At 45.0% G+C, this 144,179-nt stretch overlaps 3 protein-coding genes and 1 long non-coding RNA gene across 13 annotated transcripts; all 4 read left to right on the plus strand.

Moving 5' to 3' along the window:
• The first annotated feature begins 7,207 nt into the window (after positions 1 to 7,207).
• Positions 7,208 to 63,056, plus strand: LOC139410553 (zinc finger RNA-binding protein-like). 9 transcript variants are annotated; one of them, XM_071155834.1, is made up of 22 exons: positions 7,208 to 7,298; positions 7,531 to 7,612; positions 22,169 to 22,460; positions 23,657 to 23,849; positions 24,336 to 24,671; positions 24,955 to 25,109; positions 26,641 to 26,727; positions 27,028 to 27,231; positions 28,611 to 28,890; positions 32,416 to 32,582; positions 35,303 to 35,422; positions 36,589 to 36,749; positions 44,180 to 44,354; positions 49,942 to 50,162; positions 50,324 to 50,474; positions 50,572 to 50,734; positions 53,888 to 53,979; positions 54,502 to 54,543; positions 54,944 to 55,039; positions 55,799 to 55,910; positions 56,085 to 56,182; positions 60,804 to 63,056. In XM_071155834.1, exons 1-22 carry the CDS (start codon positions 7,262 to 7,264, stop codon positions 60,987 to 60,989), a joined length of 3,450 nt encoding a protein of 1,149 aa, XP_071011935.1. In that variant the 5' UTR covers positions 7,208 to 7,261; the 3' UTR covers positions 60,990 to 63,056. The 9 variants fall into 9 exon arrangements, with proteins under 9 accessions (XP_071011935.1, XP_071011937.1, XP_071011940.1 ...); XM_071155836.1 differs by having other exon boundaries at positions 36,589 to 36,734; XM_071155839.1 differs by having other exon boundaries at positions 24,336 to 24,554.
• A 1,237-nt stretch (positions 63,057 to 64,293) lies between these two features.
• Positions 64,294 to 104,439, plus strand: LOC139410558 (myotubularin related protein 12). The gene is made up of 16 exons (XM_071155848.1): positions 64,294 to 64,471; positions 74,117 to 74,174; positions 74,533 to 74,672; positions 75,469 to 75,541; positions 75,749 to 75,885; positions 75,979 to 76,069; positions 90,198 to 90,321; positions 90,785 to 90,860; positions 91,019 to 91,116; positions 91,323 to 91,526; positions 94,352 to 94,422; positions 95,123 to 95,295; positions 95,576 to 95,752; positions 102,647 to 102,805; positions 103,091 to 103,353; positions 103,639 to 104,439. Exons 1-16 carry the CDS (start codon positions 64,400 to 64,402, stop codon positions 103,991 to 103,993), a joined length of 2,271 nt encoding a protein of 756 aa, XP_071011949.1. The 5' UTR covers positions 64,294 to 64,399; the 3' UTR covers positions 103,994 to 104,439.
• Positions 104,440 to 104,588: 149 nt separating this feature from the next.
• LOC139410559 (uncharacterized) lies at positions 104,589 to 105,131 on the plus strand. 2 transcript variants are annotated; one of them, XR_011634512.1, is made up of 2 exons: positions 104,589 to 104,717; positions 104,767 to 104,798. It is a non-coding gene; the product is annotated as an uncharacterized lncRNA (long non-coding RNA). The 2 variants fall into 2 exon arrangements; XR_011634511.1 differs by lacking the exon at positions 104,767 to 104,798 and adding an exon at positions 104,942 to 105,131 and having other exon boundaries at positions 104,594 to 104,717.
• Positions 105,132 to 121,417: 16,286 nt separating this feature from the next.
• Positions 121,418 to 138,466, plus strand: LOC139410555 (Golgi phosphoprotein 3-like). Its single transcript, XM_071155844.1, has 4 exons — positions 121,418 to 121,843; positions 126,466 to 126,597; positions 129,506 to 129,620; positions 134,637 to 138,466. Exons 1-4 carry the CDS (start codon positions 121,616 to 121,618, stop codon positions 135,059 to 135,061), a joined length of 900 nt encoding a protein of 299 aa, XP_071011945.1. The 5' UTR covers positions 121,418 to 121,615; the 3' UTR covers positions 135,062 to 138,466.
• The last annotated feature ends 5,713 nt before the right edge of the window (positions 138,467 to 144,179 follow it).

A 144,179-nucleotide genomic window follows, 5' to 3' on the forward strand; every position in this document is an offset into this window, starting at 1 on the left:
ATTTGACTCTTGGTAGGTGTAAAACGTTCTCAATATTTGACTCTTTTGGTAGGTGTAAAACGTTCTCAATATTTGACTCTCTTGGTAGGTTTTAAACATTCTCAGTATTTGACTCTCTTGGTAGGTGTAAAACGTTCTCAATATTTGACTCTTGGTAGGTGTAAAACATTCTCAATATTTGACTCTCTTGGTAGGTGTAAACATTCTCAATATTTGACTCTCTTGGTAGGTGTAAAACCTTCTCAATATTTGACTCTCTTGGTAGATGTAAAACGTTCTCAATATTTGACTCTTGGTAGGTGTAAAACGTTCTCAATATTTGACTCTCTTGGTAGGTGTAAAATGTTCTCAAAATTTGACTCTCTTGGTAGGTGTAAAACGTTCTCAATATTTGACTCTCTTGGTAGGTGTAAAACGTTCTCAATATTTGACTCTCTTGGTAGATGTAAAACGTTCTCAATATTTGACTCTTGGTAGGTTTTAAATATTCTCAGTATTTTAATATTTTGGTAGGTGTAAAATGTTCTCAATATTTGACTCTTGGTAGGTTTTAAACATTCTCAGTATTTGAATATTTTGGTAGATGTAAAACGTTCTCAATATTTGACTCTCTTGGTAGGTGTAAAAAGTGTAATAATGTTTACTCCGTCAGCTTTGGGACAAATGGCGGAGGTGTGCGTGAACGCTCAAATGGAGGGCCAAGGGAAAGGGGATGATTTAGGATTCAGTCACACACACAAACAGGTGTCATGAAATGCATGCACCAGGAACAGGGTACACTGACTTATCAGATAAATATCAGCAAGCTAGGCTAGCTACAGTGCCTTGCGAAAGTATTCGGCCCCCTTGAACTTTGCGACCTTTTGCCACATTTCAGGCTTCAAACATAAAGATATAAAACTGTATTTTTTTGTGAAGAATCAACAACAAGTGGGACACAATCATGAAGTGGAACAACATTTATTGGATATTTCAAACTTTTTTAACAAATCAAAAACTGAAAAATTGGGCGTGCAAAATTATTCAGCCCCCTTAAGTTAATACTTTGTAGCGCCACCTTTTGCTGCGATTACAGCTGTAAGTCGCTTGGGGTATGTCTCTATCAGTTTTGCACATCGAGAGACTGACATTTTTTCCCATTCCTCCTTGCAAAACAGCTCGAGCTCAGTGAGGTTGGATGGAGAGCATTTGTGAACAGCAGTTTTCAGTCCTTTCCACAGATTCTCGATTGGATTCAGGTCTGGACTTTGACTTGGCCATTCTAACACCTGGATTTGTTTATTTTTGAACCATTCCATTGTAGATTTTGCTTTATGTTTTGGATCATTGTCTTGTTGGAAGACAAATCTCCGTCCCAGTTTTAGGTCTTTTTTAGGTTTTAGGTCTCTCCATCAGGTTTTCTTCCAGAATGGTTCTGTATTTGGCTCCATCCATCTTCCCATCAATTTTAACCATCTTCCCTGTCCCTGCTGAAGAAAAGCAGGCCCAAACCATGATGCTGCCACCACCATGTTTGACAGTGGGTATGGTGTGTTCAGGGTGATGAGCTGTGTTGCTTTTACGCCAAACATAACGTTTTACATTGTTGCCAAAAAGTTCAATTTTGGTTTCATCTGACCAGAGCACCTTCTTCCACATGTTTGGTGTGTCTCCCAGGTGGCTTGTGGCAAACTTTAAACAACACTTTTTATGGATATCTTTAAGAAATGGCTTTCTTCTTGCCACTCTTCCATAAAGGCCAGATTTGTGCAATATACGACTGATTGTTGTCCTATGGACAGAGTCTCCCACCTCAGCTGTAGATCTCTGCAGTTCATCCAGAGTGATCATGGGCCTCTTGGCTGCATCTCTGATCAGTCTTCTCCTTGTATGAGCTGAAAGTTTAGAGAGACGGCCAGGTCTTGGTAGATTTGCAGTGGTCTGATACTCCTTCCATTTCAAAATTATCGCTTGCATAGTGCTCCTTGGGATGTTTAAAGCTTGGGAAATCTTTTTGTATCCAAATCCGGCTTTAAACTTCTTCACAACAGTATCTCGGACCTGCCTGGTGTGTTCCTTGTTCTTCATGATGCTCTCTGCGCTTTTAACGGACCTCTGAGACTATCACAGTGCAGGTGCATTTATACGGAGACTTGATTACACACAGGTGGATTGTATTTATCATCATTAGTCATTTAGGTCAACATTGGATCATTCAGAGATCCTCACTGAACTTCTGGAGAGAGTTTGCTGCACTGAAAGTAAAGGGGCTGAATAATTTTGCACGCCCAATTTTTCAGTTTTTGATTTGTTAAAAAAGTTTGAAATATCCAATAAATGTCGTTCCACTTCATGATTGTGTCCCACTTGTTGTTGATTCTTCACAAAAAAATACAGTTTTATATCTTTATGTTTGAAGCCTGAAATGTGGCAAAAGGTCGCAAAGTTCAAGGGGGCCGAATACTTTCGCAAGGCACTGTATGTGCAGCAAGCTAGGCTAGCTGTAAGCATCAAGCTAGCCTAGTTATGTGCCGCAAGCTAGGCTAGCTGTGAGCAACAAACTAGCCTAGCTAGGTGCAGCAAGCTAGACTAGCTATGTGCAGCAAGCTAGACTAGCTATGTGCAGCAAGCTAGGCCAGCTATGTGCAGAAAAATGGCTAGCTAGCTGCTTGGCTGAACACAGAAAGTCAGCGCACTGTTCTCTGATTGCAAAAAAAATGGATCTGTCTAGTCACAAGACTTTAGCTAAAGATGTGACATGTTATTTCTTGACAATATGAGAGGTTTTAAAACTAGATCGTTCAGATCAAACAAACTTTTTTTTCTAAAACTCCTGAAGACCGTGGAGTCTCATTTTATGTATTACAGGGATGGGGAGGCCCGGGGCCGCCCGGGGAGGCCCGGGGAGGCCCAGAGACCTCACAATATGATATTATCATGAAACTTAGGTGCCGATACGATACACACTGAGTGTACAAAACATTAGGAACACCTTCCTAATATTGAGTTGCCCCCGCTTTTCCCCTCAGAACAGCCTCAATTCGTCAGGGCATGGACCTCAACAAGGTGTCTAAAGCGTTCCACAGGGATGCTGGCCCCATGTTGACTCTACAAGGTGTCTACAGCGTTCCACAGGGATGCTGGCCCCATGTTGACTCTACAAGGTGTCTAAAGCGTTCCACAGGGATGCTGGCCCACGTTGACTTCAATACTTCCCACAGTTGTGTCAAGTCAGCTGGATGTCCTTTTGTTGGTGGACAATTCTTGATACACACGTGAACGTGAGAAACCAAGCAGCGTTGCAGTTCTTGACACAAATCGGTGCTTCTGGCACCTATTACCGTACTCTATTCAAAGGCACTTAAATACTTTATCTTGCCCGGTTCGAGCCCAGGCTCTGTCGCAGCCGGCTGAAAGCGGCGGCTGCGCAGCGGCGCACAATTGGCCTAGCGTCGTCCGGGTTAGGGAGGGTTTGGCCGGCAGGGATATCCTTGTCTCATCGCGCACTACGCATGGCTCTCGACCTTCGCCTCTCCCGAGTCCGTGTGGGAGCTGTAGAAATGAGACAAGACAGTAACTACCAGCAATTGGATACAACAACAATTTGGTCAGAAGAAAGGGTGTAAAATAAAAATATATATAAAAAAATATTTTGTCTTGCCCATTCACCCTCTGAACGGCACACATACACAATCCATGTCTCAATTGCCTCAAGGCTTAAAAATCCTTCTTCAACCCGTCTCCTCCCCTTCATCTACACTGACTGAAGTGGATTTAACAGGTGACATCAATAAGGGATCATAGCGTTCCCCTGGATTCCCCCAGCCAGTCTACAGTTATGGGAAAAGCAAGTGTTCTTCATGTTTTGTACAGTCAGTGTATATTGTGATTCTTACGATTCCATATTGTATTGCGATTCGATGTTCCAAACATATTGCTCAACATATGGTTCCCACCGTGAAGCATGGAGGAGTAGGTGTGATGGTGTGGGGGTGCTTTGCTGGTGACATGATTTATTTAGAATTCAAGGCACACTTAACCAGCATGGCTACCACAGAGCATATGGGGTGGCAGGTAGCCTAGTGGTTAGGGCGTTGGGCCAATAACCTAAAGGTTGCTAGATTGATTCCCCGAGCTGACAAGGTTCAAATCTGTCGTTCTGCCCCTGAACAAGGCAGTTAACCCACTGTTCCTAGGCTGTCATTGTAAATAAGAATTTGTTCTTTACTGACTTACCTAGTTAGATAAAATAATTCTGAAGTGATACACCATCCCATCTGGTTTGCACTGTGTATGGACCAATAACATCTCATAAATATGTGTATGTGACCAATAACATTTGATTTGATTTGATGTTTTCAACGACAGGAAATGGGAGACTAGTCAGGACCAAGGCAAAGATGAATGGAGCAAAGTACAGAGAGATCTTTGATGAAAACTTGCTTCAGAGCGCTAGGGAACTCAGACTGTGCCAAAAGGTTCACCTTCCTACAGGAGAACAACCCTAAACACACATCCAAGACAACGCAGGAGTTACCTGGGGACAAGTCTGAATGAGAGAGCCCGGCCAGAGCCCGGACTTGAACCCGATCGAACATCGATGGGGTTCAACGGCGGTTGGCATCCAATGTTCATTACGAAAGCTGAAGAACATATGCACATTCAGGTACTTTCCCGCAGGTGTTTAGTTGTAGTTGTAGACAAACTCATAGAAAACAGAAAAGAACACAAACCGGCGCTGACAGAGCTGGCTGCCTCGCGTTCTCATCCACATATTTATTTATTTAACCTTTATTTAACTCGGCAAGTCAGTTAAGAACAAATTCTTATTTTCAATGACGGCCTAGGAACAGTGGGTTAACTGCCTGTTCAGGGGCAGAATGACAGATTTTTACCTTGTCAGCTCGGGGGGTTTGAACTTGCAACCTTCCGGTTACTAGTCCAACTCTCTAACCATGCCGCCCAATGTACATATTCTTATTCACTCCTTTACACTTGTGTGTATAGGGTAGTTGTTGTGAAATTGTTCGATTACTCGTTAGATGTTACTGCACGGTCGGAAGTAGAAGCACAAGCATTTCGCTACACTCGCATTAACATCTGCTAACATCTGCTCACGCTCTTAGATTATATTTATGTAACATTTAGACCCTTAAGTCTTCCTCGGGCATCCATATCCCAGGTGGGGGTGGAAGGTCCTACACATAGGGGCAGTACTCAGTGACATCACTTCCTGAAACACGTAAAAAAAGATTATATATAGCATAGTTTCACAATATTATCATTCAATGTATCAACATATATGATCATACACAGGGAATGTGATCAATTTACAGTTGAAGTCGGAAGTTTACATACACTTAGGTTGGTGTCATTAAAACTCATTTTTCACCCCCTCCACAAATGATGTACACCTTAGCCAATGATGAATCGAGTCATGCTTCTTCAGTAGTGGAATAAAGACAATTAGCACTTGAATGTTGTATATAAATGCTGTGTGCAAATACTGGAGTGATCTATTATTATTATAGAATTGTTCATAGACCAATTTTTGACGCTGCATTCACGTGTAAAGGCTGCAAGTACACCGAAATTAAGTCGAACTGAACGTAGACGGAAGGAAGTCTTTGTATAGTTGTCTTTTCAACTACCTGAAAAATACATATTTTCAACTTTTACTTTCGACCGAAATAACATCGAATAACATTTTGTTAGGTGGGAAAGCATTAGCTTTGGTGAGGGGGAGCTAATGCAAGTCTTTAAAATCTCTGTCATGGTTCCTCACAGAAGTGTAGCTCAGAACTACAGTACTGCTACACTTCACCCCCATTTGACCTCCACCCTGTAGAGACAGATCACAGTCATGTCACCATTGTGACCAACTTGGGCTTCAAAACCTGAGTCTCCTGCTATTCACATGACTGTTGCCCACTGAGCTAAAGACAGTCTTCAGCACTGCAGGCAAGGGATACTCATCATCGTCATCATTCATAGCTCCGAACCACCAGTCATACGAGTGTCTGCTAAATTGAATATTGTAGCGACCTCATTCTGGAATTCTTGGCGTAGCGGTTAATTAAGGTGTTGGCTTGACAGTTGCTGGACCTGGGACGAGTCAGTGGAGGCTATTGAGGGAAGGAGGACGGCTCTTAATAATGTCTGGAACGGAGCTAATAGAATGGCATCAAACACCTGGAAACCAGGGAAACCATGTGTTTGATGTATTTGATAGCGTTCCACTGATTCCACTGGATCCACTCCAGCCATTATCACCAGCCCGTCCTCCACAATTAAGGTGCCTGCCAACCTCCTGTGGTACGAGCCCCAATGGGGCTACCCCCTGAATTTGCTGTAATAGTTTTGTAAGAGAAAAATATAACCAAATGATGTTGTTAATTTCCTTATAATAGTTCAACACAATGCATAGACACATTTCATATAAATAATCTATTTATTTGCAGTGGTGTAAAGTACTTAAGTAAAAATACTTGAAAGAACCACTTAAGGAGTTTACTTTACTATTTATATTTTTTGACAACTTTTACTTCACTACATTCCTAAAGAAAATAAAGTACTTTTTACAACATACATTTCCCTGACACCCAAAAGTACTAGTTACATTTTGAATGCTGAGCAGGACAGGAACATGGTCCAATAAACACACTAATCAAGAGAACATCCCAAAATGCATCTGCCTCTGATCTGGCAGACTAGACTCACTAAACACAAATGCTTCGTTTGTAAATTATGTCTGAGTGTTGGAGTGTGCGTCTGGTTATCCATTCATTAAAAAAATTGGTACCGTCTCGCTTAATATAAGGAATTTGAAATGATTCATGCTTTTACCTTTGATACTTAATATGTTAGAAATTCAATTTACTTTCGATACTGAAAAATCAAATCAAATGTTATTTGTCACATCCACATGTTTCGCAGATGTTATTGCCGGTGTAGCGAAAATATACAGTACGTAATATCAAATACTGTTTTACTTTTACTCAAGTAATATTTTACTGGGTGACTTTCACTTTTACTTGAGTCATTCTCTATTAAAGTATGACAACTGGGTACTTTTTCCACCCCTGATAATTTGATATTATGGTTTGGCCAAGTCCGTCGAAATCGGAAAAAAAATAAAAATAATTAGAGGCCTAATAGAACTACAATTCCCATGTATGTCTACATGCAGTGCGCATGTGCGCCTGGTCCATTTCCTGGTCCGACCTTCTCATATAAATACGCAGGGTTACAAGACAAGAGTTCGTCAGAAAATACGAACCCAATGATTCCTATATGTCCAGTGGTCTCCTTCACCTATGGTGAGTTAACGTTAATAAAAACGATTAAATTAGGTAACAAGACTTAACAATTAATAATTTATAACATTTACGAGGAAAGCTAGGGGTGGGTTTATCGGTGTGTCCTTGAAGTGCTCTTTCTGCCTGTTTTAACGCCTCTGCAGTGTACTGTATGCGGGGGTCTTGCTTCAAACAGTAGCTAGCTACCTAACCCACCGTTCACCCTCGATGTATCTTTGTCCCCTTTCTGCAGTGCCCAGCCGGCTTGGTGAAGATGCCAAAATGGCTACCGGCAACTACTTTGGATTTACCCACGGTGGTGCTGCACAGTACAGGTAGGATATGACTCCTTGGAATTGGAAATATGCGATCCATCACTGCGGGAACCCAATTTTAAAGGACGGTCGGTGCTATCAGGGATCCTAGGGACCTTCACTACCTTTAACCCTAACCTAACCAATAAAAAAATATATACACTTCAATGGGGGGGAGGGCACAAGTCCCAAGGATCCCGGACCTTTAAAGGATTCCCCAGAGGAAGTTGCGGCCTCCACTTTGCCGTAATATCCTGTCCTCGTTGGGAAATGCACGTTTTGGTTCCACCTCCGATTTAATTTGAAGGTTACTTATACATATTCAATAATTGGTTGTGGGAAATTACGCATGGAGTTAATAATCAATCAATCAAATTTTATAAAGCCCTTTTTAAAAATGTTTAAATTTTTTAAAATTATTTATTTATTTATTTATACATCAGCGGATGTCACAGTGCTGTACAGAAACCCAGCCTAAAACCCCAAACAGTAAGCAATGCAGATGTAGAAGCACGGTGGCTAGGAATAAACATCAACAAATGGGGCACTGACAGCTGTCAGTGTAGCTAGCATGGTAACATTAGCAAATTAGCTATCTTATTATATCTAACTTAGCTAACTAGCTAATCAAATGAAAGTTTATTTGTCACGTGCGCCGAACACAACAGGTGTAGTAGACCTTTATAGTGAAATGCTTATTAACCAATAGTGGTTTTTAAGTTTAAAAAAAGTTATTATTAGGTGAACAACATAAGTAAAGAAATAATAAAAAGTGAAAAATAACAGTAGGGAGGCTATAATGTTATCTGTTGCTGTTAAAAAAAAAAATGACTACATGGCATTCACAAGATTAGGTTCTGGAGCTGGATTTGTTAAGTCTCTTTTTGGTAAAACGTCGTCACCGATGGAAACCACTGGCGTATCTTTTGAATTTGCCATCTATATTTATCTCAAGTTTTGTCATCTTCCATAAATTGCCAAATCTGCCAGTTTATGCTTGATCCAAAAAATATGGTCAGGGGCTTCATCTGGAGGGGGTGAGCGGAGCATGCACAGGCCTAATTGATCTCCATACCCCACATTGTGTGACGGTGCAGCTCTGCTCTGTTAGCTCCACATTGACATGATTGGTTGATGGTAGGTGGGGGCGTCAGTTCCAGTATAAACACTCAACAGCTCTGCTCAGTATAAACGACCTGACTTCTGTAGATACAGCAGAGCCTTCAACTTCGCAGCGGTTTCGGATTTAATAAACAATGGCTGGTAGGCGGTAACATTAAAATAAAACCCAGTCCTGAAACTAAATGCAGCTGGAAAAATATTTTTTTAAATTTTATTTAACCTTTATTTAACTAGGCAAGTCGGTTAAGAACAAATTCTTATTTACAATGACGGCCTACCAAAAGACCTCCTGCGGGGAGTACTGGGATAAAAAATGACTATATAAAACACGCATCACGACAAGACAGACAACACTATATAAAAAGAGACCTAAGATGGCAACACAGCATGGTGGCAACACAGCATGGTGGCAACACAGCATGGTGGCAACACAGCATGGTGGCAACATAACATGGTACAGACAACAGCACGAAGGGCAAGAAGGTAGAGACTACAATACGCAAAGCAGCCACAACTGTCAGTGTCCATGATTGAGTCTTTGAATGAAGAGACTGAGATAAAACTGTCCAGTTTGAGTGTTTGTTGCAGCTCGTTCTAGTCGCTAGCTGCGGCGAACTGAAAAGAAGAGTGACCCAGGGATGTGTGCTTTGGGGACCTTTAACAGAATGTGACTGGCAGAACGGGTGTTGTATGTGGAGGATGAGAGCTGCAGTAGGTATCTCAGATGGGGGGAGTGAGGCCTAAGAGGGTTTTATAAATAAGCATCAACCAGTGGGTCTTGCGACGGGTATACAGAGATGACCAGTTTACAGAGGAGTATAGAGTGCAGTGATGTGTCCTATAAGGAGCATTGGTGGCAAATCTGATGGCCGAATAGTGAAGAACATCTAGCCGTTCCAGAGCACCCTTACCTGCCGAGCTATAAATTATGTCATCTAGCATGGGTAGGATGGTCATCTGAATCAGGGTTAGTTTGGCAGCTGGGGTGAAAGAGGAGCGACTACGATAGAGGAAACCAAATCTAGATTTAACTTTAGCCTGCTTCTTTGATAAGTGCTGAGAGAAGGACAGTGTACCGTCTAGCCATACTCCCAAGTACTTGTATGAGGTGACCACCTCAAGCTCTAAACCCTCAGAGGTAGGAATCACACCTGTGGGGAGAGGGGCATTCTTCTTACCAAAGAGAGAGCTTGTTGGACACTAAGAAAGCTTTGTAGAGCATTTAACACAAAATCCGGGGAGGGGCCAGCTGAGTATAAGACTATCTTCTGCATATACAGTTGATGTTGAAAGTTTAAGTGTTATTTGCTAGACTGTAACCTACAATTGAAGTCGGAAGTTTACATACACCTTAGCCAAATACATTTAAACTCTGTTTTTTCACAATTCTTGACATTTAATCCTATAAACCACTTTATTTTAAGAATGTGAAATGTCAGAATAATAGTAGAGTGAATGATTTATATCAGCTTTTTTCTTTCATCACATTCCCAGTGGGTCAGAAGTTTACATACACTCAATTAATGTTTGGTAGCATTGCCTTTAAATTGTTTAACTTGGGTCAAACGTTTCGGGTAGCTTTCCACAAATTTCCCAGAATAAGTTGGGTGAATTTTGGCCCATTCCTCCTGACAGAGCTGGTGTAACCAAGTCAGGTTTGTAGGCCTCCTTGCTCGCACATGCTTTTTCAGTTCTGCCTACAAATGTTCTATAGGTGTGAGGTTATGGCTTTGTGATGGCCACTCCAATACCTTGACTTTGTCCTTAAGCCATTTTGCCACAATTTTGGAAGTATGCTTGGGGTCATTGTCCATTTGGAAGACCCATTTGCGACCAAGCTTTAACTTCCTGACTGATGTCTTGAGATGTTGCTTCAATATATCCACATCATTTTCCATCCTCATGAAGCCATCTATTTTGTGACGTGCACCAGTCCCTCCTGCAGATAAGCACCCCCACCCCCGTGCTTCACGGTTTTGATGGTGTCCTTTGGCTCGCAAGTCTCCCCCTTTTTCCTCCAAACATAACGATGGTCATTATGGCCAAACAGTTATATTTTTGTTTAATCAGACCAGAGGACATTTCTCCAAAAAGTACGATCTTTGTCCCATGTGCAGTTGCAAACCGTAGTCAGGCTTTTTTATGGAGGATTTGGTGCAGTGGCTTCTTCCTTGCTGAGCGGCCTTTCAGGTTAGGTCGATATAGGACTGGTTTTACTGTGGATATAGATACTTTTGTACTTGTTTCCTCCAGCATCTTCACAAGGTCCTTTGCTGTTGTTCTGGGATTGATTTGCACTTTTCGCACCAAAGTACGTTCATCTCTAGGAAACAGAACACATCTCCTTCCTGAGTGGTATGACCGCTGCGTGGTCCCATGGTGTTTATACTTGCGTACTATTGTTTGTACAGATGAACGTGGTACCTTTAGGCGTTTTGGAAATTGCTCCCAAGGATGAATCAGACTTGTGAAGGTCTCCAATTTTGTTTCTGAGGTCTTGGCTGATTTCTTTTGATTTTCCCATGATGTCAAGCAAAGAGGCACTGAGTTTGAAGGTAGGCCTTGAAATACATCCACAGGTACACCTCCAATTGACTCAAATGAAGTCAATTAGCCTATCAGAAGCTTCTAATGACAATCTTCTAGAATTTTCCAAGCTGTTTAAAGGCACAGCCAAGTTAGTGTATGTAAACTTCTGAGCCACAGGAATTATGATACAGTGAGTTATAAGTTAAGTAATCTGTCTTTAAACAATTGTTGGAAAAATGACTTGTCATGCATACAGTAGATGTCCTATCCCGACTTGCCAAAACTATAGTTTGTTAAAAAGACATTTGTGGAGTGTCACATTTGTGTCACATCTGGAGGACACCATCCCTACGGTGAAGCATGGTGGTGGCAGCGTCACATCTGGAGGACACCTGTCACCATCCCTACGGTGAAGCATGGTGGTGGCAGCGTCACATCTGGAGGACACCTGTCACCATCCCTACGGTGAAGCATGGTGGTGGCAGCGTCACATCTGTAGGACACCTGTCACCATCCCTACGGTGAAGCATGGTGGTGCATGCTGTGGGATGTTTTTCAGCGGCAGGAACTGGGATACTAGTCCGGATCGAGGGATAGATGAACGAAGCAAAGTACAGAGAGATCCTTGATGGAATCCTGCCCCAGAGTGCTCAGGACCTCGGTCTGGGCGACAGTTCACCTTCCAAAAGAACAGTGACCCTAAGCACAAAGTCTCTGAATGTTCTTGAGTTGCCCCAGCTAGAGCCCAGACTTGAACCTAATCGAACATCTCCGGAGAGACCTGAAAATAGCTGTGCAGCGACGCTCCCCATCCAACCTGACAGAGCTTGGGAGGATCTGCAGAGAAGAATGGGAGAAACTCCCCAAATACAGCTGTGCCAAGCTTGTAGCGTCGTACCCAAGAAGACTCAGGGCTGTAATCGCTGCCAAAAGTACTGACTAAAGGGTTTGAATATTTCAGTTTTTTTATTTGTAAAAATGTATAAACCTGTTTTTGCTTTTTTCATTGAGGTATTGTGTGTAGGTTGACAAGGGGAGAACTAAATACATTGTAGAATAAGGCTGTAATGTAACAAAATGTGGAAAATGGTCGGAATACTTTCGACTGCACTGTCTTTGTTTTATTTAATTTGTTTTAATCTTTTATTTTTTTTTTTATAGAATTTCTTCCACTTTGACATTTTAGCGTATTTTGTGTAGATTGTTGACACAAAATGAACGTTTTTAAATCTCACTTTTTAACACAATGTCAAATCTAAGGGGTTTGAATACTTTTGCAAGACCCTGTATCTTGCTGTCACCTATCGTACACAAACCTACCAAAAGCACAGCTAATCTAGAGTCCTTTAGAATGATTTGGTTTACTAGAACACAGCTAATCTAGAGTCCTTTAGAATGATTTGGTTTACTAAAACACAGCTAATCTAGAGTCCTTTAGAATGATTTGGTTTACTAAAACACAGCTAATCTAGAGTCCTTTAGAATGATTTGGTTTACTAAAACACAGCTAATCTAGAGTCCTTTAGAATGATTTGGTTTACTAGAACACAGCTAATCTAGAGTCCTTTAGAATGATTTGGTTTACTAGAACACAGCTAATCTAGAGTCCTTTAGAATGATTTGGTTTACTAGAACACAGCTAATCTAGAGTCCTTTAGAATGATTTGGTTTACTAGAACACAGCTAATCTAGAGTCCTTTAGAATGATTTGGTTTACTAGAACACAGCTAATCTAGAGTCCTTTAGAATGATTTGGTTTACTAGAACACAGCTAATCTAGAGTCCTTTAGAATGATTTGGTTTACTAGAACACAGCTAATCTAGAGTCCTTTAGAATGATTTGGTTTACTAGAACACAGCTAATCTAGAGTCCTTTAGAATGATTTGGTTTACTAGAACACAGCTGTAGTAGGCTACCCAATATTTCTATCCAAATCAACTTTAGTCGACAACTTAGATGGCTGTTGTCGTACCAAGAGGATTGTGCCATTTAACCCATAAACACACAACAGTATTTATGAGGAAACAGTTCGGCCTATTAGGTGGTAACGTTTTAATGACCATTTTAGTTGTGGGGTGCTGTTTTAAATGTTTTTCAGAGCCATTTTCCTGCGTCTCTTTTTGAGAGCACGTTTCCTATAGCAGCAGCTTAGAGCTCATTGATGGAAAGCCAAGACTATTCTTCATGGCATTAGCAGGCAGAGCATGGTGGCTCTTTCTGACCTGTCAGCATGCTGACCACTGGACAAAATGGCTCCCCCCCCCCCCCCCCCCCCCTTCCCTCTGTTGTCAGAGACCAATGGTGTGAAATCGTCCATAAGGAAATGAATGAGACAACGGTACACCATATCTTCAGTGATTTTAATTTGTGTAGAAAACTTTATTTTAATAACTTTTCAAATGAGACAAATCACAAATTTTAAGCATTTAATCTATCCATTTTTGCAGATATATTACACCAGAAAAGGACATTTTCTATTTTGTTGTCTTACTGAGTTTGGTTTTAACTACGAGGGAATTGGCACCAAACAACTTTTGACTAATTCTGAGTGCGCATGTTTCTCGACAGAATTCTACTCTACCATTTTGTGGAATGGTCTGTTATGATATCTGGTTCATATATGACCAAAATGCTGCCTGTGACACTCAAAGTTTCTGCTGCTTTGCAGTTGGCTGTTTTGGGTAGAGATCAGGTATAACTGAAATGTCTGCTTTTTATTTATTTATTTTTAAATGCTAAATCTACCTCTAAGTATTATTTGACATGGGATTAGGATCCACATTTAGATGTAGCTAAAGCAGCGGGTGCTCTTCCTGGGGTCCACATTTAGATGTAGCTAAAGCAGCGGGTGCTCTTCCTGGGGTCCACATTTAGATGTAGCTAAAGCAGCGGGTGCTCTTCCTGGGGTCCACATTTAGATGTAGCTAAAGCAGCGGGTGCTCTTCCTGGGGTCCACATTTAGATGTTGCCAAAGCAGCGGGTGCTCTTCCTGGGGTCCACATTTAGATGTAGCTAAAGCAGCGGGTGCTCTTCCTGGGGTCCACATTTAGATGTAGCTAAAGCAGCGGGTGCTCTTCCTGGGGTCCACATTTAGATGTTGCTAAAGCAGCGGGTGCTCTTCCTGGGGTCCACATTTAGATGTTGCTAAAGCAGCAGGTGCTCTTCCTGGGGTCCACATTTAGATGTAGCTAAAGCAGCAGGTGCTCTTCCTGGGGTACACATTTAGATGTTGCTAAAGCAGCGGGTGCTCTTCCTGGGGTCCACATTTAGATGTTGCTAAAGCAGCGGGTGCTCTTCCTGGGGTCCACATTTAGATGTAGCTAAAGCAGCGGGTGCTCTTCCTGGGGATAAAACAGGACATAAAACAGAACATTAATAGACCAGAAAGAACAGAACTCCACAGAACAGAACTCCACAGAACTCCACAGAACAGAACTCCACAGAACAGAACTCCACAGAACTCCACAGAACAGAACTCCACAGAACTCCACAGAACAGAACTCCACAGAACAGAACTCCACAGAGCTCCGACAGGGACATTGACCCACGTTGTTGTTGTGACTCTGTACTGCAGCACTGTAATGATACAATGTGACTGAGGTTTAAGTGCAGATTGTCAGCTTTTTAATTTGAGGGTATTTTCATATCAGGTGAGCTGTTTAGAAAATTACAGCATGTCTCCCTATTTTTTTTTTTTTTAGGTGTAGTAAAAAGTTTAGTATTTTTTCACATTCATACCAATCGATGTCTACGTCAAGCTTGTGAGTACAAATGTTCTGTTTTTGTTTTGGTTATATTTCAGGTAAAAACATTTTGTTGCACCGATAGAAATAAATAGTTGATATTGTGTCGCTTTTTAAAAATTGTAAATAAGAATATAATATATTTCTAAACACTTCATTTAAAGTGGCTGCTACCATGATTTACAGATAATGCTGACTGAATCACGAATACTTGAGTGAGGAAAGTTAAACGCACAAATATCATATGCCAGAGACATGTTACCACCTCACCATTACAGTAACAGGGAATGCAAACCTTCCAATCTCAGAGGGATGTTACCCCCTCATACATTCCCTGTTACTGTAATGGTGAGGGGGTAACATCCCTCTGAGATTGGAAGGTTTGCTCTGAGTTAAGTTTATTTAGGGAGAAAGTTAGAGGCATAAATATCATACAGCCAACAAATATACATTCCCTGTTACTGTAATGGTATTTGTTGGCTGTATGATATTTATGCCTCTAACTTTCTCCCTAAATAAACTTAACTCAGAGCAAACCTTCCAATCTCAGAGGGATGTTGGGGAATTTTATTTTTATTTTTTTATTTTTTTACAGACACTTGACTGCTATTCAACCAGATTTTCCACATGGATCGAACTGTTGCTTCTGGTAAGGGTAACTAGGGTAACTAGCTGCTAACTCTAGCAGGCTTGTAACTGCATGTCACTAGTCGAACACTGAACTTATCACTGCGGGAAAAGCTGAAACATCAATCAATGGTCGAGTCATTTCCACTTTCATTTTTTTTGTTTTTTGCAGCAACATTTTTAAATGGGGGAAAAAAGTTACTGCAAATTCAGCAGGGTAGCCTAGTGGTTAGAGTGGAGGGGCGGCAGGGTAGCCTAGTGGTTAGAGTGGAGGGGCGGCAGGGTAGCCTAGTGGTTAGAGTGTAGGGGCGGCAGGGTAGCCTAGGCGGCAGGGTAGCCTAGTGGTTAGAGTGGAGGGGCGGCAGGGTAGCCTAGTGGTTAGAGTGGAGGGGCGGCAGGGTAGCCTAGTGGTTAGAGTGGAGGGGCGGCAGGGTAGCCTAGTGGTTAGAGTGTTGGACTAGTAACTGGAAGGCTCAGTGCAGTGGGCAGCTGGGAGGAGTTGCTCTTGTTCTCCATGGACTTTACAGTGTCCCAAAACGTTTTGGAGTTAGAGCTACAGGATGTGAATTTCTGCTTGAAAAAGCTAGCCTTTGACTGCGTGTATTGGTTCCTGACTTCCCTGAACAGGTGCATATCGTGGGGACTATTCGATGCTATTGCAGTCCACCAAAGGATGTTTTTGTGCTGGTCGATGGCAGTTAGCACTGGAGTGAACCAAGGGCTATATATGTTCTTGGTTTTGCATTTTTTGAACGGGGCATGCTTATCTAAGATGGTGAGGAAATTACTTTTAAGGAATGACCAGGCATGCTCGACTGATGGGATGAGGTCAGTATCCTTCCAGGATACCCGGGCCAGGTCGACTAGAAAGACCTATTCGCTGAAGTGTTTTATGGAGCGTTTGACATTGATGAGGGGTGGTCGTTTGACCGCGGATACAGGCAATGAGGTAGTGATCGCTGAGATCCTGATTGAAAACAGCGGAGGTGTATTTGGAGGGCAAGTTGGTCAGGATACTGTCTATGTGGGTGCCCATGTTTACGGATTTAGGGTTGTACCTGGTGGGTTCCTTGATGATTTTGTGTGAGATTGAGGGCATCTAGTTTAGATTGTAGGACTGCTGGGGTGTTAAGCATTTCCCAGTTTAGGTCACCGAACAGAACGAACTCTGGATGGCAAATGTTGGCCAATCCAGGTGTGCAAAGCTCTTTTAGATTTACCCAGAAACACTCACAGTTGTAACCGCTGCCAAAGGTGCTTCTACAAAGTATTGACTCAGAGGTATGAATAATTAAGTAAATTCGATTTCTGTATTTAATTTTCTATATATATATATATATATATATATATATATATATATATATATATATATATATATATATATATATATATATATATATATATATATATATATATATATATATATATATATATATATATATATATAAATAGAAAGTTCACTGTCATTATGGTGTATTGTGTGTAAATTGGGTTAGGAATTAATTTAATTCACTTTAAATTCACGCTGTAATACAACATTGTGGGATAAATGTTAATGGGTCTGAATACTTTCTGAAGGCTACAAATGTGTGTAAAAAAAAAAAAAAGCCATCCCCCGTCCCCCACTTTGGCCAATCAGATCACGTCTCTCGGTTCCTACTCCCCGCCTACAAGCAGCAACTTGAGGTAGTCACCAACACACAGAACTGTTAGGCGCTGGACAGAGGAGGCAGACTTAATGCTGCAGGACTGTTTTTGAGAATACTGATTGGAGTAGGTTCAAAGATTCATCCACCCAGGACTCCTGAACATCGTTAGTGACAGGCCTCATTAAGAAATGTGTTTTTATGTACTAGGGCTGATCCTATCCAACGTAAGGCTGGGTGATATATCGATATCATGTTTTGAGGGCGACTATTCCTTTGCTTCTTCTGTGCTGTATGCAATGACTGTTGGCTGTGTGCGCCTTCCCATTTGTTTTATATAACACCAAGCCCCTCCCCTGCCACTCACAACAACAAAGATGAGAGATCACTTCTTCCTCGCTGACAAGCAGTTTCAACTCTCTATTTGAAGTTTGAGTTTTGGCCCAAACATAATGGGTCATATGGACACAAACACATTGAAACATGACTTTACTGTAATACAGAACTTAACTTTTCTAGCGATTTAAAAAAACGATATTATATATTTATTTTATTTTTAATATATATTATTATTTTAAATGTATTCCCCCCCCCCCCCCCCCCCCCCCCTTGTCTCAACTCCTCAAATCGCCAAGCAGACGCTACTAAAACGGGATTAGGAATGAACATTTTTGGTGGTTTCTTGTACCGCTAGCAACATTTCAGCCAAAGGCTGTTATACTAGCTGTCTGTTATACTAGCTGTCTGTTATACTAGCTGTCTGTTATACTAGCTGTCTGTTATACTAGCTGTCTGTTATACTAGCTGTCTGCTATACTAGCTGTCTATGCTATACTAGCTGTCGATGCTATACTAGCTGAACCCTGGTGACCCAGTGACGCGCGACGATTACAAGGCAGGCAGGTACGACCTCCTTCAAAACCATTAGGGGCGCATAAAGACAATAGACTTGAATTGAAGTTCGACAACACACTCTACGCATCTGCAAGGACTACAGACCCTATCACAGACTACAAAGACCAATCCCCACCGACTCCACCCTCCCAGACGAGCTAAACACATTCTATTCCCGCTTCGAGGCAGACGATGCAGAGCCATCCAGGAAGACTCTCCGGACGACCAGGTGCTTCCGCCTTCCAAAATTCTATCTCTCGAGTGAATCACAAAGCCACGGGCCCAGATGGCATCCCTGGCCACGTCCTCCCGAGTAGTCCACCCTTTTGGCGGGCATCTTCTCTGACATATTACAACGGTGTCCCTCTCCCAGGCTGTCGTCCCCACCTGTTTTCCAAGGACATCAGTGTCCAATATGATCAATCAAGGTAACTGTCGCACTCACCTCGGCCATCATGAAGTGCTTTGAGAGGCTGGTCTTTAAGGCCAGCATGTCAGGCCCACTGGACCCATTCCAATCAGCCTCCCGCTCCAGCAGATCCACGGAAGATGCTATTTCCATCACTATTCACACAGCCCTAACACACCTGGACAACAGGAACACGTATATGAGAATGTTGTTCATTGACTACAGTTCAGCATTCAACGCCATTGTTTCCCTCCAAGCTCAGAGCTCTGGACACCACCCTCTGCCACTGGGTCCTGGTCTTCCTGACGGGCAGACCACCGGCCGACGTGAAGATCGGCAAAACCTCCTCCACTCGTAACACAGAGGTGTACTCCTGGTTCACCCACGACTACGAGGTGATGCGTAACAAACTCCGTCAAGTGTGCTGACGACACCACTGTTATAGGCCTGATGATCAATGACGAGTCGGCCTATAGAAAGTAGGGGTCTACTTATCTCCCAGGACAAATTTTAGCTAACTAGCTAGCTAAATTTCCATTTTTATATATATTTTTTGATATATATTGTTTTAGTTATAGTTGGTTCAGAGTGTTTTTTGATATTTCAACCTGCGTGTCCTGACCTCGTCTGGTGTGGATGGACAAAATCAAGATGGCGTACGTGCCCGGTGTAGTTGGCATCGTCAAAGACCCCACACATCCCAGCCACGAGCTGTTCACTCCCTTAGCGCCTGCCCAACGGTATCAGAACATGAAGTCTGATACCATTTAGGCTCTGAGTTTGTCTACAAGCCATCAGACTGCTGAACAGTTAAACTGGACTGACCTGCTCTGATTCCACACACACACACACACACACACACACACACACACACACACACACACACACACACATCACAACTGCTACTACTAACGTTTGGTTCTTCGTCTTCACAATTGTAAAAACTTGCTCCTTTTCCCAAAACGAGTGTAAATATTGGACTATAAATTGTGCCTTCCTGTATTATACTTTATGCTAAAAATATTTGTTCTATTCTACCGAGACATTTGACTTTTATCTTTCATGAATGTATTGTTGCGTTGTCCAGAAGGAAGCGTTTCATTGGCTGGTGTATCCCGTACATACGATTTTAATAAAACATGAAGCGTGACCAGCCATTTTGAATTATTAAAACGGGCTCATTGAGACTGACATCAAGATGGATGCCCTTCTTCTTATAGACCAGACCTCTCTGCACATCTTGGAATTCAGAGGCAAGAGGAATTAGTTGGCATTTAGAAAGGCATTGTTTGTGGGCGCATGGTGACACGACTTACATGTGAACATTGTGTAGTTGATTTTATTCTGTGTTTTGAGGAATGGTCACGCAAGTGCGAGGCTATATGGGTAATAAAACCAAGGCTATATGGGTAATAAATCCATACTGTGATTTAAATTTACTGAGTTTACGCATTAATGAATAAAAACTTGTAGACATCTTCTTTTTTTTTTTTTAACTACTACCATACAAAAATTAACGCAAGAATTTCAATTTATTTTGTAATTTTACCTTTTTTTATTTAGCTAGGCAAGTCTGTTATTAAGAACTAATTCTTATTGACAATGACTGCCTACCCCGGGCCAAACCCGGACGACACTGGGCCAATTGTGTGCCGCCCTATGGACTCCAATCACGGCCAGATGTGATACAGCCTGGATTTGAACCAGGGTCTGTAGTCTCTTGCGCTGAGATGCAGTGTCTTAGATCGCCAATCGGGAGCCCACTAGACGGACCTGGTCAACGGTAGTGCTTAGTCTGTGTGTTGGCAGGAGTAGGCCAGGAGCTACACACTGCACTCTCCTCCACTCAGAGACCTCTTTTGGTCTGCTGCTCATCAGGGAAATAATCAAAGGACTTTCCTGAATACCTCCATTCTCTCGCCTCCGCGCTTAGCCTTGCTCGCTCTGTCGCTCTCTCTGTCGCTCATTCTCTTTCCTGTCTCGTTCTCTTTCCTGTTCTTTCTTTCCTTTCCTATTTCAACACCTGGCTCCCCATTTTTGATGCAGTGATTTCTCTCTTGCTCGCTCAGTGAGTGTTGTCAAATATTCAAGGCATTCCTTAAATCATTCCTTAAATCATTCTCCGTTTTTAAACATGCCGACGGCCTGCCATCTTTCTACAGGGTAATTTTTAGAAACCTAAGGAAGCAAAGAAAGCTGGCTTTCATTTCCTAAATTGATAAAACATTTTTATTAAATTGATGAATGATATAGGTCCTTCAAACTGGATGCCAGTGCATTTGTTTTCATTGTTCCCCTCTAATCAGGGACTCATTTAGACCTCCTGGGACACCAGAGGCGATTGCCCTCTAATTGTAGTTGACACATTGTGGTTTTTGACTCAACCGTCTTGAAGTGGGAGTTGAGCCAATCAGTGGACTTGTGGCGAGGAGAAACAACTATCTCGCTCTCCTCCGGCCCCCGTAGTACTATGACTATCAAAGGTGGTGGATAAGAAGTTTACCATGGGGGGGGTGGTCTGTTCCTGTCTACTTAAGGGGGTGGCTCCCCTATAGGCACCAATGCGATAGCAGCTGGGTCTGGTCGACTTACTAAATGGATTTGAATTTGAGCCAGAAAGATGCAGGGGGAAAAAGCAGTGAGTGGGGTGTCTCGCTTCCTCTTCCGAGCTTGACGGCAGCAGCCCAGATCTCCACTTTGATTCCATCTAATTTAGGGGAGGGGAGGGAAGGATAGAGAAATGGAGAACGAAACTGTTTGCCTAGTGTATATTTGTCAAGAAAATAACCACTATTTTGTAGTTAGCTACAGCGTTGTTTTAGTTAAAGAACACACATGCTTTGATATCATCGGTAAGTAGGCGTGTGAGCGTATTAACGAGCAAGGAAAAGTGCCCGCGCGGCGTTGCGCTAGTTAGGGTGCCCGCCGCGGCAGAGAGCTGTTCTGGCTAATACCTGTCCTTCACAGAAAGTTATGCTGGTCTGGATGTTTTAATCAGTTGTGGATCTTGACCTCTTCGTATAGCTTGGAGGTCAACAAGTAGGCCGCTAGTGATGTCATAATAGTCAAGTCACCGACGACGACAACAAGGCATGTTGATTGGCTGGTAGCCTAGTCGTCAGATCTGATGGATAAGGTCAGGGATGGCGATCTGAAACAAGCTCCATATAGCCCTAGTTGAGTTCGGTTTCCACATTTTCTACAGTAAAATGGACATTGACTCCAGTAATTAAATTATTCAGAACAAAATTTTAAGCAAGTTTACATTTTTCGCTAGATTATCCACATAAAGACACCGACTAATTTAGAATAATCATTAGCCCTAAATTTAACCCCCCAAAAATGTATCTTTGAGACCATCTCAATTTAATTTAGGATTCACCATTGTTTAAGACTCTGTACTCTAGGTTTCAGGAAATGACAATTAAATGTAAAAAAAAAAAAGCTCAATTCCTTAGGGGGAAGTTGACTCACCCGCCGGACCCCCCCTACCCATCCTTAGGCCTACATCAGCACCACCACAATGTCGCCACCGCCTCGGTACTGACTTTCCTTCTCAGCAGAGTCAGACCTGATCCCTCTCCCTCTCTCTCCCTCCCTCTCCAGTCAGCAGCCAGCTGCGGGGGTGGCCTACACCCACCCTACCACCGTGGCCAGCTACACCGTACACCAGGCACCGATGGCGGCCCACTCCGTGGCAGCAGCCTACGCTCCCACCGGCGCCACAGTCGCCGTAGCCAGGCCTGCCCCTGTCGCCGTGGCAGCAGCAGCCACTGCCGCAGCCTACGGAGGGTACCAGGCGGCGCACGCCACCGCTGACTACGGCTACGCACGCCAGCCGGACGTCCCCCCGCCGCCCCCTCCTGTCACGTCCCAGAACTACCAGGTAGGATACCAGGTAACTAACGTCCCACCTCAATGTTATATTCAACATGTTAGTGTTTTGGAGTCCATTTCATCTTTAAAGCTTTCTTAAACCCGGGCTGGGCGGTGTTCTGAGGCAGTTTTAACACTAGCCCAAAAAGGTTTGCAAAACAGCATTGGGGAGAATTTGAAGCTTCAGGATTTGTTTTTGAGAACGTCCCCTCTTTTTTTTTATATATATATTTTTTTTAAATATTTAAAGTCACACAGAAGTTGTTATTCCTCCCCCCCAAGAATCCTCAAGTTGATTGAATCAAGGTGTTGGACCTCACATCTGCTTGTTTGTTATTCTGTGAAAGTCTGCGTCAATCTGGAGCCCAGATGCTGTTGGGCTGAACGATGGAGAGAACTACTTTGGTTTAAACTGCAGCTTGTGATTTTTATTTTTTTAACCCCAGATAGATGACTAGACTAATGATGTATTTAATTAAGCACATTGTCTGTGTCTGCTAGTCTAAAGAAGTCCCCTAATGAACTCGTGACCTCTACCTAAAGGGTCCTTCGTACCTTCTCCTAGTGTGCAGCTGAACATTCCCCAGCATGGATTAAACAAAGTGAAATAATCAGGATGCTGAATGTACTGAAACAGCCCGACATCTCTGTGGTGTTTGTTTCCCCTCCTCCTCCGTGTTTCTTTTCCCTGACTCCACTGTGTCTCTGTTTTACAGGACTCCTCCTCCTCCTCCGTGTTTCTTTTCCCTGACTCCACTGTGTCTCTGTTTTACAGGACTCCTCCTCCTCCTCCGTGTTTCTTTTCCCTGACTCCTGTGTCTCTGTTTTACAGGACTCCTCCTCCTCCTCCGTGTTTCTTTTCCCTGACTCCACTGTGTCTCTGTTTTACAGCACTCCTCCTCCTCCTCCGTGCTTCTTTTCCCTGACTCCACTGTGTCTCTGTTTTACAGCACTCCTCCGTGTTTCTTTTCCCTGACTCCACTGTGTCTCTGTTTTACAGGACTCCTCCTCCGTGTTTCTTTTCCCTGACTCCACTGTGTCTCTGTTTTACAGCACTCCTCCTCCTCCTCCGTGCTTCTTTTCCCTGACTCCACTGTGTCTCTGTTTTACAGCACTCCTCCTCCGTGTTTCTTTTCCCTGACTCCACTGTGTCTCTGTTTTACAGGACTCCTCCTCCGTGTTTCTTTTCCCTGACTCCACTCTGTCTCTGTTTTTCAGGACTCCTACTCCTACGTACGGTCCACGGCCCCAGCGGTAACCTACGACCCCAAGCAGTACTACCAGCAACCCGTAGCCAGCTCTGCAGTAGCTGCTGCGGTAGCCGTACAGCCCCAACCCACCGCTGAGTCCTATTACCAGGCCGCCTCCCTTAACACCTCCTGGGACACCACGTGGAAGAAATCCCTACCAGGTAATGGCGGTCAGATAGTTACTAGATCAATTAAATGTGTTTTTCCAGAAAGCCCCTTTTTTTTTTTCGTCAACAGATGCCACAAAGTGCTTTACGGATACCTTGCCTAAAACCCCAGAGCGAAAGCAATGCACAGCTTCACTCCTTTTCCTTTGTAATTTTTACACATTTCATTGAATAAATGTTGGTTGTACTGGAATGAAAATGATTCATTCCTTTATCCATAGTCACTTGGATGGAGACTATTATTTCAGTAACATTCTACTGTATTGTACCCATGTTTATCCAGTATTCTAATATTGTATCCAGTATTGTAGTACTGTACTTAACAGGTGAACTTTTGACCAACATCAAGCTCTCTCCTCCTGCAGCCCCTAAGACGGGCTACACAGCTTTTGACCAATTTCCTCCCTTCTGTAAGAGAGACGTACATTAAGAATAACCTGATTTTGTTTTTAAATGAATGTCTCTGCTTCTCCCCCTCAGCCCCTAAGACAGGCTACAGCCAGGCCAGTCTGACCCCCTACACCCAGACGCAACAGTCTCGTCAGGTGACGGCCATCAAGCCTGTCACTCCCTCCCCAGCTTCCTCCACATTCTCCATTTACCCCGTGTCCACCGTACAGCCTGTGGCTGCCGTGGCCTCCGTCGTCCCCTCCTACTCTCAGAGCCCCACGTACTCCACCAACGCGGTCACGTACTCTGGTAAGCACGACATGCAAGCCGTAACCAGCATGCACTACCTGCCAACTACCTACTCCACCAACGCAGTCACGTACTCCCAGAGTCCCACGTATAGTACCAACCCCGTCGCCTACTCTGGTAAGCATTCAAATACGAAATAGACTTATAAAATTCTCTTTAACTTTCCCATAGAATTCCCACCCAGGTTTTCCAGATATAGTTTTGGTTTCTGGAGGAATATGCTCCAACAAAGCCTTCTGGGAAACCTAATAGGAATCCTGGGATTGTTACTGGAAATGTGGAATTGCGCCACGCATTGCCTCCCCAACTGTCCGGCTCCTGGCCTGTGCAAAGTGGAAGTTAGATGTGTGGGAATTAACCCCCCCCCCCCCCCCCCCCTCTCTCTTCTCTCCGCCCCAAGGTACGTCGTACTCGGGCTACGAGGCTGCGGTGTACTCTGCTGCCTCTACCTACTACCAGCAACAACAGCAGCAGCAGCAGAAACAGGCTGTGGCGGCTGTCGCAGCTTCAGCAGCCTGGACAGGCAGCTCCTTCACCAAGAAACCTCCCTTCCAGGTCCATATTTCTAACCCAATGTTTTCTGACTGCAGTGAGCTCCAAAAGTATTGGCACAGTGGCAATGTTTTGAATTGAATTGATACTAATGAGGTTCAAAGACTGTCAGCTTTAATCTGAGGGGATTTTCATCCATATCGGGTGAACTGTTGTTTTTGTACATAGTCCTCACTTTTGGTCCCCCTAAAAAGGATCGGACAAATTCCCGTATGTGCGTTTTAAAGGAGTGAAACGTGGGGTATTTGGTCCCATATTCCAGTATTGGGTCCCATATTCCAGTATTGGGTCCCATATTCCTAGCACGCAGTCATTACATCAAACGTGTGATTCTACAGATGTGTTGGATTCATTTGCTGTTGTGTTTCAGATTATTTTGTGCCCAATAGAAATTAATAGTAAATTTAATGTATTTTGTGTCATTTTGGAGTCAATTGTATTGTAAATAAGAATATAATATGTTTCTAAACACCCCTACTTTAATGTGGATGCTACCATATAGATGTTCCATACGCACAAAAAGCTTATTTCTCTCAAATTTTGTGCACAAATTTGTTTACATCCCTGTTAGTGATCATTTCTCATTTGCCAAAATAATCCATCCACCTGACAGGTGCGGCATATCAAGAAGCTGATTAAACAGCTTAAAATCAAAATGGTCCTCATTTGCAACGCTCACGGAGTTCCTAACTGCCTCTGGAAGCAACGTCAATAACTGTTCGTCAAGAGCTTCATGAATCGCTTCACCATCTGGCAGTCCAGATGGACAAATCTGGGTTTGGTTGATGCCAGGAGAACGCTACCTGCCCCAATGCACAGTGCCAACTGTAAAGTTTGGTGGATGAGGAATAATGGTCTGGGGCTGTTTTTCATGGTTCGGGCCCTTAGTTCCAGTGAAGGGAAATCTTAACGCAACAGCATACAATGACATTCTAGATGATTCTGTGCTTCCAACTTTGTGGCAACAGTTTGGAAGGCCCTTTCCTGTTTCAGCATGACAATGCCCCTGTGCACAAAGCGAGGTCCATACAGAAATGGTTTGTTGAGATCGGTGTGGAAGAATTTGACTGGCCTGCACAGAGCCCTGACCTCAACCTCGTCAAACACCTTTGGGGTGAATTGGAACGCCGACTGCGAGCCCAACGTCAGTGCCCGACCTCTTGTGGCCTTTAACCTTTCTTTATTTAACTAGGCAAGTCCATTAAGAACTAATTCTTGTTTACAATGACAGCCTACCCTGGCCAAACCAGACGACCCTGGGCCAATTGTGCGCTGCCCTATGGGACTCCCAATCCATGGCCAGATGTGATACAGCCTGGATTCGATCCGGGGACTGTATTGACGCCTCATACAGTGCCTTGGACTGCTGCGCCACTCAGGGGCCCATTACACTGATTTTGAAGTGGATTTAACAAGTGACGTCAGTAAGGGATCATATCTTTCAACTGGTCAGTCTTTGTCATGGAAAGAGCAGGTGTTCTTTGTTTTGTCCAGTCAGTATTTTATTATATTTTTACCCCCCCCCCCCTTCCAGAGCAAGCAGCTGAAACCCAAGCAGCCCCCCAAACCACCACAGATCCACTACTGTGACGTCTGCAAGATCAGCTGTGCAGGACCCCAGGTGAGTTTAGGGAACACCTCTAGCCAGGACCCCAGGTGAGGTTAGAGAACACCTCTAGCCAGGACCCCAGGTGAGTTTAGAGAACACCTCTAGCCAGGACCCCAGAGACTCATGCTACCTGCCTGTCCTTACCTGTCTTTAGGTTAGCACAGAGACTCATACTACCTGCCTGTCCTTAGGTTAGCACAGAGACTCATGCTACCTGCCTGTCCTTAGGTTTAGCGCAGAGACTCATGCTACCTGCCTGTCCTTAGCTTTAGCTCTATCTAGAGAACTGATTTCTCCCTCTCATCCACCCAGACCTACAAGGAGCACCTGGAGGGCCAGAAGCACAAGAAGAAGGAGGTGGCCCTGAAAGTTTCCCAGAGCAGCAGCAGCAGTAGTAGTGGAGGAGGAGGCTCAGCCCGGGGGACTCAGAACCAGCTCCGCTGTGAGCTCTGTGACGTCTCCTGCACTGGGGCAGATGCATACGCTGCACACATCCGAGGAGCCAAGCACCAGAAGGTAAGCTCCTTGGTCAAATGGATTTTATAAAGCCCCCTTTTCTCTTTTACATCCGTGGTTTAGAGTTACCCGGCCTAGCCCCCGCCCCGAAGAGGTCCAGGAATACTGAGTGTAATGGATATGGTTCTAGGCTTTACTTAGCCTTTTTTGTATTGTTCATGTCCGTTTGCATTAGGACAAACTCTTATCAAATACATCCAGGGCATGTCTCGGGGGGATGGGGTGGGAAAGGGAGGCTGTTTGGTCACTCACTTAGTCTATTATGACATCACTCTGCAGTGCCGTGTTGATTCCATAACATATGCTAATGTTAATGCTCATCAAGTGACATCAACGAGGGATCATAGCTTTCACCTGGTCAGTCAGTGTCATGGAAAGAGCAGGTGTTCCTGATGTTTTGTACACCACTGAGTGAGTGGAGAATTTTTTTTTAAATTTGATGAACTGACTTGTCACGTTGAAAGTCACTGTGCTCTTAAGTACGGGCCATTCTACTGCCAATGTTTGTCTATGGAGATTGCATGGCTGTGTGCTCTTTGTATACACGTCAGCAACGGGTGTGGCTGAAATGGCCGAATCCACTAAGTGTGTGTGTTTGGACACACCTACTCATTCAAGGGTTTTTCTTTATTTTTACTATTTTCTACATTGTAGAATAATACTGAAGACATCAAAACTATGAAATAACACATGAAATCATGTAGTAACCAAAAAAAGTGTTAAACAAATCAAAATATATTTTAGATTCTTCAAAGTAGCCGACCTTTGCCTTGATGACAGCTTTGTAAACTCTTGACTCTCTCAAGCAGCTTCATGAGGAATGCTTTTCCAACAGTCTTGAAGGAGTTCACACATGCTGCGCACTTGTTGGCTGCTTTTCCTTCAATCTGCGATCCAGCTCAACCTAAACGGTCTCAATTGGGTTGAAGTCGGGTAATTGCAGAGGCCAGGTCATCTGATGCAGTACTCCGTCACTCTCCTTCTTAGTCATATAGCCCTTACACAGCCTGGAGGTGTGTTGGGTCATTGTCCTGTTGAAAAACTGGGTGCATTGCATGCTGACACGATCACCAGGTGTATGGTATTTCCTCCGACACATTGGTGCGGCTGGCTTCCGGTTTAAACAAGCAGTGTCAAGAAGCAGTGCGGCTTGGGTCGTCTCGACCTTCGTCTCTCCCGAGTCTGTACGGGAGTTGCAGCGACGGGACAAGACTGTAACCAATTGGGAAGAAAAAAGGGGGAAAAAAGAGTTTGGGAAACCTAGCTGCGTCACTACAGATCCTGGTTCAATCCCAGGCTGTGCTTTACATGTTGCGTTTTATATTTTTGTTCAGTGTGTGTATATAACATTGTATTTTGTCTCTGTTTTGTCCTGTCAGGTGGTGAAGCTCCACACCAAGCTGGGGAAGCCCATCCCTTCCACAGAACCAAGTGTAGTGACCCAAACCTCCACGGCCTCCTCCTCCAAGACTCCTGTCTCCTCCTCTACTACCCCCACAGGCTCCACCTCCAACTCCTCCTACCTGAAGCCGGTTAACATCGTGAGCCAGGGTGGTGCGGGGGCCGGACTGGGGAAGGGTCTAGTGGGGAACAACCTATCAGCAGTCAATGCCACCACAGCTGTCAAGAAGGTCAACACCCCCAAGATCAACTTTGTCGGTAAGGCTGTTCCAGTATATCCCTCCCTAAATAAAGATCCAAACATTCACTGAAACTTGAATTTAGCTTTTTCAATTCGGAGAATGTATTTAAATGGAGTTTGCGTGTGGAACGTGGTCCATGATGAAATTCTAGAGGCCGAGACTGCTCTAGGCTAGTGGTTGAGCTGTGGGTGGTTGAGCTGTGTTGGCAGTACATGCCAATGGGGAGCTGAATCGCTGCCAGTCTCTTGAGATTAAAGTCAGGCTGAGGCCAGCTTTCTCTGCCCATCTAGCTCGCTTAGGGATGTTAACGGTTAACCGTTAATCGGTTAACTGCCGAAAAATTAATTTGATGAATTCGATATCGGTCTATAGGTTAATTTGCATAATTTAGTTGAATTAAATTGTGGCGTGTATTTTCGTTAGTCATCATGCAGAGCCGAGTTAGAGGAGAGCACTCTTCCCATTTTGCCATTCGGCGGCGTGAGCTGCAGGTGGTGTAGCGGGCGGCGTGAGCTGCAGGCGGTGTAGCGGGCGGCGTGAGCTGCGGGCGGTGTAATTTTTTGAAACCTGAAAGTTTTACTTTAAGTAACTTTGCCAAAATCCATCCATAGAAACATGGAGGCAATTATTTTATAGACTTCCTTATGCCGCTAACAAGCATTTCTCTCCTGTTCTATTGGTTTTCATTAGCGGTCAACCAATTATGATTTTTCAATACCGATTATTGTAGGTCCAAAAAAAGTCGATACCATTCGACCGAATTTTGTATTTTTATAAATATTTGTAATAATGACAATACACAATGAGCACTTTTTATTTTAACTTAATACATAAATAAAAATCAATTTAGTCTCAAATAAATAATGAAACCTGTTTTTAAATAATGCAAAAACAGTGTTGGAGAAGAAAGTAAATGTGCAATATGTGCCATGTAAGAAAGCTAACGTTTCAGTTCCTTGCTCAGAACATGAGAACATATGAAAGCTGGTGGTTCGTTTTAACATGAGTCTTCGATATTCCCAGGTAAGAGGTTGTATGTTGTAGTTATTATAGGACTATTTCTCTCTATACCATTTGTATTTCATATACCTTTGACTATTGGATGTTCGTATAGGCACTATAGTATTGCCAGTCTAATCTCAGGAGTTGATAGGCTTGTAGTCATAAACAGCGCTGTGCTTGAAGCATTGCGAAGAGCTGCTGGCAAAACGCAGTAAAGTACTGTTTGAATGAATGCTTACGAGCCTGCTGCTGCCTACCACCGCTCAGTCAGACTGCTCTATCAAATCATAGACTTAATTATAACATAAGAACACACAGAAATACAAGCTTTAGGTCATTAATATGGTCAAACCGGAAACTATAATTTCAAACAAAACGTTTATTATTTCAGTGAAATACGGAGCCGTTCCATATTTTATCTAGCGGGTGGCAACCCTAAGTCTAAATATTCCTGTTACATTGCACAAACTTAAATGTTATGTCATAAATATGTACATTTCTGGCAAATTTAATTACGGTCTTTTAGGAAGAAATGGTCTTCACACAGTTCACAACGAGCCAGGCGGCCCAAACTCGCTAAATATACCCTGACTCTGCTTACACAGAACGCAAGAGAAGTGACAAGTTAATATTAATATTGCCCGCTAACATAAATTTATTTTAACAATATGCAGGTTAAAAAAAGATATACTTGTGTGTTGATTTTTAAGAAAGGCGTTGATGTTCACGGTTAGGTACATTGGTGCAACGACAGGGCTTTTTTCACGAATGCGTTTGTTAAATCATCACCCGTTTGGTGAAGTAGGCTGTGATTGGATGATAAAATTAACAGGCACCGCATTGATTATTTGCAACCCAGGACAAGCTAGTTAAACTAGTAATATCATCAACAATATGTAGTTAACTAGTGATTATGTTAAGATTGATTTTTTTTATTTTTATAAGATAAGTTTAATGCTAGCTAGCAACTTACCTTGGCTCCTTGCTGCACTCGCGTAACAGGTGGTCAGCCCGCCACGCAGTCTCCTCGTGGAGTAACAGGTGGTCAGCCCGCCACGCAGTCTCCTCGTGGAGTAACAGGTGGTCAGCCCGCCACGCAGTCTCCTCGTGGAGTAACAGGTGGTCAGCCCGCCACGCAGTCTCCTCGTGGAGTAACAGGTGGTCAGCCTGCCACGCAGTCTCCTCGTGGAGTAACAGGTGGTCAGCCTGCCACGCAGTCTCCTCGTGGAGTAACAGGTGGTCAGCCTGCCACGCAGTCTCCTCGTGGAGTAACAGGTGGTCAGCCTGCCACGCAGTCTCCTCGTGGAGTAACAGGTGGTCAGCCTGCCACGCAGCCTCCTCGTGGAGTAACGGGTGGTCAGCAGTCTCCTCGTGGAGTAACAGGTGGTCAGCCTGCCACGCAGTCTCCTCGTGGAGTAACAGGTGGTCAGCCTGCCACGCAGTCTCCTCGTGGAGTAACGGGTCGTCAGCCTGCCACGCAGCCTCCTCGTGGAGTAACGGGTGGTCAGCAGTCTCCTCGTGGAGTGTAAATGGCCATAATCTGCGTCCAAAAATGCAGATTACTGATTTGTTGAACTTGAAATCGACCCTGATTAGTCGGACGACCTCTGGTTTTCATATCAACTTTCCTTTGTTGTCCAGAAGCCAAAGGCACAGTCATAAGATCAACCCGTCCTAGTTGCTATTAGATCCTAATTGAGATTTTTTATCTCTGTCATTGTGTTGTGTAACAAAACTACACATTTTAGAGTGGCCGTTTATTGTCCCCAGCACAAGGTGCACCTGTGTAATGATCATGCTGTTTAACCAGCTTCTTGATTATACCACACCTGTCAGGTGGATGGATTATCTTGGCAAAGGAAAAATGCTCACGAACGGGGATGTAAACAAATTTGTGCACAACATTTTAGAGAAAAGCTTTTTGTGTGTGGATCATTTCTGGGATATTTTAGCTCATGAAACACTTCTTACATGTTGCGTTTTTAATATTTTTGTTCAGTGTTGATTCAAATGTGAGTCATTTAGCAGACACTGTTATCCAGAGCGACTTGCAGGAGCAATTAGGGTTTAAGTGCACATTGACAGATTTTATTTTTTTTCCCCAGCTAGTCTGCTCAGGGATCCGAACCAGAGACCCTTTGGTTGCTGGGCCGAACCAGAGACCCTTTGGTTGCTGGGCCGAACCAGAGACCCTTTGGTTGCTGGGCCGAACCAGAGACCCTTTGGTTGCTGGGCCGAACCAGAGACCCTTTGGTTGCTGGGGCCGAACCAGAGACCCTTTGGTTGCTGGGGCCGAACCAGAGACCCTTTGGTTGCTGGGGCCGAACCAGAGACCCTTTGGTTGCTGGCCCAATAATCTTAACCACTATGCTACCTGCCGCCCCTTAGACGTTCGTCTTTGGCTGGCGAAACTCTTTTGACATCTGGTCCCTGTAAAGCTGCACGTCATCAGAACCACTATTATTATTATTATTATTATTATTATTATTATTATTATTATATATTATTAACCAATCCTCATCAATTCTTCTGTCTCCAGGGGGAAACAAGCTCCAGACTACCGGGAAGGTGGAGACATCCAAGCCTCCTCCGCCCTCATTGGTCCCCCAACCTCAGGAGACAAAGAACGAGTCCTCTGATTCGCTGTCTACCCTGGCCGCCTTGCAGAATGAAGTGCAGCCCGTTGGACACGACTATGTGGAAGAGGTCAGATCACACAGAACCAAAAACCTGAATGAATGTCTTGCCACAGGTGTAGTAGAATGTATATGATATATTTATTGTAATTCTGAAGGACTGAGGGGGTAACGAAGACCGATCAGGTCAGCCTCTATTTCACCTTTATTTAACCAGGTGGGCCAGTTGAGAACAAGTTCTCATTTGCAACTGCGACCTGGCCAAGAGAAAGCAAAGCACTGTGACACAGACAACAACACAGAGTTACACGTGGAGTAAACAATAAACAAGCCAATAACACAATAAACAAGTCAATGACACAGTAGACAAAAGAAAGTCTATATACAGTACCCCAAATCTGATTGACCTTTAGCCATGTCTTCAAGCCTTTTGTGAAAGTGTGATAGGTGGTGCAGGTATGTGTGTCTGATGGCAGTGTATTCCAGACATGGGAAGCTCTCACAGAGAAAACGGATTTACTAAAGGTGCTTTTCCTTAAGGGAACTATACAGTCACCTCTCATGGCAGACCTTGTGGATCTGCTGCCATATGTCTGGGTTTTCTGTTTAACAAAAATACTGAGTGTAGGGGGAGCCAGGCCATTAAAGATCTTGAATACAAGACATGCGTCGGTGTATTGCACAAGATTTTCCCAACTCAGGAGCTCATGCTTTCTAAGGATGTGACAATGATGATGGCTATTGGGCTTCCTATCAAGCACTTTGAGAGCCTATTTGTAGACAGACTGAATAGGTCTTAATGTTGTACAGCAAACTTGGGCCCAACTAGTCAAGCAGTATGTTAAGTGGGGGAGTATCATAGATTTGAAGTACAGTTTTGCTACCTCTGTAGTCAAACAATTTCGTGTAAATCGGAAATTGGCTAGGTTGAATTTGGTTATTTGAATTACCTTTTTCACATGCTTTTTAAAAGAGGTTGGAATCAAGTATGATGCCAAGGTACTTAAAATCAGAAACCACCTGGAGCTTCTCCCCTGACACACAGACATCTGGTTCAGTAGCATCTGTTGCCCTCTTTGTGAAGAACATGCAAACAGTTTTTTTCACATTGAGATGCAAACACGAGTCACTGAGCCACTTTGTAACCTGGACCATTACAGTAGTGAGTACTGTGGTGACCGTGTTACCTAGCCTCAGTGCAGTGGGCAGCTGGGAGGAGGTGCTCTTGTTCTCCATGGACTTTAGTGTCCCAAAATGTTTTGGAGTTAGAGCTACAGGATGTGAATTTCTGCTTGAAAAAGCTAGCCTTTGCTTTCCTGACTGACTGCGTGTATTGGTTCCTGACTTCCCTGAACAGTTGCATATTGCGGGGACTATTCGATGCTATTGCAGTCCACCAAAGGATGTTTTTGTGCTGGTCGATGGCAGTTAGCACTGGAGTGAACCAAGGGCTATATCTGTTCTTAGTTCTGCATTTTTTTTGAACGGGGCATGCTTATCTAAGATGGTGAGAAAATTACTTTTAAGGAATGACCAGGCATCCTCGACTGACGGGATGAGGTCAGTATCCTTCCAGGATACCCGAGCCAGGTCGACTAGAAAGACCTATTCGCTGAAGTGTTTTATGGAGCGTTTGACATTGATGAGGGGTGGTCGCTTGACCGCGGATACAGGCAATGAGGTAGTGATCGCTGAGATCCTGATTGAAAACAGCGGAAGTGTATTTGGAGGGCAAGTTGGTCAGGATACTGTCTATGTGAGTGCCCATGTTTACGGATTTAGGGTTGTACCTGGTGGGTTCCTTGATGATTTTGTGTGAGATTGAGGGCATCTAGTTTAGATTGTAGGACTGCTGGGGTGTTAAGCATATCCCAGTTTAGGTCACCGAACAGAACGAACTCTGGATGGGGGGTGATCAATTCACAAATGGTGTCCAGGGCACAGCTGGGAGCTGAGGTCGATAGCAGGCGGCAACACTGAGAGACTTATTTCTGGAGAGTTTAATTTTTAAAATTAGAAGTTCAAACTGTTTGAGCATAGACCTGGAAAGTATGACAGAACTTTGCAGGCTCTCTCTGCAGTAGATTGCAACTCCTCCCCCTTTGGCAGTTTCTATCTTGATGGAAAATGTTGTAGCTGGGTATGGAAATGTCAGAATTGTTGGTGGCCTTCCTAAGCCAGGATTCAGACACGGCAAGGACATCAGGGTTGGCAGAGTGTGCTAAAGCAGTGAGTAAGACAAACTTAGGGAGGAGGCTTCTGATGTTGACATGCATGAAACCAAGGCTTTTTCGATCACAGAAGTCAACAAATGAGGGTGCCTGGGGACATGCAGGGCCTGGGTTTACCTCCACATCACCCGCGGAACAGAGGAGGAGTAGGATGAGGGTACGGCTAAAGGCTATCAAAACTGGTCACCTAGAGCGTTGGGGACAGAGAATAAAAGGAGCAGATTTCTGGGCATGGTGGAATAGATTCAGGGCACAAAAAAAATACAGTTTTATATCTTTATGTTTGAAGCCTGAAATGTGGCAAAAGGTCACAAAGTTCAAGGGGGGCGAATACTTTCGCAAGGCACTGTATATACATATCCTATCTTATGGGCCTGAGTAGCAGGCAGTTTAATTCGGGCACACTTTTCATCCAAAATTCCGAATGCTGCCCCCTACCCTAGTGAAGTTAACCGTTCCATATTAACAATGGTATTTGAAACATTGCTTAGTTCTATTGTCAAATACCATCTTTTGTGTAGAAAAATACATAAATAAAACATTGATTTCTTCTCTGTAGGTGCGTAACGACGAAGGCAAGGTGATCCGGTTCCACTGTAAGCTGTGTGAATGTAGCTTCAACGATCCCAACGCCAAAGAGATGCATCTGAAGGGCAGGAGACACCGCCTGCAGTATAAGGTTAGTGGAGTCACTGAAGGGCAGGAGACACCGCCTGCAGTATAAGGTTAGTGGAGTCACTGAAGGGCAGGAGACACCGCCTGCAGTATAAGGTTAGTGGAGTCACTGAATGGCAGGAGACACCGCCTGCGGTATAAGGTTAGTGGAGTCACTGAAGGGCAGGAGACACCGCCTGCAGTACAAGGTTAGTGGAGTCACTGAAGGGCAGGAGACACCGCCTGCAGTACGAGGTTAGTGGAGTCACTGAAGGGCAGGAGACATCGCCTGCAGTATAAGGTTAGTGGAGTCACTGAATGGCAGGAGACACCGCCTGCAGTATAAGGTTAGTGGAGTCACTGAATGGCAGGAGACACCGCCTGCAGTATAAGGTTAGTGGAGTCACTGAATGGCAGGAGACACCGCCTGCGGTATAAGGTTAGTGGAGTCACTGAAGGGCAGGAGACACCGCCTGCAGTATAAGGTTAGTGGAGTCACTGAAGGGCAGGAGACACCGCCTGCAGTACGAGGTTAGTGGAGTCACTGAAGGGCAGGAGACACCGCCTGCAGTATGAGGTTAGTGGAGTCACTGAATGGCAGGAGACACCGCCTGCGGTATAAGGTTAGTGGAGTCACTGAATGGCAGGAGACACCGCCTGCGGTATAAGGTTAGTGGAGTCACTGAAGGGCAGGAGACACCGCCTGCAGTATAAGGTTAGTGGAGTCACTGAAGGGCAGGAGACACCGCCTGCAGTATAAGGTTAGTGGAGTCACTGAAGGGCAGGAGACACCGCCTGCAGTATAAAGTTAGTGGCGTCACTGAAGGGCAGGAGACACCGCCTGCGCTACAAAGTTAGTGGAGTCACTGAAGGGCAGGAGACACCGCCTGCGGTATAAAGTTAGTGGAGTCACTGAAGGGCAGGAGACACCGCCTGCGGTATAAAGTTGGGAGACACCGCCTGCGGTACAAAGTTAGTGGAGTCACTGGAATGAAACTAACTCCATAAGAAAACATGGAGGTGTGTCCTAGCACTATCTAGCACTATACAGCTGACTCAAATAATCAACTCATCACCCAAAACATGCATCCGGGGGAGGGGGGGGGCAGGACTGAGGAAACCCTGGTCTCAGACCTGCGATTGTGGACACACGCACACAATAACGCGTTCCCCCTACTTTGTTCCTTGTAGAAAAAGGTGAACCCGGAGCTACAGGTGGAGGTGAAGCCCTCTATCAGAGCCAGGAAGATCCAGGAAGAGAAGATGAGGAAACAGATGCAGAAGGAGGAGTACTGGAGGAGGAGAGAGGAAGAGGAGAGATGGAGGATGGAGATGAGGTACGGCGAGATAGGGTGGGTCACACACACACACAGCATACTAATAGCCACCAACTCTGTCTCTCTAGCTAATGCCAATTGAGTGAATACTTCCCAAAAATGAATGTCTCTCTCTGCCTGCGTGTGTGTCTCTCTCTGCCTGCGTGTGTCTCTCTCTCTCTGCCTGCGCGTGTCTCTCTCTCTCTCTGCCTGCGCGCGTGTGTCTCTCTCTCTCTCTGCCTGCGCGTGTCTCTCTCTCTCTCTGCCTGCGCGTGTCTCTCTCTCTCTCTGCCTGCGCGTGTCTCTCTCTCTCTGCCTGCGCGTGTCTCTCTCTCTCTCTGCCTGCGCGTGTCTCTCTCTCTCTCTGCCTGCGCGTGTCTCTCTCTCTCTCTGCCTGCGCGTGTCTCTCTCTCTCTGCCTGCGCGTGTCTCTCTCTCTCTGCCTGCGCGTGTCTCTCTCTCTCTGCCTGCGCGTGTCTCTCTCTCTCTGCCTGCGCGCGTCTCTCTCTCTCTGCCTGCGCGCGTCTCTCTCTCTCTGCCTGCGCGCGTCTCTCTCTCTCTGCCTGCGCGCGTCTCTCTCTCTCTGCGCGCGCGCGTCTCTCTCTCTCTGCCTGCGCGCATGTGTGTCTCTCTCTCTGCCTGCGCGCATGTGTGTCTCTCGCTCTGCCTGCGCGCATGTGTGTCTCTCGCTCTGCCTGCGCGCATGTGTGTCTCTCTCTCTGCCTGCGCGCATGTGTGTCTCTCTCTCTGCCTGCGCGCATGTGTGTCTCTCTCTCTGCCTGCGCGCGTGTGTCTCTCTCTCTCTCTCTCTCTGCCTGCGCGCGTGTGTCTCTCTCTCTCTCTCTCTCTGCCTGCGCGCGTGTGTCTCTCTCTCTCTGCCTGCGCGCGTGTGTCTCTCTCTCTCTCTGCCTGCGCGCGTGTGTCTCTCTCTCTCTCTGCCTGCGCGCGTGTCTCTCTCTGCCTGCGCGTGTGTGTCTCTCTCTGCCTGCGCGCGTGTCTCTCTCTCTCTCTCTGCCTGCGCGCATGTCTCTCTCTCTCTCTCTGCCTGCGCGCGTGTCTCTCTCTCTCTGCCTGCGCGCGTGTGTCTCTCTCTCTGCCTGCGCGCGTGTGTCTCTCTCTCTCTGCCTGCGCGCGTGTGTCTCTCTCTCTCTGCCTGCGCGCGTGTGTCTCTCTCTCTCTGCCTGCGCGCGTGTGTCTCTCTCTCTCTGCCTGCGCGCGTGTGTCTCTCTCTCTCTGCCTGCGCGCGTGTGTCTCTCTCTCTCTGCCTGCGCATGTGTGTCTCTCTCTCTGCCTGCGCGCGTGTGTCTCTCTCTCTGCCTGCGCGCGTGTGTCTCTCTCTCTGCCTGCGCGCGTGTGTCTCTCTCTCTTCCTGCGCGAGTGTGTGTCTCTCTCTCTGCCTGCGTGTGTGTGTCTCTCTGCCTGCGTGTGTGTGTCTCTCTCTCTGCCTGCGCGCGTGTGTCTCTCTCTCTCTGCCTGCATGCGTGTGTCTCTCTCTCTGCCTGCATGCGTGTGTCTCGCTCTCTGCCTGCACGCGCGCGTCTCTCTCGCTGCCTGCGCGCGTGTGTCTCTCTCTCTCTGCCTGCACGCGCGCGTCTCTCTCGCTCTGCCTGTGCGCGTGTCTCTCTCGCTCTGCCTGTGCGCGTGTCTCTCTCTGCCTGTGCGTGTGTCTCTCTCTCTGCCTGCGCGCGTGTGTCTCTCTCTGCCTGCGCGTGTGTGTCTCTCTCTGCCTGCGCGTGTGTGTCTCTCTCTCTCTGCCTGCGCGCGTGTCTCTCTCTCTCTCTGCCTGCGCGCGTGTGTCTCTCTCTCTCTGCCTGCGCGCGTGTGTGTGACTCTCTCTCTGCCTGCCTGTGTGTCTCTCTGCGTCTGTGTGTGACTCTCTCTCTTCCTGCCTGTCTCTCTCTGCCTGCGCGCGTGTGTGTCTCTCTCTGCCTGCGCGCGTGTGTGTCTCTCTCTGCCTGCGCGCGTGTGTGTCTCTCTCTCTGCACGCGTGTGTCTCTCTCTCTGCCTGCACGCGCGTGTGTCTCTCTCTCTGCCTGCACGCGCGTGTGTCTCTCTCTCTGCCTGCACGCGCGTGTGTCTCTCTCTCTGCCTGCACGCGCGCGTCTCTCTCGCTCTGCCTGCGCGCGCGTGTCTCTCTCTCTCTGCCTGCGCGCGTGTGTCTCTCTCTGCCTGCGCGCGTGTGTCTCTCTCTCTCTCTGCCTGCACGCGCGCGTCTCTCTCGCTGCCTGCGCGCGTGTGTCTCTCTCTCTCTGCCTGCACGCGCGCGTCTCTCTCTCTCTGCCTGTGCGCGTCTCTCTCTCTCTGCCTGTGCGCGTCTCTCTCTCTCTGCCTGTGCGCGTGTCTCTCTCTCTGCCTGTGCGCGTGTCTCTCTCTCTGCCTGCGCGCGTGTGTCTCTCTCTGCCTGCGCGTGTGTGTCTCTCTCTGCCTGCGCGTGTGTGTCTCTCTCTGCCTGCGCGCGTGTCTCTCTCTCTCTCTCTCTGCCTGCGCGCGTGTCTCTCTCTCTCTCTGCCTGCGCGCGTGTCTCTCTCTCTCTGCCTGCGCGTGTGTCTCTCTCTCTCTGCCTGCGCGCGCGTGTCTCTCTCTCTCTGCCTGCGCGCGTGTGTCTCTCTCTCTCTGCCTGCGCGCGTGTGTCTCTCTCTCTCTGCCTGCGCGCGTGTGTCTCTCTCTCTCTGCCTGCGCGCGTGTGTCTCTCTCTCTCTCTGCCTGCGCGCGTGTGTCTCTCTCTCTCTCTCTGCCTGCGCGCGTGTGTCTCTCTCTCTCTGCCTGCCTGTGTGTCTCTCTGCGTCTGTGTGTGACTCTCTCTCTTCCTGCCTGTCTCTCTGCCTGCGCGCGTGTGTGTGTGTGTCTCTCTCTGCCTGCGCGCGTGTGTGTCTCTCTCTCTGCCTGCGCGCATGTGTGTCTCTCTCTCTGCCTGAGCGCGCGTGTGTCTCTCTCTCTGCCTGAGCGCGCGTGTGTCTCTCTCTCTGCCTGAGCGCGCGTGTGTCTCTCTCTGCCTGCGCGCGTGTGTCTCTTTCTCTGCCTGCGCGCGTGTGTCTCTTTCTCTGCCTGCGCGCGTGTGTCTCTCTCTACCTGCGCGCGCGTGTGTCTCTCGCTCTCTGCCTGCATGCGCGTGTCTCTCGCTCTCTGCCTGTGCGCGTGTCTCTCTCTCTGCCTGCGCCCGTGTCTCTCTCTCTCTCTGCCTGCGCCCGTGTGTCTCTCTCTCTGCCTGCGCGCGTGTGTCTCTTTCTCTGCCTGCGCGCGTGTCTCTCTCTCTCTGCCTGCGCGCGTGTGTCTCTCTCTCTCTGCCTGCGCGCGTGTGTCTCTCTCTCTGCCTGCGCGCGTGTGTCTCTCTCTCTGCCTGCGCGCGTGTGTCTCTCTCTCTCTGCCTGCGCGCGTGTGTCTCTCTCTCTCTCTCTCTGCCTGCACGCGCGTGTGTGTCTCTCTCTCTCTTTCTGCCTGCGCGCGCGCGTCTCTCTCTGCCTGCGCGCGCGCGTCTCTCTCTGCCTGCGCGCGCGCGTCTCTCTCGCTCTGCCTGCGCGCGCGCGCGTCTCTCTCGCTCTGCCTGCGCGCGCGTGTCTCTCTCTGCCTGCGCGCGCGCGCGTCTCTCTCTCTGCCTGCGCGCGCGCGCGTCTCTCTCTCTCTGCCTGCGCGCGCGTGTGTCTCTCTCTCTCTGCCTGCGCGCGTGTCTCTCTCTGCCTGCGCGCGTGTCTCTCTCTCTCTGCCTGCGCGCGTGTGTCTCTCTCTCTCTGCCTGTGTGTGTGACTCTCTCTCTGCCTGCGACTCTCTCTCTTCCTGCCTGTCTCTCTCTGCCTGCGCGCGTGTGTGTGTCTCTCTCTGCCTGCGCGCGTGTGTGTCTCTCTCTCTGCCTGCGCGCGTGTGTGTCTCTCTCTCTCTGCCTGCGCGCATGTGTGTCTCTCTCTCTGCCTGCGCGCATGTGTGTCTCTCTCTCTGCCTGCGCGCATGTGTGTCTCTCTCTCTGCCTGCGCGCATGCGCGCATGTGTGTCTCTCTCTCTGCCTGCGCGCATGTGTGTCTCTCTCTCTGCCTGCGCGCATGTGTGTCTCTCTCTCTGCCTGCGCGCATGTGTGTCTCTCTCTGCCTGCGCGCATGTGTGTCTCTCTCTGCCTGCGCGCGTGTGTCTCTCTCTCTCTCTGCCTGCGCGCGTGTGTCTCGCTCTCTGCCTGCGCGCGTGTGTCTCTCTCTCTGCCTGCGCGCGTGTGTCTCTCGCTCTCTGCCTGCGCGCGTGTGTCTCTCTCTCTCTGCCTGTGCGTGTGTCTCTCTCTCTCTCTGCCTGCGCGTGTGTCTCTCTCTCTGCCTGCGCGTGTGTCTCTCTCTCTGCCTGTGCGTGTGTCTCTCTCTCTGCCTGCGCGCGTGTGTGTCTCTCTCTCTGCCTGCGCGCGCGTGTGTCTCTCTCTCTGCCTGCGCGCGCGTGTGTCTCTCTCTCTGCCTGCGCGCGCGTGTGTCTCTCTCTCTGCCTGCGCGCGCGTGTGTCTCTCTCTCTGCCTGCGCGCGTGTGTCTCTCTCTCTCTCTGCCTGCGCGCGTGTGTCTCTCTCTCTGCCTGCGCGCGCGTGTGTCTCTCTCTCTGCCTGCGCGCGCGTGTGTCTCTCTCTCTGCCTGCGCGCGCGTGTGTCTCTCTCTCTGCCTGCGCGCGCGTCTCTCTCTCTCTGCCTGCGCGCGCGTCTCTCTCTCTCTGCCTGCGCGCGTGTGTCTCTCTCTCTGCCTGCGCGCGTGTGTCTCTCTCTCTCTGCCTGCGCGCGTGTCTCTCTCTCTCTGCCTGCGCGCGTGTCTCTCTCTCTCTGCCTGCGTGTGTGTCTCTCTCTCTACCTGCGCGCGCGTGTGTCTCTCGCTCTCTGCCTGCATGCGCGTGTCTCTCGCTCTCTGCCTGTGCGCGTGTCTCTCTCTCTGCCTGCGCCCGTGTCTCTCTCTCTCTCTGCCTGCGTGTGTGTCTCTCTCTCTACCTGCGCGCGCGTGTGTCTCTCGCTCTCTGCCTGCATGCGCGTGTCTCTCTCTCTGCCTGCGCCCGTGTCTCTCTCTCTCTCTGCCTGCGCCCGTGTGTCTCTTTCTCTGCCTGCGCGCGTGTGTCTCTCTCTCTGCCTGCGCGCGTGTGTCTCTCTCTCTCTGCCTGCGCGCGTGTGTCTCTCTCTCTCTGCCTGCGCGCGTGTGTCTCTCTCTCTGCCTGCGCGCGTGTGTCTCTCTCTCTCTGCCTGCGCGCGTGTGTCTCTCTCTCTCTCTGCCTGCACGCGCGTGTCTCTCTCTCTCTCTCGCTCTGCCTGCACGCGCGTGTGTGTCTCTCTCTCTCTTTCTGCCTGCGCGCGCGCGTCTCTCTCTGCCTGCGCGCGCGCGTCTCTCTCGCTCTGCCTGCGCGCGCGCGTCTCTCTCGCTCTGCCTGCGCGCGCGTGTCTCTCTCTGCCTGCGCGCGCGCGCGTCTCTCTCTCTGCCTGCGCGCGCGTCTCTCTCTCTCTGCCTGCGCGCGCGTGTGTCTCTCTCTCTCTGCCTGCGCGCGTGTCTCTCTCTCTCTGCCTGCGCGCGTGTCTCTCTCTCTCTGCCTGCGCGCGTGTGTCTCTCTCTCTCTGCCTGTGTGTGTGACTCTCTCTCTGCCTGCGACTCTCTCTCTTCCTGCCTGTCTCTCTCTGCCTGCGCGCGTGTGTGTGTCTCTCTCTGCCTGCGCGCGTGTGTGTCTCTCTCTCTGCCTGCGCGCGTGTGTGTCTCTCTCTCTCTGCCTGCGCGCATGTGTGTCTCTCTCTCTGCCTGCGCGCATGTGTGTCTCTCTCTCTGCCTGCGCGCATGTGTGTCTCTCTCTCTGCCTGCGCGCATGTGTGTCTCTCTCTCTGCCTGCGCGCATGTGTGTCTCTCTCTCTGCCTGCGCGCATGTGTGTCTCTCTCTGCCTGCGCGCATGTGTGTCTCTCTCTGCCTGCGCGCGTGTGTCTCTCTCTCTCTCTGCCTGCGCGCGTGTGTCTCTCTCTCTCTCTGCCTGCGCGCGTGTGTCTCTCTCTCTGCCTGCGCGCGTGTGTCTCTCTCTCTCTCTGCCTGCGCGCGTGTGTCTCTCTCTCTGCCTGCGCGCGTGTGTCTCTCTCTCTCTGCCTGCGCGCGTGTGTCTCTCTCTCTCTGCCTGTGCGTGTGTCTCTCTCTCTCTGCCTGCGCGTGTGTCTCTCTCTCTGCCTGTGCGTGTGTCTCTCTCTCTCTGCCTGCGCGCGTTTGTCTCTCTCTCTCTCTCTGCCTGCGCGTGTGTCTCTCTCTCTGCCTGCGCGTGTGTCTCTCTCTCTGCCTGCGCGCGTGTGTGTCTCTCTCTCTGCCTGCGCGCGCGTGTGTCTCTCTCTCTGCCTGCGCGCGCGTGTGTCTCTCTCTCTGCCTGCGCGCGCGTGTGTCTCTCTCTCTGCCTGCGCGCGCGTGTGTCTCTCTCTCTGCCTGCGCGCGCGTGTGTCTCTCTCTCTGCCTGCGCGCGTGTGTCTCTCTCTCTCTCTGCCTGCGCGCGTGTGTCTCTCTCTCTGCCTGCGCGCGTGTGTCTCTCTCTCTGCCTGCGCGCGCGTGTGTCTCTCTCTCTGCCTGCGCGCGCGTGTGTCTCTCTCTCTGCCTGCGCGCGCGTGTGTCTCTCTCTCTGCCTGCGCGCGCGTCTCTCTCTCTCTGCCTGCGCGCGCGTCTCTCTCTCTCTCTCTCTCTGCCTGCGCGCGTGTGTCTCTCTCTCTGCCTGCGCGCGTGTGTCTCTCTCTCTCTGCCTGCGCGCGTGTGTCTCTCTCTCTCTCTGCCTGCGCGCGTGTGTCTCTCTCTCTCTCTGCCTGCGCGCGTGTCTCTCTCTCTGCCTGCGCGCGTGTCTCTCTCTCTGCCTGCGCGCGTGTGTCTCTCTCTCTCTCTCTGCCTGCGCGCGTGTGTCTCTCTCTCTGCCTGCGCGCGTGTGTCTCTCTCTCTCTGCCTGCGCGCGTGTGTCTCTCTCTCTCTGCCTGCGCGCGTGTGTCTCTCTCTCTCTGCCTGCGCGCGTGTGTCTCTCTCTCTCTCTGCCTGCGCGCGTGTGTCTCTCTCTCTCTCTGCCTGCGCGCGTGTGTCTCTCTCTCTCTCTGCCTGCGCGCGTGTGTCTCTCTCTCTGCCTGCGCGCGTGTGTCTCTCTCTCTATGCCTGCGCGCGTGTCTCTCTCTCTGCCTGCGCGCGTGTGTCTCTCTCTCTCTGCCTGCGCGCGTGTGTGTCTCTCTCTCTGCCTGCGCGCGTGTGTGTCTCTGCGTCTGTGTGTGACTCTCTCTCTTCCTGCCTGTCTCTCTCTTCCTGCGCGCGTGTGTGTGTCTCTCTCTGCCTGCGCGCGTGTGTCTCTCTCTCTGCCTGCGCGCGTGTGTCTCTCTCTCTGCCTGCGCGTGTGTGACTCTCTCTGTCTGCGCGCGTGTGACTCTCTCTCTGCCTGCGCGCGTGTGTCTCTCTGCGTCTGTGTGTGACTCTCTCTCTTCCTGCCTGTCTCTCTCTGCCTGTGTGTGTGTGTGTGTGACTCTCTCTCTGCGTGTGTCTAGACGTTATGAGGAGGAGATGTACTGGCGTCGTATGGAGGAGCAGCACCACTGGGACGACAGACGTGGGGGCCCCAGGATGCCAGGGGACGGACCATACCTCCAGGGGACCCCTTGCCCACCTGGTCTACTGGGGGTTCGGCCTGGCATGCCCATCCCTCAGCCACAGGGACCTGTGGTAAGACAGCGGTTCTCACCATGTTCTGACTGGACACGTCCCGGAACCTCTGGCAAAGCAGCCGCTCTACACAAATTAACCCATTTTTAATCGGTTACCATATATTTCCACTCAAATCAACGGTTTTGTAAAATCGTGTTGGTTTTAGTGGTGGAAACGCAAACTTTTCAAACATGTGTTAGTAATTCTGGCCCCAAGGAACACTTCTTTCTCTGTCTCACCTCGCCAGCACCTGCACCTGATTTGCAGATCAGAAACATCCTGTAATTAAAACATATTTTGCAGATCAGAGGCACAATGTAAAACCATTTGGAGATTCGTGGGGGGGGGGGACAATTTACATGGCTGCTGATTTTTGCAACCATATCAGCCATAGCATTCCCCTTAGACAGGGTCAGATGCGTTTTAGTTTGAGCTTGACACTTGCAGACAGAAATGTAATGTTGGCAAGAGAATGGCTTCCAACAGGGTCGCTATCAGTTTTAGAGAAAATCATTAGTGAAATCATCTCACCAGATGAAGTAAAGAACACACAATGCTTCCACAACGTTACAGAATCGTGCACCAACACCGAAATGTGTATCTGCTATCAGTATAAATGCTAGCGGTTTTATCCTTAGCTAGAATTCACACCTTAGTCAGTGTAAACAATTCTGCAACCAGAGCTGAGAGATATGCGATGGCAGTTTTGGACTCTCTAGAGCAGGGGTGTCAAAGTCAAATGGACGGAGGGCCAAATAAAAAAATCAGCTACAAGACGAGGGCCGGACTGTTCGAATGTTCATTGAAAAATGTTTAAATGACGCATATAGTCTAGTGAACCTAATTGAACCTACTGAAAACCTAACAAATATATTACAATATGATCAGATAAATAAAGCAATATTTTCTTATGGCTCTGTCAGTAATCTTTAATTTTCAACAGACACAAAAGACAAATTTCCTTTATATAAATATCCCCATAACATGAACATTAAATGAAAGAAACCGGTATTCAAGGCACCATCAGTAGACTATATTTTCTATTTTAGCAAAAGTGGGCTAAATTTACTTCAAAGAAAAAACAATAATAGCAATTTTCTATCATCCACTCAACTGAAATATTTTTAAAATATAATTGGATTGAAATACAAAAAAATAAAGTGCAAAAATCTATTAATCAAAAACAACACTTTGTTTAAGGAGAAGTAACATGCAGTGAAAACAAATATTAAATTTTAACTTTTAAACTTGAACTGAGTAAAAACTCTAAATATGTGATTGCACAGTAATGTTCACTTGTTTGAGGTTGAGGGTGATACTTGGTGGTGTCCCATCTTTTCCACAAGTTCATCAATGTTCGGGGTAAGGCTCTGAGCTGAAGAAATCCTCAGAATTGAGTGGAGGTGTTCAGCAGTAAGTCGACTTCTGTGTGATGTTTTGTTCAGGTTCATCAAAGAAAACAGTTGTTCACACAGGTATGTGCTGCCAAACATAGACAACGTTTGAGCAGCCTGGATGCGCAGCTGGGGCATTGTGCCGGGGAGGAAACGGGCGAACTCCGCAGCACCCACTGCCGCATATTTTGCCCTCAGTGCATCATTGCATTGGAGGTCAATCAACTCCATTTGGAGGTTTGGTGGTGAGCTTTCCACGTCAACAGCAAATGGGTTACCGAGCAGTTCCAACCTGCTTTTTTGTGCTTCAAAGTCAGCAAATCGGCGTCGAAAGTCAGCGGCAAGCATACCTATTTTATCAGCCAACTGTGTGCTCGGGAACGCACTGGTAGAGAGCTTCTCTTTCATGGTCTGGCAGCTGGGAAAGTGGCTCAAATTTTCTTTCCGCATCTGCGTCTCCCACAGAGTCAGTTTGGTTTTAAATGCCTTCACTGTACTGTACATATCAGAGATGACACGATCCCGACCCTGCAGCTGCAAGTTTATTGCATTCAGATGACTCGTAATGTCACACAGAAAAGCCATTTCACACAGAAACATTTCGTCTCGGAGTTGTGTTGTGTCTTTCCCTTTGCTGTCCAAGAACAGACAAATCTCCTCACGAAGCTCGAAACATCTTTGAAGCACCTTTCCCTGGCTTAGCCATCGCACCTCTGTGTGATAAGGCAAATCACCATGCTCCGTTTCTAACTCCGTCAGAAATGCCTTGAACTGGCGGTGATTCAAACCTTTGGCTCTGATAAAGTTAACTGTGCGCGTGATGATGCTCATTACATGCTCCATTTTCAAGGCTTTACCGCACAACGCTTCCTGGTGTATGATACAATGATAAGCTGTCAGCTCACCTGTCGCGTTTTCCTCTTGCATCTTTTCCCGTATCTTCGCCACCAGTCCGCTCCTGTGTCCACACATCGCAGGTGCTCCGTCGGTTGTCAAACCCACGAGTTTTTCCCAAGGCAGCTCCATCTCATTTACACATCTTGACACCTCTTCATACAAATCATGCCCCGTAGTTGTGCCATGCATAGGACGTAAAGCCAAAAACTCCTCTGTCACGCTTAGGTTGGAGTCCACTCCGCGGATGAAAATTGACAACTGGGCAATGTCAGAAATGTCGGTGCTCTCATCCACAGCCAAGGAATATGCAATAAAATCTTTTCCCTTTTTCACAAGCTGCTCTTTTAGATTGATGGACAACTGGTCTACTCTCTCGGCAATGGTGTTTCTGCTCAGACTCACATTTAAAAAGAGTTGCCTTTTTTCTGGGCAAACTTCGTCACAAACTTTAATCATGCAGTTTTTGATGAAATCCCCCTCCTTAAATGGCCGGGCTGATTTAGCGATCTCTTCTGCCAAAATAAAACTGGCCTTGACAGCAGCCTGGCCTTGTGATTTGGCTTTTTTGAACAGAGCCTGTCGAGATTTGAGGCCTCGTTTTAATTCCTCTGCCTTTTGTAGCCTTTGTTCCATGTCCATATTCTTGTTTTTGTCCGCGTGTTTCGTTTCATAATGTCGTCTCAGATTATACTCTTTCAGTACCGCCACACTTTCTCCACACAGAAGACACACAGGTTTTCCAGCTACCTTCGTGAACATATACTCCGACTCCCACCTTGTTTGAAACCCCCGGTTCTCAGTATCCACCTTCCGTTTTGCCATTTTTGATGGGTATCTGAAAGTTAATTTTACTGTGATGCTGACGACTGCTGTGCCAATAAATATTGAAATGAAGCAGCCTACTGCTCGGTGCGTCACCTTTGCATTGTGGGAAATGTAGTATTGGTGCGTGTAAAAGATCTGCGGGCTGCAGGCTTGCTGCGGGCCGGTTCTAATAATAAATCAAGATCATCCCAGGGGCCGTAAAAAACCTTCTTGCGGGCCGGATGTGGCCCGCGGGCCTTGACTCTGACATATGTGCTCTAGAGTATCTATCTACAGCTGTAGCGACTGTCTTCTGTCTGCTTAGATAGGGTCTTATCCCCAATGGGGCCCACCAACGGGTGGCCTTTTGGATGGAGCCATGAACAAACAGCTCTCGGTCAGCATTCAGTAATTGGGGGGGGGGGGTTATAGACCTGGTCTACAGGGGCGGCACGTAGGAGAGGTCAGGACGGGGGTTATAGACCTGGTCTACAGGGGGTGGCACGTAGGAGAGGTCAGGACGGGGTTTATAGACCTGGTCTACAGGGGACAGCACGTCTGAGGTCAGGACAGGGTTTAGTCATCATTGCAGTGGTCATCAGTCATTGGTTTAAACCCACTATGTTTACGGTAGCAGGTCTCCAGTCTGTCTGTAGTTTTCCAACGACTCTTTAGCTTTCTGCTGCCCAATCGGTCATGGGTGGGGTAATGTTATTTTATGAGATCACACATTGTAGCCAGTTGGGTCTGATAGGCTCCTCCCTCTCTTCCCATTGGTAGTTTTCATCAAAGCCTACAGGGGTATAAGGGTAGCCTAGTGGTTAGAGCATTGGACTAGTAACCGGAAGGTTGCAAGTTCAAACCCCCGAGCTGACGACAAATCTGTCGTTCTGCCCCTGAACAGGGCCGTCATTGAAAATAAGAGTTTGTTCACAACCTGTCGTGATCGGAAGTCCCATAGGGCGGTGCACAATTTTGGCCCAGCGTCATCCGGGTTAGGGTTTAGCCTGGGTAGGCCCTCATAAGAATTTGTTCTTAACTGAGTTGCTTAGTAAAATAAATGTTAAAAAGTAATAATTCAAACGAGAGTCGTCGTCCCCCTAACACACACTTAAAAAAAAAAATATATATATATATATATATATATATATATATATATATATATATATATATATTGATATATATATATATATATATATATTTTATGTAATTTTAAATGTTATACCCACATGGTAGTTTCTCCTATGCATTCTAGGGCAAATTTCCATTGTAGGTTTTACATTTATAGCTGGTTTCCCAATCATAACCTACTGTTTTACCACACACTGATTTTAATACATTTTCTGTTTGTTTTTCTTAGCTGCAGAAATAGGAATATTTTCTTCTCAGGATTGTACCCTGGGATCACAACTCATAACCGTGTCAGGTCATCCCATGACCACTTCTCTGCTTCAACAGAGAAACACAACCCCTAGTCTCTGACCAGGAGACTTCTGCTTCAACGAAAATATCCAAATTGGAGATCAACAGGATGTTTGCCCTAGAATTACTTATCTTTAATTAAAAATCTCTGTTTTTATTACATGATTTCCTAATGAAAGATTCTAGGACTTCTGCTATTCAGAAATAACTCTGCTACAACCAAGTTTATAACTAGGGGTATCTTTTGATACAACAAAATACCTCATGTGCACAACTGTTCCCAGAACAGGATTTTCTGTGATGTTTGAAATAATATCGGTCCGAAAATGGCGTATCCACTCTTTGCCGGTCCGAGGCGGGTCCCTTTTCTGTTTTTAGTTGGTGTAGGCTCCCTTGCATCCCTTGCAGTTGGTGTGGGCTCCCTTTGCAATTTTGTCTCCTTGTGGAGCAATCAGCAAGCGAAGTTAGCCATCCCATCCTCGTCGCTAAATTGTCGTAGCAATTCTACAGGAAGAGAGAGACTGTAGATTCCTCTTACAACAACCTTTTAAGATTTTCAAAAATGAAGGAATGAACCACTGCCAAGAGTGATTCAGTTGACAAACACAGTCGGGTCTCTGCTTTAAAAAAAATAAAAAAGCACAACCTCTTGGCAGTTTAGCAGATGTGTGGAAACGGGCGGAACAGAGTTTTTGAAAGGCGGTTTGTTTGTGCATATTAAGAAGGTTTGACCGTATAACGGCGTTTTTGTCAGTTCACACTGCTCCTTCCTGCAAGGTACCACACAGCTGACTTCGTGCAGATAGTAAACCCACGGGATGTCACATGCTGCAGTCGCACCTAAACAGATCTTAGCTACGCGCCCAGTCTTATGGCTAAGTCCCACAAAGACAAGTTTGTATCAGGTTAGAAAAAAACACTAGCATATAACAAGAGACAATTCTTTAAACAGTAAAACACAGAGTTTTCCACAACACATACTTTAGCTATTGCCTTAGAATCCGGTGACTATATGGTAAGATCATTTCTAAACCCCTTCCTTCCCACTGCTGTGGCATTGAGACCTTTCGTTGTGCTTTACCTCGCAGCCTCCCCGTCGGCCAGACTCATCAGACGACCGTTACGTGATGACGAAGCACGCGACCATCTACCCCTCTGAGGACGAGCTGCAGGCCATCCAGAAGATCGTCTCTATCACAGAGAGAGCCCTCAAACTGGTCTCTGACATCATCATCGACCAGGACAAGACCAAGGAGACTACTGGGGAGGACAAGGATACCAAAGAGGTTCCCAAGACTCCCCAAGACCGGTGAGGATGAGTGGGGGATAGATAGATGGAAGGTTGGAGAAACTCAACCCTGAATGTTTGTCTCCTCAGAGCTCTGAAAGGGGGTGATGAGGATGGGGGTGCTGCTCTGTTTCAGTCGGTTTTCTAACATTAGATACCTAATGAACGCCTCCCTCCTGTAGAGCTCTGAAGGGGGTGATGAGGGTGGGGGTCCTGGCTAAAGGACTGCTGCTCTGTGGAGACAACAATGTCAACCTGGTCCTGCTTTGCTCAGAGAAACCCACCAAGAACCTGCTAAGCCGCATAGTGGAGCATCTTCCCAAGCAGCTGACGGTACACACACACACACACACACACCAATGATACTCACCCACACACACCAACGATACCCGCACACTTACCTCTCTCGCTCTTCTTCCCTCCCCTCCAGGTGGTGACCCCAGAGAAGTACGAGGTGAAGGGTTCCATCGAGAACTGTTCCATCATCCTGACGTCTGGAGCCGACCCCAAAATGACAGTCACCATCACCCTGACCTCCCCCAGCATCCGAGAGGAGGAGGAGACCCCTACCACACCCCCGCCACGGGACGGAGGTTGGAAAGACATCGCCCACTCTCCTTCCTTTTTCTCTCTCGCTCTGCCACTTAGCTATGGGTGCATTAGTGTGTTCAGGGTGGGGTTTGCACAGTTTTAGGACTATTTCAATGGTCCTGTTTCTCCAATGGTCGTAAAGTTCACCGCTCACCCAGTACCTGAATGAATGCACCCTGTAAGATCCATTATCGGAGGAGACCTACCCTGGTGGCACTTCCAGCTGTATGGCACTAAATTTCAGATTTGACCTGTTGAGCCTTTCTCACAGTTTTGTCATTTTTATAGACTCTCTAGTTATCATTTTCAACTTCAACCAATGAAGCGCTGGAGCTCTGTCATGACATGAGATGATTGGTCCTCGTAAAACGGTGTGCTTTCAAAAGGTCTTTAGGATTTCTAGGTCCAATAGTCAGTGATTTATTTTATTTTTTTCTAACGTTGAGATTAGAGAAGTACTAAATGGTCAATAATCTGTCGTTTTAATTCACGGAATATCATAAACCGTGTTTAAAGCGAAGTATGCAAAGAACTAAAGTTTTGGGGATCCGTTCAAATTGTCCACGAGACCTGTTTTTGAAGCCATCTTTTTTGACTTGTATTTTTTGTATCTTAAAACCAACCTGAATGATATACCAAAGGCTCATCGTTGAAAAACGTATTTGTAGAAACTTGACTTTCTAGTCATGGTTAGAGCTCAGCAGTCCTGGTAAAGTCTTGACGGTTCCTCGTGCCACCAGTGTAGCTCTCTACTCTATCTGGAACTCTCCTTCAGTGCGTCTTGTAATGCTGTCCCCTACAAAACAAAGCATGGACAGTGTTTGCATTTTCAGACTCGTTTTTTGGTTCCCAGGTAAGATTTAATTTTTGTTTCCTGTATTCCCAGGGGCGTTTGTTCCACCGTCACACCACTACGATAAACCCTCCCACCCCCGGGTCAATCGTTAGCGCTCTTAGATCAGAACGACATACATCAGAGGAACGTTATTCTCTACAGATATTGAAAATAAATGAAAGACCCATTGGGAAGGGGAAGCGGAGAGGCACCGAATCCTGACTTACGAAACGTGCACACAACTCAGAGCTCTGCACAAATCGTGCGTAGATTGATGTCGCTGGAGAGATTTTTTTTTTAGCGGAAGTTTGAGTTGAGCGGGCGTTTTGTCAGGTTAGGATTAGGCCAAATGAGAAGAGCAGAAAGAACAGGGTTACAGAAGACTGTTACAGAACACACACAGATGGTTCTAGAACACTGGCAAGCTGTTCTAGAACACAGACTGTTCTAGAACACAAAGACAAGAAATGGGTTCACACATCCCCACAGGAAACAAATCTTATGTTGGTCTGGTCGCGAGGAGGTGATCTGTTCTTACATGCTCCCTGAGTGAACTGGTGTCCCCCTCCACACAGAAGCCTATGCATAGACAGATCTGTCCTTTTTTTTTGTAGCTAATCATGCTCTTAACAAACCCCCCAAAAAAAGATATGACGTGAAAGCCCTTTTGATCAAGTGATCCATTCTCTGCATTCGTTGACAATGGAGGGGTGGGAGTGAGTGTTGCTAAGCTCCTGTATCACGCCTCGTTTTGTTGTGCCAACTTTTTTTTTCTTTTTTTCTCACCCTATTCCAGAAGTGTGCACTTGCACACTCTGTCAATGGATTTGAAAGCATAAGGATTGGAGTTGCCCAGAGAGGGTATCCATCTACCATTTTGTTAAATCCAGTTTCAGAAAGTGGATTTGAAAGCATAAGGATTGGAGTTGCCCAGAGAGGGTATCCATCCAGCATTTTGTTAAATCCAGTTTCAGAAAGTGGATTTGAAAGCATAAGGATTGGAGTTGCCCAGAGAGGGTATCCATCCACCATTTTGTTAAATCCAGTTTCAGGAAGTGGGCAAGTGCACACTTCAGCATAAAGGTGCAAAATGGGGACGCTGTGTGGCCAGCCTGCAGTAGACTTCAGTAGGCCAGGAATGAAGGCTTTGGCAGACTGTGGTAGGACCCGGGTACTGCAGAGCAGTATACAGTTAGTGTGATTTATCTGTCTGTTGGTTTCATGCCCAACCTACTGATTTTTAATCCAGCCAGTTATGCATGCAACGATGTCCGATCTAACCCTTCTTTTTTTCTGCTGGGAGCTTCCATGTTTGTAGTTTTTCTGCTGCAACATAATTTGTAGTTTTCTTTACCAGTCCAGTCCCCAAAGTCCTCTGTTCTTTTTAATTGTTTTATCTTTCAAAAAAAATACGTCTCCAGTATGTGGGAGGGTTCAAACCTCGGCCCCCAGCCAACCAGCTCCTCCGGAAGGATTTTTGACCAAGGTTCCCCCCCCCCCCCACCACCCAAACACTTTGCCACACCTATCATTGCCATGCCACTGTTAGACATCAGCTCAGTTAACACTCCTGTTCTGACCCCTCTGTTATTAGTTACCAGGGCCCAGACTAATGCGCCAGGGCCCAGACTAATGCGCCAGGGCCCAGACTAACGACCCATTGGAATCCCCCTAGAGTATCCGTCCAGTGTCATCTCAGAAGATCTAAGACTGAAAGTGACAAATGATTGGCGTAGCGTTGCTTACTTGAACAAGCTAACATTATATCTCAGTTTTTTTGAGATTTGAAACTTCTCTGTTAAGGCTTACATTTCAGCACATGATAACAATAGGCCTACATACAGTTCAGTTACTTGACTACATGATCAAATTAATAACTGTTGGTACCAGCCGACACTAGCTACTAGGTCAGCCTGAGTTAGATAATGATCAGGCTGTTGACGCTCTGGTGGTTCCCGTTCACTCATCCTGCTTCTATTCTCTCATTTTACGGCAGTCCCGTAATTCACCTTCCCTTTACCGAACACCGAACACCAACGTAGACCTAATGTTACATACATGACACTCTACATCTCCAAACCCTTGGTCATTTCAATGAGGTCAGGTTGCGCATTGGTTTATTTGGCAGCAACGCCAATCAGATTAGACCTTTTTTAATCTAGTTCACTTCCTGGTTCCCTACTGAAACCCTATCTTGGTATGTGTGGCAATGTGTTTGTATCTTCTTGTTAATGAGTCTTGCTCTACCTGGTCAAACACCCGTTCCTCCTCAACACCTCAACCGACCACCATTTTGACAATTGGACTCATCCGTTTTTAGATGTAACCTTGGTGAAAGACCCAGAGGACGTCTTGGACAGGCTAAAATGCCTTGCCGCTCTGGCGGCTCTGCGGCACGCTAAGTGGTTCCAGGTTCGGACACATCCATCTTACTTTCTTATTGTAGCCTTATGAGATGCATATTTTTTTTTTGGATTCCTTTGTTTGAATTTTGTTTTAATGAAGGAATTTTAATAATGAATTTTAACACTTCCCACAACAAAAACCACACAGTAATACCTGATAACAGTTGAATTGTTGTTTGAAAAAGATAAATTCAATGATGCCACACACGTAATGATAAAAAAAAATCTAACCAGATTGAATATTCAATCTTAATTTTTTTATATTTATTGTTGAACTTTAGTATGGTAATGATTTTTATAATTTTCAACAAAAAAAACTGGCATCCTTGTATGATTTCATTATTTTCCCTTCCCGACTATATTGTCAGTTAAAACATGATTCCATAAGGCTGCAGAGATATCTTTGCATAAGATCTGATAAGAGCTTCCATGTTGAGCATTAGTATCTTGTGATGTTGTATTTATTTTTAATAGAAGAATAGGGATTGAGAGAAACGGGACATCTGATTTTTTTAAAAAACATTTTTAGTTTCACTGTGTCGCTGCAATGGCAGAAAAAGCTAACGCACAGGTAAAGCAGATTCCCTCCCCTCTCACAGTCCCTAACCTTGATCTTCTTTACAAACACAAACTCTGTACCTGACGCTTCTGTCAAACACTTGATCAACTTGAGAAGTCAGGGTTTATAAGATGACAAGGAAATTTAAACCTTTTTTCTTGTTTCATCTTGCAAACTGTGAGCTCTCTCTTTTTTTTGTACTAATGTTATGAGGTGAAATACTCCTGGAAATGGCAGCTGATTCCAACCAATTACGGACAATTAATTAATTGAGTTTTCAATCAACCTATCACAAGCTTCCATTGTGTACAGTAGTGTTTGGCCCTCTATGACAGACCTGTTGTAATGTACCCTGTAATAGTCTGTCTGCTCCCGTCTTATCTCTAAACTAAACGTGTTGTTGCTCCACAAGGCTAGAGCGAACGGACTCCAATCCTGTGTGATTGTTATTCGTATCCTGCGTGACCTCTGTCAGAGGGTCCCCACATGGTCCGCCTTCCCCAGCTGGGTGAGTTCATCATCAGGCTAACGCTAGAGTCGACAACTGTCTCAAATGAGTTTATTTTTGTATATGTTGTTAGAGAAGTATTGGACTTTAATGGGACGGTTTATTGGACACAGAGGAAGCCCAGTCCATTGAATTGTTTCTCGTCCCGGACGAGGCATAATCTGTGTCTGGGAAACCGACCATATAGGTCAATTAAAGGGATAGTTGGGGATTTTAGCATTGAAGTATTTTATCTACTTCCCCAGAGTTGGATGAACTTGTTGATTCCATTTTTTTTTTTGTCTTTGTTCAGTTTGAAGGAAGAGTCTAGCGTTAGTGCAATGACTGTAAGTTGTTGGGAACAGCTAGCACGTTCGCTGTTCCTGTAGACTTCGTCTTTGCGCTGACGCTAGTTTGCATTGGCTCGCAGAACTGGTATCCTCCAGTGCATCTGACTCTGGGGAAGTAGACAAAAGGGCTTCATTGACAAAATCCTGAACTATCCCTTTAAGTTCATGCGTTCGAGTGTCGAACAGTAGATGTGTTAACTTGGGACGAACACACTGGCTGCAACTCAGTAGTAAAAAGTGTCTTCTTTCCCTGACGTGAGGTGGCAAGGACCGATCCAAAATACTTCTTTTAGATTCACTCAATGAGGAGTTTAAACGTCTCCATCCCCTCTGCTCCTCCTCCATCCCCTCTGCTCCTCCTCCATCCCCTCTGCTCCTCCTCCATCTTCTCTGCTCCTCTACCATCTTCTCTCTTTCCTTTGTTCTCCAGGCCATGGAGCTGTTGGTAGAGAAGACCATTAGCAGTGCCTCTGGCCCCCTGAGCCCAGGCGATGCACTGAGACGAGTCTTTGAATGTATTTCCTCTGGGATTCTGCTCCCCGGTTAGTCTAAGCGATTTATTTTCTTTACTCTTATAGCAGACTACTTCGCATATCATCATGGGAGACATTTTTTGTTGTTGTTGATGATCGTATCAGACTTTCGCGTAGTTGGGTGGGGTTAATGGTGTGTTGGCATTAGCAGAGTGCTGATAGGTGTGTTTGGTTGTCTTCTAGGTGGCCCGGGATTGGTCGACCCGTGTGAGAAGAACCCCACTGATACCCTGACAGCCATGGAGGAGCAACACAGAGAGGACATCACCTCAAGTGCCCAGGTACTGACAGACACGTGTATAGAATGCACAGTACCAGTCAAAAGTTTGGACACGCCTACATGATTCCATGTGTGTTATTTCCTAGTTTTGATGTCTTCAATATTATTCTACAGTGTAGAAAATAGTAAAAAATAAAGAAAAACCCTTGAATGAGTCGGTGTGTCCTAACTTTTGACTGGTACTGTAAATATAATGTATTAAATAAATTGAACAGAAATATAAAGGCAACATGTAAAGTTTCATGAGCTGAAATAAAATATCCCAGAAATATTCTATACGCACAAAAAGCTTATTTATCCTAAAATGTTGTGCACAAATATGTTTACATCTCTGTTAGTGAGCATTTCTCCTTTGCCAAGATAATCCGTCCACCTGATAGGTGGCATATCAAGAAGCTGATTAAACAGCATGATCATTACACAAGGTGATCACGCACCTTGTGCTGGGGGACAAAAGGCCATTCTAAAATGTGCAGTTTTGTCACATAGCACAATGGCACAAAATGTCTAAAGTTTTGTGGGAACGTGCAATTGGCATGCTGACTGCAGGAATGTCCACCAGAGCTGTTGCCAGAAAATGTCATGTTAATTTCTCTACCGTAAGCCGCCTCCAACATCGTTTTAGAGAATTTGGTAATACGTCCAACCGGCCTCCCAACCGCAGACTGCATGTAACCACGCCAACCCAGGACCTCCGCATCCGGCTTCTTCCCCTGCTGGCTCGTCTGAGACCAGCCACCAGGACAGCTGATGAAACTGTGGGTTTGCACAACCAAAGTATTTCTACACAAACTGTCAGAAAACTGTCTCAGGGAAGCTCGTCTGGGTGCTCGTCGTCCTCACCAGGGTTCTTGACCTGACTGCAGTTCAGCTTCGTAACCAGACAAAAGCAAAGCAAATGCTTCAGCACGATGGCCACTGGCACGCTGGAGAAGCTGTTCACGGCTGAATCCCAGTTGGTAGCTGTACCGGGCAGATGGCCACTGGCTGGAGAAGCTGTTCACGGCTGAATCCCAGTTGGTAGCTGTACCGGGCAGATGGCCACTGGCTGGAGAAGCTGTTCACAGCTGAATCCCAGTTGGTAGCTGTACCGGGCAGATGGCCACTGGCTGGAGAAGCTGTTCACGGCTGAATCCCAGTTGGTAGCTGTACCGGGCAGATGGCCACTGGCTGGAGAAGCTGTTCACGGCTGAATCCCAGTTGGTAGCTGTACCGGGCAGATGGCCACTGGCTGGAGAAGCTGTTCACGGCTGAATCCCAGTTGGTAGCTGTACCGGGCAGATGGCCACTGGCTGGAGAAGCTCTTCCCGGCTGAATCCCAGTTTTAGCTGTACCGGGCAGATAGCAAACAACTTGTATGGCGTCACGTGGGCGAGTGGTTTGCTGATGTCAGCGTTGTGAACATGGTGGCAGTGGGGTTATGGTACGGGCATGCATAAGCTACGGACAACGAACACAACTGCATTCTAGCAATGCCAATGTGAATGCACAGAGATACCGTGACAAGATCCTGCGGCCCATTGTTGTGCCATTCATCTGCTGCCCTCACCTCAAGTTTCAGCATAATAATACACAGCCCCATGTAGCAAGGATCTGTACACAATTCCTGGAAGCTTAAAATATCCCTGTTCTTCCATGGACTGCATACTCACCAGACATGTCACCCAGTGAGCATGTTTGGGATGCTCTGGATCTATGTGTATGACAGCCTGTTCCAGTTCCCACCAATATCCAGAAACCTCCACAGCCATTTAAGGAGGAGTGGGACAACATTCAACAGGCCACAATCAACAGCCTGATCAACTCTATGTGAAGGAGATGTGTCGCGCTGCACGAGGCAGATGGTCACACCAGATACTGACTGGTTTTCTAATCCACGCCCTTGACCTTTTTTTAAAGGTATCTGTGACCAACAAATATCTGTATTCCCAGTCATGTGAAATCTGTAGATTAGGGCCTAATGAATTTATTTTAATTGACTGATTTCCTGATATGAACTGTAACTCAGTAACGTCTTTGAAATGGATGCGGTTTTACATTTATGGTGTAACTGAACAAAAATCTAAGGTACTGGCCATATGTAAAGTTTAAAATATCATTATGGATGTAAGGTACTGGCCATATGTAAAGTTTAATATATCATTATGGATGTAAGGTACTGGCCATATGTAAAGTTTAATATATCATTATGGATGTAAGGTACTGGCCATATGTAAAGTTTAATATATCATTATGGATGTAAGGTACTGGCCATATGTAAAGTTTAATATATCATTATGGATGTAAGGTACTGGCCATATGTAAAGTTTAATATATCATTATGGATGTACGGTACTGGCCATATGTAAAGTTTAATATATCATTATGGATGTACGGTACTGGCCATATGTAAAGTTTAATATATCATTATGGATGTAAGGTACTGGCCATATGTGAAGTTTAATATATCATTATGGATGTACTGTACTGGCCATATGTTAAGTTTAATATATCATTATGGATGTACGGTACTGGCCATATGTAAAGTTTAATATATCATTATGGATGTACGGTACTGGCCATATGTAAAGTTTAATATATCATTATGGATGTAAGGTACTGGCCATATGTGAAGTTTAATATATCATTATGGATGTACTGTACTGGCCATATGTTAAGTTTAATATATCATTATGGATGTACGGTACTGGCCATATGTAAAGTTTAATATATGATTATGGATGTACGGTACTGGCCATATGTAAAGTTTAATATATCATTATGGATGTACGGTACTGGCCATATGTAAAGTTTAATATATCATTATGGATGTACAGTATTGGCCATATGTAAAGTTTAATATATCATTATGGATGTACGGTACTGGCCATATGTAAAGTTTAATATATCATTATGGATGTACAGTATTGGCCATATGTAAAGTTTAATATATCATTATGGATGTACGGTACTGGCCATATGTAAAGTTTAATATATCATTATGGATGTACGGTACTGGCCATATGTAAAGTTTAATATATCATTAGGGATGTACGGTACTGGCCATATGTAAAGTTTAATATATCATTATGGATGTACGGTACTGGCCATATGTAAAGTTTAATATATCATTATGGATGTACGGTACTGGCCATATGTAAAGTTTAATATATCATTATGGATGTAAGGTACTGGCCATATGTAATGTTTAATATATCATTATGGATGTACGGTACTGGCCATATGTAAAGTTTAATATATCATTATGGATGTACAGTATTGGCCATATGTAAAGTTTAATATATCATTATGGATGTACGGTACTGGCCATATGTAAAGTTTAATATATCATTATGGATGTACAGTATTGGCCATATGTAAAGTTTAATATATCATTATGGATGTACGGTACTGGCCATATGTAAAGTTTAATATATCATTATGGATGTACGGTACTGGCCATATGTAAAGTTTAATATATCATTATGGATGTACGGTACTGGCCATATGTAAAGTTTAATATATCATTATGGATGTACGGTACTGGCCATATGTAAAGTTTAATATATCATTATGGATGTAAGGTACTGGCCATATGTAATGTTTAATATATCATTATGGATGTACGGTACTGGCCATATGTAAAGTTTAATATATCATTATGGATGTACGGTACTGGCCATATGTAAAGTTTAATATATCATTATGGATGTAAGGTACTGGCCATATGTAAAGTTTAATATATCTTATTATGGATGTACGGTACTGGCCATATGTAAAATTTAATATATCTTATTATGGATGTACGGTACTGGCCATATGTAAAGTTTAATATATCATTATGGATGTACGGTACTGGCCATATGTACAGTTTAATATATCATTATGGATGTACGGTATTGGCCATATGTAAAGTTTAATATATCATTATGGATGTACGGTACTGGCCATATGTAAAGTTTAATATATCATTATGGATGTACGGTATTGGCCATATGTAAAGTTTAATATATCATTATGGATGTACGGTACTGGCCATATGTGAAGTTTAATATATCATTATGGATGTAAGGTACTGGCCATATGTAAAGTTTAATATATCATTATGGATGTACGGTACTGGCCATATGTAAAGTTTAATATATCATTATGGATGTACGGTACTGGCCATATGTAAAGTTTAATATATCATTATGGATGTAAGGTACTGGCCATATGTAAAGTTTAATATATCATTATGGATGTACGGTACTGGCCATATGTAAAGTTTAATATATCATTATGGATGTACGGTACTGGCCATATGTAAAGTTTAATATATCATTATGGATGTACGGTACTGGCCATATGTAAAGTTTAATATATCATTATGGATGTACGGTACTGGCCATATGTAAAGTTTAATATATCATTATGGATGTACGGTGCTGGCCATATGTAAAGTTTAATATATCATTATGGATGTAAGGTACTGGCCATATGTAAAGTTTAATATATCATTATGGATGTACGGTACTGGCCACCGTACCTACCTCTATATTTCTTGAGGTTCTCCGTAAATATAAGGTGCTGTATGTAGTTAACTCTCCCTGTCCGTCTGCTAGAGGGAATGTCTTCTATTGACCAACTGTGTTTCTGTCCAGTTTGCTCTGCGGCTGCTAGCCTTCCGTCAGATCCACAAGGTGCTGGGCATGGACCCACTGCCCCTGATGAAACCCCGCTTCAACGTCTGCACCAACCGCAAGCGTCGCCGCGACAACAGCGACGGAACGGACGGATTCGAGGGTGAAGGGAAGAAGGACAAGAAGGATTTCGACAGCAGCTGCTAGGACCTGGCCTCCCCTCCACCACTCCCCCCACCCCAATTCATTAAAAGTTGTGTGTGTGTGTGGCCACGTTTCATGCTGACTACATTGCATTCACCTGCCGGAATCTCACAACACCTGGATGTGTGTGTTCAAGATGAGCGCTAACCATAATCCATATAGCATTCTGATGATGGATTGCAGTCAATAACGTGGCGTGCAACCATTGGTTGATGCCTGCACTGCAATGTAGTCTGCCTGGAACGAGCCCTATGTACTTCTGTCACCTACTACAGGTGGGTTTGTGTAAATGCTCAAGGCCAACATCGGACGGGGCCTGGTCCTGTAAGCCATGAGTAAATCAGGGTTGTATTCATTTGGGCACGTAACAGAAAATGTTTTTAAACATTTTGCAATGGGGGCGGGGGGGGGAGAAAACTGAGCATTTCTATTGTCAGTCCGTTTTCTTCCTTTTTGGTCCCAAATGAATACGACCCAGTCTTGACTGAATAGGCCTAATGCAGTACCCAGTTTGTCCACGATGTTCTGTTTTGGTAGCGATTGATATGACCTGTGGTTGGGACCTATAAACATCTCCTTCCTAGCTGATTCTTTTATTTCTCCAGTAGAAGTTACCACGACAATGGGGCTTCCTTTTCCCAACCTTCTCCTTTTTAGACTTATTGTCTGTCTTTTTTTTCGTTGTTGTTATTTTGTGTTACAGACTTTCCAGTCTTTTTCGAGTTACGAAAACGTAAACTAGAGTGAGATCTGTTTTTGTTCCAGTGGTTGATTTTTAGATCAGGAAGATCTACGGTAAATGTTGATGCATCACATGCATGTTATTTCTAGTTGCATATATTCAGTGTTGGCTGTTTTTTAGTACATTTAAATACCCATTTATGAAGCACATAATTCGATCAGTCACCAGTAAATGTTTTATTTTCCTATAAGCTGTAATTTTGAATATGATCTTCTTCTTTTTAAGTGTCATGATGCTTGTTTAAAAGTAGCGTAAAAAGCTACGGTCTTGTTGTTGTTTTGTTACGGCCAGACTGCAACGTGTTCTAGTGTTTAACACAGGCTCCTTAACTGTGATGGTGTTTGTACTACATTTCTGAGGAAAACACTGATTCCTAATTTGTTGTTTTGAACGTAGCTCTCTCTAATATATATATATATATGAAAATATACCTATGATAATCTTGCAATAGATCAAAGTGTTTTAGTTTGGAAGAACTCACGGACGTGCTTTCAGATTTTGTTATTTGTATTATGGCTTTTAACATTTTGGTTTAACAGATTATAATGGGACATTTGTTGGCTTGCCCCACATCTTGGTTTAACGCTGCGTACATATAGTTCATTTGAATAATGTATAGAAAATGAAAAACCAATTGGATTAAAAAAAGACGAGCGTAACGTTGTTGTTTAAACGTAGATCCATTTAATGTTTGACTGTCAGCCTGTCTCTGCCTGCCTCTCTCTGCCTGCCTCTGCCTCTCCCTCTCTCTGCCTCTCTCTCGGTCTGTCTGCCTCTCCCTCTCTGCCTCTCTCGGTCTGTCTGTCTGCCTCTCCCTCTCTGCCTCTCTCTCTCGGTCTGTCTGCCTCTCTCTCAGTCTGTCTGCCTCTCAATTCAAGGTGTTTTATTGGCATGGGAAACATATGTTTACATTGCCAAAGCAAGTGAAATTGATAAACAAAAGATCTCTCTCTGTCTGGCTGGCTCTCTCCTCCCTTCTCTGTCTGTCTCTCTCTCTCTCTCTCTCCTCCCTTCTCGGTCGGTCTTTCTCTGTCTGGCTCTCTCTCTCCTCCCTTCTCGGTTGGTCTCTGTGTCTGGCTCTCTCTCTCTCTCCTCCCTTCTCGGTCGGTCTCTCTCTCTCTGTCTGGCTCTCTCTCCTCCCTTCTCGGTCGGTCTCTCTGTCTGGCTCTCTCTCGCTCTCCTCCCTTCTCGGTCGGTCTCTCTCGTGTGCTGCCTGTCAGTCAGCCTTTTGTGCTCGCTCTGTGCCTGTTTGTCTCTCTGTCTGTCTTAGTACCTCCACTTTACCATGGTCGGAATAAAGACATTTCCTGAATGAAGGACTTCTGGACTAAGTGGGGTTTGTTGTTTGGGTCTCAGCTCCCTATTTCCAAGGATATACATACACATCCAATGTGTGGCGACACCACCTCAGCACTTTCCACATTTCATGTTCAGCTGTATGAACTCCCCCAGTGGCTTTATGAAACAACATGGAACCATAGAGATTTCCCTCTGTGCAGAAGACAGTTTACTGACAGTGTCCCAACAGGATATGATGAGTGAGGTTAGACGGACAGTTCTTTTATCCCTTCAAAACAGGAAGACCACACAATGCGATCTCCATAGCCTGCTTCCTCTGCTGACAGACCATGAAATCAGGGCACCACTTGCCACATCAAAGAAACAAAATGTTAATTTTGTTTTGTTTAAAAAATAAATTTCAGCCCAAGATGAAGTTTTATAACCAAGCTATGAGTTTATAACTGAGCAGCCCAAGCTATGAGTATATAACCAAGCTATGAGTATATAACCAAGCTATGAGTTTATAACCAAGCTATGAGTATATAACCAAGCAGCCCAAGATCGAGTATATAACCAAGCTATGAGTTTATAACCAAGCTACGAGTATATAACCAAGCAGCCCAAGATCGAGTATATAACCAAGCTATGAGTTTATAACCAAGCTATGAGTATATAACCAAGAAGCCCAAGATCGAGTTTATAACCAAGCTATGACCACTAGACACACTAGCAATGAGGCGTGTCGTATGTACTGTATTCAGATCAGCAAAAATTCAAGTGGATGGTTCATCAAAGATGACCTATGATATTGACCAGATTCCCGAGTGACCGCTCTAACACTAGAATCCATGTCCTCCGTGATTTGAGTGCAAGTGAGATCAGGTGGGACCATTCTAGCCAATGAGAGGGCAGATACGCGTGTGCCCAACATGCACAACTAAGTCGTTTTTCTCAAAGTTGCCTGAATGCGAAACGCATCCACTTATTTCAGTACATTTGTAACAAACATTTTGCGAGACGTATATATGTGATCAAGTAAGCCTGAGTCAATTTGACCATTCTCATAGACCGCCATATAAAAAAATGTTTTAAAAGAGTTTGTCTCACTTAAACTGACAGATTTGTGGATGGATGAAATCCTCTCGCTTCGCCTCTGTCAGTATCGTCCCGTCCCAAACGGGGAATGGGAGGTGGCATAAATACAAGACCGACAGACGTTACATCCAATAGAATCACGAGAATCATTTTTGGCCTCCTTGGCACAAGGCCAATGCGGATGTTCGATGGGCGGGTTCTGTTAAAGCAGGTTATTCTTCTGTTTTGGCCCCTTATTTCCACCTGGGTTCAGGGGGCAGAGAAAATAGATAGTTGTCAACTACAAGTTCTAGAAATGTTGAGTAGTTTAGGGAGCGTTGGTGGGAAGTCTGCCAAACCTTCGTTTGTTTCTTATGTGACGCCCGAGGTAAGTTATATATTTTAAAATTAAATAGTGCTTTATTAGTGTACGCGATTATGCATGTTGGATGAGAGAGAGAGATAAAAAGCCTGTCTTTATTTGATACGGACTAGTTAGTATTACTGCTATCTGACTAACATGACTGGGGCGGGGTTGTGGTACTGGAAAGCCGTAGCCCGCTAAACATAGTTGAAGAAAAACAAGCATTGCCATCCGATATGACTGTTTTGTCCTGGAACACAGTTCGTCTCCGGAGAATAGTGTGTCTCGTCATGTTTTGATTGAATATAAAATATCGTGCTTTATTTCCCCCGGTAATATTTGGGCAGCAGACACCCTGGCAACGGTAACAGTGTTTGTTTTGTTTGTGACGAGTCTTTTAACAGGCAGTTCAAGATACATTGTTAACTCCTGTTTCTCAGCCTTTAAAAAAACTAATGTATTTTACATTGAGTTTGTGTGACATTTCATCTGTCAGATCTGCATGGAACAGTCAGTTAAACTAGAAAATATAGATGGTAAACATGCAATATAATGTTTCTATTTCTCTATCCGTAAAACACCATCTGAAATAATTGTAGATTTAGTTATTATCCGGTGTGGGAATCGCAGTGACGATTGAGCACATTGTTGCCTACATCGTATCTGAAGTGTGGACATATGGGAACAGCACAACTTCCGTGGGAAGCCGTAGCAGAAAGTGCAGAAGCCAACATGTTTTTTTTATAGGGCATTTAACATGGGCAAGATATATCTAATTATATTCAAGAACGTAACACAGTGTAGGCTACAGAACAGCAGTCATTCAGCAATGAATGATTAGTCAAAATCCCATGATAGAAACCGTAACATACTGTTATCCCACTGTCAGGAAGTCGTAGTTTTATGGACATCACATGACGGACCCAGTAGTCCATATTCGTGTGGCTAAGTAATGACTGGTGGGCTGCAGTTTGACTCCCAAACACTCAATAACTCAGCTACATAATAAACTTAGGTGGTAAGCAGAGCAGGCAAGTTCGGAGTTGTGTGTGTGTCCTCTGAATGACATCCTAGCTTACAGGAAGCTGACTTTTTAATGTAACGCTAACAGGAGAAACGTGGACATGCACAGGATTAAAGCAGTGGCTCTACAAGATTTAGTGAATGTTTGAACAGCTTCGGTGACACAGTATCTCCTAATAAGAAATCCCTGATGTTTTCAACGCTGTTTAGAGAGCAGGGGCTGCTCTTATCAAGCTCTCCAATGGCTTGTGTTTTATTTATTTTTATTTAACAAGGCAAGTCAGTTAAGAACAAATTCGTGTTTTCAATGACTGCCTAGGAACAGTGTGTTAAACTGCCTTGTTCAGGGGGCAGAACGACGGATTTGTACCAGGTCAGCTCGAGGATTCAATACACCAACCTTTCGGTTACTAGTCCAATGCTCTACCCGCTAGGCTACCTGCTGGTTACTGACCCAACGCTCTAACCACTAGGCTACCTGCTGGTTACTAGTCCAATGCTCTAACCACTAGGCTACCTGCTGGTTACTGACCCAACGCTCTAACCACTAGGCTACCTGCTGGTTACTAGTCCAATGCTCTAACCACTAGGCTACCTGCTGGTTACTAGTCCAATGCTCTAACCACTAGGCTACGTGCTGGTTACTGACCCAACGCTCTAACCACTAGGCTACCTGCTGGTTACTAGTCCAATGCTCTAACCACTAGGCTACCTGCTGGTTACTGACCCAACGCTCTAACCACTAGGCTACCTGCTGGTTACTGGCCCAACATTCTAACCACTAGGCTACCTGCTGGTTACTAGTCCAATGCTCTAACCACTAGGCTACGTGCTGGTTACTAGTCCAATGCTCTAACCACTAGGCTACGTGCTGGTTACTGACCCAACGCTCTAACCACTAGGCTACCTGCTGGTTACTAGTCCAATGCTCTAACCACTAGGCTACCTGCTGGTTACTGACCCAACGCTCTAACCACTAGGCTACCTGCTGGTTACTGGCCCAACATTCTAACCACAAGGCTACCTGCTGGTTACTAGTCCAACACTCTAACCACTAGGCTACCTGCTGGTTACTGGCCCAACACTCTAACCACAAGGCTACCTGCTGGTTACTAGTCCAACGCTCTACCCGCTAGGCTACGTGCTGGTTACTAGTCCAATGCTCTAACCACTAGGCTACCTGCTGGTTACTAGTCTAATGCTCTACCGCTAGGCTACGTGCTGGTTACTGGCCCAACACTCTAACCACAAGGCTACCTGCTGGTTACTGGTCCAATGCTCTACCCGCTAGGCTACCTGCTGGTTTACTGGCCCAACACTCTAACCACAAGGCTACCTGCTGGTTACTGGTCCAATGCTCTACCCTCTAGGCTACCTGCTGGTTTACTGGCCCAACACTCTAACCACAAGGCTACCTGCTGGTTACTGACCCAATGCTCTAACCACTAGGCTACGTGCTGGTTACTGACCCAACACTCTAACCACTAGGCTACCTGCTGGTTACTGTCCCAATGCTCTAACCACTAGGCTACCTGCTGGTTACTGACCCAATGCTCTACCCGCTAGGCTACGTGCTGGTTACTGGCCCAACACTCTAACCACAAGGCTACCTGCTGGTTACTGACCCAACGCTCTAACCACTAGGCTACCTGCTGGTTACTGACCCAACGCTCTAACCACTAGGCTACCTGCTGGTTACTGACCCAACACTCTAACCACTAGGCTACCTGCTGGTTGCTAGTCCAACGCTCTAACCACTAGACTACCTGCTGGTTACTGGTCCAATGCTCTAACCACTAGGCTACCTGCTGGTTACTGGTCCAATGCTCTAACCACTAGGCTACCTGCTGGTTACTGGTCCAATGCTCTAACCACTAGGCTACCTGCTGGTTACTGGTCCAATGCTCTAACCACTAGGCTACCTGCTGGTTACTGGTCCAATGCTCTAACCACTAGGCTACCTGCTGGTTACTGGTCCAATGCTCTTACCACTAGGCTACCTGCTGGTTACTGGTCCAATGCTCTAACCACTAGGCTACCTGCTGGTTACTGGTCCAATGCTCTAACCACTAGGCTACCTGATGGTTACTGGTCCAATGCTCTAACCACTAGGCTACCTGCTGGTTACTGGTCCAATGCTCTAACCACTAGGCTACCTGCTGGTTACTAGTCCAACACTCTAACCACTAGGCTACCTGCTGGTTACTGGCCCAATGCTCTAAGCACTAGGCTACTGGGCTGCCTGCTGGTTACTGACCCAACGCTCTAACCACTAGGCTACTGGGCTGCCTGCTGGTTACTGGCCCAACGCTCTAACCACTAGGCTACCTGCTGGTTACTGGCCCAACACTAACCACTAGGCTACCTGCTGGTTACTAGTCCAACACTTTAACCACTAGGCTACCTGCTGGTTACTAGTCCAACACTCTAACCACTAGGCTACTGGGCTGCCTGCTGGTTACTGACCCAACGCTCTAACCACTAGGCTACTGGGCTGCCTGCTGGTTACTGACCCAATGCTCTAACCACTAGGCTACCTGCTGGTTACTAGTCCAACGCTCTTAACCACTAGGCTACCTGCTGGTTACTAGTCCAACGCTCTTAACCACTAGGCTACCTGCTGGTTACTGACCCAACGCTCTAACCACTAGGCTACCTGCTGGTTACTAGTCCAACGCTCTAACCACTAGGCTACCTGCTGGTTACTGGTCCAACACTCTAACCACTAGGCTACCTGCTGGTTACTAGTCCAATGCTCTAACCACTAGGCTACCTGCTGGTTACTGGTCCAATGCTCTAACCACTAGGCTACCTGCTGGTTACTGGTCCAATGCTCTAACCACTAGGCTACCTGCTGGTTACTGGTCCAATGCTCTAACCACTAGGCTACCTGCTGGTTACTGGTCCAATGCTCTAACCACTAGGCTACCTGCTGGTTACTGGCCCAATGCTCTAACCACTAGGCTACTGGGCTGCCTGCTGGTTACTGACCCAACGCTCTAACCACTAGGCTACTGGGCTGCCTGCTGGTTACTGGCCCAACGCTCTAACCACTAGGCTACCTGCTGGTTACTGGCCCAACACTAACCACTAGGCTACCTGCTGGTTACTAGTCCAACACTCTAACCACTAGGCTACCTGCTGGTTACTAGTCCAACACTCTAACCACTAGGCTACTGGGCTGCCTGCTGGTTACTGACCCAACGCTCTAACCACTAGGCTACTGGGCTGCCTGCTGGTTACTGACCCAACGCTCTAACCACTAGGCTACCTGCCGCCTCCTGTGTGAACTAGGCTACTGGGCTGCCTGCTACGCCAACTACCGTTTTGATTATGACGAAGAGCAGCCAGCAACATGATGGGGGTTCAAAGTTCAGACGAAGAGCTGATTTACACTCTCTCACATCTTGATAACATGAGGCAAAATGTTGTAGTCAACAGAATACGTTTGTAGTGTTTATCTTCCAAGTCATCTATTGCCTTGATGTTGTTGTTCCCTAATACTGCTTTCACATAGTATTTACTGGTGTTTTGGGCAATGTTAATTACACCACATTACCAAAAGTATGTGGACACTGGCTCATCTCAACCTCTCATTCCAAAATCATGGGCATTACTATGAAGTTGGTCCCCCTTTGCTGCTATAACAGCCTCCACTCTTCTGGGAAGGCTTTCCACTAGATGTTGGAACATTGCTGCTATAACAGCCTCCACTCTTCTGGGAAGGCTTTCCACTAGATGTAGGAACATTGCTGCTATAATCAAAATCAAATCAAATCAAATTTATTTATATAGCCCTTCGTACATCAGCTGATATCTCAAAGTGCTGTACAGAAACCCAGCCTAAAACCCCAAACAGCAAGCAATGCAGGTGTAGAAGCACGGTGGCTAGGAAAAACTCCCTAGAAAGGCCAAAACCTAGGAAGAAACCTAGAGAGGAACCAGGCTATGTGGGGTGGCCAGTCCTCTTCTGGCTGTGCCGGGTGGAGATTATAACAAAACATGGTCAAGATGTTCAAATGTTCATAAATGACCAGGATGGTCGAATTATAATAAGGCAGTTGAAACTGGAGCAGCAGCACAGTCAGGTGGACTGGGGACAGCAAGGAGTCATCATGTCAGGTATTCCTGGGGCATGGTCCTATGGCTCAGGTCAGTTGAAACTGGAGCAGCAGCACAGCCAGGTGGACTGGGGACAGCAAGGAGTCATCATGTCAGGTAGTCCTGGGGCATGGTCCTAGGGCTCAGGTCCTCCGAGAGAGAGAAAGAGAGAAGGAGAGAATTAGAGAACGCACACTTAGATTCACACAGGACACCGAATAGGACAGGAGAAGTACTCCAGATATAACAAACTGACCCTAGCCCCCCGACACATAAACTACTGCAGCATAAATACTGGAGGCTGAGACAGGAGGGGTCAGGAGACACTGTGGCCCCATCCGAGGACACCCCCGGACAGGGCCAAACAGGAAGGATATAACCCCACCCACTTTGCCAAAGCACAGCCCCCACAACACTAGAGGGATATCTTCAACCACCAACTTACCATCCTGAGACAAGGCTGAGTATAGCCCACAAAGACCTCCGCCACGGCACAACCCAAGGGGGGGGGGCGCCAACCTATAACAGCCTCCACTCTTCTGGGAAGGCTTTCCACTAGATGTTGGAACATTGCTGCAGGGACTTGCTTCCATTCAGCCACAAGAGCATTCGTGAGGTCAGGCACTGATGTTGAGTGATTAGGCCTGGCTCACAGTCAGCATTCCAATTCATCCTAAAGGTGTTCAATGAGGTTGAGGTCAGGGCTCTGTGCAGGCCAGTCAAATTCTTCCACACCGATTTCGACAAATCCTTTCTTTATGGACCTCGCTTTTTGCATGGCTGCATTGTCATGCTGAAACAGGAAAGGGCTTTCCCCAAACAACTGTTGCCACAAAGTTGGAAGTGCAGAATCGTCTAGAATGTCATTGTATGCTGTAGTGTTGAGATTTCCTTTTACTGGTGCCTAGCCCAAACCGTGAACAACAGCCCAAGACCATTATTCCGCTACGTTTGGTGGAAAGAAAGTTGTCAGAAAAACAACATGTTAACATGAAAGGGATGTAACTGAATATAGGGCTATTACTAATGGCACTCTGTTTTACTACAAAGAGGAGTAGCCTACTTTCTGGCCAGGCTCCAAGCTGAATAAGGGCCAGTATGTTGTAGGCTCGTTTGTTATCGCTGACTGAATATAGGGCTATATTTGACTCTCACATTAGCTAGGCCTAGCTGTGACTTTTGATACAAATGGGAGGGTTGCCGTTACTAATACAGAAATAGTTGACTTCCTCTGTGAGGCCAGAAGTGTCAGATGTATGAGGAAACCAGTAGCCCATAGCTTTAAAAGGATCCTTATCTATGGTGACAGCTTTAAAAGGATCCTTATCTATGGTGACAGCTTTAAAATTATCCTTATCTATGGTGACAGCTTTAAAAGGATCCTTATCTATGGTCACTGCTTTACAGTGAGCCTCGGCTATGGTCACTGCTTTACAGTGAGCCTCGGCTATGGGCACTGCTTTACAGTGAGCCTCGGCTATGGTCACTGCTTTAACAGTGAGCCTTGGCTATGGTCACTGCTTAACAGTGAGCCTCGGCTATGGTCACTGCTTTACAGTGAGCCTCGGCTATGGTCACTGCTTTACAGTGAGCCTCGGCTATGGTCACTGCTTTTACAGTGAGCCTCGGCTATGGTCACTGCTTTTACAGTGAGCCTCGGCTATGGTCACTGCTTTTACAGTGAGCCTCGGCTATGGTCACTGCTTTTACAGTGAGCCTCGGCTATGGTCACTGCTTTAACAGTGAGCCTCGGCTATGGTCACTGCTTAACAGTGAGCCTCGGCTATGGTCACTGCTTTACAGTGAGCCTCGGCTATGGTCACTGCTTTACAGTGAGCCTCGGCTATGGTCACTGCTTTTACAGTGAGCCTCGGCTATGGTCACTGCTTTTACAGTGAGCCTCGGCTATGGTCACTGCTTTTACAGTGAGCCTCGGCTATGGTCACTGCTTTTACAGTGAGCCTCGGCTATGGTCACTGCTTTACAGTGAGCCTTATCTATGGTCACTGCTTTAACAGTGAGCCTCGTCTATGGTCACTGCTTTACAGTGAGGCGTGGCTATGGTCACTGCTTTTACAGTGAGCCTCGGCTATGGTCACTGCTTTACAGTGAGCCTCGGCTATGGTCACTGCTTTAACAGTGAGCCTCGGCTATGGTCACTGCTTTAACAGTGAGCCTCGTCTATGGTCACTGCTTTTACAGTGAGCCTCGGCTATGGTCACTGCTTTAACAGTGAGCCTCGGCTATGGTCACTGCTTTAACAGTGAGCCTCGTCTATGGTCACTGCTTTAACAGTGAGCCTCGTCTATGGTCACTGCTTTACAGTGAGGCGTGTCTATGGTCACTGCTTTACAGTGAGGCGTGTCTATGGTCACTGCTTTACAGTGAGGCGTGGCTATGGTCACTGCTTTTACAGTGAGCCTCGGCTATGGTCACTGCTTTAACAGTGAGCCTCGGCTATGGTCACTGCTTTAACAGTGAGCCTCGTCTATGGTCACTGCTTTAACAGTGAGCCTCGTCTATGGTCTCTGCTTTACAGTGAGGCGTGTCTATGGTCACTGCTTTACAGTGAGGCGTGGCTATGGTCACTGCTTTTACAGTGAGCCTCGTCTATGGTCACTGCTTTAACAGTGAGCCTCGTCTATGGTCACTGCTTTAACAGTGAGCCTCGTCTATGGTCACTGCTTTAACAGTGAGCCTCGTCTATGGTCACTGCTTTAACAGTGAGCCTCGTCTATGGTCACTGCTTTAACAGTGAGCCTCGTCTATGGTCACTGCTTTAACAGTGAGCCTCGTCTATGGTCACTGCTTTAACAGTGAGCCTCGTCTATGGTCACTGCTTTAACAGTGAGCCTCGTCTATGGTCACTGCTTTAACAGTGAGCCTTGTCTATGGTCACTGCTTTACAGTGAGCCTTGTCTATGGTCACTGCTTTTACAGTGAGCCTCGGCTATGGTCACTGCTTTACAGTGAGCCTCGGCTATGGTCACTGCTTTACAGTGAGCCTCGGCTATGGTCACTGCTTTTACAGTGAGCCTCGGCTATGGTCACTGCTTTTACAGTGAGCCTCGGCTATGGTCACTGCTTTTACAGTGAGCCTCGGCTATGGTCACTGCTTTTACAGTGAGCCTCGGCTATGGTCACTGCTTTTACAGTGAGCCTCGGCTATGGTCACTGCTTTAACAGTGAGCCTCGTCTATGGTCACTGCTTTACAGTGAGCCTTGTCTATGGTCACTGCTTTAACAGTGAGCCTCGTCTATGGTCACTGCTTTACAGTGAGGCGTGGCTATGGTCACTGCTTTTACAGTGAGCCTCGGCTATGGTCACTGCTTTACAGTGAGCCTCGGCTATGGTCACTGCTTTAACAGTGAGCCTCGGCTATGGTCACTGCTTTAACAGTGAGCCTCGGCTATGGTCACTGCTTTAACAGTGAGCCTCGTCTATGGTCACTGCTTTTACAGTGAGCCTCGGCTATGGTCACTGCTTTAACAGTGAGCCTCGGCTATGGTCACTGCTTTAACAGTGAGCCTCGGCTATGGTCACTGCTTTAACAGTGAGCCTCGTCTATGGTCACTGCTTTAACAGTGAGCCTCGTCTATGGTCACTGCTTTACAGTGAGGCGTGTCTATGGTCACTGCTTTACAGTGAGGCGTGGCTATGGTCACTGCTTTTACAGTGAGCCTCGGCTATGGTCACTGCTTTTACAGTGAGCCTCGGCTATGGTCACTGCTTTAACAGTGAGCCTCGGCTATGGTCACTGCTTTAACAGTGAGCCTCGTCTATGGTCACTGCTTTAACAGTGAGCCTCGTCTATGGTCTCTGCTTTACAGTGAGGCGTGTCTATGGTCACTGCTTTACAGTGAGGCGTGGCTATGGTCACTGCTTTTACAGTGAGCCTCGTCTATGGTCACTGCTTTAACAGTGAGCCTCGTCTATGGTCACTGCTTTAACAGTGAGCCTCGTCTATGGTCACTGCTTTAACAGTGAGCCTCGTCTATGGTCACTGCTTTAACAGTGAGCCTCGTCTATGGTCACTGCTTTAACAGTGAGCCTCGTCTATGGTCACTGCTTTAACAGTGAGCCTCGTCTATGGTCACTGCTTTAACAGTGAGCCTTGTCTATGGCCACTGCTTTACAGTGAGGCGTGGCTATGGTCACTGCTTTTACAGTGAGCCTCGGCTATGGTCACTGCTTTACAGTGAGCCTCGGCTATGGTCACTGCTTTACAGTGAGCCTCGGCTATGGTCACTGCTTTAACAGTGAGCCTCGTCTATGGTCACTGCTTTAACAGTGAGCCTCGTCTATGGTCACTGCTTTACACAGAACCAGAAGCTAGCTAGAAGGCATGTCAAAACCAGACTTTCCCTGTTTGTTGTCAAGAGAAAATAACATAAACATGTCATCACATTTAGTCTTTCTCATTCTCCTGGTTAATTGTATACATTTAAAGGACATCCTTTTGAATGAGTTAGTTCGTTTTCTTTTATTTTAACGTTATTGAGGTAGTAAAGTGATATGAATGTTTTTGTTGTCATTTCACGCAGGAAATCAAGTCAGAGAAGGAACCTTCCAGAAAAGAGAAACATCCAGACTTGTTACCAGGTGCATCTGGAAAAGTTCCTCCTCTCTCCAGAACCTGGAGTTTCCTTCATGATTGAAACATTTGGCATCAAGTTGATTTGCTCAAAACTCCTGTTGTCTGTCTTGTTGTCTCCTGTTGTCTGTCTTGTTGTCTGTCTTGTCTGTCTTGTTGTCTGTCTTGTTGTCTGTCTTGTTGTCTGTCTTGTTGTCTCCTGTTGTCTGTCTTGTCTGTCTTGTTGTCTGTCTTGTTGTCTCCTGTTGTCTGTCTTGTCTGTCTTGTTGTCTCCTGTCGTCTGTCTCCTGTCGTCTCTGTCTCCTGTCGTCTCTGTCTCCTGTCGTCTCTGTCTCCTGTCGTCTCTGTCTCCTGTCCCATCTACAGGTGAGGTAGTGTTCTGCAGTGCCAGCACAGTGTTGAAATACACTCAGGATGACCTGTCACAGCGAGGCGTCTTCGGGGCGCTGCTCTGCACCAACTTCAGAGTGTCCTTTGTCAGCGACGAGGCGCCCACTGAGGAGATGGTGAGGACCGCCGTCACGTTGAATAACGGACCGTTTTGATAGGGCACTTCGTCATGGACCGATTTGGTGCGTCTCAATAGTATATGTTTTTTAAAGCGGCTTCTCTGCCTCTTGTATCAATGGGTGTTGCTGAACTTGCTGTCAGCTTCTCTGCCTCTTGTATCAATGGGTGTTGCTGAACTTGCTGTCAGCTTCTCTACGGTTATTTTAAGACCAGTTCAGGGAGAGGATGTCAGACCTCGGAGATCCAGACGAATGGCTCTTCTCATTACCACCCTGTGGGCAGTTCCTCTGAACTAGAAACATCAAGTAACTGATGCAAGCAGTAAAATTATATATATATAAAAAAAAAAAAACTAACTTCTGGAACAACGGGAACTGTGAAGCAACACACACACACGCGATAGCATACACACTACACACACGTACACATGGATTCTGTACTGTATATATGTGGTAGTGGTGGAGTAGTGGCCTGAGGGCACACAGTCGTGAATATATTGTAATGTTTTAAAGACATTTTTCTGGACACCCAGGAAGAGTAGCTGCTTCCTTGTCAGCAGGTAATGAGGATCTATAATAAAAAAATACACACTCAGATGGTGATGAGGAACTACTCCGATGAGAGAAAGTAAACACACACTTTCTTTATTACAGAAGCCATTTGAGGAACTGAGTACGTGACTCATGAGAAGTGTTGGTTTTGATTAGAGCTCAGACTTGCTGTTTATCCTTGGAAGTGTCTGAATGGAGATGTGTGTGTATATATATTCTAATAATGTCCTTCCTTACGTAGGGCCAGCTCTTCAAAAATAAACTCTACGGAGAAAATGACATCCCTCTTTCGTGTGTGGATAACATCTATGGAGGTGAAGCTTACTGAAATCATGTTCTACATCGTTTTGTTTCATGTAGTTTTGAATATTTCATAGTTTTCTTCCAGTCTTCATTCATTTTGTAATTCAGTGTTGACTAGTCATTTTAAAGTCTTGGAATGAATAGATTGGTAGAGGGGGGGGGTTCGTTGCCTTCTTGAAAGAATATCACTGGTGTCTTGATCATTTTTGTGGCTTCAGGTTCTGAAGACAAGAGGAAGCTGATAACAGGAGGCCTGGTGAAGAACAAGTATCCATCAAAGATTATCATCCATTGTAAAGACCTACGGGTGTTTCAGTTCTCTCTGTCCTTCTCTAAAGAGGAAGATGCCAAAAAGGTGCAGCTCCTGACTTACAAAAATCACCACAAATGTAATATATCTTGTTGGTTGGTTGATTTGATTGATTGGACACATACTTTGTCTTGTTAGATCTTCCAGGGGATTGTCCACCACTGTCTGGAGCCCAAGTCCCTGAGATGTCTCTTTGCCTTCTCCTACTGCGAGAACACCTCGTATCCAGGTAGCTATAGTTACTGTAGAGAACACCTCGTATCCAGGTAGCTATAGTTACTGTAGAGAACACCTCGTATCCAGGTATCTATAGTTACTGTGAGAACACCTCGTATCCAGGTAGCTATAGTTACTGTGGAGAACACCTCGTATCCAGGTAGCTATAGTTACTGTGGAGAACACCTCGTATCCAGGTAGCTATAGTTACTGTGGAGAACACCTCGTATCCAGGTAGCTATAGTTACCGAGGAGAACACCTCGTTTCCGGGTAGCTATAGTTACTGTAGAGAACACCTCGTATCCAGGTATCTATAGTTACCGAGGAGAACACCTCGTTTCCGGGTAGCTATAGTTACTGTGGAGAACACCTCGTATCCAGGTAGCTATAGTTACTGTGGAGAACACCTCGTATCCAGGAAGCTATAGTTACTGTGGAGAACACCTCGTATCCAGGTGGCTATAGTTACGGTGGAGAACACCTCGTATCCGGGTAGCTATAGTTACTGTGGAGAACACCTCGTATCCGGGTGGCTATAGTTACTGTGGAGAACACCTCGTATCCGGGTAGCTATAGTTACTGTTGAGAACACCTCGTATCCGGGTAGCTATAGTTACTGTGGAGAACACCTCGTATCCGGGTAGCTATAGTTACTGTGGAGAACACCTCGTATCCGGGTGGCTATAGTTACGGTGGAGAACACCTCGTATCCGGGTAGCTATAGTTACCGAGGAGAACACCTCGTTTCCGGGTAGCTATAGTTACCGAGGAGAACACCTCGTATCCGGGTAGCTATAGTTACCGTGGAGAACACCTCGTATCCGGATAGCTATAGTTACCGTGGAGAACACCTCGTATCCAGGTAGCTATAGTTACTGTTGAGAACACCTTGTATCCAGGTAGCTATAGTTACTGTTGAGAACACCTCGTATCCAGGTAGCTATAGTTACTGTTGAGAACACCTCGTATCCAGGTAGCTATAGTTACGGTGGAGAACACCTCGTATCCGGGTAGCTATAGTTACGGTGGAGAACACCTCGTATCCGGGTAGCTATAGTTACGGTGGAGAACACCTCGTATCCGGGTAGCTATAGTTACGGTGGAGAACACCTCGTATCCGGGTAGCTATAGTTACGGTGGAGAACACCTCGTATCCGGGTAGCTATAGTTACGGTGGAGAACACCTCGTATCCGGGTAGCTATAGTTACGGTGGAGAACACTTCGTATCCGGGTAGCTATAGTTACGGTGGAGAACACCTCGTATCCGGGTAGCTATAGTTACGGTGGAGAACACTTCTGATCCGGGTAGCTATAGTGAATGTCCTGATGTGTCACCGCAAAAAGAAAATGTGTGGAAGCCTCCGTTCTAGTTGTCTCTCAGTAATATTTCTGCATGTTTTCTGTGAGCAGAAGGCTGAGGTAGTGAGAGAAGCCCTAAATCAGCTTCCTGGAATGTGGGAGTGTTACTATGGTTACCCATGATGGGTTCCAGCCCTAACAGGACGTGTGTTGGAGGGCTTTTTACAGAGCTGTTGGTGAGATAAAGGATCCCCGTAGTGGCCCACTGTCACATCCCCTCTCATCGTCAGGCAGGACTCCACAGGGCCTTTGTCTGTCCCGGCCAGGAGATGACTGCTGTGACATTCCTCAAAGCTCCTCTGTCAGGGTCTCTCCTCTCTCTTCCTTGTGGTCATGGACTGGTAACTTGCATTGACAGAGTATGACGAGCAGCTATGAAGCTGTCCCACAACATTGTTTAGTGTGGTGTTAAATTCCGGTCTCTCTCGGTCTCCTCTCATTGCTTGCCGCATGTTCACAGAGCGGTGACTTGACAGGGCTGGTATTAACACAGATCTACTAGCCTGCCTGCCCCAGACAGGGCTGGTATTAACACAGATCTACTAGCCTGCCTGCCCCAGACAGGGCTGGTATTAACACAGATCTACTAGCCTGCATGCCCCAGACAGGGCTGGTATTAACACAGATCTACTAGCCTGCCTGCCCCAGACAGGGCTGGTATTAACACAGATCTACTAGCCTGTATGCCCCAGACAGGGCTGGTATTAACACAGATCTACTAGCCTGCCTGCCCCAGACAGGGCTGGTATTAACACAGATCTACTAGCCTGCCTGCCCCAGACAGGGCTGGTATTAACACAGATCTACTAGCCTGCCTGCCCCAGACAGGGCTGGTATTAACACAGATCTACTAGCCTGCCTGCCCCAGACAGGGCTGGTATTAACACAGATCTACTAGCCTGTATGCCCCAGACAGGGCTGGTATTAACACAGATCTACTAGCCTGTATGCCCCAGACAGGGCTGGTATTAACACAGATCTACTAGCCTGCCTGCCCCAGACAGGGCTGGTATTAACACAGATCTACTAGCCTGCCTGCCCCAGACAGGGCTGGTATTAACACAGATCTACTAGCCTGCCTGCCCCAGACAGGGCTGGTATTAACACAGATCTACTAGCCTGTATGCCCCAGACAGGGCTGGTATTAACACAGATCTACTAGCCTGCATGCCCCAGACAGGGCTGGTATTAACACAGATCTACTAGCCTGCCTGCCCCAGACAGGGCTGGTATTACAGTTTTTGTTCAATCGCTAACAAACGTCGGTCAACACTGAAGCCACTTTTTCAAAACTCTTCACACAGTCTGCATTACCAACAAGAATCTGAGGCCAAACGGTTCATCTCCCCTCCAAAACTCACTCAAACCGCCAAAACACTTCATACATCTCAAAATCAGTTGGTTGGACCAGAACACTGGCAACAATTCTCACTCAGAAAGCATAACATTGTCCCTCGTAACACACCTACCTAAAAAACACTAACAAGGGGCATTACATAAATGATGAACTTTGAAGTTTGTATGATTTTTCACGTAAATCAGTATTTCATTATAGAATAAGAATAACACCTTTTCAGTTGATTGACTAAATTATATGTAACAAGAATGAATCAGAAATGCAACAATTTGCTTCAATAGCCTCTTTTTTTATATATATATATCTTTGCATATGGTAATGTACTTGTAAATAAAACTAATTCCTGAAATTGCAGGACGGCAATAATAATTACAAAAAACCATCAACATGTATAATCACTCATACTGTACAGTACTGTGAGGGTTCTAGTTCTCATCAACATGTATAATCACTCATACTGTACAGTACTGTGAGGGTTCTAGTTCTCATCAACATGTATAATCACTCATACTGTACAGTACTGTGAGGGTTCTAGTTCTCATCAACATGTATAGTATAATCACTCATACTGTACAGTACTGTGAGGGTTCTAGTTCTCATCAACATGTCTAGTATAATCACTCATACTGTACAGTACTGTGAGGGTTCTAGTTCTCATCAACATGTCTAGTATAATCACTCATACTGTACAGTACTGTGAGGGTTCTAGTTCTCATCAACATGTATAGTATAATCACTCATACTGTACAGTACTGTGAGGGTTCTAGTTCTCATCAACATGTCTAGTATAATCACTCATACTGTACAGTACTGTGAGGGTTCTAGTTCTCATCAACATGTATAATCACTCATACTGTACAGTACTGTGAGGGTTCTAGTTCTCATCAACATGTATAATCACTCATACTGTACGGTACTGTGAGGGTTCTAGTTCTCATCAACATGTATAGTATAATCACTCATACTGTACAGTACTGTGACGGTTCTAGTTCTCATCAACATGTATAGTATAATCACTCATACTGTACAGTACTGTGAGGGTTCTAGTTCTCATCAGCATGTATAATCACTCATACTGTACAGTACTGTACAGGGTTCTAGTTCTCATCAACATGTATAATCACTCATACTGTACAGGGTTCTAGTTCTCATCAACATGTATAGTATAATCACTCATACTGTACAGTACTGTGAGGGTTCTAGTTCTCATCAACATGTATAGTATAATCACTCATACTGTACAGTACTGTGAGGGTTCTGGTTCTCATCAACATGTATAATCACTCATACTGTACAGTACTGTGAGGGTTCTGGTTCTCATCAACATGTATAATCACTCATACTGTACAGTACTGTGAGGGTTCTGGTTCTCATCAACATGTTTAATCACTCATACTGTACAGTACTGTGAGGGTTCTGGTTCTCATCAACATGTTTAATCACTCATACTGTACAGTACTGTGAGGGTTCTGGTTCTCATCAACATGTTTAATCACTCATACTGTACAGTACTGTGAGGGTTCTGGTTCTCATCAACATGTTTAATCACTCATACTGTACAGTACTGTGAGGGTTCTGGTTCTCATCAACATGTTTAATCACTCATACTGTACAGTACTGTGAGGGTTCTAGTTCTCATCAACATGTATAGTATAATCACTCATACTGTACAGTACTGTGAGGGTTCTAGTTCTCATCAACATGTATAGTATAATCACTCATACTGTACGGTACTGTGAGGGTTCTAGTTCTCATCAACATGTATAATCACTCATACTGTACAGTACTGTGAGGGTTCTAGTTCTCATCAACATGTATAATCACTCATACTGTACAGTACTGTGAGGGTTCTAGTTCTCATCAACATGTATAATCACTCATACTGTACAGTACTGTGAGGGTTCTAGTTCTCATCAACATGTATAGTATAATCACTCATACTGTACAGTACTGTGAGGGTTCTAGTTCTCATCAACATGTATAATCACTCATACTGTACAGTACTGTGAGGGTTCTAGTTCTCATGAACATGTATAATCACTCATACTGTACAGTACTGTGAGGGTTCTAGTTCTCATCAACATGTATAGTATAATCACTCATACTGTACGGTACTGTGAGGGTTCTAGTTCTCATCAACATGTATAATCACTCATACTGTACAGTACTGTGAGGGTTCTAGTTCTCATCAACATGTATAATCACTCATACTGTACAGTACTGTGAGGGTTCTAGTTCTCATCAACATGTATAATCACTCATACTGTACAGTACTGTGAGGGTTCTAGTTCTCATCAACATGTATAGTATAATCACTCATACTGTACGGTACTGTGAGGGTTCTAGTTCTCATCAACATGTATAGTATAATCACTCATACTGTACGGTACTGTGAGGGTTCTAGTTCTCATCAACATGTATAGTATAATCACTCATACTGTACAGTACTGTGAGGGTTCTAGTTCTCATCAACATGTATAATCACTCATACTGTACAGTACTGTGAGGGTTCTAGTTCTCATCAACATGTATAATCACTCATACTGTACAGTACTGTGAGGGTTCTAGTTCTCATCAACATGTATAGTATAATCACTCATACTGTACGGTACTGTGAGGGTTCTAGTTCTCATCAACATGTATAATCACTCATACTGTACAGTACTGTGAGGGTTCTAGTTCTCATCAACATGTATAGTATAATCACTCATACTGTACAGTACTGTGAGGGTTCTGGTTCTCATCAACATGTATAGTATAATCACTCATACTGTACAGTACTGTGAGGGTTCTGGTTCTCATCAACATGTATAATCACTCATACTGTACAGTACTGTGAGGGTTCTGGTTCTCATCAACATGTATAATCACTCATACTGTACAGTACTGTGAGGGTTCTGGTTCTCATCAACATGTATAATCACTCATACTGTACAGTACTGTGAGGGTTCTGGTTCTCATCAACATGTTTAATCACTCATACTGTACAGTACTGTGAGGGTTCTGGTTCTCATCAACATGTTTAATCACTCATACTGTACAGTACTGTGAGGGTTCTAGTTCTCATCAACATGTATAGTATAATCACTCATACTGTACAGTACTGTGAGGGTTCTAGTTCTCATCAACATGTATAGTATAATCACTCATACTGTACGGTACTGTGAGGGTTCTAGTTCTCATCAACATGTATAGTATAATCACTCATACTGTACAGTACTGTGAGGGTTCTAGTTCTCATCAACATGTATAATCACTCATACTGTACAGTACTGTGAGGGTTCTGGTTCTCATCAACATGTTTAATCACTCATACTGTACAGTACTGTGAGGGTTCTGGTTCTCATCAACATGTTTAATCACTCATACTGTACAGTACTGTGAGGGTTCTAGTTCTCATCAACATGTATAGTATAATCACTCATACTGTACAGTACTGTGAGGGTTCTAGTTCTCATCAACATGTATAGTATAATCACTCATACTGTACGGTACTGTGAGGGTTCTAGTTCTCATCAACATGTATAGTATAATCACTCATACTGTACAGTACTGTGAGGGTTCTAGTTCTCATCAACATGTATAATCACTCATACTGTACAGTACTGTGAGGGTTCTAGTTCTCATCAACATGTATAATCACTCATACTGTACAGTACTGTGAGGGTTCTAGTTCTCATCAACATGTATAGTATAATCACTCATACTGTACAGTACTGTGAGGGTTCTAGTTCTCATCAACATGTATAGTATAATCACTCATACTGTACGGTACTGTGAGGGTTCTAGTTCTCATCAACATGTATAATCACTCATACTGTACAGTACTGTGAGGGTTCTAGTTCTCATCAACATGTATAGTATAATCACTCATACTGTACAGTACTGTGAGGGTTCTAGTTCTCATCAACATGTATAATCACTCATACTGTACAGTACTGTGAGGGTTCTAGTTCTCATCAACATGTATAATCACTCATACTGTACAGTACTGTGAGGGTTCTAGTTCTCATCAACATGTATAATCACTCATACTGTACAGTACTGTGAGGGTTCTAGTTCTCATCAACATGTATAGTATAATCACTCATACTGTACGGTACTGTGAGGGTTCTAGTTCTCATCAACATGTATAGTATAATCACTCATACTGTACGGTACTGTGAGGGTTCTAGTTCTCATCAACATGTATAGTATAATCACTCATACTGTACAGTACTGTGAGGGTTCTAGTTCTCATCAACATGTATAATCACTCATACTGTACAGTACTGTGAGGGTTCTAGTTCTCATCAACATGTATAATCACTCATACTGTACAGTACTGTGAGGGTTCTAGTTCTCATCAACATGTATAGTATAATCACTCATACTGTACGGTACTGTGAGGGTTCTAGTTCTCATCAACATGTATAATCACTCATACTGTACGGTACTGTGACGGTTCTAGTTCTCATCAACATGTATAGTATAATCACTCATACTGTACGGTACTGTGAGGGTTCTAGTTCTCATCAACATGTATAATCACTCATACTGTACAGCACTGTGAGGGTTCTAGTTCTCATCAACATGTATAATCACTCATACTGTACAGGGTTCTAGTTCTCATCAACATGTATAATCACTCATACTGTACAGTACTGTGAGGGTTCTAGTTCTCATCAACATGTATAGTATAATCACTCATACTGTACAGTACTGTGAGGGTTCTAGTTCTCATCAACATGTATAATCACTCATACTGTACGGTACTGTGACTGTTCTAGTTCTCATCAACATGTATAGTATAATCACTCATACTGTACAGTACTGTGAGGGTTCTAGTTCTCATCAACATGTATAATCACTCATACTGTACAGTACTGTGAGGGTTCTAGTTCTCATCAACATGTATAATCACTCATACTGTACGGTACTGTGAGGGTTCTAGTTCTCATCAACATGTATAATCACTCATACTGTACGGTACTGTGACTGTTCTAGTTCTCATCAACATGTATAGTATAATCACTCATACTGTACAGTACTGTGAGGGTTCTAGTTCTCATCAACATGTATAATCACTCATACTGTACAGTACTGTGAGGGTTCTAGTTCTCATCAACATGTATATAATCACTCATACTGTACAGTACTGTGAGGGTTCTAGTTCTCATCAACATGTATAGTATAATCACTCATACTGTACAGTACTGTGAGGGTTCTAGTTCTCATCAACATGTATAGTATAATCACTCATACTGTACAGTACTGTGAGGGTTCTAGTTCTCATCAACATGTATAATCACTCATACTGTACAGGGTTCTAGTTCTCATCAACATGTATAGTATAATCACTCATACTGTACAGTACTGTGAGGGTTCTAGTTCTCATCAACATGTATAATCACTCATACTGTACAGTACTGTGAGGGTTCTAGTTCTCATCAACATGTATAATCACTCATACTGTACGGTACTGTGAGGGTTCTAGTTCTCATCAACATGTATAATCACTCATACTGTACGGTACTGTGAGGGTTCTAGTTCTCATCAACATGTATAATCACTCATACTGTACAGGGTTCTAGTTCTCATCAACATGTATAGTATAATCACTCATACTGTACAGTACTGTGACGGTTCTAGTTCTCATCAACATGTCTAGTATAATCACTCATACTGTACAGTACTGTGAGGGTTCTAGTTCTCATCAACATGTATAGTATAATCACTCATACTGTACAGTACTGTGAGGGTTCTAGTTCTCATCAACATGTATAATCACTCATACTATACAGTACTGTGAGGGTTCTAGTTCTCATCAACATGTATAATCACTCATACTGTACGGTACTGTGACTGTTCTAGTTCTCATCAACATGTATAGTATAATCACTCATACTGTACAGTACTGTGAGGGTTCTAGTTCTCATCATGTATAATCACTCATACTGTACAGTACTGTGAGGGTTCTAGTTCTCATCAACATGTATAATCACTCATACTGTACGGTACTGTGAGGGTTCTAGTTCTCATCATGTATAATCACTCATACTGTACGGTACTGTGAGGGTTCTAGTTCTCATCAACATGTATAATCACTCATACTGTACGGTACTGTGAGGGTTCTAGTTCTCATCAACATGTATAGTATAATCACTCATACTGTACAGTACTGTGAGGGTTCTAGTTCTCATCAACATGTATAGTGTAATCACTCATACTGTACAGTACTGTGAGGGTTCTGGTTCTTATCAACATGTATAGTATAATCACTCATACTGTACAGTACTGTGAGGGTTCTGGTTCTCCCTCTCTCCTGCATTTGACCACAAGTTCTCATCAACATCACATCTGATGTTTTCTCTGCCGATGCATCATGGAAAGTGTCTTCTGGAATGTCTAATCCAACCCTGGCTGTCTTCAGGAGAAGTGTCTCCTCACAATGGGCTGTCTTCAGGAGAAGTGTCTCCTCACAATGGGCAGTCTTCAGGAGAAGTGTCTCCTCACAATGGGCAGTCTTCAGGAGAAGTGTCTCCTCACAATGGGCAGTCTTCAGGAGAAGTGTCTCCTCACAATGGGCAGTCTTCAGGAGAAGTGTCTCCCCACAATGGGCAGTCTTCAGGAGAAGTGTCTCCTCACAATGGGCAGTCTTCAGGAGAAGTGTCTCCACGCCCTGGCAGTCTTCAGGAGAAGTGTCTCCACGCCCTGGCAGTCTTCAGGAGAAGTGTCTCCTCACAATGGGCAGTCTTCAGGAGAAGTGTCTCCTCACAATGGGCAGTCTTCAGGAGAAGTGTCTCCTCACAATGGGCAGTCTTCAGGAGAAGTGTCTCCTCACAATGGGCAGTCTTCAGGAGAAGTGTCTCCACACCCTGCCAGTCTTCAGGAGAAGTGTCTCCTCACAATGGGCAGTCTTCAGGAGAAGTGTCTCCACACCCCGGCAGTCTTCAGGAGAAGTGTCTCTACACCCTGGCAGTCTTCAGGAGAAGTGTCTTCACACCCTGCATTCATAGCTTCCAGTAAGGACATCTGGTCATGTGGATGGTGGTCATAAACCTTCCTCCTCCACACAGAGAAAAACTCCTCTATGGGGTTTAGGAAGGGGGAGTATGGAGGCAGGAATAGTACTGATATCCTTGGATGTGTCGTAAACCAGTCTGACTGCAGCAGAGTGGTGGAATGCCACAATATCCCACACAACAACGAAGGCAGTGCAGCAGAGTGGTGGAATGCCACATTACCCCACACAACAACGAAGGCAGTGCAGCAGAGTGGTGGAATGCCACATTATCCCACACAACAACGAAGGCAGTGCAGCAGAGTAATGGAATGCCACATTATCCCACACAACAACGAAGGCAGTGCAGCAGAGTGGTGGAATGGCACATTATCCCACACAACAACGAAGGCAGTGCAGCAGAGTGGTGGAATGGCACATTATCCCACACAACAACGAAGGCAGTGCAGCAGAGTGGTGGAATGCCACATTATCCCACACAACAACGAAGGCAGTGCAGCAGAGTGGTGGAATGCCACATTATCCCACACAACAACGAAGGCAGTGCAGCAGAGTGGTGGAATGCCACATATGAATGCCACATTATCCCACACAACAACGAAGGCAGTGCAGCAGAGTGGTGGAATGCCACATATGAATGCCACATTATCCCACACAACAACGAAGGCAGTGCAGCAGAGTGGTGGAATGCCACATATGAATGCCACATTACCCCACACAACAACGAAGGCAGTGCAGCAGAGTGGTGGAATGCCACATTACCCCACACAACAACGAAGGCAGTGCAGCAGAGTGGTGGAATGCCACATTATCCCACACAACAACGAAGGCAGTGCAGCAGAGTGGTGGAATGCCACATTATCCCACACAACAACGAAGGCAGTGCAGCAGAGTGGTGGAATGCCACATTACCCCACACAACAACAAAGGCAGTGCAGCAGAGTGGTGGAATGCCACATTACCCCACACAACAACAAAGGCAGTGCAGCAGAGTGGTGGAATGCCACATTACCCCACACAACAACAAAGGCAGTGCAGCAGAGTGGTGGAATGCCACATTACCCCACACAACAACAAAGGCAGTGCAGCAGAGTGGTGGAATGCCACATTACCCCACACAACAACGAAGGCAGTGCAGCAGAGTGGTGGAATGCCACATTACCCCACACAACAACGAAGGTAGAGGGGAGTTTCATGCCCCTCTCTTCTCCGCTGGCACAAGTCGATTATGCAGATTCATCCAGGAAATAAATGAGCCTCTCTGTGTTGTAGGGGGGTCAATGAGTGGTTTGTGTAACAGCAAACCATCGTTGCACAGTGCTGCACACATTGTGAAGTTAGCTCCTCTCTGGCCTGAGACATCCACGGTTGCCCTCTATCCAATCACATGTCTTCCCCTGCGGGCGTGTTGAATCCAGCGTATCTTTGTGGATGATGTGCTGTTCGCCTGGCTTCTCCATTACTCTCTGAAATACAGTAAATCCACAGTTTTACAGTACTTATCATTATGCATAGCTGTGTATGTACCCTGTTTGGTTATTGAGCAGACATCTTAGCTGGACATATTGATACTGGAGTTCTTTCACACGTTCACCGTTTCTCTCAAAGGGTACAACTGCTTCATCCTTGTTTCATGTTTCTCTAGGACTCTGGCCATTGTTGTAGTGCTGACCGTATTCACATTCCCAACAGTGATATTGTCTGCCAGCACTCTGTCCCGAACTTCCTGCAGTTTTATTGCATTGTTGCCAATTACCATGGCAACCATGGCAATTTCCTGCGCATCGGATAATATTCTGCCTCTCCTTCCTGTGGAAGGCAACCTTTTGGATCCTACTGAAAAACACAAAACAAATCAATATATTTCTAAATGTCAGTACATGTAAAAATGTGAACACACTGTTATTGTACTGTAATATGTAGTTCAGTTATCATTGGAAGGAAGCACATCTCAACATGTTGTTTTGCCGGTAAATTCGTACTATTGATGCAACTGCTGAACGCTGGTTGGTTGCACCTTTAAACCGTCCTCTCTGAGACACCACCGACCAACCTGTCTCCCTCTCCCTGCCACTCTCCTTCCCCCACCAACCCGTCTCTCTCTGAGAGACCATGGTTTACAATGGTCAGTAATTATGTCCCTCATCTCATCAGAGACTACTTCTCTTGGTCTTCCTCTCCTTTGTCCTCCACGCTGTCTCCCTCTCCCTGCCTCTCCTCCTTCCCTCACCAACCTGTCTCCTTCTCCCTGCCACTCTTCTTTCCCCCACCAACCTGTCTCCCTCTCCCTGCCACTCTTCTTTCCCCACCAACCTGTCTCTCTCTCCCTGCCTCTCTTCTTTCCCCCACCAACCTGTCTCCCTCTCCCTGTCACTCTTCTTTCCCCCACCAACCTGTCTCCCTGCCACTCTTCTTCCCCCACTAACCTGTCTCCCTCTCCCTGCCACTCTCCTTCCCCCACCAACCCGTCTCTCTCTGAGAGACCATGGTTTACAATGGTCAGTAATTATGTCCCTCATCTCATCAGAGACTACTTCTCTTGGTCTTCCTCTCCTTTGTCCTCCACGCTGTCTCCCTCTCCCTGCCTCTCCTCCTTCCCTCACCAACCTGTCTCCCTCTCCCTGCCACTCTTCTTTCCTCACCAACCTGTCTCCCTCTCCCTGCCACTCTTCTTCCCCCACCAACCTGTCTCCCTCTCCCTGCCACTCTTCTATCCCCACCAACCTGTCTCCCTCTCCCTGCCACTCTTCTATCCCCACCAACCTGTCTCCCTCTCCCTGCCTCTCTTCTATCCCCACCAACCTGTCTCCCTCTCCCTGCCTCTCTTCTTCCCCCACCAACCTGTCTCCCTCTCCCTGCCACTCTTCTTCCTCCACCAACCTCTCTCTCTCTCTGCCACTCTTCTTCCTCCACCAACCTGTCTCTCTCTCCCTGCCACTCTTCTTCCCCCACCAACCTCTCTCTCTCTCTCTCTCTCTCTCTCTGCCACTCTTCTTCCTCCACCAACCTGTCTCTCTCTCTCTGCCACTCTTCTTCCCCCACCAACCTGTCTCCCTGCCACTCTTCTTCCCCCACCAACCTGTCTCCCTGCCACTCTTCTTCCCCCACCAACCTGTCTCTCTCTCCCTGCCTCTCTTCTATCCCCACCAACCTGTCTCCCTCTCCCTGCCTCTCTTCTTTCTCCACCAACCTGTCTCCCTCTCCCTGCCTCTCTTCTTTCTCCACCCACCTGTCTCCCTCTCCCTGCCACTCTTCTCTCCCCACCAACCTGTCTCCCTCTCCCTGCCACTCTTCTCTCCCCACCAACCTGTCTCCCTCTCCCTGCCACTCTTCTTCCCCCACCAACCTGTCTCCCTTGATCCATGTTTCCAAACTAAATCATCCCGAAGCAGTCCTCTTTTTGTCTGTTTGGTAACGAGACTAAAAACATGACTCGTGGGTCGGCTTTCAGATGTGTTTGGAATGATTAAATATCCTGCTGAGATTTTCTATAGGTTTCCGTCTGGTTCCTGCAGAAATTCACGACATTTGCCATCATTCTGTGTTGAATGTGTTTTTAACAGTTTTGGAAACGGTGTGTTAGCATTTGAAAACGTGCTGCAAATATGTAGTTTTGCAGGTGGCGGAGTATGAATGAGAACAGAGTTGATGGATTTTGGAGAATGTGGTCATTTGAATGCATTTTGTGTGAAAGCAATGAAAAATGATTCGCAGTTTGGTCCACAGACACTTCTGTTTCGCTGACTGTGTGAAGAGTTTTGACCAATGCATGTTGTTATTTTTTATTCTCTAACTCTGAGATCTGCTAGCCTGCATGCCAGAGCTCTGTTTACGCTGTCTTACCACTGTCATTATCACCAACCTGTTACAGAATGTCTATGCACAAGGCCTCCCGAGTGGCACAGGGGCCTAAGGCATCGCAGTGCTAGAGGCGTCACTACAGACCCAGGCTGTATCACAACCGGCTGTGATCGGGAGTCCCATAGGGCGGCGCACAGTTGGGTTGGGGGGGGGGGGATTTTACTTAGCTCATCGTTCTCTAACCTGGCTAGCTTCCTGGGTTAAGCGGGGCGGGTGTTAAGAATCGCGGTTTGGCGTTTCGGAGGACGCATGATTCAACCTTCGCCTCCCGAGCCCGTTGGGGAGTTGTAGCGATGAGACAATAAAAATAAACGTCATTCTAGAATGTTGACCGGAAACCATGACGATGACTAATACAGATGTAGTCTCAGCTCTGTCTCGGATGTGTAGGATCTGTAGAGAGCCATTGTAAGTAACACTGACTTTTGTGTGTTTTCCAGAGATGCAGAGAAGTGCAGATTACATAGATAGAAATGCTGTCCAGTGTGGTGACTGTGACCTGTTCACACAGTGAGGAGGAGGGGGGACATTAAAAATGACAGTACCTTGTGTTTTCCAGAGGCGCAGAGGAAAAAGCAGACTGTGATGTTTGACTCCGTGGAGGACTGGACTCAAGACATGAAGAGAACTAAAGGAAACTGTAGAGTGGTGTCGGAGAACAGCAACTTCGAGCTCTCTCCAAAGTACGGACATTTTATTTAAACAGCTGACCAATGCCGTGGGAAATATAACTGCTGTAACATGCTAGTTACATATCAAGACGTTGAATCCCGATCAACATGCTTTTGGTTGAAGTCGTTGTCTTGGATTCCTCTATTTCCTGTTGTATCATGTTATGAGTAAACCAAAACGTCTATTTCCTGTTGTATCATGTTATGAGTAAACCAAAACGTCTATTTCCTGTTGTATCATGTTATGAGTAAACCAAAATGTCTATTTCCTGTTGAATCATGTTATGAGTAAACCAAAACGTCTATTTCCTGTTGAATCATGTTATGAGTAAACCAAAACGTCTATTTCCTGTTGTATCATGTTATGAGTAAACCAAAACGTCTATTTCCTGTTGTATCATGTTATGAGTAAACCAAAACGTCTATTTCCTGTTGTATCATGTTATGAGTAAACCAAAACGTCTATTTCCTGCAGGTTGCCTCAGTATTTTATAGTCCCAACAAACGTCTCGGACGAAGACTTGACTAAGTACCAGGGAAAGGGATTACCGGTATGTGTTGGGGTTTTTATTTAAGTCGTTTTGTGTCTGGTACTTAATTTATATTGAATATATCACATTTGAATTATATGACCGTAACTCTTCACTTGCTGTATTGGGGTCAGTATACAAATAAATGAATGAATGTATTTGATAATGTCTGTTTTCAGATGTGGTGCTGGTCTCATCATAGCGGCTGTGCCTTGTTTAAAACCGCCTCAATACCCCTGGTACAAGAGGACAACGTCCCACAAACCTACATGGAGAAGTAAAAGACATCCTGATTGGTTACATCGTATTGTCTGTGTTTTTAATAGTAATTAATGCTTATGTATGTATTGATTATTGATTTTGATAAGTTGTGATTTTATGACTTTCCAGTCCTACCTTTTTAAATGTTTATATATATATATATTTTTTAAAATGTTTATGAAATGTACCGACTGTTGTGTAACACTGTGAGGTGTGTTGCAGAATGTTGACGGCGGTGGCTCACAACCACCTGTACTCCGTAAAGACAGAAGACCTGTCCGACACACTGCCGACCGTTCAGGACATCCTGTTGTCTTACAACAAATTCAAACAGTTCTTCCTCATCGACAATACAACGGAGTTCTGGATGTCCGATATGAAATGGTTCTCCTCACTGGACAACTGTGGATGGCTGGACATCATCAGGTGAGATTTTAAAACCAAACTACTGTTTTTTTATAATGTTTATTAGGTTTATAAGTTTATTTACCACGCTGTTTGCTCCTACAGACAGTGAGCCAGGTGGTTTGCTCTATAAAACAGGCCTCGCTACTGTTCGGTTGAACGTAAAACTAGTGACCTAAGAGACTTTGAGCGTGGTATGATCGTCGGTGCCAAGGCGGGATTCAGTATCTCAGAAACGGCCGGCCTCCTGGTTCTTTCAACGCACCACAGTGTCTAGGGTTTACGGAGAACGGTGCGACAAACAAAACATCCATGTGGGTGAAAACAGCTCGTTGATGACAGAAGTCGAATGGGAAGAATCGTGCAACCTAACAGGCGGGCCACAACTGCAGTACAACAGTGGTGTGCAGAACAGCATCCCAGAACACACAACTTGTCGCTCCTTGTCACTGATTGGCTATTGCAGCAGACTACCACACTGGGCTTCCTCCTATCAGCTAAAAACAAGAAGAAGCTGCTCCAGTGGACACGACATCATCAACACTGGACCATTGAAGAGTGGGGAGAAACATCGCCTGGTCCGACGAATCCCGGTTCCTGTTGCATCATTCTGATGGCAGTCAGGATTTGGCGTGCATGGACCCATCCTGCCTGGTGTCACCGGTACCGGTTGGTGGCGGTGGTGTACCCGTGTGGGGAATGTTTTCCTTGCTAAAGTTAGGTCCCTAGATACCAATCGAGAAATGTTTTTGGATGCCATACTTTGTAGAATCCATACTCCTGATGAATTCCGGCTGTTCTGGGGGAGGGGGGGGGGGGGGGTCTGACTCAATACTAGATGGGTCTAAAGACATTAGGCCTAATCAAATGGCCACTGAATATTTGACCAGTGCTACCAATCTATTTGTTTAGGATCATGTCTCACGCGGAGAGCCAATGTCTTGTCTCACACGGAGAGCCAATGTCTTGTCTCACTCGGAGAGCCAATGTCTTGTCTCACTCGGAGAGCCAATGTCTTGTCTCGCGCGGAGAGCCAATGTCTTGTCTCGCGCGGAGAGCCAATGTCTTGTCTCGCGCGGAGAGCCAATGTCTTGTCTCGCGCGGAGAGCCAATGTCTTGTCTCGCGCGGAGAGCCAATGTCTTGTCTCGCGCGGAGAGCCAATGTCTTGTCTCGCGCGGAGAGCCAATGTCTTGTCTCGCGCGGAGAGCCAATGTCTTGTCTCGCGCGGAGAGCCAATGTCTTGTCTCGCGCGGAGAGCCAATGTCTTGTCTCGCGCGGAGAGCCAATGTCTTGTCTCGCGCGGAGAGCCAATGTCTTGTCTCGCGCGGAGAGCCAATGTCTTGTCTCGCGCGGAGAGCCAATGTCTTGTCTCGCGCGGAGAGCCAATGTCTTGTCTCGCGCGGAGAGCCAATGTCTTGTCTCGCGCGGAGAGCCAATGTCTTGTCTCGCGCGGAGAGCCAATGTCTTGTCTCGCGCGGAGAGCCAATGTCTTGTCTCACGCGCGGAGAGCCAATGTCTTGTCTCACGCGCGGAGAGCCAATGTCTTGTCTCACGCGCGGAGAGCCAATGTCTTGTCTCACGCGCGGAGAGCCAATGTCTTGTCTCACGCGCGGAGAGCCAATGTCTTGTCTCACGCGCGGAGAGCCAATGTCTTGTCTCACGCGCGGAGAGCCAATGTCTTGTCTCACGCGCGGAGAGCCAATGTCTTGTCTCACGCGCGGAGAGCCAATGTCTTGTCTCACGCGCGGAGAGCCAATGTCTTGTCTCACGCGCGGAGAGCCAATGTCTTGTCTCACGCGCGGAGAGCCAATGTCTTGTCTCACGCGCGGAGAGCCAATGTCTTGTCTCACGCGCGGAGAGCCAATGTCTTGTCTCACGCGCGGAGAGCCAATGTCTTGTCTCACGCGCGGAGAGCCAATGTCTTGTCTCACGCGCGGAGAGCCAATGTCTTGTCTCACGCGCGGAGAGCCAATGTCTTGTCTCACGCGCGGAGAGCCAATGTCTTGTCTCACGCGCGGAGAGCCAATGTCTTGTCTCACGCGCGGAGAGCCAATGTCTTGTCTCACGCGCGGAGAGCCAATGTCTTGTCTCACGCGCGGAGAGCCAATGTCTTGTCTCACGCGCGGAGAGCCAATGTCTTGTCTCACGCGCGGAGAGCCAATGTCTTGTCTCACGCGCGGAGAGCCAATGTCTTGTCTCACGCGCGGAGAGCCAATGTCTTGTCTCACGCGCGGAGAGCCAATGTCTTGTCTCACGCGCGGAGAGCCAATGTCTTGTCTCACGCGCGGAGAGCCAATGTCTTGTCTCACGCGCGGAGAGCCAATGTCTTGTCTCACGCGCGGAGAGCCAATGTCTTGTCTCACGCGCGGAGAGCCAATGTCTTGTCTCACGCGCGGAGAGCCAATGTCTTGTCTCACGCGCGGAGAGCCAATGTCTTGTCTCACGCGCGGAGAGCCAATGTCTTGTCTCACGCGCGGAGAGCCAATGTCTTGTCTCACGCGCGGAGAGCCAATGTCTTGTCTCACGCGCGGAGAGCCAATGTCTTGTCTCACGCGCGGAGAGCCAATGTCTTGTCTCACGCGCGGAGAGCCAATGTCTTGTCTCACGCGCGGAGAGCCAATGTCTTGTCTCACGCGCGGAGAGCCAATGTCTTGTCTCACGCGCGGAGAGCCAATGTCTTGTCTCACGCGCGGAGAGCCAATGTCTTGTCTCACGCGCGGAGAGCCAATGTCTTGTCTCACGCGCGGAGAGCCAATGTCTTGTCTCACGCGCGGAGAGCCAATGTCTTGTGTGTTGCAGACAGTGTCTCGTCTCACTTGGCATGCCAATGTCTTGTGTGTTGCAGACAGTGTCTCCAGAAGGCCGTGGAGGTAGTTGAGAGCCTGGAAAAGGAAAACACCAATGTTCTCATTATGGGTAAGGACCATTTGAGGAAGCTTGTATTTTATTTGACAAGGGGTTTGGCCAAACAGATCCTGTGTCCTGACATGTTGTTTGACATATTTTTATTTGCTTAACATTTGTCCCACAATGATACTCAGGAGAGGATGTTGCTGAGTTGACTATCCCCCTGGTTCTATAGAAACAATTAAGTGAATTGAAGGTGGACTCCGCTAAATGACGTTGCCACGAGCAGCTCCGGTGATATTGAGATAAGCGAGATGCAAGACATTGCTCTCAGTCACACACAGTATATGCTGTTTACAGTGTGGTACCCAGGGTACCAAAACAACAAGAGAAGTTGACCCTCGCGCTTCAATGCTCTTAGTCGTTGAAGAAATTGACCCACTATGCTGTGTCTACGTCATGTCGCTGAGTCTACAGTTAAATATGTGTTTGTGTTGCAGAGGAGGCTGGTTAGGACCTGTACTGGGTCCTACCTCTATATTGCATAGTATCAGAGGAGGCTGGTTAGGACCTGTACTGGGTCCTACCTCTATATTGTTAAGTATCAGAGGAGGCTGGTTAGGACCTGTACTGGGTCCTACCTCTATATTATATAGTATCAGAGGAGGCTGGTTAGGACCTGTACTGGGTCCTACCTCTCTATTGTATAGTATCAGAGGAGGCTGGTTAGGACCTGTACTGGGTGTTAGATTGTGTTGTATTTTTCCAGAGGAGGGCGGTTCAGACCTGTGCTGTGTGGTCTCCAGCCTGGTCCAGTTGATGTTGGACCCCTACTACAGAACTCTTCTGGGCTTCCAGAGTCTGGTGCAGAAGGAGTGGGTAGCAGGAGGACATGCTTTCCTGGATCGCTCCAACCATCTACACCTCAAGGACAAGGTGGAGGTAAGATCCGGGTGTCCTGTTTTTGTTTATTCTGTTGTCTGACAATTAAACTAGCCATCAAAACCTTGATTCTTCCGCCTCCCTCTCAGAGCTTATTGGAGGAAAGGCTCAAGTCCCTCCCCTTGACATCCTCCTCCAATGAGCTTTGAGAAGGAGAGGAATTTTTAAGAATCAAGGACTGTAGGGGAATCAAGGATTTGAGACCAGCGGTATGTTTAAAAATAAAACACACAACTGTGGTGTATAGGTGACAACCGTGTCCCTCTGTCCGTCCTCTCAGAGCCAGTCTCCAGTGTTCCTGCTCTTCCTGGAGTGTGTGTGGCAGCTACAGCAGCAGCATGGTCCGGCCTTCCAGTTCTCAGAGACCTACCTGACCGTGCTGTCTGACAGCGTCCATGTTCCGGTCTTCACCACCTTCCTCTTTAACAACGACAGCCACAGAGACAGCTTACTCAGGGTAAAGACACATGCAGGCAGGCACACTACCAATACAGCAGCTTACTCAGGGTAAAGACACATGCAGGCAGGCACACTACCAATACAGCAGCTTACTCAGGGTAAAGACACATGCAGGCAGGCACACTACCAATACAGTAGCTTACTCAGGGTAAAGACACATGCAGGCAGGCAGGCACATTACCAATACAGCAGCTTACTCAGGGTAAAGACACATGCAGGCAGGCACACTACCAATACAGCAGCTTACTCAGGGTAAAGACACATGCAGGCAGGCACACTACCAATACAGTAGCTTACTCAGGGTAAAGACACATGCAGGCAGGCAGGCACATTACCAATACAGCAGCTTACTCAGGGTAAAGACACATGCAGGCAGGCACACTACCAATACAGTAGCTTACTCAGGGTAAAGACACATGCAGGCAGGCAGGCACATTACCAATACAGCAGCTTACTCAGGGTAAAGACACATGCAGGCAGGCACACTACCAATACAGTAGCTTACTCAGGGTAAAGACACATGCAGGCAGGCACACTACCAATACAGCAGCTTACTCAGGGTAAAGACACATGCAGGCAGGCACACTACCAATACAGTAGCTTACTCAGGGTAAAGACACATGCAGGCAGGCACACTACCAATACAGCAGCTTACTCAGGGTAAAGACACATGCAGGCAGGCACACTACCAATACAGTAGCTTACTCAGGGTAAAGACACATGCAGGCAGGCAGGCACATTACCAATACAGCAGCTTACTCAGGGTAAAGACACATGCAGGCAGGCACACTACCAATACAGTAGCTTACTCAGGGTAAAGACACATGCAGGCAGGCACACTACCAATACAGCAGCTTACTCAGGGTAAAGACACATGCAGGCAGGCACACTACCAATACAGTAGCTTACTCAGGGTAAAGACACATGCAGGCAGGCAGGCACATTACCAATACAGCAGCTTACTCAGGGTAAAGACACATGCAGGCAGGCACACTACCAATACAGCAGCTTACTCAGGGTAAAGACACATGCAGGCAGGCACACTACCAATACAGTAGCTTACTCAGGGTAAAGACACATGCAGGCAGGCAGGCACATTACCAATACAGCAGCTTACTCAGGGTAAAGACACATGCAGGCAGGCACACTACCAATACAGTAGCTTACTCAGGGTAAAGACACATGCAGGCAGGCAGGCACATTACCAATACAGCAGCTTACTCAGGGTAAAGACACATGCAGGCAGGCACACTACCAATACAGTAGCTTACTCAGGGTAAAGACACATGCAGGCAGGCACACTACCAATACAGTAGCTTACTCAGGGTAAAGACACATGCAGGCAGGCACACTACCAATACAGCAGCTTACTCAGGGTAAAGACACATGCAGGCAGGCACACTACCAATACAGTAGCTTACTCAGGGTAAAGACACATGCAGGCAGGCACACTACCAATACAGCAGCTTACTCAGGGTAAAGACACATGCAGGCAGGCACACTACCAATACAGTAGCTTACTCAGGGTAAAGACACATGCAGGCAGGCAGGCACATTACCAATACAGCAGCTTACTCAGGGTAAAGACACATGCAGGCAGGCACACACATTACCAATACAGCATGTTTTCTCTAGGCTGTCTACAAACCGCTCTGCAGTAGTTAGACCTACAAACCGCTCTGCAGTAGTTAGACCTACAAACCGCTCTGCAGTAGTTAGACCTACAAACCGCTCTGCAGTAGTTAGACCAACAAACCGCTCTGCAGTAGTTAGACCAACAAACCGCTCTGCAGTAGTTAGGCCTACAAACCGCTCTGCAGTAGTTAGACCTACAAACCGCTCTGCAGTAGTTAGACCTACAAACCGCTCTGCAGTAGTTAGACCAACAAACCGCTCTGCAGTAGTTAGACCAACAAACCGCTCTGCAGTAGTTAGGCCTACAAACCGCTCTGCAGTAGTTAGGCCTACAAACCGCTCTGCAGTAGTTAGACCAACAAACCGCTCTGCAGTAGTTAGGCCTACAAACCGCTCTGCAGTAGTTAGACCAACAAACCGCTCTGCAGTAGTTAGACCTACAAACCGCTCTGCAGTAGTTAGACCAACAAACCGCTCTGCAGTAGTTAGACCTACAAACCGCTCTGCAGTAGTTAGGCCTACAAACCGCTCTGCAGTAGTTAGACCTACAAACCGCTCTGCAGTAGTTAGGCCAACAAACCGCTCTGCAGTAGTTAGACCTACAAACCGCTCTGCAGTAGTTAGACCAACAAACCGCTCTGCAGTAGTTAGACCTACAAACCGCTCTGCAGTAGTTAGACCTACAAACCGCTCTGCAGTAGTTAGACCAACAAACCGCTCTGCAGTAGTTAGACCAACAAACCGCTCTGCAGTAGTTAGACCTACAAACCGCTCTGCAGTAGTTAGACCAACAAACCGCTCTGCAGTAGTTAGACCAACAAACCGCTCTGCAGTAGTTAGGCCAACAAACCGCTCTGCAGTAGTTAGACCTACAAACCACTCTGCAGTAGTTAGGCCTACAAACCGCTCTGCAGTAGTTAGGCCTACAAACCGCTCTGCAGTAGTTAGACCAACAAACCGCTCTGCAGTAGTTAGGCCTACACACCGCTCTGCAGTAGTTAGACCAACAAACCGCTCTGCAGTAGTTAGACCAACAAACCGCTCTGCAGTAGTTAGGCCTACAAACCGCTCTGCAGTAGTTAGACCTACAAACCGCTCTGCAGTAGTTAGACCTACAAACCGCTCTGCAGTAGTTAGACCAACAAACCGCTCTGCAGTAGTTAGGCCTACAAACCGCTCTGCAGTAGTTAGACCAACAAACCGCTCTGCAGTAGTTAGGCCTACAAACCGCTCATCTGTAGATGCATGCCAGCACATAACATTTGGCCTGCTTCTACTGAACCCCTGGTGTGGATTGGATGAACCCCTGGTGTGGACTGGATGAACCCCTGGTGTGGACTGGATGAACCCCTGGTGTGGACTGGATGAACCCCTGGTGTGGATTGGATGAACCCCTGGTGTGGACTGGATGAACCCCTGGTGTGGATTGGATGAACCCCTGGTGTGGATTGGATGAACCCCTGGTGTGGACTGGATGAACCCCTGGTGTGGACTGGATGAACCCCTGGTGTGGACTGGATGAACCCCTGGTGTGGACTGGATGAACCCCTGGTGTGGATTGGATGAACCCCTGGTGTGGACTGGATGAACCCCTGGTGTGGACTGGATGAACCCCTGGTGTGGATTGGATGAACCCCTGGTGTGGACTGGATGAACACCTGGTGTGGACTGGATGAACCCCTGGCGTGGATTGGATGAACCCCTGGTGTGGACTGGATGAACCCCTGGTGTGGATTGGATGTTCCTCTTCTTTAAGACTGTATACTGGAACAGTCACTACATTTATAATAGTGTTATCAAATACCAACCTTTTACTAATGATACCAGGCCAAGTTATCACATCGCTTTGAGGCAAGCAACACTGAAGCATGCATGAGCGCATCAGCTGTTCCGGATGACTGTGTGATCATGTTCTCCGTAGCCGATGTGAGTAAGACCTTTAAACAGGTCAACATTCACAAGTTCTGCAGGGCCAGATGGATTACCCGGATGTGTAATCTGAGCATGCGCTTACCAACTGGCAATTTCAAGCTGTCCCAAGTTCCTTGGTGTCCACATACCAATAAACTATCATGGTCCAAACACTCCAAGACAGTCTTGAAGAGGGCACGACAACGCCTATTCCCCCTCAGAAGACTGAAAAGATTTGACATGAGTCCTCAGATCCTCAAAAAGTTATACAGCTGCACCATCGAGAGCATCACCACCTGGTATGGCAACTGATCGGCATCCGACCGCAAGGCACTACAGAGGGTAGTGCGTATGGCCCAGTATATCACTGGGGCCAAGCTTCCTGCCATCCAGGACCTCTATACCAGGCGGTGTCAGAGGAAGCCCAAAAAATGGTCAAAGACTCCAGCCACCAAGTAATAGACTGTTCTCTCTGCTACCGTACGGCAAATGGTACCGGAGGTCCAAGTCGAGGTTCAAGAGGCTTCTTAACAGCTTCTATCCCCCAAGCCATAAGACTCCTGAACAGCTAATCAAATGGCTACCTGGACTATTTGCACGCCCCCACCCCCCATTTTTACGCTGCTGCTACTCTATTATCTGTGCATAGTCACTTTAATAACTATCTGCATGCACATGTTACCTCAATTACTTCAACTAACCGGTGCGCCCGCACATTGACTCTGTTCCAGTACCCCCTGTATATATCCTCACTACTGTTGTTTTGTTGCTCTATAATTCTTTTTTATTTGTTTATTACATTTTTTACTTCAGTTTATTTTTAGTAAGTACTTCACTTTTTTTCTCTTTTTTTTCTTGACTGCATTATTAAGGGCCTGTCAGTGAGCATTTCACTGTGAGAGCACTGTAACAGGTTGTAACACGGCAACAGGTTGTAACCGGTTGTAACACTGTAACAGGTTGTAACCGGTTGTAACAACGGCAACAGGTTGCAACCGGTTGTAACAACGGCAACAGGTTGCAACCGGTTGTAACAACGGCAACAGGTTGCAACCGGTTGTAACACGGTAACAGGTTGTAACCGGTTGTAACAACGGCAACAGGTTGTAACCGGTTGTAACAACGGCAACAGGTTGTAACCGGTTGTAACACGGTAACAGGTTGTAACCGGTTGTAACAACGGTAACAGGTTGTAACCGGTTGTAACAACGGAAACAGGTTGTAACCGGTTGTAACAACGGAAACAGGTTGTAACCGGTTGTAACAACGGCAACAGGTTGTAACAACGGCAACAGGTTGTAACAACGGCAACAGGTTGTAACAACGGCAACAGGTTGCAACCGGTTGTAACAACGGCAACAGGTTGCAACAGGTTGTAACAACGGCAACAGGTTGCAACAGGTTGCAACACGGCAACAGGTTGTAACCGGTTGTAACACTGTAACAGGTTGTAACACGGCAACAGGTTGTAACCGGTTGTAACACGGTAACAGGTTGTAACCGGTTGTAACAACGACAACACGGCAACAGGTTGTAACAACGGTAACAGGTTGTAACCGGTTGTAACAACTGCAACAGGTTGTAACCGGTTGTAACAACTGCAACAGGTTGTAACAACTGCAACAGGTTGTAACCGGTTGTAACAACTGCAACAGGTTGTAACCGGTTGTAACAACTGCAACAGGTTGTAACCGGTTGTAACAACTGCAACAGGTTGTAACCGGTTGTAACAACGGCAACAGGTTGTAACAACGGCAACAGGTTGTAACAACGGCAACAGGTTGCAACACGGCAACAGGTTGCAACACGGCAACAGGTTGCAACACGGCAACAGGTTGCAACACGGCAACAGGTTGTAACAGGTTGCAACACGGCAACAGGTTGCAACACGGCAACCGGTTGCAACACGGCAACCGGTTGCAACACGGCAACCGGTTGCAACACGGCAACCGGTTGCAACACGGCAACAGGTTGCAACACGGCAACAGGTTGTAACCTGTTATTTTTGGCACATGTGATTTGTACTCAGATACTCTGAAGGCCTGTAGTGTAGATGACTAGACACCAGACCCCGTCTCTTCCGGCTGTGTTGTACCAGAATGTCCATGGGCCAGGGGAGGCTGGTGTCACTTTAAATCAGAGGACGAGCTCATTGTAACGTCTGGAATTGAATTAATGTAACAGTGACCACTGTTCCTTTACCGTGCCGTTCCATTACCGTGCCGTTCCATTACCATTACCGCGCCGTTCCATTACCATTACCGTGCCGTTCCATTACCGCGCCGTTCCATTACCGCGCCGTTCCATTACCATTACCGTTACCGTGCCGTTCCATTACCGTGCCGTTCCATTACCGTGCCGTTCCATTACCGTTACCGTGCCGTACCATTACCGTTACCGTGCCGTACCGTTACCGTGCCGTTCCATTACCGTTACCGTACCGTTACCGTGCCGTACCATTACCATTACCGTGCCATTACCATTACCGTTCCATTACCGTTACCGTTCCATTACCATTACCTTGCCGTTCCATTACCGTGCCGTTCCATTACCGTGCCGTTCCATTACCGTGCCGTTCCGTTACCGTTCCATTACCGTTACTGTGCCGTTCCATTACTGTTACCGTGCCGTTCCATTACCGTTACCGTGCCGTTCCATTACCGTTACCGTTCCGTTACCGTGCCGTTCCATTACCGTTACCGTGCCGTTCCGTTACCTTGCCGTTCCGTTACCTTGCCGTTCCGTTACCGTTCCGTTACCGTGCCGTTCCATTACCGTGCCGTTCCATTACCGTTACCGTGCCGTTCCGTTACCATTACCGTGCCGTTCCATTACCATTACCTTGCCGTTCCGTTACCTTGCCGTTCCGTTACCTTGCCGTTCCGTTACCGTTCCATTACCGTGCCGTTCCGTTACCGTGCCGTTCCGTTACCGTGCCGTTCCATTACCGTTACCGTGCCGTTCCGTTACCGTTCCATTACCGTTACCGTGCCGTTCCATTACCGTTACCGTGCCGTTCCGTTACCGTGCCGTTCCATTACCGTTACCGTGCCATTCCATTACCGTTACCGTGCCGTTACCGTGCCGTTCCATTACCGTTACCGTGCCGTTCCATTACCGTTACCGTGCCGTTCCATTACCGTTACCGTGCCGTTCCATTACCATTGCCGCGCCGTTCCATTGCCGCGCCGGTCCATTACCGCGCCGGTCCATTACCATGCTGTTACAGTGAGCCCGTCCTCCCTCCACCAGGCGCCACTTCTTCTGTGTACTGTAGGGTAAACAGCCTGTACCATATACAGTATGCCCACATACGCCCAGCCTGACTGTTTGCTTGTCTTGGCAGGCCGAGTCGCCCCACACACAAAGAAGCCCATTGAACTGCCCTACAGTGTGGGACTGGTCGGTGCAGTTTGACTGCAAGGCACAGGATCTCTTCACTAACCCTTTGTATACCGAGAAGCCCAAGCAGGACACGTCTGTGAGGAAATCATACAGGCCCAGGGTACTCTCTCTTTCTGTCTCTGTCTCGCTCTCTCTGTCTCTGTCTGTCTCTCTCTCTCTGTCTCTCGCTCTCTGTCTGTCTCTCTCTCTCTGTAGCTCTCTCTGTAGCTCTCTCTGTTTCTAGCTCTCTCTCTGTTTCTAGCTCTCTCTCTGTTTCTAGCTCTCTCTCTCTGTTTCTAGCTCTCTCTCTGTCTCACACTCCATTCAACTGTAATAGTCAGTTTACTATATTCCAACATTATGCTGATCAAAATGTCTCTAATGTTCTTCTATATCTGCCTTCCAGCACCTGCGTCAGCTGTCCCTGCCAAGCTCAGCCTTCAAGACCCCCCCTAAGAAGGGCTTCTTTAAAGACGAGGCGGACAACCTGAAGAAAATCCTCGGTGTAAAGAGGCTCAGTCGCTGGATGCTGTCTCCTTCCTCAGATTCCCCTCAGACCTCGTCTTCAGTCAGGGAGTTCTACGAGGCATGGCAGACTAAACCATTGGACTACCACGGTCTGCTGCTGCCCTGCCTGGACGGTCCCTCCATACGCGTCTGGATGCAGAGGTACCTGCCCGTAGAGATGGACTTCCCCCTAAAAAGATTTGAAAACGGCCTAATTTGCATTAATATGAGTCAGAATTTATTTTTATTTTAGCGTCAAAAATTGACCTCAACGTGTAAATAGGATCATTTTGGTCATAAAGTCCAGAAACTGAGATTTGCAGTATGATATGAAAACATTATGTTGACATGTTGAAATTAAAAATCCCCTGACCAAGATGGCTGCGATTTGAGTCACATTACTGGGATGTCCAATCACTATTCTAGTGTTCTGTCTTTCTATGAAAGGTACCTGCGCTGGATCCACGACGTCCAGATCCTAGGAGGGGGTCCAGTGGCCATGCTGAGTAAAGTCTCTGAGATACTGGGGGAGGTTCAGGAGCTGCAGAGACAGCTCGATCGCCAGGGCTGCACTTTAACCTCCAACCACAAGGGGGCGAGGCCAAGGGCCAAGACAGCGACGGCGGTGATCGCAGCCAGGTCTTCGGTGAGGCTGTCGTCGTCGTTCCCCTTCGTGACGTCGAGGAACTGGTCGTTCAAACCGGCCATACCGACCAGCCTGCTTCAGAGTCTCATGGTGACCGGGATACCAGGAAACCTGGCCGATAGAGAGGATGATGGTGGCCCGGAGTCTCTGGTCTAGGATACACACACAGTCCCCCTGTCTATCACAAACCCAATGGGGAGGTTTGGTTGGAGGCCTGTTACTGTACCTACGTACACTGGGACCTAAAGTGTTGGACCTGTCATGGTGCTCACTGCTCAAAGCCATCGTTGACAGGATCATCATGTTCCTGCTTTAGACAGAGAAGGCCAAAGCTATATATATCCTAATACCATTTGTGCACTACTGGGGCGAGCAACATTTTTTTTTAACCGGTTGCTTACAAACAAAACTGTGACTATGTCCCGTCTCATGCTTAAAGGAAATGGCATCTTTAAAGAATTCCTAGCTGTCCGTAGTTGACTACTGTCCTGTTAAGAACCATAGAGCTGTCCGGTCTAAAATACATAACTACTGTAAAGCACTGAATAATGAATTACCATTTGTATGCCCTTTTTTAATTAAATAAAAAATGCTAGTCTCTCGATGGAATGCCAGAGGTTGCTTAATGGTTTAGAAGCCGATTTTCAAGCCAAAATCACATGAATCTATGCCCTAAGCGTACAGTATGTGTTAACCAATGATGCCAGCTGTACGTTTTATACTGCAAAAAGGACGCTTATTTTTGTTTTTGTTTTGTTTTACCTTACAACTTCTATACTGTTTTATTCCTAATCTCTGTGCAATGGAATCCAAAGCCAATATCGTACTGTACTTTTAACTGGCTGTAATGTGATGGTAGTAAGAATCAGCAAATGAGAAGGCAGGAAAAGAAGACGGGAAAAGAAGGCGGGAAAAGAAAGGAAAAGAAGGTGGGAAAAGAGAGGAAAAGAAGGCGGGAAAAGAGAGGAAAAGAAGGCGGGGAAAAGAAAGGAAAAGAAGGTGGGAAAAGAAAGGAAAAGAAGGCGGGAAAAGAAGGCGGGAAAAGAAAGGAAAAGAAGGCGGGAAAAGAGAGGAAAAGAAGGCGGGAAAAGAAAGGAAAAGAAGGTGGGAAAAGAGAGGAAAAGAAGGTGGGAAAAGAAAGGAAAAGAAGGTGGGAAAAGAGAGGAAAAGAAGGCGGGAAAAGAGAGGAAAAGAAGGCGGGGAAAGGAAAAGAAGGTGGGAAAAGAAAGGAAAAGAAGGCGGGAAAAGAAGGCGGGAAAAGAAAGGAAAAGAAGGCGGGAAAAGAGTAGGGAAAGAAGGCGGGAAAAGAGAGGAAAAGAAGGTGGGAAAAGAGAGGAAAAGAAGGCGGGAAAAGAAAGGAAAAGAAGGTGGGAAAAGAGAGGAAAAGAAGGCGGGAAAAGAAAGGAAAAGAAGGCGGGAAAAGAGAGGAAAAGAAGGCGGGAAAAGAGAGGAAAAGAAGGTGGGAAAAGAGAGGAAAAGAAGGTGGGAAAAGAGAGGAAAAGAAGGCGGGAAAAGAAGGCGGGAAAAGAGAGGAAAAGAAGGCGGGAAAAGAAAGGAAAAGAAGGCGGGAAAAGAGAGGAAAAGAAGGCGGGAAAAGAGAGGAAAAGAAGGCGGGAAAAGAGTAGGAATAGAAGGCGGGAAAAGAGAGGAAAAGAGTAGGAATAGAAGGCGGGAAAAGAGTAGGAATAGAAGGCGGGAAAAGAGTAGGAATAGAAGGCGGGAAAAGAGAGGGAAAGAAGGCGGGAAAAGAGAGGGAAAGAAGGCGGGAAATGAGAGGAAAAGAAGGCGGGAAAAGAGAGGAAAAGAAGGCGGGAAAAGAGGAAAAGAAGGCGGGAAAAGAGAGGAAAAGAAGGCGGGAAAAGAGTAGGAATAGAAGGCGGGAAAAGAGTAGGAATAGAAGGCGGGAAAAGAGAGGAAAAGGCGAAGCGAGATTTGGAACTCACGACAAAATCTGTCCAAATTTAGCACAATGGGCTCAACTTGTTGCCTGCATTCCCGCCTTTGGTACAGCGACTCCCATTGTAAGGGCGGAGACATGGGCTTTGGGACAGCGACTCCCATTGTAAGGGAGGAGACATGGGCATCTCGTCATTATATACAGATCTCTGGATGGATACACTTTAACACCTGCTACGTTAGGATAGGTACACACAGACCACACACAACACAACGATGAGGGACCGAGACCGTTCCTGAAAGTAGGTCTTATCTACTTTGAAGAACTAGTCAAATGATTGTCAGACAGCAGCATACTTAGGCAGGCTAGCTAAATAGGATGACAATAGGAGACAATATCATATTTTCAAAGTTTTGGCAATTGAATGTTCACTATTTTTGACTTCGGTATTTTAATTAAAAAGCTCTAAAATCATTGTAATGTCAATATTTCATGTTTTTATTTTTTTATTGAAATCTAAAACACCATTTAAAAAAAATAATAACAATCGAACCGACCTCCAAAAAGCACTGATCGCTCGGCACTAATGCTAGGCTGGTTCGATGACTGGATTGCTAGGCTAGTTCAATGACTGGATTGCTAAACTGGTTCGATGACTGGAATGCTAGGCTGGTTCGATGGCTGGTTCGATGACTGGATTGCTAGGCTGGTTCGATGGCTGGTTCGATGACTGGAATGCTAGGCTGGTTCGATTACTGGAATGCTAGGCTGGTTCGATGACTGGAATGCTAGGCTGGTTCGATGACTGGAATGCTAGGCTGGTTCGATGGCTGGTTCGATGACTGGATTGCTAGGCTGGTTCGATGGCTGGTTCGATGACTGGAATGCTAGGCTGGTTCGATGACTGGATTGCTAGGCTGGTTCGATGACTGGAATGCTAGGCTGGTTCGATGACTGGATTGCTAGGCTGGTTCGATGACTGGAATGCTAGGCTGGTTCGATGACTGGATTGCTAGGCTGGTTCGATGACTGGAATGCTAGGCTGGTTCGATGACTGGAATGCTAGGCTGGTTCGATGATTGGAATGCTAGGCTGGTTCGATGACTGGAATGCTAGGCTGGTTCGATGACTGGATTGCTAGGCTGGTTCGATGACTGGAATGCTAGGCTGGTTCGATGACTGGATTGCTAGGCTGGTTCGATGACTGGAATGCTAGGCTGGTTCGATGACTGGAATGCTAGGCTGGTTCGATGACTGGAATGCTAGGCTGGTTCGATGACTGGATTGCTAGGCTGGTTCGATGACTGGAATGCTAGGCTGGTTCGATGACTGGAATGCTAGGCTGGTTCGATGACTGGAATGCTAGGCTGGTTCGATGACTGGAATGCTAGGCTGGTTCGATGACTGGATTGCTAGGCTGGTTCGATGACTGGAATGCTAGGCTGGTTCGATGACTGGATTGCTAGGCTGGTTCGATGACTGGAGTGCTAGGCTGGTTCGATGACTGGAATGCTAGGCTGGTTCGATGACTGGAATGCTAGGCTGGTTCGATGACTGGATTGCTAGGCTGGTTCGATGACTGGATTGCTAGGCTGGTTCGATGACTGGTTCGATGACTGGAATGCTAGGCTGGTTCGATGACTGGAATGCTAGGCTGGTTCGATGACTGGAATGCTAGGCTGGTTCGATGACTGGAATGCTAGGCTAGTTTGATTATTTCCGCTTCAGGAAACTGTACAGTATGTTTGTTTATTATTTCAATGCAGAGCCCTCTGCTGGTGACAGGAAACTGCACTCAGGAGGAGGGTGCGTAACAATGCGTGTACAAAACATTAAGAACACTTTCCTAGTATTGAGTTGCACCCGCTTTTGCCCTCAGAACAGCCTCAATTGGTCAGGATATGGACTCTACAAGGTGTCAAGCGTTCCACAGGGATGCTGGCCCACGTTGACTCCAATACTTCCTGCAGTTGTGTCAAGTCGACTGGATGTCCTTTGCCTGATGGGCTATTCTTGATTCATACGGGAAACTGTTGAGTGTGGGAAAACCCAGCAGCGTTGCAGTTCTTGATACAAACCGGTGCATCTGGCACCTACTACCATACTCCGTTCAAAGGCATTTCAATATTTTGGCTTGCCCATTCACTCTCTGAATGGCACACATACACAATCCATGTCTCAATTGTCTGAAGGCTTAAAAATCCTTATTTAACCTGTCTCCTCCCTTTCATCTACAATGATTGAAGTGGATTTAACAAGTGACATCAATAAGGGATCATAGCCTTCACCTGGATTCACTTGGTCAGTCTGTCACGGAAAGAGCCGGTGTTCCTAATGGTTTGTCCACACAATAGATAAGCTTGCCTGGTCCCAGATCTGTTTGTGTTGTCACCTTTTTGAGTTGGTAAGACAGCATAGATCTGGGAACCAGGCTATAAATGAGCTGATGACTCTAATGGTTCAGTTCGGAGAAAACGCTAGTCTAGTGGCACAACTGAGATGAGTGTCATGACAGTTTATGCCAAACTTTGTTCCCTTATGTTTAGAAACAGGGCATTTGGAAAGTATTCAGACTCCTTCCCTTTATCCACATTTTGTTACATTATATACATATACACTGCTCAAAAAAATAAAGGGAACACTAAAATAACACATCCTAGATCTGAATGAATGAAATATTCTTATTAAATACTTTTTTCTTTACATAGTTGAATGTGCTGACAACAAAATCACACAAAAAATGATCAATGGAAATCAAATTTATCAACCCATGGAGGTCTGGATTTGGAGTCACACTCAAAATCAAAGTGGAAAACCACTACTACAGGCTGATCCAACTTTGATGTAATGTCCTTAAAACAAGTCCAAATGAGGCTCAGTAGTGTGTGTGCTCTCCACGTGCCTGTATGACCTCCCTACAACGCCTGGGCATGCTCCTGATGAGGTGGCGGATGGTCTCCTGAGGGATCTCCTCCCAGACCTGGACTAAAGCATCCGCCAACTCCTGGACAGTCTGTGGTGCAGACTGGAGCGAGACATGATGTCCCAGATGTGCTCAATTGGATTCAGGTCTGGGGAACAGGCGGGCCAGTCCATAGCATACAATTTTTTTAAATAAAATGTTATAATGCTATCAAAGTTGTCTTTGATCTCACAAACTTGAGCCCAATATAACCATGACCAATTATCAATATTTTTTCAGGCTCACACGTAAGATGCTCATCTGTCACTTCGCAATAGAAACCTTCTCCATTTGAAAAATAGACTCTACTTAACCCCTCAGCCGTCTAACCCCTCAGCCGTCTAACCCCTCAGCCGTCTAACCCCTCAGCCGTCAAGTCCCCTCAGCCGTCAAGTCCCCTCAGCCGTCAAGTCCCCTCAGCCGTCAAGTCCCCTCAGCCGTCTAACCCCCTCAGCCGTCTAACCCCCTCAGCCGGCAAGTCCCCTCAGCCGTCTAACCCCCTCAAGTCACCCCCCCATCCCATCTACTTCTTATCCCCCCCCCCCCACCTCCTTAGCTTTGCCTTCAACACAATCATTTTGGACCTTCTACAGCACGAACTCACCCAGCTGAAGAAATCTGGTTACTATCTTTCTGTGGATCATCGACTTCCTGACCAACCTGGCACAGCACATTAAGATGGGAAAACATATTTCAGACTTCCTCTCTCTCAACACAGGGGTGCCGCAGGGTTGGTGCTCTCCTCTAGTTCCTCTCCACCAATGACTGCACCTCAAACTACTCACGTTGACTTAATGACACCACCCTGGTCGGTCTCATCTCCGAAGTACCGTAGAGCGGTTGACCGCCTGGTCAAGTCACAACAACCTGGAACTCAACACAGTCAAATCACCCCCCCCCCCCCCCCAACCCTCTCTCCTCCTCGATTGGTGGCAGTCGTCAGCACCAATCGAGACCTACATTTAAACCTATATTGAGACCTATATTGAGACCTCCCCCTTTTTACTCCAAACATAACGATGGTCATTATGGCCAAACAGTTCTATTTTTGTTGCATCAGACCAGAGGACATTTCTCCAAAAAGTACGATCTTTGTCCCCATGTGCAGTTGCAAACAGTAGTCTGGCTTTTTTATGGCGGTTTTGGAGCAATGTCTTCTTCCTTGCTGAGCGGCCTTTCAGGTTGTGTCGATATAGGACTCGTTTTACTGTGGATATAGACACTTTTGTACCTGTTTCCTCCAGCATCTTCACAAGGTCCTTTGCTGTTGTTCTGGGATTGATTTGCACTTTTCGGACCAAAGTACGTTCATCTCTAGGAGACAGAACGGGTCTCCTTCCTGAGCGGTATGACGGCTGCGTGGTTCTATGGTGTTTATACTTGCGTACTATTGTTTGTACAATGAACGTGGTACCTTCAGGCGTTTGGAAATTGCTCCCAAGGATGAACCAGACTTGTGGAGGTCTCCAATTTTGTTTCTGAGGTCTTGGCTGATTTCTTTTGATTTTCCCATGATGTCAAGCAGAGGCACTGAGTTTGAAGGTAGGCCTTGAAATATATCCACAGGTACACCTCCAATTGACTCAAATGTTGTCAAATAGCCTATCAGAAGCTTCTAAAGCCATGACATCATTTTCTGGAATTTTCAAAGCTGTTTAAAGGCACAGTCAACTCAGTGTTTGGAAACTTCTGACCCACTGGAATTGTGATAAAGTGAATTATAAGTGAAATAATCTGTCTGTAAACAATTGGTGGAAAAATGATTTGTGTCATGCACAAAGTAGATGTCCTAACCGACTTGCCGAAACTAGGGGTGATCAGTCCTTTATTCCAAATATTGGGGAAGATGCCAGAGCTAAGGATGATGTTAAAGAGTTTTAGTATAGCCAATTGGAATTTGTTGTCTATATATTTGATCATTTCATTAAGGATACCATCAACACCACAGGCCTTTTGGGGTTGGAGGGTTTGTATTTAGTCCTGTAGCTCATTCAAGGTAATTGGAGAATCCAGTGGGTTCTAGTCGTCTTTAATAGTTGATTCTAAGATCTGTATTTGATCCTGTATATGTTTTTGCTGTTTGTTCTTTGTTATGGAGCCAAAAAGATTGGAGAAGTGGTTTACCCATACATCTCCATTTTGGATAGATAATTATTCGTGTTGTTGTTTGTTTAGTGTTTTCCAATTTTCCCAGAAGTGGTTAGAGTCTATGAATTATTAAATTACATTGAGCTGATTTCTGACATGCTGTTCCTTCTTTTTCCGTAGTGTATTTCTGTATTGTTTTAGTGATTCACCATAGTGAAGGTGTAGACTCAGGTTTTCTGGGTCTCTTGGTTGTTGGTTGGACAGGTTTCTCAATTTCTTCACAATTACAGTGAAACGTTTTGTCCAGGAAGTTGTCTAAAAGGGATTGAGTTTGTTGTTGCCTAATTGTTTTTTGGTAAGTTTTCCACACTACATTCCTTCCATCTATAGCATTTCTTAATATCACTCAGTTCCTTTGGCTTTGATGCCTCATGATTGAGTATTGCTCTGTTCAAGTAGACTGTGATTTTGCTGTGATCCGATAGGGATGTCAGTGGGCTGACTGTGAACGCTCTGAGAGACTCTGGGTTGAGGTCAGTGATAAAGTAATCTACAGTACTACTGCCAAGAGATGAGCTATAGGTGTACCTACCAGAATCTCTCTCCTTTTTGAGTTTTGATTCTGTTCGTTAACTTATAGGGTGTCTAATTGTTGCCAGATAAAAAAGCAACGCTTTGGAAAAAAAATGGGTATGTGGGTGAAGGTCATGCTTAGGCGAATAAACTCTAAAGGAAAATAAATTGCTATAGTTTACACTTTATTATTATTTTTTGTTATTTCATTAAATGTTTTTAGAAAAGTGTTTTTAGTGGGGTTTTTTTTTAAAGGTACCATGGAATAGCGTTACAAGTGTGTTAAAGTCCATTTAAATCAGGTTGATTTAGCAATTCTTTAGTAAGTAATACTTAAAAGACAAGTCTAGTTGTCTTATTTGCACGATTTAAATAAAATATGGGGTGGGAATGGTGTTGCACATGTCACCATTAATATCCGCACTGAGGAGATTTGACGTAAAGTAATCTGCTTCACTCACCGACACATTCATTTTCTCTGTTCTTTGTTGTTTCTTTGCCATACATTCCATGATGTACAATTGCACTAAATATGATTTGAATAATGCAAAATCTTAAATCTCGGCAGTCTTTAAAACAGCTTTTTTTTTTTTTTAATGTATTTTACATCAGACGATCTGGTAATAAATAAGGTTGCTAGCTAGTACTCCAATGAGCTTAAGCTAACCAGCATTTACTGCTAGTGAAGTTGCTAGCTAGCATGAACTAGCGCTAACTGGGCTAGTCATTGTCTAAATGACAGGTAGAAACACATTCATAACCCCACAGGGGCCAGTTAACCCCCAGGGGCCAGTTACCCCCAACACACTCATCCAATATATTACTACTCTAGAGAGAAAAAATATTATTATTATTTTATTAAACAACTGGATTATGTATCTTAAGGCTTTCCTAGAGTGTCAAAACAACAAAACCAAAGTATTTATCTGTTTTAATCAATCAATCTTATGTTACAGTGATGAGTGTAAACTTTTATACATCTCCAATCTGAGGACAAAAGGATGTGTAATTCCACTACATTTTATGGGATGAAAATGCAAGCTTGTATTGTACTGCTTTCACAAATAGTATTTACTGTACTTTAGCCTATAAAAACAAATTGGCTAATGTTATATGACCCCCTTAAAAATAAGGCCCATTTTTACCACATTCTTGCACAAGAGATTCCTAGATGTGAGAAGTGTGCTCGAGGGCAGCTGCAGAGAAGTACGAGATTTTACTGCAGAAGAGTTACAAGACATTTTGAATGACAGTGTGCCCTCCTCCCAGGCTGCTGGTCTGGAGTAGAATCAGATAGGGCCAAAGTAGTGGAATAGTGGTGAGCTTTTAATGGAAGCAGGGTTAGTTGGTAGGGCAATAGAGAATTCATAATAGAGAACAGTAGGCTGATACATAGTCAATGCAGTAGGTGGCGGTATGAACCTATAAAAACAATTTGCAGACCGCCATAATACCAAAGAAGAAGTGGCAGAAGAATCCGAAGTTGAAACTCCATGTGTGCGGACCAAACACTTAAAAGACACACCCTCTCCCCTCAGCTCTAAAATTAAGTGGACACTTCTCATGACGTATCATGACGTCTGACGAGTTGACACTTGCAGGGCAAGGAGCGAGGGAGGACAGGACTGGCCAAGATGGCGGCTTGAACAGACGCTTTTTTTACCGAGCTCCGTACCAAACTTCAGAAAGATTGTGAAAAAGAAAAGAAAACAAGTTTACAGTCATTACTATTTTTATTTGTTCAAGATATAAGACCTTTCCTGTGACTGGAATGATAATTGGATCATTTATTTCAGCATGTCCATGCAAAGTCGTGACAAAACAAGAAAGGAAGAAGTTAACCGTTCTATTGCTAATCAACAAGAAAGAAACGTGCCAATAGACAACTGCCATAACTACGCTTCGCCTATGGATAATATCATGCTGTTGAAGGTGACGAATTCCCCTCTTTACCGGTTACTCCGTGCAAACCTCCACCCTCCAAAAACCCCAACATGAACTCTGACATCGTGGCTACCCTCTCCTTACTCATCAACTCCAGGTGTGACGCCATTGAGAAAATGGTAGGCGCGAACACCGTGGTTATCGAAGGCTTGAAGAAGACTGTGGAGTTTGCATGTGGTGAAATTCCTCCCTAAAATCTCACCAGAAGGAACAGGTTGATGGTTTCCGACATGGTATTCTCATTTTCCTTATGTTGTTTACCTAACAGGCATCAGGTGACTATTTTTCAGGAATACTCAGGTATTTCAATTTATTAGTTTGTTCTTGTATGACCAGAAGACCTATTTTGTTTACAAACTTACGAAGAAGACTGAAAGCTGTATTTATGTTTTTATGTATACAGTAACTAAGATACTGTTTTAAAGGGCATACAGGTCTGCTCTGACTTTACACGGTTATTGTTCTATTTAGTTATAAATACTTATTTCCAAAAAACGTCTTAGGAACGTTTATATGTAAAACATTTTTTATTCAATTATTTTATGGTCAGTTTTCATATGTACTTAAAATAGTAGGTACCCTTTTATTAAAATTATTATTTGTTGTTTTATTTCTCAGAATAGTTCCTGATTACACTAAAGAGGGTTTTAGTCTCTCTTACTACAAGAACCCTTGGTTTGGTCTTGAACATCATTTCCAGTTGAGTTGAATTTCAAAGCCAGATAACGTCTAGCTCAAAGGTTATGCAATAAGCTATTTTCACTTTAAATTGACTTAAATGGTGCAAATCTCGGTTCCTTGTCGTTTACGTTCACTGCTCCTACGTCTTTGACTCGCCCTACTACAGTTTATACTTTTATATAATATTTGTTGTTTTGTCTTTGTCTATAGTTTCTCTTAATGCCAGGGGGTTACGAAACAATGTGAAGTGCAAGGCCTTGTTTTTATTTGCTAAACAATTTCAAACAGATTTTTGCTTTTTTCAAGAGTCTCACTCAAATTTGGCTGATGCCAACTTCTGGAGGTCACAGTGGGGCAACGATATCTGGCTTTCCCATGGATCTGAACGCTCTGCTGGTGTCACTACAATGAAAAATACCTCTGGTGATAATATTCTACACTCTGTGACCCCTCTGGTGGTAATATTCTACACTCTGTGACCCCTCTGGTGGTAATATTCTACACTCTGTGACCCCTTTGGTGGTAATATTCTACACTCTGTGACCCCTTTGGTGGTAATATTCTACACTCTGTGACCCCTCTGGTGGTAATATTCTACACTCTGTGACCCCTCTGGTGGTAATATTCTATACTCTGTGACCCCTCTGGTGGTAATATTCTACACTCTGTGACCCCTCTGGTGGTAATATTCTACACTCTGTGACCCCTCTGGTGGTAATATTCTACACTCTGTGACCCCTCTGGTGGTAATATTCTACACTCTGTGACCCCTTTGGTGGTAATATTCTACACTCTGTGACCCCTTTGGTGGTAATATTCTACACTCTGTGACCCCTCTGGTGGTAATATTCTACACTCTGTGACCCCTCTGGTGGTAATATTCTATACTCTGTGACCCCTCTGGTGGTAATATTCTACACTCTGTGACCCCTCTGGTGGTAATATTCTACACTCTGTGACCCCTTTGGTGGTAATATTCTACACTCTGTGACCCCTCTGGTGGTAATATTCTACACTCTGTGACCCCTCTGGTGGTAATATTCTACACTCTGTGACCCCTCTGGTGGTAATATTCTACACTCTGTGACCCCTCTGGTGGTAATATTCTACACTCTGTGACCCCTCTGGTGGTAATATTCTACACTCTGTGACCCCTCTGGTGGTAATATTCTACACTCTGTGACCCCTCTGGTCACTTTATTTGTCTTGTGATCAGTTACAATGACATTACACATTACATAATATATATAAATTAAAAGCAGAAGGAGCCTTTATTAGATCGAGGAAAAAATGGATTGAGGAGGGAGAACAGAATTCATCCTATTTATTTAGACTCGAGACATTTCACTCTAACAATAACACTATCCATAAGTTAAACATTGATGGTGTTATTACAGATGACCAAAAATTAATCGCTAAATACTGTAGCAATTTTTACAGAAAATTGTATAGCTCAACGTACTGTCAGGTATCCACAGATGTGTTTTTTAACTCACTGAATAATGTTCACTCTATCAGTGATATAGAATCTAAACAGTGTGATGAACCCATCAAAGTTGAAGAGATTATAGAGTCTATCAAACATCCTAAAGAACAATAAATCACCAGGTGTTGATGGAATTACATCAGAATTTTACAAATTATTTTCTGAACAATTAGCTCCCTTCCTATTTGAAGTCTTATTAGAGAGTATTAAAAACAATGTTCTCCCTCCTACAATGAGTCAGGGGTTAATAACACTGATACCTAAGCCTAAAAAATAAGTGCTGCTCATCGATAACTGGCGTCCAATTTGTCTTCTTAATAATGACTATAAGATATTAGCCTCACTACTTGCAAAAATAATTAAAGAAGTCCTGGATGAAATCATTGATGAAACGCAGTCTGGCTTCATGAGGAACAGACATATTTCTAACAATGTCAGACTAGTATTAGACGTACTTGACTACTCAGACCTAATAACTGAGGAGAGCTTCATATTATTTTTAGATTTTTATAAAGCATTTGACACAGTAGAGCATCAGTTTCTCTTCCACTCCCCTGTTAGACTTGGCTTTGGGGATTTTTTTCTGTAAGGCTATTAAGACTCTCTATGCAAATGGTAACCGCTCTATCAAAATGAAATATGGCACCTCACCTAGATTTGAGTTAAAGAGAGGAATTAGGCAAGGTTGTCCTATCTCTCCGTACCTGTTTTTATTAATCACCCAACTTCTTTCAAATTCTTTAAATAATAGTACTGTACAAGGTATTTCCATAGCTGGTAAAGAAATTATTATAAGCCAGCTGGCTGACGATACTACACTTTTTTTCTGAAAGACGCTAACCAAATTCCCATATCGATCCATGTGATACAATCCTTTTCCAAAGCGTCTGGTCGATATCTTAACATTAATAAATGTGAACTCATGGCTGTCAAAGATTGTGTGACACCTTCATATTATGGTATCCCAGTAAAAGAAGAACTTACATATTTAGGCATAACCATTACAAAGGATCAGAAGTCTAGAGGCTTACTACATTTTAACCCTCTTATTAAAACAACCCAGAAGAAACTAAATCAATGGCTACAGATGGGGACTTATCTTTAAAAGGTAGAGTCCTAATAACCAAGGCTGAAGGTATCTCTAGACTAACATATGGCGCTCCATCTTTATATCTTGACAGTAAAATAAGCAAGGAGATAGACCAGATGCTTTTCAACTTTCTTTGGAGAAACCGTACCCATTACATTAGGATAACTGTTGTAATGAACACTTATGAGAATGGTGGACAGAATTTTCTGTACTTTACTACTTTAAATAATACTTTTAAGATCAGTTGGATAAAACAATTCCTAAGAAGACCCACTTCTATCTGGAATTTTATTCCTCATCATGTCTTCTCTACTTTTGGTGGCCTTAACTTCATCTTGTTTTGCAATTATAATATTGACAAAGTTCCAGTGAAACTTTCTGCTTTTCATCGGCAGGTATTCTTGTCATGGTCCTTAATTTATAAACACAATTTTTCTCCACACAGATATTATATATGGAATAATCGGGATATATTGTATAAAAATAGCTCTCTGTTTTTAGAATATTGGTTCCTAAATAATATCCTATTGGTGCCAACTGGTAAATGCAGAGGGTCTTTTACTCAGTTATAAGGAATTCTCATCACTTTACAAGGTCCCTGTAACACCTAAAGATTTTGCCATTGTTTTAGATGCCATTCCCTCAGGTGTTACTCTGTTATTCAGGAACCTGACCCTCAGAGCCTACCTTCTGTTGACCCTGTTGACTCATCAGGCCAGGTCGCAATTGTAAATGAGAACTTGTTCTCAACTTGTCTACCTGGTTAAATAAAGGTAAAATAAAATAAATCAGTAGGAAAGATTTGTTTCTCTTTTGGTCCATTCAACAACAGAGCGATTACGAACCTTGTTTCAGCAGGATGTTGTATCTATACCTTATGCCATGCCTTATGCCATGCCTTATGCCATGCCTTATGTCATGCCTTATGTCATGCCTTATTGGAATGGATTTACTGATAATATCTGTTGGAAAAAAGTTTGGATGTTGCCACACACATACCTACTTGTTAACAAAATTAAGGAAGTTTCCTTTAAAATTATTCATAAATATTATCCTGCCAACCGCTATATGAAGAAGTTTAAGGAAAACATCAACTTAAATTGCTCCTTTTGTAATGACCACCCAGAAACAGTTTTGCATCTTTTTTGGCATTGTATGCAGGTAAGAAAACTGTGGCAAAAGACATCAGTAGGTTTATAATTGAACACATTTATGAAGATTTTACACTATTGTGGAGAGATGTACTGTTTGGATTCTTTACATACAATAGAAATAAGCTGAAACAATTTTTTTCTGTAATTAATTTCATTATTCTTTTGGCCAAATTTCATACACACAAATGTAAATTTACAAACAGAAAACCACATTTTCGTAACCTACAAAAAGAAATTGAACTGTATTTTAAGACGGTTAAATGCTCTACTAACAAAAAAGCTGTTAGAATTGTAAGTATATGCATGTCCCTTAAGGTCCTTGTGTAATTGTAATGTGATATTGTACCCCCTAGCTCGATTGTCCATTGTTTGTAATCTATGTATGCTTGTGTTCCCTCATGTGCTTTATGTATTGATTTGTTGTTAATAAAATAAAAAATTAAATGTAAAACATTTTTAAAAAGGGGGCGAGGGAGGAAGGAAGGATTTTTAAATGGACTGCCCTTGGTCGGAAATTCGTCACTCGTTCATCCCACAATGATTGTGTTTCCAGCCACCGGTAGCTTGTGGGTGCTTTATATGAGCTACAGTGAATTATGAGTGCATGTCTACTTCTATTAAATATATAATTATTAATATACACCTACTGTATGATATCTAGTAAATGTATTAGCTAGCTAATGTTAGCCTGCCTACTGTATGATAGCTAGTAAATTTATTAGCTAGCTAATGTTAGCCTGCCTACTGTATGATAGCTAGTAAATTTATTAGCTAGCTAATGTTAGCCTGCCTACTGAATGATAGCTAGTAAATTTATTAGCTAGCTAATGTTAGCCTGCCTACTGAATGATAGCTAGTAAATTTATTAGCTAGCTAATGTTAGCCTGCCTACTGTATGATAGCTAGTAAATGTATTACCTAGCTAATGTTAGCCTGCCTACTGTATGATAGCTAGTAAATGTATTAGCTAACTAATGTTAGCTTGCCCAGCTGGAACTTCTGAAGAAGGAAAATGTTTTATTTCTACAATTTCCAAAATAAAACCAAACAAAAACATTGTTACTTTTAATGAGACGTGTTTGAGCCGCCATGTGCATTAATAGCACAACATTTTAACTTATTTGCATTCGTTTTTTACTTACACTTGTATGTTGACTTCTCCATTGATGCTGTTTTTAAGTTTTCTCAGACTTTTCTTAGCGGATGTACAATCGTCGCAAACTGAATTATGGGGAGTGTCAGGCTCCGCATTGAACATAATTGTACACTCGCAAAGCCGAATAAGAACGAGGGCTGAGGGGCTTACGTTGCAAACTTCCCTTGCTTGGCTAATCATTTGGACCGCCCCCCAAGATGGCAACGGGGATTCTCCCAAGGGCATAAGGTGAGGGTAAGTAGACAAGGATGTGTCTTTTAAGTGTTTGGACCACAGCCCATCTCTACATTTTCCTCCCTGGCTTTACCTGTGGGATGCTCTAGCTCAGTGGTTCCCAAACCATTTATAGTCCCTTACCCCTTCAAATATTCGGCCTCCAGCTGCGATTTCCCCCCCCCCCCCCCCCCCCCCCCCCTTCTAGCACCAGGGTCAGTGCACTTAGGTCAGTAAAGAAAACATTAAGCTTCTCTCTCACTTAAAAAAAACGTGTCAATACTTTGCCCCTTGATAACCAACACATGTTGTATGTTGTAAAAGCGTTACATGGTCCCTGCCCATGTCATTGCATAGTGAATAAAATACACAAGAGTTCAGGGGCCTTGCTTTAACAAAGTTAACCATTTTCACTGTAGTGTCCAAAACGTCTTTCAAGATGTCAGATGGTGGATGCTGCAGTGTACCCAAGTGGTATTGACTGCTTGCACGCGCGTTACCACTCCACTATGTCTCACTGTCATGGCTTTTGTGCCATCAGTACAGATACCAACACATCTTGACCACCAAAAACCATTTGTCACAAAGCTGTCCAGTACTTTAAAAATATCCTCTCATGTTGTCCTGGTTTCCAGTGGTTTGCAGAAGAGAATGTCTTCCTTAATTGACCCCCCATGAACGTAACGGACAAATACCAGGAGCTGTGCCAGGCCATGTCTGGTGACTCATCCAGCTGTAACATACATATACCAGGAGCTGTACCAGGCCATGTCTGGTGACTCATCCAGCTGTAACAGACATATACCAGGAGCTGTGCCAGGCCACGTCTGTTGACTCATCCAGCTGTAACAGACATATACCAGGAGCTGTGCCAGTCTGTTGACTCATCCAGCTGTAACCATATAATTCACTGGTATGTGAAGTGGTAATTGTTTCAAAACATCTCCTGCCATGTCACTAATGCGTTGTGAAATAGTGTTGTTTGATGAAGGCTGTATAGTTTGTTTGGCCTTTTCCCCCAGCATTGTCCCAGACATATCTGCGGCAGCAGGAAGAATTACGTCCTCCACAAGAGTTTGGTGCTTGTCTGTCCAAGCCACTCCTCCACAAGAGTTTGGTGCTTGTCTGTCCAAGCCACTCCTCCACAAGATTGTGGGGCTTGTCTGTCCAAGCCACTCCTCCACAAGAGTTTGGTGCTTGTCTGTCCTAGCCACTCCTCCACAAGAGTTTGGGGCTTGTCTGTCCTAGCCACTCCTCCACAATAGTATGGGGCTTGTCTGTCCAAGCCACTCCTCCACAATAGTATGGGGCTTGTCTGTCCTAGCCACTCCTCCACAATAGTATGGGGCTTGTCTGTCCTAGCCACTCCTCCACAATAGTATGGGGCTTGTCTGTCCTAGCCACTCCTCCACAATAGTATGGGGCTTGTCTGTCCAAGCCAGTCCTCCACAATAGTATGGGGCTTGTCTGTCCAAGCCAGTCCTCCACAATAGTATGGGGCTTGTCTGTCCAAGCCAGTCCTCCACAAGAGTTTGGGGCTTGTCTGTCCAAGCCACTCGGTAGCTCACCATAGAAGACGTTTCTAGCCCCTCCTTATTAATGGTGTCTGTTGATTTTATACATGTCTAACTACTCGGAAGTTGTCTTAATTCTCGCTCAAAAAACTCCTGTGGCTTATTTTTCAAATTGGCATGTTTTTTTTCTTAATGTTTGCGCAAGAGTGAAGGTTTCATCGAGTTGTGTGAGAGTACTTTTGCACATATAACAAACACACTGTGGCTGAGGAAAGGCACTACTCTGAATATAAGTAAACCCCAAATCAATGTAGTTCTCATCATATTTGAGTGGCTAGGACAGACAAGCCCCATACTATTGTGGAGGACTTGGGTCCAACGTCCCTGTCTGTTGTTAGGTGCTCTCCCGGGTAAGGGGGCAGTAGCTCTTCCGCTGCATCAGATTCACAACCGTCAGTGTCTATGCTAGCTGGGCTAACAACAAATGTAGAATTACTAATGCTAGCATTGGATGTGCTCTGGGAAGCAGAATAACTTGTGTCGTCGACAGGTACAGTAGCAGTACTACCAGTAGAGCTGGTATGCGTCTCTATGGACGCGGGCCTAACTAAATGGACTGTTTGAATTGTTTTATTTTTTTTTACAAAGAAATACAACTTTTTTTGTGTTTTTTTTGTGTAAATGTGAATCACATTTTTTGTTGTTGTAGTTTTTCATTTTTATCGTACCCCGAACGGCATTGCCTACCCCAGTTTGGGAATACCTGCCACATTCACTGCTCTCGTTATCACCTGCCGCCATATTGGATCAATTCCCAGCGGAAGAGGAAGACAACTGAAAATATTATGTCTCCTCCTATTCGTTGTAGGATAGTTAAAACCAGGGTTAAAAACCAGACGTCCGTAGCTGTATGTATCGGGATAAACATTTGAAGTGGTTTATAATATCGGTCAGTGAGAGTACGAAGCGAAGGGTTTCGTCTTTTTGACGGTTTTATTTATTTTAGGACTTGTTGTAAATATGACTTCCCTGACACAGCGGAGTTCGGGCCTAGTGCAGAGGCGGACCGAGGCCTCTCGTAGCTCTGCCGCCGACAAGGACCGAGGAACCGGGGATGAGGACTTCGAGACCCGCCGCCGCGGAGGAGGAGGAGAGGAAGAGGAGGAAGAAGAGGATAAGGCAGACTCCAAAGAAACTCGACTCACATTGATGGAAGAAGTGTTACTCTTGGGATTGAAGGACCGCGAGGTATAACTTAATAACATGTATTATATTATTTTATTAGTTTTTTTTACAGCTAAAACCATATAGTATTTAGCTGGTTAGGTAACGTAAGTTAACGCTACTCAAAGATCTCATAAAATGTACTAACAGGTGCTATCTTCATTTTGTCAACATCGAATGAATGCTAATGTCAGCTAGCTACAATTGTTTATTTATTTCACCTTTATTTAACCAGGTAGGCTAGTTGAGAACAAGTTCTCATTTACAACTGCGACCTGGCCAAGATAAAGCAAAGCAGTGTGACACAGACAACAACACAGAGTTACAAATGGAGTAAACAATAAACAAGTCAATAACACAATAAACAAGTCAATGACACAGTAGAAAAAATAAAGTCTATATACAATGTGTGCAGAAGGCATGAGGAGGTAGGCAATAAATAGTAACTTGAGGGGGTATCCCATGAAGGAAGCTAAATCTACTCTGGGGAGGTTTTCTAAAGTTAACCAGTTTCTCTTAGCTTCACAGCTCAGGCATCTGCTATGTTGTTCGGCTTGTAATATACAGGGCAAACCCCGTTTTGGTCATTTTTGTTAGCTATGTAGCATACCACCCTGCATACCACTGCTGGCTTGCTTCTGAAGCTAAGCAGGGTTGGTCCTGGTCAGTCCCTGGATGGGAGACCAGATGCTGCTGGAAGTGGTGTTGGAGGGCCAGTAGGAGGCACTCTTTTTCCTCTGGTATAAAAAATATCCAAATGCCCCAGGGCAGTGATTGGGGACATTGCCCTGTGTAGGGTGCTGTCTTTCGGATGGGACGTTAAATGGGTGTCCTGACTCTCTGAGGTCATTAAAGATCCCATGGCACTTATTGTAAGAGTAGGGGTGTTAACCCCGGTGTCCTGGCTAAATTCACAATCTGGCCCTCAAACCATCACGGTCACCTAATAATCCCCAGTAACTATTCCCCAGGTCGTTGCTGTAAATGAAAACGTGTAAAATAACGGAGAAATAAAATAAAATAAAATAAAAAATGTCTTACAAATTTAATCGCAGCACGTTTTTGGACTCATTCAGCAGTTTTTACTTGCTTAAGTACAATACCATTGGAAATGAATGTTGAATGCATATTCCTTTAAACTTAAAATTGGAATTGATGCTTCCTGTTGACAAGACATTTTGATAAATATCCCAATCCAAACACAGTTTTAATGTGTCCGAATCAATAACCAATATGCACAAACAGTTTGTTTATTGAAAACCTAGAACATAGTGTATCTACATGTAACGGATGTGAAGCGGCTAGCTTAGTTAGCGGTGATGCTGATGAAACGGATGTGAAACGGCTAGCTTAGTTAGCGGTGGTGCTAGTGTAACGGATGTGAAACGGCTAGCTTAGTTAGCGGTGATGCGCGCTAAATAGCGTTTCAATCGGTGACGTCACTCGCTCTGTGACCTTGAAGTAGTAGATCCCTTTGCTCTGCAAGGGCCACGGCTTTTGTGGAGCGATGGGTAACGATGCTTCGAGGGTGTCAGTTGTTGATGTGTGCAGAGGGTCCCTGGTTCGAGCCCGGGTAGGGGCGAGGGGACAGTCTAAAGTTATACTGTTACTTACACTCTTTCTAACAATGCAGCATTCAATATCAGTAGTAGTTATACTGTTACCAACACATACATGTGCAACAATAGTAATCATATTTAATCATTAAGGGAGCGTCTTAGAACCCACACATGCAGGAAAACCCTGTTGATGATATCGATTGGGGGGGAATCGGGTTGTACACGCTGTTAAAACGAACACAACATCGGGTTGTACACGCTGTTAAAACGAACACAACATCGGGTTGTACACGCTGTTAAAACGAACACAACATCGGGTTGTACACGCTGTTAAAACGAACACAACATCGGGTTGTACACGCTGTTAAAACGAACACAACATCGGGTTGTACACGCTGTTAAAACGAACACAACATCGGGTTGTACACGCTGTTAAAACGAACACAACATCCCTGGTTAGAGCACAACCTGCTGAAGACATCTAGCCACATTTTGAAGTGTTGCGTTTTGATTCAAGTAAGTGTAACGCAATATATATTTTTTTGTTAATCACTTCCATCGATGTCACACTGAAATCAATAGAACGAGGGGGGGGGGGCAAACGTTTGTGGGGTAGTGCTGTTTAAACTAACGCTATTCAAAGGCCACACGGGAATGTGGAATAACCTATACTATTCAAAGGCTACACGGGAATGTGGAATAACCTATACATGGTTGGTTTGATGAGAATTTACATTAGGCTTATATCTATATTTAGGAAGGTGGATTTTTTTTTGGGGGGGGGGGGCCTGGAAAAGGTAACAATCCACTTTTTTTCTGTTAATGAACTTAACCTATATGTCCTGTTGTGATTTGTTTATCAACAGTGACTAGTTTGGCTGCTATTTTAAGTGATAGTTTGATGGTCAAATCCATGTATTGGTGTGTGGCCAATTTACTTTTATAGAGAGACAATTTTCCATGCCATTTCATTAACTCTATGTTCTGAGTGTGTGACGAAGTGGATCTGAGTGTGTGTGATGAAAATCAATGGTACAAAAAAATATATATATATTTATGTTTCAATCAATCAATCTTATGTTACAGTGATGAGTGTAAACTTTTATACTAACATCTCCAATCTGAGGACAAAAGGATGTGTAATTCCACTACATTTTATGGGATGAAAATGCAAGTTTGTTCTGTACGTTTTAAATGACCCCCCCTTTTACAAACAGGCCCATTTTTTTACCACGTTCTTGCCTGCATCTTTCACACATCTCGTGTGCATGCCGGCGTGCCGGGGATGAGTGGTGGTGGTGGTAGTAGTGGTGGTAGTGCAGTTGTGGGTGGGGTCTATTTTAATAAATCCAATGAAGAGACAGCATAAAAAAATTTATCTATTAAAGATTCAGCATGAAAAATACATCTATTAAAGATTCAGCATGAAAAATACATCTAAAGATTCAGCATGAAAAATAAATTATATTAAAGATTCAGCATTAAAAATAAATTATATTAAAGATTCAGCATTAAAAATAAATCTATTAAAGATTCAGCATGAAAAATACATCTATTAAAGATTCAGCATTAAAAATAAATCCATTCATAATTTGTTTCGGTAGGTCCTAAGAAACATAAGATTAATGTATTTAATTAAAAAATATATATAGAATAGCATATTTTAAAGATTTATTTATTATTATTTATGTCTGTACAGCCATGGCTGCGCCATCCAAATTAAATCAATATTTCGTTATTTTGTTCATTAAACAGACCAGGCACACCTACCCGATCAAAGTCAAGACACTAGGGCTGTCCCTGACCTACATCTTAGTCAATCGAAAGTTGTCAATTCTTGGTCGAAATGTTTTAAGCTTGTTTTTAATAAAATCAACAATATATGCATTAAGCTTGTCTGATGCTTTAAAGACTAACAATGAAATAGACAACACTTTATCGGTGATGCATAATTCAAGACACCCATACGCATATTTAGAGCTTATGCATATGAGAGAAGGAAAAAAAAGATTTTAAATCATTATTATCCCGTTGGTTATACAATGCATAGCCTATTGCATATTAAGCACGTCAGAAAAAAACAAAAATAACTGATTTTAAGATGTCTTTTCATTGGTCTAGCCTATATTCCAAAATTAAACTAATTCTAGTAATTGCCTTTTTTGAGTGTAGACTGTTATTATTATGCATACTGGATGGACTTGATTACCTTGTGTTACGCTCCACGTTCTATCCACGGGTCTGGGAGAGAACGTATAGGCCCTGGTGATGCTGTTGGTTCATTGATTGTGCATGGAGGTTTACAGAGTTAACCTAGAATTAGTGAATTTGTATTTGAATAGGACTTATAAGCATATCTAGTCTGCTAAATGAACAAGCCTACAACCTATGGCAAGGAGCATAGCTAGATAACATTCAGTAAGTAGGATCAATTTTTTTATTCTGAAATCCTGAAATACATTTTCATCATATCCTGTTTCTTTACACCTACCTAAAATAAATAATGGGTTTAATGTTATGGTTTATATTAAATTGATTTATTAGACTTGTTAAAATGTAGATTTTCCAGAGGCTTCTATGTGTGGAGGCCTGGAGATACTACACGTTGTTTGTTAATTTGACGGTCAATTAGACCGGCAGTCAGACAATAGCCGACGGACAAAATGTAATTACCGCCACAGCCCTACACTCATAGAATAAATGCTGGATCTGGGGTCTCAGTCAGCAGTCACATGGGCCACATAGTCTTCCTAAGCAGCAAGCTGACCGCTGCCCTTTCTGTCTCCTGACCTGCTCAGTTGCCGTTTCGGACCACCTGATGGTACCACTAAACAACTATTGATTTTAGAACCAGAGAGAGAGAAGGCCACAGGATGGTTCGGTGATCTGCACACACACACACACACACACACACACACACACACACACACACACACACACACACACACACACAGTGTCTTCTCTGTGTTCAGGACTACATGTTGTTCTTGAACAACCATCTCGTGTTGCAGGCCTGTGTTGCAGCTTGCTTACACACACACACACACACACACACACACACACTCACCCCCTTTCCTCCTCTCTCAGGGCTACACGTCGTTCTGGAATGACTGCATCTCGTCGGGGCTGCGTGGCTGCATGCTCATAGAGCTGGCCATCAGAGGACGACTACAGCTGGAGACCTGTGGCATGAGGAGGAAAAGCCTGCTCGCCAGGAAGGTAAGGGATCCTGACCAACTGACCTCTCTTAAGTGGTGTCAGGTAGTCTAGTGGTTAGAGCGTTGGACTAGTAACCGGAAGGTTGCAAGATCGAATCCCCAAGCTGACAAGGTACAAATGTGTCGTTCTGCCCCTGAACAGGCAGTTAATCCACTGTTCCTAGACCAGTTAACCCACTGTTCCTAGACCAGTTAACCCACTGTTCCTAGGCCAGTTAACCCACTGTTCCTAGGCCAGTTAACCCACTGTTCCTAGGCCAGTTAACCCACTGTTCCTAGGCCAGTTAACCCACTGTTCCTAGACCAGTTAACCCACTGTTCCTAGACCAGTTAACCCACTGTTCCTAGACCAGTTAACCCACTGTTCCTAGACCAGTTAACCCACTGTTCCTAGACCAGTTAACCCACTGTTCCTAGGCCAGTTAACCCACTGTTCCTAGGCCAGTTAACCCACTGTTCCTAGGCCAGTTAACCCACTGTTCCTAGACCAGTTAACCCACTGTTCCACCAAACAGAGGTCCCTACTAACAGAGTGGTCTCAGCCACCAGACAGAGGTCCCTACTAACAGAGTGGTCTCAGCCACCAGACAGAGGTTCACTACTAACAGAGTGGTCTCAGCTACCAGACAGAGGTTCACTACTAACAGAGTGGTCTCAGCCACCAGACAGAGGTCCCTACTAACAGAGTGGTCTCAGCCACCAGACAGAGGTCACTACTAACAGAGTGGTCTCAGCCACCAGACAGAAGTCCCTACTAACAGAGTGGTCTCAGCCACCAGACAGAAGTCCCTACTAACAGATTTATAATTTATAGGGAGACTCACAGAAGGTGGGCTCTAATGGACGGATAGTACCATTTGGTACCTCCGCGTTGATTGTAAGGATTCTGAGACTTTTATAAGTGTTCACAGTATATGTTATTATTATTTTTGCCCGGGAGACGGTTACACATTCCCCATGATGAAGAACGAAGCCTGTAAGGTACAGACATGACCATGGTTCCTTTACACACTCTGTATGCTACAGTAAAACCACCATTAAACCCTCTTTTAATGACAGGATTATCAGAAGAAAGATATTAAAGTAATATCAACCGTTTTAATAGTGAAGATTTTAAAATATATATATATATATATATTTACCTTTTTATTTTACTAGGCAAGTCAGTTAAGAACAAATTCTTATTTCCAATGACGGCCAAATCCGGACGACACTGGGCCAATTGTAAGCCGCCCTATGGGACTCGGCCGGATGTGATACAGCCTGGAATTCGAACCAGGGACTGTAGTGACGCCTCTTGCACTGAGATGCAGTGTCTTAGACCATTGCGCCACTCGGGAGGCCAAGAAAAGAGTGTTTAAATGTCCTTTTGTGCTCTTGGTGCCATTTTTCTCTTTGTTACGAAGAGTAAAAATTCCTGACTTTCCTCTTAGGGTACACGTGTAGCTCACCAGGCGCTCTGCGGACTCTGCAGTGGTTTCTGTCTCCTGACCTGCTCAGTTCCCGAAATAAAGAGCCATTTCGGACCACCTGAACTATTGATTTAGAACCAGAGAGAGAGAGAGATACCGCAAGTCGCAAAGAGAACAGGAGCTGCTTCCACTATTCCAGCACCACGTCAACATCAACGTGACAACTAAAAGATACCAAAAACTATTTAGTCCTATCGACATACGCTAAATATGATGTGGCTGTCCATGGTTCTGCTTTCTGTTTGTAGAGTGACGCCAATGCCATTCTCTCTTTCATGTTTCTGTTAGTGATGTGTGCTCTCAAAACAATTTGATAGGAGAGAAGCCAAATCCAGTGATGTGTGCTCTCAAAACAATTGATAGGAGAGAAGCCAAATCCACTAATGTATGCTCTCAAAACAATTTGATAGGAGAGAAGCCAAATCCACTAATGTATGCTCTCAAAACAATTTGATAGGAGAGAAGCCAAATCCAGTGATGTGTGCTCTCAAAACAATTGATAGGAGAGAAGCCAAATCCACTAATGTATGCTCTCAAAACAATTTGATAGGAGAGAAGCCAAATCCACTAATGTATGCTCTCAAAACAATTGATAGGAGGGAAGCCAAATCCACTAATGTATGCTCTCAAAACAATTTGATAGGAGAGAAGCCAAATCCACTAATGTATGCTCTCAAAACAATTGATAGGAGAGAAGCCAAATCCACTAATGTATGCTCTCAAAACAATTTGATAGGAGAGAAGCCAAATCCACTAATGTATGCTCTCAAAACAATTTGATAGGAGAGAAGCCAAATCCACTAATGTATGCTCTCAAAACAATTTGATAGGAGAGAAGCCAAATCCACTAATGTATGCTCTCAAAACAATTTGATAGGAGAGAAGCCAAATCCACTAATGTATGCTCTCAAAACAATTTGATAGGAGAGAAGCCAAATCCAGTGATGTATCCTCTCAAAACAATTTGATAGGAGAGAAGCCAAATCCAGTGATGTATGCTCTCAAAACAATTTGAAAGGAGAGAAGCCAAATTCAAGCTAGCTTCCATTGACTCGTCTTTTTTTCCCCCTCCCCCACCAGGACCAATCATTTGAGCTTGCTCGGTTTAGCTGAAAGATGATTAGGAATATGTGTTTGTTTTTTTGTTGTCAAGGGAGGCCAGATGCTCACTGGCTTCCCTTGACCAATAAAAAGACAAGTATTCTTCTGCTGATTCTGACATGTATTTAGTCTAGAAGTTGTGTTCTGTGTGGTTGTCTCATCTCCAGGGGATCTATAGGTCATTGAGTGGCAGTATTGTTTTGTTCTGACTGTGTTCTGTATACAGTCGACTAAAGCTGTTGTGGTTTTTGTATTGTGTGTCTAGGTGTTCTGTAAGTCATTGAATGGCGGTACAGGTTGTGTTTTCATTCTGTCTCGTTCAATTGTGTCTCCTAGGTGATCTGTAAGTCAGATGCTCCGACGGGAGACGTGCTATTGGACGAGGCTCTGAAACATGTGAAGGAGACCCAGCCCCCAGAGACGGTGCAGAGCTGGATTGAGCTGCTCAGCGGTGAGTGTGTTAGAACCACACTTTAACATAGAGGTTCACTACTAACAGAGTGGGCTCAGCCACCAGACAGAGGTTCACTACTAACAGAGTGGGCTCAGCCACCAGACAGAGGTTCACTACTAACAGAGTGGTCTCAGCCACCAGACAGAGAGGTTCACTATTAACAGAGTGGTCTCAGCCACCAGACAGAGAGGTTCACTACTAACAGAGTGGTCTCAGCCACCAAACAGAGGTTCACTACTAACAGAGTGGTCTCAGCCACCAGACAGAGAGGTTCACTACTAACAGAGTGGTCTCAGCCACCAGACAGAGGTTCACTACTAACAGACTGGGTTCACTACTAACAGAGTGGTCTCAGCCACCAGACAGAGGTTCACTACTAACAGAGTGGTCTCAGCCACCAGACAGAGGTTCACTACTAACAGAGTGGTCTCAGCCACCAGACAGAGAGGTTCACTACTAACAGAGTGGTCTCAGCCACCAAACAGAGGTTCACTACTAACAGAGTGGTCTCAGCCACCAGACAGAGGTTCACTACTAACAGAGTGGTCTCAGCCACCAGACAGAGAGGTTCACTACTAACAGAGTGGTCTCAGCCACCAAACAGAGGTTCACTACTAACAGAGTGGTCTCAGCCAGGCCACCAGACAGAGGTTCACTACTAACAGAGTGGTCTCAGCCACCAGACAGAGGTTCACTACTAACAGAGTGGTCTCAGCCACCAGACAGAGGTTCACTACTAACAGAGTGGTCTCAGCCACCAGACAGAGGTTCACTACTAACAGAGTGGTCTCTCTGTCGTTCTGTTGTTTTGGCTGTCGTTCTGTCGTTTTGGCTGTTATTTTGGCTGCCGTTCTGTCGTTTTGGCTGCCGTTCTGTTGTTTTGGCTGCCGTTCTGTCGTTTTGGCTGCCGTTCTGTCGTTTTGGCTGCCGTTCTGTCGTTTTGGCTGCCGTTCTGTTGTTTTGGCTGCTGTTCTATTTTGGCTGTCGTTTTGGCTGTTGTTTTGGCTGCCGTTCTGTTGTTTTGGCTGTCGTTTTGGCTGTTGTTTTGGCTGCCGTTCTGTTTTTTTGGCTGTCGTTTTGGCTGTTGTTTTGGCTGCCGTTCTGTTGTTTTGGCTGTTGTTTTGGCTGTCGTTCTGTTGTTTTGGCTGTTGTTCTGTTTTTTTGGCTGTTGTTTTGGCTGTTCTGTTTTTTTGGCTGTTGTTTTGGCTGTCGTTCTGTTGTTTTGGCTGTCGTTCTGTTTAGAATTCCTCTGAAAACAAGCTGAGTCATAGTCACAGCAAACATTCAAAGCCCCGATTTGTGTGGCAGACAGCTGTATCCTAGTTACTGTCTTAACCGTAACCTGTTCTCAATTTGCAATCAGTTTTCACTCGTTTATTTCACACACAGCTGTTAGCCTCTCGCCTAAATCAAATTAAACCTGAATTTATATGTTTAACATCGCAAGACGCTTAAACAACAATAAATGAAATAAGCAGCCATGCCGGGGTTCAACCATCGGTACAAATTGGACACATCGCTCTAGGATGCCAAATATCAGAACTTAAAATCAAACCGATGATGCAATATGCTTTCAATGTATTTTTGGACCATTGTTTTTAATCATGTTGACTACTTTTTAAACATCTCGAACTGCTGGACTGATCGGCATCAAGTTTGGTATAGCATTTATGGATGGACATCGTAAAAGGCAATGTTTTCCAAGACTCTAGCTGAAACAATATGGCCACTATAAAGCCAGTGAGCTTGCATGAATGGTTTTTCCTTTCTGACAGCGCCACCATGCCGCCAAACTGAACCGTACTTTACAGATTAGTTAGACTCATATCCCTGAGCATGTGTGCCAAATTTCATCACTCTTGAGTCAAACTGATCGAGAGAGAGAGAGATGGAAGATGTGCCCGTTATAGTGCCACAGAATGGGCCATCTTAATATGCCTTAAGTGTACCAAGGTTTGTTACAATACAAAAATCCATGTCCAACTCATGTGCCAGACCACGTGAATGTTTATTGGTCAGGAGCGGCCATGTTTGAGATGCTAGCCTTTGAAAATAGTGCGTTGAGGCGGGATGCCATATATCAAGTTTTGTGCAGATTGGTCGTTTGTTGCCAGAAGAGTAGCGTTTTGCGTTCTTCACAAATTCAAAATGGTTGACAATCCATCATGGCGGACCTTTACGGGTCCCTGAGGTAAATGTGTTCCTTGTGAGGAGAGGAACCTAATGTACAGAATGTCATGACTCTAGGTCACATGGCATGAGGGGCGTGAGCTTTCAAGGTTTGGATTTTCAATAGTTTGTTAGTGCCCCCGTGTGGCCAATTGGCATGGCATTGCATGAGAAGGTTTGGCCCATGGTCCTTTACCATGTCTACCATCATCCAATCCTCCTAATGTGTATTATCTCACAGGAATTAGCATTTTTTCACCAAATTGATTGAAACATTAATACTAATGAACTGGTATAATACTAATGAACTGGTATTATAATACTACTAATGACCCGGTATTATAATACTAATGAACCTGTATATAATACTAATGATCTGGTATAGTACGAATGAACCGGTATTATAATACTAATGAACTGGTATTATAATACTAATGAACTGGTATTATAATACTACTAATGACCCGATATTATAATACTAATGAACTGATATTATAATACTAATGAACCGGTATTATAATACTACTAATGAACCGGTATTATAATACTAATGAACTGGCAGGTATAATACTAATGAACCGGTATTATAATAGTAATGAACCGGTATTATACTACTAATGAACCGGTATTATAGTACTAATGAACCGGTATTATAGTACTAATGAACCGGTATTATAATACTAATGAACTGGTATAAAAATAATAATGATCTGGTATTGTACTAATGAACCGGTATTATAATAATAATGATCTGGTATTGTACTAATGAACCGGTATTATAATACTAATGATCTGGTATTGTACTAATGAACCGGTATTATAATACTAATGAACCGGTATTATAATACTAATGATCTGGTATTTTAATACTAATGAACCGGTATTATAATACTAATGATCTGGTATTTTAATACTAATGAACCGGTAGTATAATACTAATGAACTGGTATAATACTAATGAACCGGTATATAATACTAATGAACCGGTATATAATACTAATGAACCGGTATAATAATACTAATGAACTGGTATTATAATACTAATGAACTGGTATCATAATACTAATGAACTGGTATCATAATACTAATGAACTGGTATTATAATACTACTAATGACCCGGTATTATAATACTAATGAACCGGTATTATAATACTAATGAACCGGTATTATAATACTAATGCACTGGTATTATAATACTAATGAACCGGTATTATAATACTAATGAACCTGTATTATAATACTAATGAACCGGTATTATAATACTAATGAACTGGTATTATAATATTAATGAACCGGTATATAATACTACTAATGACCCGGTATTATAATACTAATGAACTGGTATTATAATACTAATGAACTGGTATTATAATACTAATGAACCGGTATTATAATACTAATGAACTGGTATTTTAATACTAATGAACTGGTATAGTGCTAATGAACTGTTATTATAATACTGAGCTGGTAGGTCTAATACTAATGAACTGGTAGGTATAATACTAATGAACTGGTATATAATACTAATGAACTGGTAGGTATAATACTAATGAACTGGTATATAATACTAATGAACTGGTATTATGATACTAATGAACCGGTATAATACTAATGAACTGGTATAGTACTAATGAACTGGTATAGTACTAATGAACTGGTATAGTACTAATGAACTGGTATAGTACTAATGAACTGGTATAGTACTGTTATTATAATACTAATGAACTGGTATAGTACTGTTATTATAATACTAATGAACTGGTATAATACTAATGAACTGGTATAGTACTAATGAACTGGTATAATACTAATGAACTGGTATAGTACTAATGAACTGGTATAGTACTAATGAACTGGTATAGTACTGTTATTATAATACTAATGAACTGGTATAGTACTAATGAACTGGTATAGTACTAATGAACTGGTATAGTACTAATGAACTGGTATAGTACTGTTATTATAATACTAATGAACTGGTATAGTACTAATGAACTGGTATAGTACTGTTATTATAATACTAATGAACTGGTATAGTACTAATGAACTGGTATAGTACTAATGAACTGGTATAGTACTAATGAACTGGTATAGTACTGTTATTATAATACTAATGAACTGGTATAGTACTAATGAACTGGTATAGTACTAATGAACTGGTATAGTACTGTTATTATAATACTAATGAACTGGTATAGTACTAATGAACTGGTATAGTACTAATGAACTGGTATAGTACTGTTATTATAATACTAATGAACTGGTATAATACTAATGAACTGGTATAGTACTGTTATTATAATACTAATGAACTGGTATAATACTAATGAACTGGTATAGTACTAATGAACTGGTATAGTACTAATGAACTGGTATAGTACTGTTACTATAATACTAATGAACTGGTATAGTACTAATGAACTGGTATAGTACTAATGAACTGGTATAGTACTAATGAACTGGTATAGTACTGTTACTATAATACTAATGAACTGGTATAGTACTAATGAACTGGTATAGTACTAATGAACTGGTATAGTACTAATGAACTGGTATAGTACTGTTACTATAGTACTAATGAACTGGTATAGTACTAATGAACTGGTATAGTACTAATGAACTGGTATAGTACTAATGAACTGGTATAGTACTAATGAATGCCAGCTACGTTGCTGAACCCCAAATGAAATAAAAGAAGAGAATAATAACACCCCTTTGGATGCTTTCTTTCCCCACTGCAATTTGATTGGACTGTTATTGAGTTGTTGACATAAGTCACATTCAATCACGATGCTTTAGGCTTTGAACTCTGTAGCACGCTTAACTCTTCCCTCCCCTTGCAGGCGAGACGTGGAACCCTCTGAAGCTGCACTACCAGCTGAGGAACGTGAGGGAGCGCCTGGCTAAGAACCTGGTGGAAAAGGGCGTGCTGACCACGGAGAAACAGAACTTCCTCCTCTTCGACATGACCACTCACCCGCTCACCAACAACAACATCAAACAACGCCTCATCAAGAGGGTTCAGGAGGCCGTGTTGGAGAAATGGGTCAACGACCCGCACCGCATGGACAAACGGATGCTCGCCCTCATCTTCCTGGCCCACTCGTCTGATGTCCTGGAGAATGCCTTTTCCCCTCTGCTGGACGACCAGTATGACCTGGCCATGAAGAGAGTACGGCAGCTCCTGGACCTGGAGCCAGAGGGGGAGAGCACGAAGACCAACGCCAATGAGTTGTTGTGGGCCGTAGTGGCCGCCTTTACCAAGTGACCTGACCTACCACCTTCAGACACCAGAGGGTGCTGTTGGTTTGGCGTTGGTTGATGACTGTGGGGTTGAGGGAGAGGACGGGACAGTTTGGGGAGGGACAACAGGGAGAGGGCTGGTCTGTCTGGCCCATCAAGGTAGTGACTTGACTGACTTGAGGTCACCTCCCTCTGTCTTTCTGAAGAGACTGGCCTGCTCCAGACCTGTCCCACAGCTTTCTGAACAGAATGGTCTGTTCCAAACCTGTCCCGCAGCTTTCTGAACTGAATGGTCTGTTCCAAACCTGTCCCGCAGCTTTCTGAACAGAATGGTCTGCACCAAACCTGTCCCACAGCTTTCTGAACAGAATGGTCTGTTCCAAACCTGTCCCACAGCTTTCTGAACAGAATGGTCTGTTCCAAACCTGTCCCACAGCTTTCTGAACAGAATGGTCTGCTCCAAACCTGTCCCACAGCTTTCTGGTCTGTTCCAAACCTGTCCCACAGCTTTCTGAACAGAATGGTCTGCACCAAACCTGTCCCACAGCTTTCTGAACAGAATGGTCTGCACCAAACCTGTCCCACAGCTTTCTGAACAGAATGGTCTGCACCAAACCTGTCCCACAGCTTTCTGAACAGAATGGTCTGCACCAAACCTGTCCCACAGCTTTCTGAACAGAATGGTCTGCACCAAACCTGTCCCACAGCTTTCTGAACAGAAAATATCTCTCTCCCTCTGTCCTTCTCCTTTTCCCTTCATCGAGCTCTTTCTCTCTGCAAAGATGTCATTTAATCACTCACTTTTACCATAAATAAAAACTCCCCCTGATGGAGTGACCAAGCAATGTTTTGAATACTGGACTGAAATATGAAGATACAATCATCATCCTCTTCCTCCCTGGACAAATCTTTCAGAAATGTCTTCAAAGTATGTATGTTATTCTCTACAGGTATCTAGCTAGCTCTTATTCACTATAACCGACAGTGAGCTCCAACAGTATTGGGACATTGACCCATTTGTTGTTGTTTTTTGACTCTGTACTCCAGCACTTTGGATTTCAAAATGATACAATGACTATGAGGTTTAAAGTGCAGACCGTCAGCTTTAATTTGAGGGTATTTTCATCCATATCAGGTGAACCGTGTAGAAAGTACAGAGCTTCTTGTACATTGTCCCCCCAATGACTACTTTAATACACATAGAAGTGAATTTGTCCCAATACTTTTGGTCCCCTAAAATGAGTGGGAGGACTATGTACAAAAAAATGCTTTAATTTCTCAACAGTTCACGTGAAATGGGATGAAAATACCCTCAAATTAATGCTGACAAACTGCACTTTAACCTCATAGTCAATGTATCAGAGCCAAAACAACAAATATGTCACTGTCCCAATACTTTTGGAGCTCAGTGATGCAGATTCCATGTACGTGGAACATAGTAGTAGTATATGAATTGAATACTAGATAATTATCTTCCTGACAAGTCAATATATGAATTGAATACTAGATAATTATCTTCCTGACAAGTCTTGGATTTGATTTCCTCTCCAACATGATGACATGGTCTGAAGTTTCCTGTTTCTGTTTTACTCTCATGTTTTGTGGATGAAAAGCTTCCCTCGTTAAGGTGTTTGGGTTCCCGACCACGGCTCCATCTGAAATCTATCCTACTACGTAGACACTGAGTGTACAAAACATTAGGAACACCCTCCTAATATTCAGTTACGCCCCCCTTTCTGCCCCTCAGAACAGCCTCAATTCATCAGGGGTATGGGACTCTACAAGGTGTGGAAAGCGTTCCACAGGGATGCTGGCCCCATGTTGACTCCAATGCTTCCCACAGTTGTGTCAAGTTGGCTGGATGTTCTTTGGCCCCATGTTGACTCTCATTCTAGACTCTATCTGATACCTAAGAAATATAGATCTATGAAATTATAGCCTAGATCTCCAAAGGGAAATTGGGAGTACTGTCTGGTCTGGTAAGGGTACGTCTAGCTGGGAATATATATAGTGCACTACTATAGACCAGAGCCCTATTCCCTATATAGTGCACTACTTTAGACCAGAGCCCTATTCCCTATATAGTGGTACTACTTTAGACCAGAGCCCTATTCCCTATATAGTGCACTACTTTAGACCAGAGCCCTATTCCCTATATAGTGGTACTACTTTAGACCAGAGCCCTATTCCCTATATAGTGGTACTACTTTAGACCAGAGTCCTATTCCCTATATAGTGGTACTATAGACCAGAGCCCTATTCCCTATATAGTGCATTACTTTAGACCAGAGCCCTATTCCCTATATAGTGCACTACTTTTGACCTGAGCCCCCATAAGGAATAGGTGGTCGTTTGAGACTCACCCATCCCCTCTATAGTTTCTACGTTTCGGTCCGTCCTCTGAACGGGATTCGGTAACAGGAAAGAAACCGCTCCAACGATCCACCGCTGAAGTCCCTCCCTCTGTGTGAAAGAAAGGTCGTCTTCTTCTTCTTCTTCCACCTGTCTTATCGTTGTTTCTTATAATAATAGTTTTGTTTTGAACTTTCTCATCAAGACAGCGAGTGATTGTGTTAGTTGTGTCTGTGCACACCAAGGTCTGTGCAGAATAAAACAAGGAAACGAGAATGGGGGCTGTCTCTGTTTATAGAGCTTATGGACAGTTACATATGCAGTGCCTTCGGACAGTATTCACACCCCTTGACCTTGTTCTACGTTTTGTTTTAAAGAATTTGAAATGTCTTTTTTTGTGTCACTGGCCTACACACCACAATCATCATGTCAAAGTGGAATTGTGTTTTTAGAAATGTTTACAAAATGATTTTTTTTTTTTTTTTTTTAAGGGAAAAGCTGAAATGTCTTGAGTCAATTTTAGTTTTCAACTTCTTTTGTTATGTCAAGCCTAGATAAGTTCAGGAGTAAAAAATGTGCTCAACAAGTCACATAACAAGTTGGCGTGGACTCTCTCTCTGTGTAATAATAGTGTTTAACGTGATTCTCTGTACCCCACACAGACAATTATCTCTTAAGGTCCCTCAGTCGAGGAGATGCATTGCATTCAGACCCAAATGTTGTTATGTTACAGCCTTGATCATCCTTGAGATGTTTCTACAACTTGATTGGAGTCCACCTGTGGTAAATGACATTGATTGGACGTGATTTGGAAAGGCACACACCTGTCTATATAAGGTCCCACAGTTGACAGTGCATGTCAGAGCCAAGGACAATCCATGAAGTGTAAAGCTGTCATCAAGGTGAAAGGTCGGCTACTTTGAAGAATCTCAAATATAAAATATATTTTGATATGTTTAACACTTTTTTTTTTTGGTCACTACATGATTCCATATGTGTTATTTAATAGTTTTGATGTCTTCACTATTATTCTACAATGTAGAAAATAGTAAAAATAAAGAGACACCCTTTTGAATGAGTCGGTGTGTCCAAACTTTTGACTGGTTCAGTATGTATTCTTGGCTTGGTTAGCTTGGACTGCGACTGCAACTTGAAGGCATTCAAATGCTTTGCTTATTTTAGAGAACATGTATTTAAGCTTGTACTGTCTTACTGAACTCCAAGGTCATTGTCACAACATAGGGTCTTTAATGGTCTGTACTGGTCTTTAATGGTCTGTACTGGTCTTTAATGGTCTCTACTGGTCTTTAATGGTCTCTACTGGTCTTTAATGGTCTGTACTGGTCTTTAAATGGTCTGTACTGGTCTTTAAATGGTCTGTACTGGTCTTTAATGGTCTCTACTGGTCTTTAATGGTCTGTACTGGTCTTTAATGGTCTGTACTGGTCTTTAAATGGTCTGTACTGGTCTTTAAATGGTCTCTACTGGTCTTTAAATGGTCTGTACTGGTCTTTAATGGTCTCTACTGGTCTTTAATGGTCTGTACTGGTCTTTAATGGTCTGTACTGGTCTTTAAATGGTCTGTACTGGTCTTTAAATGGTCTCTACTGGTCTTTAAATAGTCTGTACTGGTCTTTAATGGTCTCTACTGGTCTTTAAATGGTCTCTACTGGTCTTTAATAGTCTGTGCTGGTCTTAAATGGTCTCTACTGGTCTTTAAATGGTCTGTACTGGTCTTTAATGGTCTCTACTGGTCTTTAAATGGTCTCTACTGGTCTTTAATAGTCTGTGCTGGTCTTAAATGGTCTCTACTGGTCTTTAAATGGTCTGTACTGGTCTTTAAATGGTCTGTACTGGTCTTTAATGGTCTCTACTGGTCTTTAAATGGTCTCTGCTGGTCTTTAATAGTCTGTGCTGGTCTTAAATGGTCTCTGCTGGTCTTTAATAGTCTGTGCTGGTCTTAAATGGTCTCTGCTGGTCTTTAATAGTCTGTGCTGGTCTTAAATGGTCTCTGCTGGTCTTTAATAGTCTGTGCTGGTCTTAAATGGTCTCTGCTGGTCTTTAATGGTCTCTACTGGTCTTTAATAGTCTGTGCTGGTCTTAAATGGTCTCTGCTGGTCTTTAATGGTCTCTACTGGTCTTTAATAGTCTGTGCTGGTCTTTAATGGTCTCTACTGGTCTTTAATAGTCTGTGCTGGTCTTAAATGGTCTCTACTGGTCTTTCTTTTCCATGATTTATTACTTAATGACTTAATCCTCAAAATAGCGCACTATATAGGGAATAGGGTGTCATTTGGGATTTATCCAATGTCTTCAGGACTTTGTCTTCTTCAGGACGTTGTTGTGTGATGTCGTGTTCAAACAACCGGCCTGTCAAGAAAGCCTTTGACCAATCACTTAATTTCATGTTGCACGATTTAAAATGTTTGTTTTATTTTCTCAGAACTCTCATGATTTGTACTCCTGAAGTTTAATGCTTGTTGTAACGGTCTGTTAATGCATTATCTTGTTGTTGCGGTCTGTTGGTGCATTATCTTGTTGTTGCGGTCTGTAGGTGTGATGTTCGGATGTACCGATCCTGTGCAGGTGTTGTTACATGTGGTTAACTGAGCATTACTTTCCCAGAATCTATGTTCATTGATTCTCTCGTTTTAGTAGTGTCAGCTTGGCGATTTGAGGAGACAAATTATCGGTAGAAAAGTTAACTTCTGTAATAGATCTCAGCACAGATACTGGTGAAGAGGTAAGGCCAGAGTAATGGATCTCAGCACATATACTGGTGAAGAGGTAAGGCCAGAGTAATGGATCTCAGCACAGGTACTGGTGAAGAGGTAAGGCCAGAGTAATGGATCTCAGCACAGATACTGGTGAAGAGGTATGGCCAGAGTAATGGATCTCAGCACATATACTGGTGAAGAGGTATGGCCAGGGGTGGAGGGAGGCAGCAGTAGCCCACTGGCCAGGGGGGCAGCAGTAACCCACTGGCCAGGGGGGGGAGGCAGCAGTAGCCCACTGGCCAGGGAGGGGGAAGGCAGCAGTAGCAGTAGCCAAACTTTCTACTTTTAAACTCAGACAAAACAGAGATGCTTGTTCTAGGTCCCAAGAAACAAAGAGATCTTCTGTTGAATCTGACAATTAATCTTAATGGTTGTACAGTCGTCTCAAATAAAACTGTGAAGGACCTCGGCGTTACTTTGGACCCTGATCTCTCTTTTGAAGAACATATCAAGACTGTTTCAAGGACAGTTTTTTTCCATCTACGTAACATTGCAAAAATCAGAAACTTTCTGTCCAAAAATGATGCAGAAAAATTAATCCATGCTTTTGTCACTTCTAGGTTAGACTACTGCAATGCTCTACTTTCCGGCTACCCGGATAAAGCACTAAATAAACTTCAGTTAGTGCTAAATACGGCTGCTAGAATCCTGACTAGAACCAAAAAATTTGATCATATTACTCCAGTGCTAGCCTCTCTACACTGGCTTCCTGTCAAAGCAAGGGCTGATTTCAAGGTTTTACTGCTAACTTACAAAGCATTACATGGGCTTGCTCCTACCTATCTCTCTGATTTGGTCCTGCCGTACATACCTACACGTACGCTACGGTCACAAGACGCAGGCCTCCTAATTGTCCCTAGAATTTCTAAGCAAACAGCTGGAGGCAGGGCTTTCTCCTATAGAGCTCCACTTTTATGGAACGGTCTGCCTACCCATGTCAGAGACGCAAACTCAGTCTCAACCTTCAAGTCTCTACTGAAGACTCATCTCTTCAGTGGGTCATATGATTGAGTGTAGTCTGGCCCAGGAGTGGGAAGGTGAACGGAAAGGCTCTGGAGCAACGAACCGCCCTTGCTGTCTCTGCCTGGCCGGTTCCCCTCTTTTCACTGGGATTCTCTGCCTCTAACCCTATTACAGGGGCTGAGTCACTGGCTTACTGGGGCTCTCTCATGTCGTCCCTGGAGGGGGTGCGTCACCTGAGTGGGTTGATTCACTGATGTGGTCATCCTGTCTGGGTTGGCGCTCCCCCCCCCCCCCCCCCCCCCCCCTTGGGTTATGCCGTGGCGGAGGTCTTTGTGGGCTATACTCAGCCTTGTCTCAGGATGGTAAGTTGGTGGTTGAAGATATCCCTCTAGTGGTGTGGTGGCTATGCTTTGGCCAAGTGGGTGGGGTTATATCCTTCCTGTTTGGCCTTGTCCGGGGGTGTCCTCGGATGGGGCCACAGTGTCTCCTGACCCATCCTGTCTCAGCCTCCAGTATTTATGCTGCAGTAGTTTATGTGTCGGGGGGCTAGGGTCAGTTTGTTATATCTGGAGTACTTCTCCTGTCCTATTCGGTGTCCTGTGTGCGTTCTCTAATTCTCTCCTTCTCTCTTTCTTTCTCTCTCTCGGAGGACCTGAGCCCTAGGACCATGCCCCAGGACTACCTGACATGATGACTCCTTGCTGTCCCCAGTCCACCTGGCCGTGCTGCTGCTCCAGTTTCAACTGTTCTGCCTTATTATTATTCGACCATGCTGGTCATTTATGAACATTTGAACATCTTGGCCATGTTCTGTTATAATCTCCACCCGGCACAGCCAGAAGAGGACTGGCCACCCCACATAGCCTGGTTCCTCTCTAGGTTTCTTCCTAGGTTTTGGCCTTTCTAGGGAGTTTTTCCTAGCCACCGTGCTTCTACACCTGCATTGCTTGCTGTTTGGGGTTTTAGGCTGGGTTTCTGTACAGCACTTTGAGATATCAGCTGATGTACGAAGGGCTATATAAATACATTTGATTTGATTTAGCCCACTGGCCAGGGAGGGGGAAGGCAGCAGTAGCCCAGTAGAAATTGTGGGACACACACACACCAATTCAATGGTTTTACTTGTTTATTACATTATTATATTAACCGTTATTAATAACCCTTTATACCTCATTTTATAAAGAGAACAGATCCCGAGGAGGCTATATATCTCATTATTCTGTCAACTTCTCCCTGATTGGACAAAGAGCTCATAAATCAATGGCGCTGACTCCGCCCCATGCAGTCGGGGTTCTGCTCTGAAGAAGGAGTATGGAAATATTATTTAGGCTCAACTTCAGCTAAACGTAACTGCATCTATACACAAGAAGACTTCCGGTTTTCGGATTTTGCCTTCAAAATAAAAGTCCGTGGTAAAACCTCTATGCGTCTGATATGGCACAAAATCGATCTTTTTTTGTTTGTTGTAGCTTTGCATAGTGAATAATGTTTAAATTATTTTTATTATTATTATTATTTTACTCCTGTGGCGGGCCGGGCGCAGTGCACGCTATCCAGGTTGCCAGGTGCACGGTGTTTCCTCCGACACATTGGTGCGGCTGGCTTCCGGGTTGGATGCGCGCTGTGTTAAGAAGCAGTGCGGCTGGGTTGTGTTTCGGAGGACACATGACTTTGAACCTTCGTCTCTCCCGAGCCCGTACGGGAGTTGTAGAGATGAGACAAGATACTAACTACTAACAATTGGATACCACGAAAAAGGGGGGTAAAATGTAAAAAATAACATTTTTAAAAACAATACAATCTCCAAACATTTGCAGTAGAATGGTCCGTACCGAAGAACTCAGTGATTTTCAATCTGGCACCGTTATAAGATGCCACCTTTCCAACAAGTCAGTTTGTCAAATTTCTGCCCTGCCCTGCCCGTCAAGGAGCAACAGCGGCTTAACCGTGAAGTGGTAGGCCACACAAGAACCGGACCGTGAAGTGGTAGGCCACAGAAGCTCACAGAACCGGACCGTGAAGTGGTAGGCCACAGAAGCTCACAGAACCGGACCGTGAAGTGGTAGGCCACAGAAGCTCACAGAACTGGAGCGCCGAGTGCTGAAGTACGTAGTGCGTAAAAATAATCTGTCCTCGTTTGCAAACTGCCTCTGGAAGAAATGTCAGCACAAGAACTGTTCTCCGGGATCTTCATGAAATGGGTTTCCATGGCCGAGCAGCCACACACAAGCCTAAGATCACCATGAGCAATGCCAAGCGTCAGCTGGAGGGGTGTAAAGCTCTCCGCCATTGGATTCTGTGGCAGAGGAAACACGTTCTCTGGAGTGATGAATCACGCTTCACCATCTGGTTGTCCGACAGACAAATCTGAGTTTGGCGGATGCCAGGATAATCCTACCTGCCCCAATGCATAGTGCATACTGTAAAGTTTGGTGAAGAAGGAATAACGGTCTGGTGCTGTTTTTCATGGTTCGGGCCCCATAGTTCCAGTGAAGGGAGATCTTAACGCTACAAGCATACAATGACATTCTAGACATTTCTGTGCTTCCAACTTTGTGACAACAGTTTGGGGAAGGTCCTTTCATGTTTCAGCATGACAATGCCCCCGTGCACAAAGCGAGGTCTGTACAGAAATGGTTTGTTGAGATCAGTGTCGAAGAACTTGACTGGCCTGCACATATCCCTGACCTTAACCCCATTGAAAACCTTTGGGACAAATTGGAACACCGACAACGGACCTAATCGCCCACCACGCTCTTGGGAAGCAAGTCCCCACAGAAATATTACAACATCTAGTGGAAAGCCTTCCCAGAAGAGAGGAGGCTGTTAAAGCACCAACTCCATATTACTGCCTGTGATTTTGGAATGAGATATTCGACGAGCAGGTGTCCACATACCTTTGGTCATGCACAATTGTAATACAATCCAAATATTTTGTATTTTATTTTTATGATTCTTGTTCATTTACTGGTGCTAAGCAATTTATTAATTTATACTTTATTCATAACAAATTATCATCAACAGTAACACAGAAGTAAGATCAGGGTTCAG

This window comes from Oncorhynchus clarkii, chromosome 6 (assembly GCF_045791955.1).
Source record: "Oncorhynchus clarkii lewisi isolate Uvic-CL-2024 chromosome 6, UVic_Ocla_1.0, whole genome shotgun sequence".
In the NCBI taxonomy this organism is placed as follows: Eukaryota; Metazoa; Chordata; class Actinopteri; order Salmoniformes; family Salmonidae; genus Oncorhynchus; species Oncorhynchus clarkii.

What these genes read in the sequence shown, in the direction of transcription:
- LOC139410553 (XM_071155834.1), top strand. Translation starts at nt 7,262, where the DNA reads ATGATTCCTATATGTCCAGTGGTCTCCTTCACCTATG. An exon ending in ACTACCAGGTAGGATACCAG is followed by an intron (nt 22,461 to 23,656) that starts GTAACTAACGTC and finishes TCTGTTTTTCAG; the next exon opens with GACTCCTACTCCTACGTACG. An exon ending in GACACGACTATGTGGAAGAG is followed by an intron (nt 32,583 to 35,302) that starts GTCAGATCACAC and finishes TCTTCTCTGTAG; the next exon opens with GTGCGTAACGACGAAGGCAA.
- LOC139410555 (XM_071155844.1), top strand. Translation starts at nt 121,616, where the DNA reads ATGACTTCCCTGACACAGCGGAGTTCGGGCCTAGTGCAGAGGCGGACC. An exon ending in AAAGCCTGCTCGCCAGGAAG is followed by an intron (nt 126,598 to 129,505) that starts GTAAGGGATCCT and finishes TGTGTCTCCTAG; the next exon opens with GTGATCTGTAAGTCAGATGC. An exon ending in CTGGATTGAGCTGCTCAGCG is followed by an intron (nt 129,621 to 134,636) that starts GTGAGTGTGTTA and finishes CTCCCCTTGCAG; the next exon opens with GCGAGACGTGGAACCCTCTG.
- LOC139410558 (XM_071155848.1), top strand. Translation starts at nt 64,400, where the DNA reads ATGTTGAGTAGTTTAGGGAGCGTTGGTGGGAAGTCTGCCAAACCTTCG. An exon ending in TTTCTTATGTGACGCCCGAG is followed by an intron (nt 64,472 to 74,116) that starts GTAAGTTATATA and finishes CATTTCACGCAG; the next exon opens with GAAATCAAGTCAGAGAAGGA. An exon ending in ACATCCAGACTTGTTACCAG is followed by an intron (nt 74,175 to 74,532) that starts GTGCATCTGGAA and finishes TCCCATCTACAG; the next exon opens with GTGAGGTAGTGTTCTGCAGT.